Source organism: Taudactylus pleione, unplaced genomic scaffold (assembly GCF_031769625.1).
Source record: "Taudactylus pleione unplaced genomic scaffold, aTauple2 ptg000161l, whole genome shotgun sequence".
NCBI lineage: Eukaryota > Metazoa > Chordata > Amphibia > Anura > Myobatrachidae > Taudactylus > Taudactylus pleione.
Genome location: NW_028284563.1, coordinates 4,288,689 through 4,409,098, shown reverse-complemented (window position 1 = coordinate 4,409,098; position 120,410 = coordinate 4,288,689). Strand labels below are relative to the sequence as shown.

The window sequence follows — 120,410 nt, the reverse complement described above, 5'->3', positions numbered from 1 at the left end:
CCCCTTTGGTGGGCGTGCCGGGGGCGTGCTCCCTGACGGGGGCGTTCCCACGGGAACGCCTCCCGTCAGAAGCCGGCCCACTGACATCACTAGTGATGTCAGTGGGAGTGATTTTGGCTCTGATAGAGCCAAAATCACTCCGGAGCTTGCGGTTGAAAACCTCAACCGCAGGCTCCGGCTCGCAATTTCGATGGTCGCGATGGTCACGACCATCGCGGCCATCAAAATGCACGCTCGTATAGCCTGTGGGTGGTGACCCACAGCTATACGAGCGTCCAGGAGGACGCTCCATGAAAAAGGAGCCCGGCCCTCATGCAGAGCGTGCGCTCTGCTCAGAGCGTACGGCTCTGAATGAGGGCCTATGTGCCCTGTTGCTTAGCAGCAGCCTAGAGAGGAGAGGGAGTCAGGAACTGAGCAGGGTCATGTCTGAGGCAGTCAGAGAGTGAGAGACAGCCTACAACAAACCCATGAAGGTGCCCTGATGCAGACACAATAGCCAAGGCAGGCATAGCTATCAGGAATTAAAAAAAAATATGGAGACTGCGGAAATATGTATTGGTGCCCCAGCCCCAGGCATATGCTGCTGACAATGCTTACGGTAACAGCAATACAAATCTCTCATCTATGACCCTCCTGCCCTTCCCAGTGGCAGGGCCCCTGCAAGCTGCAGTGGGGGTTATGGTGACACTGGTGAGATGTAGGGGGCAGTAGTGAGAAGCAGGGGGTTGTGGTGAGATGTAGGGGACTGTGGTGACATGGCATTAGGAGATGCAGGGGGCTGGCGAGATGAAATTGCTCCCGTGTGAAGCTGGGGCGGGTTGCTAATTATTTATAACTGCAAAGGGGACATTTAATATGTGTTAATATAATAAAGAGAGTCCACATTACATTTATTAAACTATAGGGGAAACATTTGGTTTTCTTGCCCTGCAACCCACCAACCAGGGGTACAAGCAGAGGGCCAATGCTACTGAGCATTGGCCAGGGCAGCTCAAGCCAGGGGACCCCTCACCTAGAATGGAGACATTTTTCCATAAACTGCATGAGTTTTGCCTTTAGGGGGTTTGCAATCCCAAATATACAAAGAGATATTAAAAGGAATATACTTTATTGTATATAGATTAAAATAACCAGCACTGTTGATACTTCCCTTATTCAACATACAATCAACACAGCAAAATATAAACACAAAAACATAAGTAAGACCATATAAAAATTGTCACTTACATAAAATCACGAACCTCTGATGGTTATTACCCTGGCGTAAGCACCTGCTATACACAATCTATGCTAAACGTCAGCCTTCATCTCATGCTGATTGCATGAGATACAAAAAAAAAAGTTGAACTTTTCTTTTCAGATCATATAATTGCTTTTATTCTGATCAGCTTTAATTGCCAGATATAACACTTGCTGTGCGCTGTCTGCACACTCATTAGTGATATAACCATCCATGCTGAATAGCAGTATTACATAACCATAAAATGTAGTGTAACCCTCCTCCTATATATAATGGGACTCTCATTCCTAACCTGTAATTATATGAAGGACCAATTTAGTTAAAGGCTTTGTAAGTATCTACTCAGTATTATGAATCATCATTACGAATACAAGATCTGCATTCTGCGATTTCTATTGTAGAAATAGCTGCTGTCTATAAAACACAGTGCGAGTTCTCACTGGCTGCCTGACTCCCAGACACGCCCTACCTCTCTTCTCGCCCTGCGCTGTTTAGACGCACAGTACTGTAGCTGGGGGGAGAGGACAGCGATGAGTGACAAAGAGAGATGGGAAGGTGGGAAAGATAGAGGGAATATATTTAATAAACAAAAACCTAATGTGTCAGGCACGATAGCGACACAGCAACTTTATGGGTCCAAAATACTAGTTAATAAGACAGTTCTGGAACATATTGCTTAACTACAGTAGTGGTGCGTTACAATGTAGTGGTTTGATAACTGTATGAACATTTGCTACAGATAATATCAATGGTTTGTCATTGACAGTTCAGTATGTTTACCACAAAAAGAACAGTAATCATTAACAGGATAACAAATGGCTTCTCTATTGTAGCAAGATTGCGGCGTGTACGTATGTTCCGATGGAGGATTTTAGCCCTTTTCGCCAAACATTAAACACTAACAGCTTGCAGACAGCTCTATTGAGAATTATGTCTACATCAGTGTTACTCATACCCGGTCCTCACAGAGCCCTAACAGTGCATGTTTTTCAGATCATCTGGCTGGAGCATAGGTGTGTTAACTGAATAACACAATAGATGGTACTAATCATTCCTGAGGATACCTTGAAAACACACACTGTTAGGGTTCATAGAGGACAGTTTTAAAAGCACTGGTCTAGATCAGAGGTTCTCAAACTCGGTCCTCAGGACCCCACACAGGTCACGTTTTCCAGGTCACCCAGCAGGTGCACAGATGTATTCATTACTCACTGACACATTTTGAAAGATCCACAGGTGAAGCTAATTATTTTACTTGTGATTGTGAGGAGACTTGGAAAACATGCACTGGGTGGGGTCCTGAGGACCGAGTTTGAGAACCTGTGGTCTAGATAATCCATTTTATGTATGTGTAGAAACAGTTCCATTGGGAATTAACCGGATGATGGTGGTGCGACTGGTGGTGCTCACCAGGAATCGGTAGGCGGTTCAAATCCCGACAGCGGCTGCCCGACATGGGTGAAAATCCCGATCGTTCCCAGGTTAGTAAATACCAGGTAAGTATTTACTAACCTAACCTCCCCCCCCTTAACCCTAACCATCCTTAGGGGTGCCTAACCCTAACCCCCCCGCTGCAGCTGTCCGCAGCGGCGCCCGGCATCACTTTGATCGGGATGCCGGGTGCTGGTCTCCCGGCGTCGGTAAAATGTCAGGCGTCTAGATTTAGACGCCTGTCAATTAATCCTCGCCGGGATAAAGCAGTCGGGAAGCCGGCTGTCGGGATTACATCCGCCGGCTTCCCGACTGCATACCGCTCACCAGGCTTAAAGGCTAAGGGGACGGACATTTTTTCCCACATCGAGAAGAACACAGCACTTCATCAGGAGGCGCCCAGTCCTCCTCTCCACTTGACCTACTGTAATAGATTTTGTTAATAACATTTGCAGAGGGTTGCGCCAGATCGGAGCACTAACTTCCGCTGATTTGATGTACATCATGCTATAAATTTAGCTTTATATAATGCAAAAAAAAAAAAAGGAGAGTCTGGATTGGATGCTGCATTCTTTTAATTTTGGCTGGCCCAAGTGTTAAACAACACACCTCTCCTGTCATTTGACATTAGCTGGCCTTTTTAATTTAGGTATATTCTGCTATTAAAGTGCAAATTTGAGGTGACATCATTCAGTAGCTTTATAATATAGAATGATTGATGTTCTATTAGACATTACAGTAAAAAAAAAACCAAAACCATATTCTGTCTAGATTTAATATATATTTATATTCAAATGTCCTGACTGACTCCCCAACACCCAGCCCGAAACATTGGACCTATGCCAACCTACCAGCACCGTATTGAGTCACTCTCAGCCTGTCTAGCTGCTGACCATTCTGCACAGGGGGCAGTTACTCTGGCTATTAGCTGGTGGACGTGTGTGTGTGTGTATATGTGTATATATATATATATATATATATATATATACACAATCAAATGTCCTGTCTGATTCATCAACACGCAGCCCAAATCCATGGACCTAGAAACATGAAAATCGGGGAGTATATTCCTTCCGTGACGTAGGTGCCCATTAAGAAGGTTTTTTTCAAAATTTGACTCCTAAGTGAATGAAAAGGGATAAAATGATTCCTCCCCCTGTGCAATGTCCTGCCTGACTGTCTCATCATGGCTACAGCACAGATCATGTTCAAACACCAACTGTCACCCCAAATGCTGCCAAACATCACTGGCAGTTGGTGTGGCTCCTCAATTTGAATATTGAGGGAAGGGAATGTGCTACTACAGAGGTGAGATAGGGAAAATGTGTTACAACAGCCGTGAGAGGGGAATGTGTTACCATAGAGGTGAGGGAAAGGAATGTGGTAATACGTAGATGAGGGAGGGGAATGTGTTACTACAGAGATGAGTGAGAATAATGCGTTACTATATAGGTGAAGGAGGGGAATGTCAAATGTATTAATACAGGGCAAGGGAATGACATGTATTACTATAGAGGTGAGAAGAAACGGTGTTACTCCGGAGGTGAAGGGAATAAGTTACTACAGGTGTGAGGTAGGGATTGTATTTCTACACAAGTGAGGAAGGGGAATGTCGAATGTGTTACATGGGCAAGGGAGGGAAAGGTATTACTAGTGTAGGAGGAGTGGAATGTGTTAGTACACAGGTGAGGGAGGGTAATGTCTTACTATAGCAGTGATGCATTACTATAGCAGTGAAGGATTAATGTGTTATTGGAGTGGTGAGATGGAAACGGAAACAGTGAAACCGGGTAATCAGAGTGAGTGAGTGTGTGTGTGTGTATATATATATATATATATTATATACACACACACACATACAGTCGAGTCACATTATGGCCACCTCCAACATTTGACGACGGCAGCGCGTAGCACATGAAGTACACCACATGCGGTATGCTGGCTTGGTGGGTATATATGGTGTGCAATAGGCCGTATGCACACATATCACTCGTTGCCGTCATGGGTGTAAGTGGCGCTTTATCAGAGTTGCAAAAGGGATGATGATTATTGGCTTTTGTGCCAATGGTGCCAGTAATTCTGAAACAGCGCAGTTTGAACTGTGTGCAGCTGTGGTGAAGGTGTATTGTGAACTGGATAAATGGCACCATTGCGAATGACAGACATGGAAACAGCGGAGCACCACGTGCCATTGATGTGAGAGGTGAACGTCTGCTACGAAGGTGTGTGAGGGCCAACCGGCCAGCTACAGTGGAGCAGCGCACCGTCAAAATTAACGGGGGCCACTAAATATGTGTCTAAAATGACAGTTCAGCGAACCATGCTGCATATGGAGCTTTGAAGCAAACGGATGGTCACTGCATCTACGCTAACAAAGGTGCATCGGCGGAAAGGGCTTACATTTTCATGCCTGTATTGGAATTGGACCTCCACTGATTGGCGAAGGGTTGCCTTCTCCGATGAGTCACGTTTTTGGCTTCATCGAACGGATGGACGTTGGCGGGTCAGCACGAGAACCATCGGGGGAACAAACACCCGCAACCATTGCTGGAAGAACACAAGCTGTTGGTGGCAGGATTATGGTCTGGATAATGTTTTCATGGCATTCTCTGGGCCCACTCATCCATGTGGATTTGGTTATGAATCCATCCTTGCAGAACACGTACAACCCCATACATGCCAATTCTATTCCGAGGCAAATGGGATCTTCCAGCAAGACACTGCAACATGTCACACAACTAGAAATGTCCAACAGTGGTTGGACAAGCATGACCAAGACTTCCAAGTATTTCCCAATTGAGACTCTGTAGGACCACCTCGATTGTGGTGTTGGCTCTATAGATACTCCACCACGCTCCCTCCAGCAGCTGTGGGATGCACTGCAGTCAGCATAGCTCCAGGTACCTGTGCCAACCTACCAGCACCCAGCCGGTCTAGCTGCTATCCAAGCTGCACACGGCGGTTACTCTGGCTATTAGCCGAAGAGAGAGATTTTAATTTATATTTTTATATATATATATAATTAAAATGTCCTAACTGACTCAACAACCAACCCAAATCCTTGGATCTAGAAACATGAAAACATGGAGGATTATATTCCTTCCATGATGGTGTCCACTAAGAAGAGGCTTTTCAAAATTCGACTCTTAAGGGTGTGAAGGGATAAAATGGTTCCTCCCCCTGTGCAATGTCCTGCCTGCTTGTCTCATCGTGGCTGTAGCACAGATCATATTAAAACTAGAGATGAGCGGTTCGGATTCTGTGGAATCCAAACCGCTCCGAACATTGTGGATCAGAGTCCACCCGAACCCTGTTCGGGTGTTCACCGCCTGACTCGGATCCCCGTTCGGGGCCGAACGGCGGCCGCCTGATGTCGGATTCTCACTAGAGAATCCGACATCAGGGCTCCTATTGTGTAGGGCAGAGCGCTGTGATAGCGCTCTGCCCTACACAGACACACAGCCGCCAGCGGCAGCTGTGTGTTTGTCACAGCAGCCAATGAGAGTCACACAGACTCTCATTGGCTGCTGCACGGAGGGAGCCGGCTGGAGCTCACACATGAGCTCCGTCTTCCGGCTCCCTCCGCAGTGTGTGACAGGCTCACCAGAGCGGACGGTGTGGGAGCGGGGAATCAGGAAAGTTTTTTTTTTTTTTTTTTTAACTTGTGAAAGTTGTGCAAGGGCCGGGGGCTGCTACTGGGGGGGCTATACTACTGGGGGGGGTCTGCTACTGGGGGTCCATACTACTGAGGGGCCTGCTACTGGGGGGGGGCCTGCTACTGGGCGTCCATACTACTGAGGGGCCTGCTACTGGGGGGCCTGCTACTGGGGGGGGCATACTACTACTGGGGGGGCCATACTACAGGGGGGCTACTACTGGGGCAGCCTACTACTGAGGGGGGCCTGCTACTGGGGCAGCCTACTACTGGGGGGGCGCTAATGGGGGGCATACTACTGGGGGGGCTGCTAATGGGGGGCATACTACTGGGGGGGCATACTACTGGGTGGCATGCTAATTAGGGGCATACTACTGGGGGCACTGTATAGGGGACCCTACTACTAAGGTGACTGCATAGGGGGCACCACTGCTGGGGGCATTGTGTAAGGGACACCGCTACTGTGGGTATTGTGTAAAAGGGTCACTACTGTGTGTCGTAACATAAATAAGAGACACTACTTTATGGTGTAATGTGAATCAGGCCCTATGTGTGGTGTAATGTGAATAAGATTGTGCACTGTGACTCCTAGGGCCGTAGCCCACTATGTAAACAAGTACTGTGATTCTGCTGGCCGTACCCCACTGGGTGGGTGCACTACTTTTCATTTCTGCCACTGCTGTGTGGCAATGTGTCATAGATGCGCTTTATACTGTGGTGTCTGTGTCGTTGTGCCGCTGCTTTGTCGCTTAGTAACCAGTCAGCTCACTGCAACCTTTGGCCAATAATGTTGAAAACAATATTATAAGCTGTGATATGGTCTAAATTGACTGGAAATTAATGTTATTGAGGTTAATAATACTCTAGGAAGAAAAAAAAAAGACCAATTTATGTGATTTTAGCTTTTTTTGTAAAAAAAAATCCAAGTCCAAAGCCAGTCACCGCAGTTTGGCAAATCCAAATCCAAACGACGAATTGGAACCAAATCCGGCAAAAATGGTCCGGCGCACATCCCTAATTAAAACACCAACTATCAACTGAGGCTCCACTATTTGAATAGTGAGGCAAGGGAATGTGTTACTACAGGTGTGAGCGAGGGGTTGTATTTCTACACAGGTGAGAGAGGGGAATGTCAAATGTGTTACTATGGGGTGAAGAAAGGGAATGTGTTACAACGAGGGTGAGTAAGGGTAATGCATTACTATAGAGGTGAAGGATTAATGTGTTACGGGAGTTGTGAGATGGAAATGGAACACAGTAAATATCTAAGGTCTACTCGGGGGAAACCAGGTACATCTGAGATTCAGCAGATTTATCTGATACTAGCAGAAGGATGACATTATGTAAGAAATACTTAAATTTATTGAAGTAATGTTTCATTAGAAGCAGAAATCATTGCAGGGGACAAATGTATGTATTATTAGTTTTATTTTCTTTGGATACGTAGTTTGTACCCAGAGGCATCTCAAGAGAGGGAGTGTGTACTCTCCCCGTGCAGAGTCCCCTCCTCTCTGCCCGGTGGCCGGCAGCCAACTGAGGCTGCTAGCCAGCCACCGGAGCCTTATTAGACTCCAGGCACTAGTGTGTGCCCGGAGTCTACTGCGCAGGACGCCAGAAAATCACAGCGGCGGCCATTTTCCGGTATTCTGATCAGCCCAGACACCCGCCGTGGGACCACGGACAGGTAAGTTTCAAATAATATGGGTGCAGTGTGTGCGGTATTCGATAGTTGGTCTACCAAAAATATACTATGTTCAATTGTCTAACAACTTTGGGGACATTTTTGTAACACTAGCAAAATTGCTATAAACATTTCAGGAAAGCTAAATGCCAATATGGCAGGGCTCGACCAAACCCGGGCGCCAGGTCGCCATGGCTGCCTGGCGACCAGGTTTTCAGCAACCCCCGGGCCCTGTAGTGCAGACTGCGAGAGCAGTCCACACTACAGAGTAACAGCCATCAGCAGCGGCTGTATGTTTGTTATAGCAGCCGATGAGTCTGTCAGACTCTCATTGGCTGCTGCATCGTTCACGAAGTGAGCCGGCTGGAGCTCACTCATGAGCTCCACCTTCCGGCTCACCCCGCAGCAGGTTGGGAGAGACGTCATGAGAGAGCGTAGTGCAGAGCGGCCAGCAGCGGTCGTTGGCAGGAGCGGGGGATCAGGTAAGTTGTGTTTTTTTTTTTCTTTTTTTTAAAGGGGCACTGCATAGGGGGATGGCTGCTACTGTAGGGACACTGCATAGATGGGGGTGGCCGCTACTGTAGGGACACTGCATTGGTGGGGGTGGCCGCTACTGTGGGGGCACTATGGGGAGGCCACTACTAGGGGAAATGCATAGCGGGGTCTAGTTACTGGGGTCACTGCCTAGGAGGTACTACTACTGGGGGCCCTGCAGAGGGGGGTGGGGGGGGGGGGAGATTACTACTGGGGGCCCAGCAGAGGGGGGATTACTACTGGGGGCAGCCCGTTAGTGGTGCGGCCATGAGGGTTGGTTGTCAGGGGCGTAGGTGCTCAGTAATGCTCGCCAGGAGGGGGGGTTTGGGTCTGGCTCCTCCACTTTCATCCTGGCTCCTAAGTTTTAGAAACATTTGTCAAGCCCTGCAATATGGGCACCCAATCAAATTCAATAATGTCTCGAATACTTCAGCAATAACCAAATTATACCCCTTTCATACTGCCAGCAAATAACACGGGTTACTGTGCAGTGTGAAAAAGGCCCAGTAGAAATAACCTGGGTCTAGCGACCAGGCAATTCAACTCTGGTAACGAGCAGGGTTGAACACAAGTTCAACCCAGCTAACCTGGGTCAAGGCAACCCGGGTCCCGTTCACTGCATAGGAAGAGTCGGTGCTTAGAGATGATCTCATCTCCAAGCGCTGGCTGAGCAGTGATGTCGTGGATGCCATCGACCAGGCATTACTGCAGAGTCAGGCCTCCAGTCTGAAAGGAGTCTCAGCCGGGATAATAAAATTTTTTATTTCTATAGCGCTTTTCTCCCATAGGACTCAAAGTTGCTTTACAGACATCAGAAAACATGGTGCATTGTACAAGGATTTGGTGTTGCTAAAAAAAAAAAAAAAAAAAAAAATAGAAAACCACAGATAATTAAAATCAACCGAAACCTAGAGCGCACAATAAGCATATAGCGGGGTTGGTGCAGGCATTTTGGGAATTAACTTCTATGGGTTAAATATTCCACCAAAAGGTACCAGATGAGGCAGCAGTCTTGTGCCCACTATGTAGGATTACCCTGGGTGGAATAGGTTATGCCCAGAAGAGATGACACAAAATGAGTGGTTGCAGCGTCCTAACGCTAGGAGTAAGGTCCCACCATAATAGTCAGGTCCATGTATTTTCCATCCCATCCACGTGTACCAGGTGAGGCAGCCATGTTGGGTGCACGATGAAGGTTGCACTGTGGGAGATAAGCCGTACAAGAACCCAAGGGATATATGGGAAAACTGACACGTGTGGCAGTATGATATACCCTGTGTGAATAGATCCACATAAAAGTACATCCTACCCATGGAGGATGAACCTTAGTGGAGGTACAGCACACACCAGTATAGCATACAGTAGAGGTACAGCACACACCAGTATAGCATACAGTGGAGGTACAGCACACACCAGTATAGCATACAGTGGAGGTACAGCACACACCAGTATAGCATACAGTGGAGGTACAGCACACACCAGTATAGCATACAGTGGAGGTACAGCACACACCAGTATAGCATACAGTGGAGGTACAGCACACACCAGTATAGCATACAGTGGAGGTATAGCACATACCAGTATAGCATACAGTGGAGGTATAGCACACACCAGTATAGCATACAGTGGAGGTATAGCACACACCAGTATAGCATACAGTGGGGTGGAAGTACATTTTACAGAACAGGGAATAGTAAATACAGCAAACAGTGCTGCAGTTCGGGCATGAGATTTACGAATGACTGAAAAACATGTGAAATATGAAATGCACTGACTGAATAGATCCATGTGTTTGTTCATCCTGCCCAAGAAAGAACCATCCGAGGCAGCCATCTGGGGCGCACTGTGTAGGTTACATCTGGCGTGTGCAAGCAGCGGAAGTATAACGTCCAGGTGGAGAACAAGTAAAAAAAAAAAAAAAAAAAGAAGAATAAATGGTGACCGAATTTTAAGTTAAAACCATGTTCAACTTAATCAGAAATTAAAAAATGATAGAGTGTTCTGCAAAAAGCCACAGTCTCCTTCGCTCGAGTGCGTGGTCTTGTCACATCCCGCAGTTTGTGGAGTGCGATTTGGCTGTAGGATGAGACAGCAGCCGAGCCCAGTCTCAGGGGAGTGTAAATGAAGATGGAGTGGCAGCATTCCTGTGCTGCTGTGTTTGTGAGATGGTTGAAATTTTGGTTAGAAAGTAGTCAAAAGTCCAAATTCAGTTCGAACTCCTGTTCTAACGACATGCTTCAGACGACATGCTTCAGATGCAGGCTACGGTGGCAGGCCAAGCCTGTGTGTGCAGGTTTTAAAATGAGTCCCTTTTGCAGGAGAAGCTAGGTCAGCTGGTACAGGGGGAGGCAATGTTTGAGCAGTTTATTGGACACGGGATGGACACTTGTACAAATCCTGGGTGCGACACGGCATTTGTGATGTGAAAGAGGTATTAGTGAGTATCCCAAGTGCAGTCTGGGAACTGTAATAAAAAGCTTATTTCCAGTACTGCAAGTCACTCATGTTTTATATCCATCCAACCCAATGCAGATATCACCTCTACCGATCACTAAAAATCTTGCATCAACAAACGCAAAGGGTTCGCTAACAAACACAGTGCCGAATATTCCCTGATGCCAATATTTCAGGACTGCAGGAATTACACAGTTTCGGGTGGTTTAGCCCCCATTGTCGCCCCTGACTGTGGATGATGACAACAAGTGCAACACACACAAAAGTAACAAACATATTTGTTTCCCATAAATCAAGATTAATTTAATCCATAAATGAAGCTAACAGAGCAGTATTTTAGAAGTCAGGGGTTGCAGGTTCCAAGTCTGTAAGCTACACTGTGCCTTTGTACCATGTACCGTCCACGTGTGGCTGGTAATGAAGCAGTTTGCCCATAACGATCACTTACTCCTGCCTGCACATTACACCGGTCACAGCAGGAAACAACACACAATACAGATATATAAGACATTTATTAGAGAAAGGTACCAATGGTTTATTACCAACGTCCACCATAAAAACTACTTTACATGATTTAATAGACCTAATAAGCACCGCGTATAAGACAATCAAATATTATATACTATGTTAAAACACATGAAAAACGACATTAGAATCTGATCTTGATACAAGTAGAAAAATAAAGTCCTCAGCACGGGTTTCTGTTTCCTATAAAAGAAAAACAAAACAAGTTACAAAATCACATTCACAATAATGCATCTGGAAGAATAGAGCGAGAGCACTTTCACAACGGCAAAAAATGTTAGTTTGGCTGTAACTGCAAACATTTCCTTTGCTTTAGTGTGCACAGTATAGGGGAAGGAAATCGCTAGACCTAATGTGACCGCATTATGTGAGGTGCATCACACCTGGCAAAGCTTCAGGGAGGAAAATGGGAGTCCGGGAATAGAAGACAAGCAATGGCAACTGTACAGAATGGTGAGCTCCGCAAGCTGTATAACCAATCGTCAGAACAAAACCAAGGCAACGCCCTACAACAAGGATACTGGTGTGTATTCAAAATATAGATGGCATTCCTATAACAAATAGAATATTTTCATATACAGTAATATATAACTAGTGCTCAGCGATTCACGTGCAGAGAAACAAAAACGCAGTTCAGCCAGCCACTCGGTGCCCGAGGTCTCAGGCGACTAGGCTGTGCGTTTCCCTCGCTCAGATTGTGCATCTTATTTGCATAAATAAAATGAGTAGCAACAAAACTGATTGGCTAGCCTATGGGGGGCATCTACTTAGCGATTTAAACAAGCGATTGCACGATAACGATGTCGGTATCGTGCAATCGCTTGCAAATCGTGCATGTTTTGCATGGAAGCAACCCGCGATGCGCGTGCCTGCGGGTCGCTTCCGACATCCAACATCGCCCGTACATGCAGGTCAACCTGACGATCTCGTCAGGTTCTGCATGTGCGGGGGATGATGGATGTGCCGGGACTGAACGAGTGAACATTCAGTCCTAGCACATCACTAGCTATACAAAAGACAGCACGATTGCAATGTCGCAATCATGCTCTCGTTTGTATATCGCTAAGTGGATATCCCCCATTACACTTGATGTGCGGCATTTGTATATGTGTGTGCGAATGTGACTGAATCTGCATACCTAGTGCTCCAACGCAGCAGTTGCGACTTTCTATCGCCAAGCTCCGTGGTGCTTAATCTACGACTTTGCACGCGTTTCAAACTAATTCCTGTTTAGGTAAAGTGGCGCCCCAGCGTCGGTAGTACACAGTGAGCTGCGTTTGGGCTGCAAACAAGTCGCGCAGAGCTTCTTGCACTGTATGGCGTATAGATGCTTGGTGTATGAGGACACATCTCTATATTACAATGTGCCAGTTACTCCTAACGCCTCTCCCTATGCCATACACTCAGTACTTTGGTCTTACCGTCTCTTAGTGGCGCTTTAGGACAAATGTTCTCCTTTACATCGTGCTGGAACGCTTTGGATGGATCAAAGCGCTTTGTGCCCTGTAAGTCGCCGACGCGGGACTGTAGCTGTTTTTCCGTTAGCTTTTCCTTTGCCAGCTGAGCTCTGAGTTTGGTGACCTCCTACAGAGGAAATACGTTAGTTTATATACAGCGTACTAAAGATTAATAGCGACATGTTACTATTGTATAGAAAATATAAAGCAAATGGCACAATTCATTTGATAAGGAATTAAAATGGCCACAGACTTGCACAATAGTGCAGATGCGGGGTGGAGCGACAGAACGAGAGCCGCCATACACGGTTAGATGTAGGCAGCCGCTTCTCACATCCATACGTCTGCTTCATCAGCTGATCGATTATCGCTCAGCATACGGCCAGCATTACTCAAAGCATCTGATCAGTATCTACTTTAAAAAACAAGAGATATGGTAAGATCTTACCTTTGTTATCTCTGTTTCTACGAAGTCCATAGGGTCCACAGGGTTGACCTTGGGGTTATAGCTGGAACAGGATCCATGGGCACCACACAGTTAAGCTTTTAGCTCCCAGGATGCACTTGGGTCCTCCTCTATACCCCACCCCCGAGCCACAGGCACCTCAGTTGGTAAGCAGCCTAGGCCGGAGGAGAATATGGAACAGAGAGAAGGAAGACTGGAACACACAAGAAACCATACTCACAGCAATAGGAGACGGAAAACCGGTGACCAGCCACACAGCCCATTTGAAGCCAGGTGCGTCAGGGCGGGCGCCCTGTGGACCCTATGGACTTCGTAGAAACAGAGATAACAAAGGTAAGATCTTACCATATCTCTTGTTTTCTACTTCAGGGTCCATAGGGGGTCCACAGGGTTGACCTTGGGGATGTCCCAAAGCAGTACAACTAAGGGCGGGGACGCTCCTGTGCTGAAAGGAGTACCCGGCGCCCAAAGGATGCATCCTGATAGGCAAAGGTGTCAAACGCATAGAACCTCAAAAACGTTTGAATTGAAGACCAAGTGGCCGCCTTACACAGCTGAACAGCAGAAGCGCCACGTCTAGCAGCCCAAGAGGGACCCACAGAACGAGTGGAATGAGCCTTAACAGAGGCTGGCACAGGTAAGCCCTCCTGTGCATAAGCCTCACAAATAACGGAACGAAGCCAACGGGCTAACGTTTGTTTGTTGGCAGGCCAACCCCTCTTGTGAAAACCAAAGAGGATAAACAAGGAATCAGACTTCCTAACCGAAGCCGTCCGGTCTACATAACTTCTAAGCGCCCGGACCACATCTAAGGAAGTCTCACCAGCTGAAAGATTAGGGGACTGAAAAGCTGGCACAACAAGTTCCTGATTAATATGGAACTTCGAGACCACTTTGGGCAAAAACTCAGGACGAGTGCGGAGCACCGCTCTGTCCTGGTGAAAAATCAGGAAAGGAGGGCGACAGGAAAGCGCCCCCAATTCAGACACCCTCCTGGCCGAAGCAATTGCCAGGAGAAAAACCGTCTTAAATGTCAGCCACTTGAGCTCCACCGCCTCAAGAGGCTCAAACGGAGGACCCTGTAGGACCCGTAGCACCACCGCCAAGTCCCAAGGAGCCACAAAGGGAGGCTGGATCCTGAGAACACCTTGGAAAAAGGTGTGAACGTCTGGTAGTATTGCAATCCGCCGTTGAAACCACACGGACAAGGCGGACACATGAACCTTCAGAGATGCAAGGCGTAAGCAGAGATCCAATCCTGACTGAAGAAATTCCAAGATCCTAGAAACTCGGAACACCTGAGGATCATAAAGTCTGGACTCACACCACTGAAAGTAAGTGTGCCACACTCTGTGATAAATCCGTGCTGAAGCAGGCTTGCGTGCCCTGAGCATGGTACCAATAACCGAACTGGAGAAGCCCCGAGACCTCAAGACGGCTGTCTCAAGAGCCACGCCGTCAAAGACAGCCGACCCAGATCCGGGTAAAGGCAGGGCCCCTGAGACAACAGGTCCCGACGTTGAGGAAGAAGGTACGGAGCGTCGATGGAGAGGCTCCTCAGATCGGAGTACCAAGGACGTCTGGGCCACGCCGGAGCTACCAGCACGAGCATGCCGCCGTCCTGCTTGAATTTCCGCAGAACCAGAGGAAGCAGGGATATCGGAGGAAACAGATACGCCAGGTGAAACGTCCATTTCACCGACAGCGCGTCCACCAGACTTGCACCTGCTTCTCTTGTCCTTGACCCGTAAACGGGCAACTTGTGATTGTGACGGGAGGCCATCAAGTCCAGCTCCGGCAGTCCCCACCTGTCCACGAGTAGCTGAAACACCTCTGGGTGAAGCGACCATTCCCCGGGATGCACGTCGTGACGGCTGAGGAAGTCCGCCTCCCAATTGAGGACTCCGGGGATGAAGACCGCCGAGATCGCTGGAATGTGACCCTCCGCCCAAGACAGGATACGAGACACCTCCGACATCGCTGCCTGACTGCGAGTTCCGCCTTGGTGATTGATATACGCCACCGTGGTGGCGTTGTCGGACTGCACCTGTACCGCCCTTCCGTGAAGAGCGGGGCCGGACGACTGCAGGGCCTTGTATACTGCCCGCAGTTCCAGGATGTTGATGGGGAGAAGTGCTTCTTCCGCTGACCAACGACCCTGAAGCGACAAAGAGCCGGTCACTGCCCCCCAACCCCGGAGACTGGCATCCGTCGTGAGCAGGACCCAGTCCGGGATCCAAAATGGGCGCCCCTCGACCAGATGAGCTGTCTGAAGCCACCAAGCCAAAGATAGCCGAACGTCCGGAGACAACACCAGCACCTGAGAGCGGATCGGGTGAGATAACCCGTTCCATTCTGATAGAATCAGCCCCTGCAGGGGCCAGGAATGGAACTGGGCAAATTCCACCATGTCGAATGTCGACACCATGGACCCCAGAACTCATAGCCGAATGGACCGACAGGCGGCAACGGCTCAGGCAACTGCGTATCCGCAGCTGTAGTGAGGCGACCTTCTCCGGAGTCAGGAAGATCCTTTGCTGACGCGAATCCAGCAGAGCTCCCAAATGAACCATCCGCTGTGATGGAATCAGAGAGGACTTTTTCCAATTTATCAACCACCCGTGCGCTTGCAGGCAAGCGATCGTCAGGTGGAGATGTTGAAGCAGTACCTCCGGGGAGCTCGCCAGCAACAGGAGGTCGTCCAGGTACGGCAGCAGCCGTACATTCTGGTTCCGAAGATGTGCGGCCATGACCGCCATAATCTTCGTGAACACCCTCGGTGCCGTGGAGAGACCAAAGGGTAGCGCCTGGAACTGATAGTGGTGTTGAAGGATAGCGAACCTCAGATACCGCTGGTGTGAAGATGCTATCGGAACATGGAGGTAGGCGTCCTGGATGTCCAGGGACACCATGTAATCCCCCGGTTCCATCGCCAGAATGATGGAACGTAACGTTTCCATCCTGAACTTGGGAACTCTGAGGAATTTGTTCAGAGACTTCAAGTTGAGGATAGGGCGATGAGAACCATTGGGTTTCTGCACCAGAAACAGAGACGAATAATACCCCGTCCCTCGTTGTGATAGAGGAACGGGAACAATGACCCCTGCTTTCAGCAAGGACTCTATAGCCTCCTGAACCTGTAACGCCTTGGTCTTGTTCTGAGAAGGACTTGTGCAGAAAAACTGGTGGGGTGGTCTGTGCCGAAAAGACAGGGCGTACCCCTGGGAGACCACTTCTCGAACCCAGGCATCCGTGGTGGAATTGTGCCAGCACTGGGCAAATAGAAGAAGTCGGCCTCCCACTCTGAGGTCCCCCAGAGGGAGGCCCGTCCCATCAGGCCGCAGGTTTATCTTCCTGCTTGGAAGAAGGGCGCCGAGCACTCCAGGCTTGCTTCTTGGGTTTAGAGGCCGTCTTACTCGCAGACTGTCTCGGGAAGGACTGACCTTTCGCCTTACCCTGAACCCGAAAGGAACGAAAAGCCGAACTCCGAACCTTAGCAGGCAGTGCCGCTGAAGGGAGGAAGGCCGACTTGGATTTAGCCAGGGTGTCCACTATTTTGTCCAAGTCCGGACCAAATAGTAATTCCCCATTGAAAGGTAAGGCCTCCAGACCTTTCTTTGAATCAGAGTCCGCTCTCCAGGACCGCAACCATAAGGATCGGCGGGCAGACACCGCTGCAGCCGATACCCGCGAGGTCAGCAGACTAGCATCTAAAGAAGCTTCTCCAATGTAAGAAGCGGCGTCCCTCATTTGTCCCAACAACGCCCGCTGGACATCCGGAGCGTCGTCCGGGAAGGTATCTTCCAATGCACTGGCCCACCCCTCAATGGCCTTGGCCACCCAGGAAATGGCCATGGACGGTCGGGCCACCGCCCCGGAGAGGGAGTAAATAGACTTTAAGCAAGTCTCAACTTTCCTGTCCGTGGGATCCTTCAGCGAGGATATCGACGGTAATGGTAAGGTGGCGCCCCGAGTTAAACGGGTGACATGGGAATCCACCGCCGGTGGAGTTTCCCATTTTTTACAATGTGCCTCAGGGAAGGGGTAATTAGAAGCCAACCGCTTCTGAGGAAGGAATCTCTTACTGGGCGCCTGCCAAGCTACCGCCATATGATCCGTCAACTGATCCGACAGGGGAAACACCGCAGAAGCCACCTTAGTTTTTTTGAAACTAGGAAACTTCGACCTAGGAACCGGTGCCTCATCCTCTATAAGAAGAATAGCTCGCACCGCCCTAACTAGTGCTCGCACATTAATGGACGACTTGGTATCCATTTCCTGAACCGAGGCGTCCGAGTCAGTGTCATCAGGGACCTCCCCATCATCTGAGGAACCCTCTGAGTCCGATACCTGAGCAGCCCGTGTCATGAGTGGGCGTTTAGAAATCCTAGAAGGCATGTCAGTCTGCAACATTGACTGAAAAGCCGAGGAAGCGGCCGCCAAATTTTGCACGGAGTTGGAGAGCACATCCACCCATGGTGGAGGCGTCGCCCTAGGGGCCTGAAAAGGTACCACAGGCTGCTGCGGCACAGGGGAAGCCTGTATATACATAGGCAACCCCGCATAGGGACCAACTGATTGAGACCCAGGAGGACTCCGCAATAACTGCGGGACACCCGGGGAATGGGGGATGGTCGGCTGGGGCACCGCCCTAGTAGGGAGAGCAGTCGGGACCGACAGACGGTCCGCAATAGACACCAGCACTTGAGAAAACATCGCCCACGGTGGTTCCTGCGCCAGAGAAGGTCTGGATGGGCCAGGAGCCACCTGGCATCGACTACACAGGCCATCCTGTGACAAATCCTCCCTATCTACTCCTGCAGAACAGCGTCCGCAGGAGGCCAACACCGGAGCCACTGAGCGCTCAACCTCCTCGTCTGACATGACAGAATATATTATATATCTGGCACCAGGGTAGAAGTGAAACGCACTCACCGGTGTGCTGAACAACAGCCCACAATATGGCACTGAGTAGCACACTACTGTATGTGACGGACCTCACAAATACGTGATCTATATAAGTGAGGTCAGTAGAAACGCCCCTCCCCCACACACCTGCAGGGCTTGTAGGAGAAGTAAAGGCATAGGTATAAGCTGACAGTAAGCGGAAAATAAGCACAGACAGGCAGCACTAGCAAAAAGTCACATACCATGCAGGAAGATATACTCACTGCACCTTTACACTACAATCAACCTGCCCAGATTCAGTGTCTGGGAGGGCTATAGTGCTGTGTACGCTGTCCTTAATCAGGGGAGAGGTACACAGGGGGACCGGTCCGCGTGCTCCCTGAGATCTGCGCTGCCACTGTGGGAAAATGGCCGCTGGAGACCTCAGAGGAGGAGTGGCCGAGTATCTGCAGCTCAGCGACGCCAGACTGCGTGCTGAAAGGCGCTCTGAGCTGAGGGGAGGAGCCGCTGACAGGGAAGGCTTCCTCCCCTGGCTGGCCATAACCCCAGGGATGCTGGCTTCCCGCTTGCCGGTTATCCCTGGTGGTCTAGTGGTCCCACGGGTTATGGGGGGGGGCCCGCCGCCACTGCCAGCAGCCTCCGGTCTGTCCCCAGGACCGGAGGCTAAAGGACTGCATTTAAGGCATTCCGCGCGCCGCCGCTAGCCAGCGACGCGCGGCTTACCTGCATCCCCGGCGACTCCGGCAGCAGTCCTGGGAGGTAGACAGAGTCCGGCTAGTACGGACTCTGTCCTCCCGCCGCGATCCCCAGATCAGTACTGGCGTCGCGGCGCCAGTCGGGGATCAGAGCGGCAGCATGGGCGTCTGTACAGACAGCCCTTCGCTGCCGTCTGTAGTAAAAATAGATTAAAACTAAATAAAAATTTAACTTAAAATAAAAAGCTTCTGGGGGCTGCTCCTGCAGCCCCCCTGCGCGGTGACCGACTCCGGCCGGGCACCAGCTTACACTGAGGTGCCTGTGGCTCGGGGGCGGGGTATAGAGGAGGACCCAAGTGCATCCTGGGAGCTAAAAGCTTAACTGTGTGGTGCCCATGGATCCTGTTCCAGCTATAACCCCAAGGTCAACCCTGTGGACCCCCTATGGACCCTGAAGTAGAAATAAAAGGTTTCCAATGTTCTAGGAATAAGTGACAGGATTATACCTGTCCATGAGTTTCTATTGAATGCTGGGAATGAGCTAGAAAAAAAAAAGGAGAGTTACAGGCCTGCGCCAAAGAGGCCTCATCATGCACCTAACATGGATCAGCCACACTCCCTGCAGGAGCTGTGCAGATCAGAGGGAGCACAAGAGTCACAGCCTAGTACCTGTTTGAGCTGCGTGTTCTCGTTTTTCAGCTTCATAACATGCTTGATCTTCTGTTTCTGATTTTGATGCCCGAGCAGCTTGGCATACGCCTCGCTCAGCTTGTTCAGTTCATCCTGCGCTGCTCCGTTCTCATTAAGCAGAGCGTTCTTTTCAGCCTCAAATGCATCCAATTGTTGCTGTAACAGATCGGAAAATACAATTTAAGACCATCCAATTTCATGTAACAAACACAGATGTATCATCTGTATATTTCTATACGTAGAACGATTTACAAGGCAGCTTGTTAATCACTCAATGATGATTTTACGCAAAAATAAAAATGTGACAATCCAAAACTTTGGACAAAACTGGTATGACAGCCGGCACATACCGGACCAAAAAAATAAAAATAAATTGTTTGTACAGAATATTGAGAGGATCTCGCTTTACACAAAACGATTGAAAACAGCCCTGGGATAAAACCACACTGTAATATCACCTGAAACGGTCGGACTTTATTCTGCAACTCCTCGAACAGGCTGCGCCACTTATTAGCCTCCATCTTTTCGGTCTCCTCTTTTTCGGATTCCTTTCTGTATTTAAGAAGCAGATTATAGGTCTGTGTTATGAACCATGATGAACACTTTGTGCAAGGATATGTATCACAGCCTACCATATACACTGCACAACATAAGCAGTACTTTCCAGTAATACTATCTTACAGCACTCATGTTACAGTAACCAGGTTAGACGACTTACGCAGACACCACGTCACCTGGCCAAATGCTGCCAAAACTGCCTTCCCTTGCTGGACATGGGGCTGCCCTGCGCTCAACTCCCCTGTTAGTAATTTACCTTCCTCTCCCCAACCACTTTACTGCATACACAAGCAATGAGCATAGGGCAAGTATCTGGCTGTACAGCAGCACAATGTGTTACCGTGGGCAGCCCCTGCCCTGCCGACTGCTTGTATATGAGACAAGGTGCAGTAATGCAGGGTTCCCAAACTCCGCCATTACAGTCCAGGTTTTAAGGACATTCATGCTTGAGCACAAGTATCTTTATTAGCACCTTAGTCAATTTGATTTAAACCATCGGTACTTAAGCATTGAATTCTTTAAAACATGAACTGTAACGATAGAGTTTTAACAAATAATAATAATAAAAAAAAAATGGGGACTAAAAACAGCAAAATAGGATAGGTGGAAAATGAGTTGCTGAAGAGACGATTGACATTGCATATGCTAGTAAATGTATACATGAAAAGGTCTGCAGCCTTCGGTAGTCCTTCCAGCTAGTCACGTGGCCCATAACACATGTGGTTTTGTGGGGAGGCGACAAGTTTCTGACTATACCGAAACATTAGCAAGAGAACCTATACTCTCTTTGGAGAAATTGAATTTGTAGTTAACAGATGAAAAGAAGCCTTAAATAAATCTATAGGATTGTTCTAATTTTAAAACCGAATGTGAAAAGGTTTGGCCGTTAATGCAATAGGAAGCGGCTACTTCCTTGGGACAATGTGCAAAGTGGATTATGCACTTGCCACAATGTTGTTGCTGGAGAGAACTACATCTAAGCCCCCAGGACCCTTGTGGAAGTGCAGAACCCGTTTTATTAGGACTGGTACTTCTGCAAAGCTACTGTTGTGCCCAGATTACTAAGCACTTAGAATATTTATATTGGTTTCAAAAGTACATTATACATCCCATAACTCAGTGGTACCCAAACTGGTGCCGTGGCACCTTGGGGTGCTGCAGGATGGTGGCCAGGACCAAATCAAATTTATGATTAGTGTGACTGGCAGCCACCAGCACTGGTTTTGCTCATCAAAGCAGAAGCGCAACCTTGTACACCACCACATAACTGGCCAGTAAGCACAAGTTACATAAAAGGTTATCTTTGTTTTTGGATTTCTCAATAACACTTTTTACACACAGCCTAAATGTCCAGGTTTTTGGCGATGCATGTGCACTGACCTAGGTCTATATTATGCGTGAAAGGGGCAGACCCGGGCCACAACCCTGCTCTGTACCAGGAAATTCATAGATCGATAGACCAGTGTATTTAATGGGTCATCTGTCTCAACATTTGGCCTAGGGGTGCTGTGAAAAAAAAATTGGACGATCTAGGGTAGACCTGGCCAACCTGTGGCTGTCCAGCTGTTGTGAAACTACAAGTCCCAGCATGAACGGTCACAGTTTTAGCATGCTCTAATAGCTCTAGGGCGTCGTGACTCAAGAAAGTTTGGGAACCACTGTCCCAACTGACAAACCTTCATGTTATATTTATAGGCTGTATAGTAAAAGTAAGATCGCACCTTATACGCTCATCTCGCAGCTTAGAAAGTTGGACTGTCATATTCTCAAGATGACGATTTCGCTGTTGTAATTCCTCTTCCGTTCTGGCCGCGCTCTCCTGAAGTTCATGAAGTTGCATTTCCAGCCTTTCCTTGGATTCCGCCGAGGACTTTTGCAGCTCCTGAAGCTGCTGCTGCATCTCTTCCGTTACTTTAGTAGAAGTCTCATGAATCTCTTTTTCTATTGTTTCCTTGTTATTAGTCAGCAGCTCTTGAAGTTGCTGCTCCATCGTGCTCTTAGCTTTGGCAGATTCTTTCTGTAGCTCGAGCACCTGAAGTTCTAACTCAAACACAGATTTATTTGAGGACTCTTGGAGCTGAAGCAGCAGTCTCTCTAATCTTTCTTTGGTGCTCTCGGAGGCTTCCTTGAGCTCAGAAAGCTGCTGCTTCAATAGCCCCTTCTCAGTTTCTGCAGCCTCCAGGAGCTCAAGTTGCTGTTCCATTAGTTTCTTATTTTCGGCAGAGTTTTCCTGAAGGTCATTGAGCTCCTGCTGTAATCCTTCCCTTGTTTTAGCAGAGCTCTCCTCTAACTCAAGTCGCTGTTGTTCCAAACGTTCCTTCATTTTGCTTGAGATCTCCTGGAGCTCAGCTAGTTGTAGTTCCAATCCTTCCCTTGTTCTGGCTGAGGTCTCCTGCAGCTCGTGCTCCAAACCTTCCTTTGAGGCGAGGGCCTCTTTCAGCTGGCAAACTTGCTGTTCCAAAGCTCCAACATTTTTGGTTTTATCATCAAGCTGTTGCTGTAACGCGTCCTTATCCCTTTCTGCTTCAGCAACTTTATCAAGCAGGCTCAGGTTTGTGCATTTCAGGGAATCCGTTTCTGCTGTTGCTGAGATTTTGAAACTACAAAAATAAAAAAAAGGTATACAAGTCAGCATAACGAAGGTTTAGGTCAAACGATCACAACAAGAGGGCTATTCAGAACAGCAAAGGTAGCAACCTGTAGGTGTCACTGAGCAGCGCTGCGGGAGCCCGTGTGCTAAGAAATCCGGAACCTGGTACAGAATGTTGTTACAGTGCTGTTTGCCGGTATAGCCCGTAAAAAAAGGATAAAAAAAAAAAAAAAATATGGTACTGTACCGGCAAAAATGGTACGGTCGGAGGCTACGTTGTCCACAACGGCGGCCGTGCACGCCCGAAAGGAGCAACAATTTAATTGCTCTGTCTGGCGTCATCTAGTGGCCGCTGGCGCGCAACACACTTGGATTCTCCCCAGGTTCATCACATCTGTTATACGCAGTGGGAGCCGCCTCCTTCACCAAGGTCTCCCATTGCTGGGACAGACACTGGACAATATGAAGGAGAAGATGGACAGTCCGAGTTGGGGGTGCGTTCAGAAGCACAAAATAGTGCGAAGGCGGGATACAGGCAGCCGAGAGTGGGTGCAGAGAGTAGAAAAAAACAAGAGATATGGTAAGAACTTACCTTTGTTATCTCTGTTTCTACGAAGTCCATAGGGTCCACAGGGTTGACCTTGGGGTATAGCTGGATCTGGATCCACGGGCACCACGCAGTTAAAGCTTTGCTGCTCCCAGGATGCACTTGGGTCCGTCCTCCTCTATACCCCGCCCCGGCCACAGGCACCTCAGTTGGTAAGCAGCTAAGGCCGGAGGAGGAGACTAAACAGAGAGAAGGAAGACTGGAACACACAAGAAACCATACTCACAGAAATGGGAGACGGAAAACCGGTGACCAGCCACACAGCCCATTTGAAGCCAGGTGCGTCAGGGCGGGCGCCCTGTGGACCCTATGGACTTCGTAGAAACAGAGATAACAAAGGTAAGTTCTTACCATATCTCTTGTTTTCTACTTCAGGGTCCATAGGGGGTCCACAGGGTTGACCTTGGGGATGTCCCAAAGCAGTTCAACTAAGGGCGGGGACGCTCCTGTGCTGAAAGGAGTACCCGCCGCCCAAAGGATGCATCCTGAGAGGCGAAGGTGTCAAACGCATAAAACCTCAAAAACGTCTGAATTGAAGACCAAGTAGCCGCCTTACACAGCTGAACAGCGGAGGCGCCACGTCTAGCAGCCCAAGAGGGACCCACAGAACGAGTGGAATGAGCCTTAACAGAGGCTGGCACAGGTAAACCCTCCTGCGCATAAGCCTCACAAATAACTGAACGAAGCCAACGGGCTATCGTTTGCTTGTTGGCAGGCCAACCCCTCTTGTGAAAACCAAAGAGGACAAACAAAGAATCCGACTTCCTAACCGAAGGTGCCCGGACCACATCCAAGGAAGCCTCACCAGCCGAAAGATCAGGTGACTGAAAAGCTGGCACAACAAGTTCCTGATTAATGTGGAACTTTGAAACCACTTTGGGCAAAAACTCAGGACGCGTGCGGAGCACTGCCCTGTCCTGGTGAAAAATCAGAAAAGGAGGGCGACAGGAAAGCGCCCCCAATTCTGAAACCCTCCTGGCCGAAGCAATTGCCAGGAGAAAAATGGTCTTAAACGTCAGCCACTTGAGCTCCACCGACTCAAGCGGCTCAAAAGGAGGACCCTGCAAGACCCTCAGTACCACCGTCAAGTCCCACGGAGCCACCGGAGGCACGAAGGGAGGCTGGATCCTGAGAACACCTTGGAAAAAGGTGTGAACGTCTGGCAGTGTAGCAATCCGTCGCTGAAACCACACGGACAAAGCAGACACATGAACCTTCAGAGAGGCCAGGCGTAAGCCGAGGTCCAAACCCGATTGAAGAAATTCCAAGATTCTGGAAACCCGGAACACCTGCGGATCATAGTTTCTGGATTCACACCATTGAAAATAAGTGCGCCACACCCTGTGGTAAATCCGCGCGGAGGCAGGCTTGCGTGCCCTAAGCATGGTACCAATCACTGAACTGGAGAAACCCCTAGACCTCAAGACGGCTGTCTCAAGAGCCACGCCGTCAAAGACAGCCGACCCAGATCCGGGTAAAGGCAGGGCCCCTGAGACAACAGGTCCCGACGCTGAGGAAGAAGGTACGGAGCGTCGATGGAGAGGCACCTCAGATCGGAGTACCAAGGACGTCTGGGCCACGCCGGAGCCACCAGCACGAGCGTGCCGCCGTCCTGCTTGAATTTCCGCAGAACCCGATGAAGTAAGGATATCGGAGGAAACAGATACGCCAGGTGAAACGTCCATTTCACCGACAGAGCGTCTACCAGACAGGCGCCTGCGTCTCTTGTCCTTGACCCGTAAACGGGCAACTTGTGATTGTGACGGGAGGCCATCAAGTCCAGCTCCGGCAGCCCCCACCTGTCCACGAGTAGCTGAAACACCTCTGGGTGAAGCGACCATTCCCCGGGATGCACATCGTGACGGCTGAGGAAGTCCGCCTCCCAATTGAGGACTCCGGGAATGAAGACTGCCGAGATCGCTGGAACATGACACTCCGCCCAAGCAAGAATGCGAGACACCTCCGACATTGCTGCCCGACTGAGAGTTCCCCCTTGGTGGTTGATGTACGCCACCGTGGTGGCGTTGTCGGACTGCACCTGAACCGCCCTTCCATGAAGAGCGGGGCCGGACGACTGCAGGGCCCTGTACACAGCCCGCAGTTCCAGGATGTTGATGGGGAGAAGTGCTTCTTCCGCGGACCAACGACCTTGAAGCGATAATGAGCCGGTCACTGCCCCCCAACCCCGAAGACTGGCATCCGTCGTGAGCAGGACGTCGTGCAGGCGCCCCTCGACCAGATGCACCGTCTGAAGCCACCAAGCCAAAGACTGCCGAACCTCCGCGGACAACACCAGCATCTGAGAGCGGAGCCGGTGAGGTAACCCGTTCCATTCCGATAGAATCAGCCCCTGCAGGGGCCGGGAATGGAACTGGGCAAATTCCACCATGTCGAATGTCGACACCATGGACCCCAGAACTCTCATAGCTGAATGGACCGACAGGCGGCAACTGCTCAGGCAACTGTGTATCCGCAGCTGCAGGGAGGAGACCTTCTCTGGAGTCAGGAAAATCCGCTGCTGACGAGAATCCAGCAGGGCTCCCAAATGAACCATCCGCTGTGATGGAATCAGGGAGGACTTCTTCCAGTTTATCAACCACCCGCGTGCTTGAAGACAAGCAATGGTCAGGTGGAGATGTCGAAGAAGCACCTCCGGGGAGCTCGCCAGCAGCAGAAGATCGTCCAGGTACGGCAACAGACGTAGACCCTGACCCCGAAGGTGGGCAGCCATAACCGCCATCACCTTGGTGAACACCCTCGGAGCCGTGGAAAGGCAAAAAGGCAACGCCCGAAATTGGTAGTGATGTTTCAGGATAGCAAACCTCAGATACCGCTGATGTGCCGGTGCTATGGGCACATGGAGATATGCGTCCTGGATATCGAGGGAGACCATATAATCCCCGGGTTCCATCGCCAGAATGATGGAACGTAACGTTTCCATCCTGAACCTGGGAACTCTGAGGTATCTGTTCAGAGACTTCAAATTCAGGATAGGGCGATGAGAACCATTGGGTTTCTGTACCAGAAACAGAGTAGAATAGTACCCCGTCCCGCGCTGAGACTGCGGAACGGGAACAATGACCCCTGCTTGTAGCAAGGATTCTATAGCTACCTGAATCTGACCAGCTTTGGTCTTGTCCAGAGAAGGACTCGTACAGAAAAACTGGTGGGGCGGCCTGAACCGAAAAGACAGGGCGTACCCCTGAGAGACTACTTCTCGAACCCAGGCACCCGTGGTGGTATTGTGCCAACACTGGGCGAATTGGAGAAGTCGGCCTCCCACTCTGGGGTCCCCCAGAGAGAGGCCCGTCCCATCAGGCAGCAGGCTTATCCTCCTGCTTGGAAGAAGGGCGCCGAGCACTCCATGCCTGCTTCTTGGGCTTGGGTGCGGCCTTGGTCGCCGAATGTCTCGGGAAGGACTGGCCCTTGGCCTTACCCTGAACCCGAAAGGACCGAAAGGCAGAGCTCCTCACCTTAGCCGGCGCAGAGGCCGAAGGGAGAAAAAGCCGACTTGGACTTAGCCAAAGTATCCACTATTCTGTCCAAATCCGGACCAAATAGTAAATCACCATTAAAAGGCAAAGCCTCCAGACCCTTTTTTGAATCTGCATCAGCCCTCCAGGACCTCAGCCACAGGGAGCGCCGAGCAGATACCGCTGCAGCCGACACCCTAGAAGTGAGCAGGCTGGCATCCAAAGACGCTTCCCCAATATAGGAAGCTGCATCCCGCATCTGTCCCACTAACGCTCTCTGGATATCCGGAGCCTCATCAGGAAAGGTATCCTCCAAGGCATTGGCCCATGCCTCAATGGCTTTAGCCACCCAGGAGATAGCCATGGACGGGCGAGCCACCGCCCCGGAAAGAGAATAAATGGACTTTAAACAAGTCTCCACCTTCCTGTCCGTGGGATCCTTCAAAGAGGAGATAGACGGCAATGGCAACGTCGCGCTTTTGATCAAGCGGGTAACGTGGGAATCCACCGCCGGCGGAGTTTCCCATTTCCTGCAATGAGCTTCAGGAAAAGGATAGTTCGCCGCCAACCTTTTCTGTGGATGGAACCTCTTACTAGGTAATTGCCAGGCCGCCGCCATATGATCCGATAATTGATCAGACAGGGGGAACACAGTTGAGGTCACCTTGGCCTTTTTAAAATTAGGAAACTTCGACCTAGGAGCCGGCGCATCATCCTCAACATGTAGGATAGCCCGCACCGCCCTAACTAAGGCTGGAACATTAATGGAGGACTTAGCTTCCACCTCCTGCCCCATGACATCAGAGTCAGAGTCCTCATGGATTTCTCCATCATCTGAGGACACTTCCGAGTCCGACAACTGCGCAGCTAGTGAACTCACAACCGGACGTTTAGACACCCTTGGTGGCACATCCCCTTGCAACATAGACTGAAACGCCGAGGATGAAGCCGCCAGACTCTGTACGGAGCTGGATAGAACATCCACCCAAGGCGGAGGAGCCGTCGGAGCAACACTCTGCAAAGGCACTACAGACTGACACGTCCCTGGGGAAGACTGCACATACACAGGCAGTCCCGAGTAAGGACCCACAGTCTGGGCCCCGGGGGAAGACCGCAACATTTGTGGAACCCTCGGGGAATGGGAGATGGTGGGCTGCGGTAACGCCCTAGAAGGGACCGCTGATGGGACCGATAACCGGTCCGCAATAGACGCCAGCACCTGTGAAAACATCGCCCAAGGAGGGTCCTGTGATACAGGGGGGTTGGAGGGGCCCGGTACCAGCTGGCACCGCCCGCACAGACCATCCTGAGATAAGTCCTCCCCATCAACTCCAGCAGCACAGCGTCTGCAGGAAAATAACACAGGAGCCACAGAGCGCTCAGTCTCCTCATCCGACATGATACCGTAAATACACAAGAAATAGGTATCACCAGAGGAATTACGGTTTTAACACCCGCGCACTCACCAGTATGCGAAACAACAGCCCAGAAATGGTACTGTGTAGCACACAACAGTATGTGACTGACCCCACAAATACGTGTTTTATATATGTGAGGGTCTCAGAAAAACGCCCTTCCCCCACACACCTGCCGGGCCGTAGGAGAAGGAAAGGGATAGTTATAAGCTGACAGTAAGGAGAATAAGTCACAGACAGGCAGCACTAGCAATAGTCACATACAATGCAGAACAGTTATACTCACTGCACCTTCCGCTACAATCAACCGCCCAGATTCAGTGTCTGGGAGGGCTATAGCGCTGTGTACACTGTCCTTTAGCAGGGGAGAGGTACACAGGGGGACCGGTCCACTTGATACCGCCTGGGAGTCTGCGATGTGCCAGTAAAGATGGCCGCCGGAGACCTCAGAGGAGGAGTGGCCGAGAGATAAGAGCAGCTCAGCGACGCCAGACTGCTAGTTGAAAGGCGCGCTGAGCTGAGGGGAGGAGCCGCTAGACAGGGAAGGCTGCCTCCCCTGGCTAGCAATTAACCCCCGGGTTGCCGGTCCCGCTACCAGCCTGATACCCTGGTGGTCTAGCGGACACGCGGGGTATTCCTCAAATGAGGGGGAGCCCGCCGCCGCCGCTAGCGCCTCCGGTCTGTCCCCAGAGACCGGAGGCTCCTGACTGCATTAAAGTATCCGCGGGCCGCCGCACGCGGCGACCCGCGGCTTACCTGATCCCCGTCGCGTCCGGCAGCAGTCAAGGGAGTCCCCAGAGCCCGGCTAGTACAGGCTCTGGGGTCCCGCCGCGATCCCCAGAGCTGTACTGGCGTCGCGGCGCCAGCGGGGAGAAGGAGCGGCAGCGTGGACGTCCTAAAGGACAGTCTGATGCTGCCGCTCTAAAAGTGTAAAAAAAAAAAAAAAAAAGAAGAAAAAAATAAAAAATTTCTCTTTTAAAATAAAGCTTAGGGGCTGCTCCTGCAGCCCCACTGCGACAGGGTGACCCGACTCCGGCCGGGCACCAACTAAAACTGAGGTGCCTGTGGCCGGGGCGGGGTATAGAGGAGGACGGACCCAAGTGCATCCTGGGAGCAGCAAAGCTTTAACTGCGTGGTGCCCGTGGATCCAGATCCAGCTATACCCCAAGGTCAACCCTGTGGACCCCCTATGGACCCTGAAGTAGAAACAAGAGATATGGTAAGAACTTACCTTTGTTAGCTCTGTTTCTACGAAGTCCATAGGGTCCACAGGGTGACCTTGGGGTATAGCTGGATCCTGGATCCTCGGGCACCACGGAGTTAAAGCTTTCAGCTGCTCCCAGGATGCACTTGGGTCCAACCTCCCCTATACCCCGCCCCCGAGCCACAGGCACCTCAGTTGGTAAGCAGCCCAGGCCGGAGGAGGAGACGAAACAGAGAGAAGGAAGACTGGAACACACAAGAACCATACTCACAGAAAAGGGAGACGGAAAACCGGTGACCAGTCACAGAGCCCATATGAAGCCAGGTGCATCAGGGCGGGTGCCCTGTTTACCCTATGGACTTCGTAGAAACAGAGATAACAAAAGGTAAGTTCTTACCATATCTCTTGTTTTCTACTTCAGGGTCCATAGGGGTCCACAGGGTGACCTTGGGGATGTCCCAAAGCAGTCCAACTAAGGGCGGGGACGCTCCTGTGCTGATTGGAGAACCCGGCGCCCAAAGGATGCATCCTGAGAGGCAAAGGTGTCAAACGCATAGAACCTCAAAAAGGTCTGAATGGAAGACCAGGTGGCCGCCTTACAGAGCTGAACAGCAGAGGCGCCACGGCTAGCAGCCCAAGAAGGGCCCACAGACCGAGTGGAATGAGCCTTAACAGAGGCTGGAACAGGTAAACCCTCCTGCATATAAGCCTCAATAATAACAGAATGAAGCCAACGGGCTAGAGTCTGTTTGTTGGCAGGCCAACCCCTCTTGTGAAAACCAAAGAGGATAAACAAAGAATCCAACTTCCTCACAGAACTAGTCCGGTCCACATAAACCTGGAGTGCACGGACAACGTCTAAGGAAGCCTCCCCAGCCGAAAGATCAGGCGACTGAAAGGCTGGTACAACAATTTCCTGATTAATGTGGAACCTGGAAGCCACCTTAGGCAGGAAATCAGGACGAGTGCGAAGCACCGCTCTGTCCTGATGAAAAATCAGAAAAGGGGGACTACAAGAAAGCGCCCCCAAATCTGAAACCCTCCTGGCAGAAGCAATTGCCAAGAGGAAAACAGTTTTAAAAGTTAGCCACTTGAGCTCCACTGACTCCAAGGGCTCAAAAGGCGGACCCTGTAAGGCCCGAAGAACCACCGCCAAATCCCACGGGGCCACAGGTGGCACAAAGGGAGGCTGGATTCTCATAACTCCCTGGAAAAAGGTGTGTACGTCCGGTATAGCAGCGATCCTGCGCTGGAACCACACCGACAGAGCAGACACGTGCACCTTCAGCGAAGAAAGACGTAATCCTAAGTCCAAACCCGACTGAAGGAAAGCCAGAATACGCGAAACCCGGAACACCTGGGGATCATAGTTTCTGGCCTCGCACCACTGAAAGCAAGTGTGCCACACTCTGTGATAGATCCTCACGGAAGCAGGCTTGCGCGCCCTCAGCATGGTGGTAATAACGGAGCTAGAAAAGCCCCGAGACCTCAGGATGGCTGTCTCAAGAGCCACGCCGTCAAAGATAGTTGACCCAGATCCGGGTGAAGACAGGGCCCCTGAGACAACAGGTCCCGCCGTTGAGGTAGGAGGTACGGAGCGTCGATGGACAGGCTCCGCAGATCGGCGTACCACGGCCTTCTGGGCCACCAGGATCAGTGTGCCTCCGTCCTGTTTGAACTTGCGCAGGACCCGAGGCAGCAGAGATATCGGAGGGAACAAGTAAGCCAGTTGAAACAGCCATTTCACCGACAGCGCGTTTATCAGACTTGCGCCTGCGTCCCTTGTCCTTGACCCGTACACAGGCAGCTTGTGATTGTGACGCCATCAGGTCCAGCTCTGGCAGCCCCCACTTGTCCACGAGTAGTTGGAATACCTCTGGATGAAGCGACCATTCCCCGGGATGCACGTCGTAACGGCTGAGGAAGTCTGCCTCCCAATTGAGGACGCCTGGGATGAAAACTGCCGAGAGAGCTGGAAGATAGCGCTCCGCCCAAGCCAGGACATGGTACACCTCCGACATCGCAGCTCGACTGCGAGTCCCTCCCTGGTGATTGATGTACGCCACCGTGGTGGCGTTGTCTGACTGCACCTGAACGGCCCTTCCGTGAAGAGCGGTGCCGGACAACTGCAGGGCTCTGTATACTGCCCGCAGTTCCAGGATGTTGATGTGAAGAATCGCTTCCTCCGCCGACCAACGACCCTGAAGTGACAAGGAGCCTGTCACCACCCCCCAACCCCGGAGACTGGCATCTGTCGTGAGCAGAACCCATTCCGGGATCCAAAAGGGCGCCCCTCTAGGAGATGAGCCGACTGCAGCCACCAGGCTAGGGACAGACGCACCTCCGAGGACAACACCAGCATCTGAGAGCGGATCCTGTGTGGCAATCCGTTCCATTCCGAAAGAATCAGCCCCTGCAGGGGCCTGGAATGGAACTGGGCAAACTCCACCATGTCAAAGGCTGACACCATGGACCCCAAAACTGTCATCGCTGAGTGCACCGACACTCTGCCACTGCTCAGACAACTGTGAATCCGCAGCTGTAAGGAGGAGACCTTCTCTGGAGTCAGAAAAATCCGTTGCTGACAAGAGTCCAGCAGGGCCCCCAAATGAACCATCCGCTGTGATGGGATGAGGGAGGACTTCTTCCAATTGATCAACCAGCCGTGCGCCTGTAGACAAGCGACCGTCAGGTGGAGATGCTGGATCAGTACCTCCGGGGAGCTTGCCAGCAAGAGGAGGTCGTCTATATACGGTAGCAACCGTATTCCCTGGCTCCGAAGATGAGCCGCCATGACCGCCATCACCTTGGTAAATACCCTTGGTGCCGTGGAGAGACCAAAGGGTAGAGCCCTGAATTGGTAGTGCTTGTGGAGAATAGCAAACCGCAGAAACCGTTGGTGCGATGTTGCTATAGGCACATATAGGCGTCCTGGATATCCAGGGAGACCATATAGTCCCCTGGTTCCATCGCCAGAATGATGGAACGCAAAGTTTCCATCCTGAATTTGGGAACCCTGAAAAACCTGTTCAGGGACTTCAAATTGAGGATGGGGTGATGAGAGCCATTGGGTTTCTGCACCAGAAACAGCGTAGAGTAATACCCCATCCCACGTTGAGACTGTGGTACGGGTATAATGACCCCCGCCGTCAGCAAGGCCTCTATGGCTTCCTGAACCTGCAAGGCCTTGGTTTTGTCCTGAGGACTTGTGCAAAAAAACTGGCCAGGCGGCCTGTGCCGAAAAGACAGGGCGTACCCCTGGGAGACCACTTCTCGCACCCAGGCATCCGTGGTGGTATTGTGCCAGCACTGGGCGAATTGAAGAAGTCGGCCTCCCACTCTGGGGTCCCCCAGAGGGAGGCCCGTCCCATCACGCACAAGGCTTATCTTCTTGCTTGGAAGAAGGGCGCCTCGCACTCTAGGCTTGCTTCTTTTGCTTTGAGGCAGTCTTGGGTGCGGACTGCCTCGGGAAGGACTGACCCTTTGCCTTGCCCTGAACCCGAAAGGAACGAAAGGCCGAGCTCCGGACCTTAGCAGGTGTAGTAACTGAAGGGAGGAAGGCTGACTTGGATTTTGCCAGGGTATCTACTATTTTGTCCAGGTCCGGACCAAATAGTAATTCTCCATTAAAAGGTAAGGCCTCCAAGCCTTTCTTTGAATCCGCGTCTGCTCTCCAAGACCGCAACCACTAGGATCTACGAGCAGACACTTCTGCCGCCGAAACCCTAGAGGTCAACAGGCTAGCATCCAACGATGCTTCTCCAATGTAGGAGGCGGCATCTCTCATCTGTCCTAACAACGCCCTCTGGACGTCCGGAGCTTCATCCATAAACGTGTCCTCCAAGGCGTTGGCCCACCCCTCAATGGCCTTGGCCACCCAGGAGATGGCCATGGACGGCCGGGCTACAGCCCGAGAGAGAATAAATAGACTTTAGACAAGTCTCCACCTTCCTGTCCGTAGGATCCTTCAGCGAGGATATAGACGGCAATGGCAAAGTAGCACTCCTGATGAGGCGTGTTACATGGGAATCGACTGCAGGCGGAGTTTCCCATTTCTTACAATGCGCTTCCGGGAATGGATAAGTGGACGCCAAGCGTTTCTGTGGCAGGAAACGCTTACTGGGTGTCTGCCAGGCCACCGCCATGTGATCAGTCAACTGATCAGACAAGGGGAACGCTGCAGAAGTAACCTTAGCTTTTTTAAAACTAGGATACCTCGACTTGGGAGCGGGTGCCTCATCCTCAATCAGAAGAATGGCCCGCACCGCCTTAACCAGAGCCCGCACATTGATGGAAGACTTAGTGTCTACCTCCTGGACTGAGGCATCTGAGGCCGAGTCATCCTGCACCTCACCATCATCCGAGGACCCCTCAGAATCCGAAAGATGCGCAGCCTGCACCATGACTGAGCGTTTAGACGCCCAGGAGGGCACGTCACTGCGCAACATCGACTGAAAAGCCGAAGATGCTGCCGCCAAATCTTGGGACAGTGTGGGAAAGCGCATCCACCCAGGGTGGAGGAGCTGCCACAGGAGCCTGAAACGGCACCACAGCCTGCTGTGCCACAGGGGTGAACTGAATATACATTGGCAACCCCGCATAGGGACCAACAGGCTGAGACCCAGGGGGAGTCTGCAATAATTGTGGGACACCCGGGGAATGGGGGACGGCAGGCTGGGGCAACGCCCTAGTAGGGGCGGCAGTTGGGACAGACGGTCCGCGATGGACACCAGCACCTGGGAAAACATCGCCCATGGTGGCTCCTGCGACATGGGAGGTTTAGACATACCAGGGAGCGCCTGGCACCGTCCGCACAGGCCGTCCTGTGACAAATCCTCCCTATCCACTCCTGCAGAACAGCGCCTGCAGGAGAACAATACCGGAGCCCCAGAGTGCTCAATCTCCTCCTCAGACATGACTTAGGAAGAAAACGTGCGCACTCACCAGTGTGCTGAACAGCCCACAATATGGTACTGTGTAGCACACAACTGTATGTGACGGACCTCACATGATTTATATAGGCGAGGTCTGTAGAAACACCCTTCCCCCGCACACCTGTAGGGCTTGTAGGAGAAGGAAAGGGATAGGTATAGGCTGACAGTAAGTACAAAAAAGACACAGACAGGCAGCACTAGCAAAGGTCACATACCATGCAGGAAGATATACTCTCTGCACCTTTCCACTACAATCAACCTCCCAGATTCAGTGTCTGGGAGGGCTATAGTGCTGTGTACACTGTCCTTGTCAGGGGAGAGGTACACAGGGGGACCGGTCCGCGTGCTCCCTGAAGATCTGCGATGCCACTTGAAGAAAATGGCCGCTGGAGACCTCAGAGGAGGAGTGGCCGAGTAGCTGCAGCTCAGCGACGCCAGACTACGTGCTGAAAGGCGCGCTGAGCTGAGGGGAGGAGCCGCTAGACAGGGAAGGCTTCCTCCCCTGGCTAGCATATTTAACCCCCGGGTTGCCGGCATCCCGCTTGCCGCATAATTTACCCTGGTGGTCTGGCGGGGTATGCCTCCGCTGGAGGGGGGGGGCCCGCCACCATCGGTCTGTCCCCTAGACCGGGGGCATGGGACTGCATTTACAAGGAACCCGCGCACCGCCGCTAATCAGCGGTGCGCGGCTTACCTTAATCTCCCCGGCGTCTTCCGGCAGCAGTCCCGGGGGAAACCAGAGTCCGGCTAGTACAGACTCTGGCTTCCCCCGCCGCGATACCCAGTTCAGTGCTGGCGTCGCGGCGCCAGCAGGGAGAAGGAGCGGCAGCGTGGGCGTCTGTACAGACAGCCCATCACTGCCGCTCTGGAGAAAAAAAACTATAGTAAAAAAAAAAAAAGTTAAACTAAGTTAAAAATGCTCCTGCAGCCCCCCCAGGGTGACCCGACTCCGGCCGGGCACCATCTTAAACTGAGGTGCCTGTGGCTCAGGGGCGGGGTATAGGGGAGGTTGGACCCATGTGCATCCTGGGAGAAGCTAAAAGCTTTAACTCCGTGGTGCCCGAGGATCCAGCTATACCCCAAGGTCACCCTGTGGACCCCTATGAACCCTGAAGTAGAAAGGGTCACGGGGGGGGGGGGGGGGGAGAAATGCGGCGTATGTCTGGTTTAAATTACCATTAAATGTATACGAGCATGTTTAAAGTTATGCCTGCACGGCTAAAACACTTTGAATAGCATAACAGCCTCAGGACAATAGCATCACCATTCTCGTTTTCATATGGTTAATAAAATATGACATCTCTCTTGGAGTGCATGGTTCTGACATGTAACGCACCATATTGGAATTAAGGCGTTAATGACAGGTTTTTATTTTTAAACTTTAGAATTATCACAGATAAGAAATTGCTCCCAAATGCTGAAAACAAATGCGCTTGCTCAGACGATTCCCAAAACGGAACAGCTAGGATTTGTGGATGGAAAGTCCTGAAACAGCTGCCATTGGTATATATTTGCCAATATGATCACTGTACATAGACATGGAAGCAGCCATTAATGTGGGCTTGACTTGCTGGTGCCATTGTAGTCTCAAGCTCACAAGTAAATAGGTTAAAAGCCAACATTTCTGCTGCCTTTTCTTATAGATAAATAAGCATACAGTAACGTCAGCATCATCAATTGGGCATTAAAAGGGGATAACTGATTTAAAGGACACCAGGATCTTCAAAGCGCAAATAGTTTCCTTGACTTTAGCATCAAAGTGACCACAAGGTCTGAGCGCAGAGTATTACAGGACAAAGCCAGTAACTACAAGTGACCAGCACAATAAGCCCACAGATACCTTTCATAGTCTGCGAGTCTGCGCAATGCATTACTCTGATCTTCTTTTAGCTGCAAGATTGTTTTTCTGTGCTTTTCTTTTGCTCTTTCCAGTTCAGCATTTTTCCTGAAAGACAATATGCGGCAATCAGCGCTAGTACAGGTCAAAAAATAAAAAAAAAGGGACAGAGACGGCATGATCTACACAATGAGTGAGGGCTTGTACACAGATTCTTTCCCTGCACCTAGGGCACATTACAGAAGATCTGTGTAGTGTGTGATAAATACAAGATTCAGGCACTGCAAGAAGGAATCACTGAAACTATATAATCACCAACAGCATACATGTATGTGAGTGAAGGAGGGATGGAGAGAGATGCAGGATCTCCTAGGTCTTTCCATCCCTTGTCCATCAGACATTCGCTCCTAAAACGTGCGCACAGTTGACAGGCTCTTATTTGTAGCGTCAGTCATTATCACATGGGTAGATGACATTTGGGTCTGGTGCTTTTGTAGGCGCAATGGAGATGATCACAACTCAATAAGACGCAAGTTCTAAGAGAATAAAGAGCTTAGGGGAAGACGTCCAATGTATAGTAACGTCTACGCTGCAAGCACACTTCCTAGCAACCTCATACTAAAAAGGAATATTTATATAAATCATCGAAAATCGGGGCAAAGAAGAACACTATTAGCTCAGACTGACTGCTAGTACAGTAGGTGTGTGTACAGGACAGCTAATGCCTACTAAGTGACTGAACCTGCTACATTGCTCACCCTCTAACATTTTCACCATGCCCAACAGACTAAAGGGAAAACGTAATACTAAGTAAAGTAAAATAGCCAGGCTTCCAGGTTTCCACTATTTTGACCTTCAACACACAAGTTTCAGGTATTACGGTATTTTGCCTCATTTGCATACAATTTTCAAAAAAACTTTATTTCAATCCAAAAGAACAATGCAATGCCGATATGTAGGCAAACCCATCCATTAAGACCGTGGCATGCCGAATGGTATGAATACAGATCATTATACCCTTTTAGAGTTTCCTCTAGACAGGCCAGCTCCTCTGCCCTTGTTTTATTTTCTTCTTCCAGTTGGGAAATTATTTTGTCTGCCTTTTCCTCCGCTTGTTGTAGCTCATCGAGATCATCCAACGCCCCCTCCAGCTCTCCTTCCAAGAGACGCTGCTCTTTCATCATGTCCTCTTGTACCGTCTTCAGTTCTAGACGTAAAACGTTTGAAACCTCCTAACAGTAGAAAAATATAATAAAATGACATTTAAAAAAAAAAAAAAAAAAAAAAAATCAAATCTGTATCTTGACATGTCCTGAACACCGTATTGTTACCGACTTATCACACAATTACTGCACGTAGAGGAATTTTAGCTGCAGTCACCAGAACAGATACCCAGATTTATTCTTAGTTTTCTAGTACTTTACAAGCCATGTGCCAGGTTTATGTATGGAGTCACACACAGGCCTGAAAGTGTTGGCAATGCCAATGTATTGCTAGATGTAAGTCTTGATATGGACGCAACGCCCCACTTAATTCTGTAAGCTAGCCCAGCTGTCACCACTAGTATCGACACTTAGGACTAGTGTGGGGTAGGTGTAAGTGATGTCACTGCAAGTCGTCCCCTCGGCCCGTGCGTGAATAAGAACATGGCGTAACTCTGGCTGCACACCCACGAAACTACTTTTCTATGCGTGCTCATAGACGATGCGCATTTCAAAGAAAGGGAGGACCTTCCGAGATTCCTCCGAGCCAGAATTACCCAGAGATACGCAAATGTGTGAATAGTCACTACAGCACATGTGCAGTTCGCCAAGTATCGCTAGATGCGACTCAGAATCAGGGATTTAAATCAGTAAATATTCAAAATTACCTTCTCTCTCTCAATCAGCAGTCTCAGCTCTTCCTCTCGCTGTTGTGAGTACTGGCGATCTCCAGCTTCCTGGCTCATTTGCTGTTTTAAGGTTTCTAGATCTTCATTCAAGAGTCTCTCTCTTGCTTGGCATTCAGTGACCAGTTTCTCTGGGATAACAATAGATCTGATCAGTACTTTAACACCATGAATCATACAGGTCTCATGTGTAGGCAAATGGAACGCTTACCTTTCTCTTGTATTTGAGCAATATACATCTCCTCTAGCTCTCTCCTTTGGGCCAAAAGCTCCTCCTCTTTTTGGGCGAAGGCATCTCGTTGTCTTACTTGCTCTAGATCTTTTTGCTTCAAAATCTCTTCAGCTTGGTTTATATGCTGCTTGTACATTTCAGCTTGTGCAATTCCATCCCTAGAAAGTAATCGTTTTTCTAAGCTTTAAAGTAAGAGTTCCATGGCATGTAAAGTACATTGCTATCCTGCTTTACAAACTTCATCGGAGTGTGTACATTCCAGCAGGGGGACAGTAGAGCACTTCAAGTCTGTCCATCCCCCCCCCCCCCCCAATCTCTTGAAAATATAACATTTTAATGTCAGACAATAACCATCAAGGTCATCTGTGTAGGTTCTCTTGAGTCAATAAAATCCTGTAAGGGTGGGGACGGAGCTATTCTGCCCCTAATTAAATTATCTGCAATGTGTGGCATTATTACATTGGTCATCAGACAATACCTTCTATGGGGGCACCTAGCTTATGTCTGCCAGGATTGGGCAGATGAGGGCCATACTTATGAATAGTGTTGAGACTAAAGGTGCCCACACACATACCGATGTCCTCATGATACGATTTTGTGGCCAATTTCCTCATGAACTTTCACGGGAGCTCCCTTGCAGTCGTGATCATGATTTGGAGTTAAAAATGTCCAGTCTGACTAAAGATCTATCTTGCAGCCAGTGCATTGTATCCCAGATTGGCTAATCTGCCGTACAGCACGGCAGATCAGAAGATGCGATGTACGACGAGCGGGGACGCGCATCGGCATCGTGCTCGAGTATAAACTCACGATTTGTACTTGTTTTTACCCGATTAGTCGTTACGATTCGTCGAAATCGGCCAAATTGTGTAAAATGTCGCTATGTGTGTGGGCACCTTTAGTGGGATTTATAATGTACATGCCAAGGATGAGTCAGACTTGTCCTTGGCATTCAAGAGGGAACTTTCCATCTTCCATTTTAGCAAACTCATGCTTACAAAACAAAACGTTTATACAAACACCAGGTCATAATGGGCAATTCTGCGCAATATCTTGGTCCTCTGGGCGAATACAACCTCTTTAAAAAGGACATTAAATAAACGAGAATTTGTTTTTACCTCATTTGCTCCAGGGTTGCAGCAAGCTTCTTCTCAGTTTCAGCCTTTTCCACTGCAAGCTTGCTCTTTTCCTCATTTGCTGCGGAGCTGAGATTGGGGAGATTACATGCAGTCAAGTGTAATTACATATTGCTCTCTCTCTGCTTAATCAGATATTACTAGAAAAAGTGACGTGTACATACATCAGAGGCTGCTGTGTTGCAGGATTACAGACTCATTTCACTGGGATTATGCATCACTGAACCCCTTCATAAAATTGATAGGCACCATTATCATGAGTACAGCTTCTTCACACCAAATTGCAGCTTCTACTGATGTGTCCTTGCTCATCTAGCCCGAAACCGCCATGCAGCATGATACGCCTAGAGTGAGCCATTGGGTACCGTGCAGCACTGCTAGTGTCGGATGTCTGTGCCCAAAATGCAATACGATGCGACTAGGAAGTGTTAGAAGACTGCAGATTATTTTGATATCTGACATTTGTATATCTGTCTGCAACTGAGAACGTAAATGGCACTTGGCGTGGAAATTAGCTTCAGTTGAGGCATCGTAACACTTCGCATACTGATTAAGAGACTAAGTCGCACTCAGATATACAGGTGTCACAAATCAAATCAATCAGCACGGTGCTTCCTAGTTACATCGCATTGTGACTGAAGATGCATTTTCAACACAAATAAATGCCCAGCGCCAGCAGAGGCTCACGCGACCAGTCGCCCAGGAGGGGCTGTTTGATGCGACTGCAGCAGAGATGAGTGAGGACACATCTCAACGTAAATTGGTTTTCTAAACTGGCGTTAAATATTACCTGTTCCTCTATCCATGGGATGCAATCGGGAAGCCGGCTGACATGATACAGACAGCCGGCTTCCCGACTGTCATATCCCGGCGAGGGTGAAATGACCAGCGTCTAGATGTAGACGATCGAAGGGATGCCGGGCGCCACGAGCGGACAGCCACAGGGGGGGTGGTTTAGGGTTAGGCTAGGGGGAGGTTAGGGTTAGGCACCCCTAAGGGAGGGTTAGTGGGGCAGGTTAGGTTAGTTCATACTTACCTGGGGACGATCGGGATTTCCAGCGCTGTCGGCCTGCCGCTGCCGGGATCTTTTTCAATGTCGGCCTGACACTGCTGGGATTCGAACTGCCGGCCATGCGGCCGGCGGTATTACATACAGATTCCCTATCCATTACTTTAAAATGTTGAAAAGTTGCATTAAATCCCATCAAAAACTGATCAGTCTTACAGAAAATGCCTGGGGCTGTGCGTTCATCAGGTATCCTGAAGTCTCTACTCACCCTCACCGCCCCCTTTACTCACCCTCACCGCCCCCCCAGTGCATTTATTTTCCCTGTACACACACAGGCAGAGTTTTGTGAAGGGACAACATGGTGCTAGTGACCGCGTATACAAGCCAGGAGAGAGCAGCCATAACAGTGGACAGGACATTGTGGTAGCTGCGTCAGGAGACGTTGGACCCTATGTAAGTAAACTTCTGGCATGTCTGAATGTTCAGGTCTGATGAGACGTTCTTCTAAAGCTATGAGACCCCTCATTTCATAACTGCAGACTTACAGCTGTTCTTCCAGCTGGGCGATTCTTTGCAGCGCTTCTTCCAGTTTGCTCTGTGCCTGCAGCAACTTGCCTTCCATTTCTTCAAGAGCCTGTAAACCGGTTTAACCAAATTTAGTTTAGACAATACTGAAGTTTTTTTTTTTTTAAATAAACCTAAGAAAAAAAAGTTAACATATAATGGCAAATATCCCATTGTTTCTAGTGGTTACATTAGAGACTTATCAGATTTGGATTTTTTTGTTTTCCAATCTACATTTAGATATTGATACAGCACCAACTTATTATACAGCGTTAGGAAACAATAATGGTCTCCTGACATCAATTCCTGAGCTAACAATCTAATTTTGCTTCCTGAAGTGCCTTACATAATGATTTAAACATTTCTGACCTTAAAAAAAAAAAAAAAAACACACACACACTAAAAATAAACCAGTAGAACAATGGATTTGATAGATATTTCTCACTAAAGCAAAATTAAATGTTTAACCCAGTTGTGCTGGCTACTCTTACCAAGTTCTGTTCAGATATTTCAGAGGTTACGATTTGTAATTTATTCCCATATTCTTGCCCTTTGGCACGCATTTCCAACTGGAGATCCTGGAGAAAAACAAAATGACATTACTGCAATAAAAACATCCTACGTTATAAGCGTTTGTCCACATTAAGGCAAATTGAGATCCATTAGTTTGCAAACACAGTCTTGCAACTTTAACTGCTTAATCTTCCCTGCTTCCTCCTTCAGATCCAATGATATAATATACACTTCAAAGCGAGATTTAATCCTATGTGACAGCGTCACCACAATATTCTGCAGCATACATCACAGAAGAATCAGAACATCGCAAATTTTCCTTCCTTCAATTTGTGCAAGGGAATATAAACCATGTTACTGGCTGCGGAGGACCTCTGCCCATCCATTTTGCCAGGCACTTTTCAGCCATTGCCAGAGTTTGGCGAAACATCTTTGGGGCGTATAATCTTCTCCATTATCTGCATCATACCAGAGACTGGCTTTAGATAGGGATTGTGGAAGCTGGGATTGAGCCTGGAGTTAACACAAAGCACTGATCTAAAACTAAGGAATCAGCTGCCAGAGGACTCACCTGACTCCCAAGCAAGTAAATGATCTGTGGTCTGCTCTTCCTCTAGATAATCTCATTTTATCGGTGATGGACCAATCCCCAAAACTCTATTGCGGGAGTGTGAGGACCTTTAGTGAGAGGCCGGCAGAGACTGTACCACAGGTCACTCACATTCTGCTACCACTACATGAGTATCGCTGGCAGGGCACACAGTTGACAGCAATTAGGTAGTTTCACCTGTTACTGGTGGTAGGTTTGTTCCCATCACCTTAGACATGGTCAGCAGGGAGTCTCAATGCCCAGGAGTGTTCAGTAGTACAAAGTGATGCTGGTCTCCCCATGCAGTGGGCCAATGAACCGCATATTAAAACCTTCAAAAAGCTACTAACCAACCAACTATCAAGGAGCAGACAAGGACGTACATCAGTATATGAGAAGGGCTCTGAGTGAAGGCACTGCAGGTGGGTCTCCAGGAAAGGAGTTACCACCGATCTAGAGGCAGGAAGGCTGCTACAGGCTCCTTGAAAGAGGAGAACCTAAAGCTGAGACCATCACTGGTCGGATGAATGAGTGCTTTGTTATTAACAGCACAACTGATGTCAACGAAAAACCATGCAGCACATTAACACATAAGGCAAGCAGCAGGTACATTACAAATTAAAAATAAAACATCTTAATATAATTCAATCAAGATCATTACAACCATTTAGCATACACACAGCACTAGGGAAAAAGTTATTACGCAGCAGTTTTGTGCGTGATCACAGATCTCTAAAACGCCTATTTGACAGTAATCTCTCAAAGATCACATGGTTTGCGTGTCTGGGATCATCCAAAATTGATTTGGATTTCTTCAGCACGCTTATAATATTTCCTGGGTACATGGTAGCACAACACCAATTATTCTACCAGCCGTCCTAACCACCCGATCTAGAGCCTTACGTTCTGCAACAGTACAGTTCCCAAACCGAATTTAAAGAATCCACCTGGTCAGTGGTCACCCATCTAGACAGGTACTTTAGGAGAAACATTGCATTTCTTAAAGTCAATGACCATCTCTTTGGTTTTGGATGTGTTTAAAAGCAAGCAATTCTCCCTACTCCACTCAAGCAATCTAACCACCTCACTCCTGTAAGTGCATTCATCCCTGTTGCTTATTCAGCCAACAATGGCAGTATCATCCACAAACGAAACAATCTTAACTCTGAGGTTGACTCGCAACTGTGGGTGAACAACAAATACAATGCTGGGCTGAGAACACATCCCTGTGGAACCCCTACGTTCAGCACTACCTCTTTCGAAATTTGGTCCACACTCATTCCATTGGAATCCAAAGTTAGACAGCTTCAGAGTCTATGGAGGCCTCCATTCTGAGAATGCCAGGGGCTGAGCTCCCTGCACTGTAGTGTGCTGCAACCTCCCATTCCCCCCCCATTAGCAGCCATGGGTCCCAGAAGTTACGCATCATCTGACGAAAAGAGGTTTACCAGGGGTCAGCACTCGTCTACTAGAGTATGCACTTACCCACCCCAATATATCCTACACACCATCCGTCTTTGTAGGTTACATTGCTTTAAATCCATAGACAAAAAACACACACACACCACCACCACCACGAATTAGGACCCATTTACCTGCAACTGTTCCTGAGCATTAGATAGATACTGGTCAAGGTTTTTATTTTCTCCTCTTAATTCCTCAATTAAAGCTAATAAAACAAAACAAAATTAGAGAAATATGATTTTTTACACAAACAGTATTTTTCTTAAAGATGTCAATTCCATAGTGTTACCATTTGCGTGGTCAAGTTCCTTCTCCAAAACATTGCGGTGATTAGTGGCTTCTTGACGACTTTCCTCTATAGTAGAGAGAAACAGACATTAATAAGCGATCCTGCAGGCAGGCCCTTAGCAGCTATACTGCCTTTTCCAACGGCTCCTAGAGTTAATGTATCATCCAGAAGCTCCGCTACAAAACGCAAATAAACTAACATACGCCAGCAATATAACGCACACAAGCATAAACCAGAGCAATGATAGTGAAGAGTCAGCTTGTAAGACAAGCGAAATGTCCCACGGAAAATGCAGATCTCATCTGTTGAATCTTTAAAAACCACCGTAACATTTTTTATATCCCTGGGAAATGGATTCTCCAAACTTCCATACAGAAGCATTTCATATGCATCTCAGATTAGATAAATCGGCACTATTGCCTATGATGTGGGGACATTACACATGGATTGTGTGATCATAACTAGTATAACGTAATATGCAAAATAGGAGACATTCACTCTTGATATAATGGAACGTTAAATCTGGCTAGCTTCCTGCTAAATGAGACATGGCCAGAGGTTATATTAGAAAAAACTACTATACAACAGTGACTAGAGCACACACGATCAGACATACTGATGAATTCTGCTTGACCTAGAACCACTGAATGAATTGCAGTTTTAGTCAATAGCGACCTCTGGAGGTAAATATTAGTAATGCTCCACCCAGTAACCATTGCAGCAAAAGTAGATGTAGATACACAGATGCTGCTCTGTGCACAGAATAAATTCAGCCTGAGCTGCGTTTTTAGAAACTTAAATTGCTGTCAAAATAGACATTAACACACTGCAGGGAATAGTCAGTGACTGATTGCCATCTGTGCCTGCTTGCTGCACTCTAGGTTTACTGATCAAGCGACAGATTTATTTATTTTTTCCTTTACAGTGTTACGTATGGGACATTTCATGGAATGGCCCAATAGTCTGATATATATTAGTGTTCGCACATACACATCTTACATTTCCAATTTTCTGTAGAAGAACTTATTACAGCATACCTAGAAGTGTATTCCTTTCAGTTAGAGACTCTAAAGCGGCTTTGGAAGTGGCCAAGCTGGTCTGCAGGGTCTTAACTTGTTCGTCAAAGTTTGCTTGAAGACAAAGGATCTCCTAAAATCAAACCACATTAGGAAAAGCAATCAATAATATCTGAACTGGATAAAGGAGAGCAGTAACTAGTACAAAGGGATTAAAAATATCAGGAAGCAAATGCAACCACCAGGGATAGTGTTCTCGCCTGGCTGTTGCAGCGCCGTGCCTTTCCCAATTTTAAAATGACAAACTGTGCCCTGCCCTTATGGCATCGTCCCGCTGGCAGCCTGACCTCATCTGCTCCCCACCCGCAGGCTGCAGCGTCTTGTCTGTGGGAAAAGTTGCGGTTTAGCGATCCCAGCCAGTGAATAGATGCCATGCGTCTATTCACAGTGAGGTGACAGGTTGGGGGCAGGCCAGCATCTCCGCAAGTGCCGGGTATGCCCCCTAGATTGACGAACATGGAGTGACATGAAGCCGTGCCCCCATTTCAGAGCACCACTGCCTTCGGCGCACAAAGAAGTTCCCCTGCACCCGGATGGCGCCCTGTGCCCTGTTCACCCTAGAGTGAACTCTGCAAAAACAGAAACAGTAGAAGCATGCTAAACCGGAGGCCCAGAAAAACCTTGGAGGTACACGGGTCAGCGACTACTTGCGTAAGTTTACGATCCAACTGTCTGCTCCTGCATAGTGTCCCCGATTATTTTTCCAGTTTCAGACTCAAAAGGGCCTTCGATGAAAATAACACTTAAGGCCAGCTATGCGAAATACAAGTGCACTGTATTACAGAGGTTCTCATACTCGGTCCTCAGGACCCCACACAGGTCACATTTTCCAGGTCACCCAGCAGGGGCACAGGTGTATTCATTACTCACTGCCACATTTTAAAAGATCCATAGGAGGAGATAATTATTTCACTTGTGATTCTGTGAGGAGACCTGGAAAAATATGAGATATGGTAAGAACTTACCTTTGTTATCTCTATTTCTACGAAGTCCATAGGGTTCCACAGGATACCTTGGGGTATAGGTGTGACGTCAGTCATCGGGCACCATAGAGTTAAGCTTTCAGCCTCCCAGGATGCACTAGGGTCCCCCTCCTATACCCCGCCCCCGAGCCAAGGCACCTCAGTTAGTTACCAAGCCATAGGAGAAGGAAGAGAGAGAAAGAAGATCTGGATACACACAAGAATCACACTCTCACCAGAGGGAGACGGGAAAACCGGTGACCAGACCAAAGCCCATCTGCAGCACAGGTGCGCCAGGGCGGGAGTCCTGTGGAACCCTATGGACTTAATAGAGATAACAAAGGTAAGTTCTTACCATATCTCATATTTTCTACCTCAGGGTCCATAGGGTATCCACAGGATACCTTGGGGATGTCCCAAAGCAGTATCCTTTAAGGGTGGGGACGCTCCTGTGCAGAAAGGAGAATCCGCCGCCCGAAGGAAGCATCCTGAGAGGCGAAGGTGTCAAACCTGTAATACCTCACGAAGGTATGGACAGAGGACCACGTAGCAGCCTTGCAGATCTGGACTGCAGAGGCACCACGTCGAGCTGCCCACGAAGGACCCACAGACCTAGTGGAATGAGCCTTCAAAGAAGGAGGAACCGGCAAACCTTCATGAAGATAAGCTTCAGAAATAGCCATACGGATCCAGGCTGCCAAAGTTTGCTTTGAAGCAGGCCAACCCTTTTTACGGAAGCCATAGAGGACAAACAAGGCGTCCGACTTCCTACACGAAGAAGTGCGGTCAACATAAGTCCTTAAGGCCCGCACAACATCCAAAGTGGCCTCACCCACTGAAAGACCAGGTGAGTTAAAGGCCGGAACAACCATTTCCTCGTTAACATTAAACTGGGAAACAGCTTTGGGAAGAAATTCAGGCCGAGTGCGGAGCACTGCCCTGTTCCCATAAAAAAAAAAAAAATCAAGAAAGGGGGTCTACAAGAGAGAGCCTCTAAATCAGAAACACGTCTGGCCGAAGCTATGGCCAGAAGGAAAACAGTCTTAGCTGTTAGCCATTTAAGATCCACTGAGCCCAGTGGTTCAAACGGCGGTCCCTGGAGAGCCCTCAGGACCACAGCCAAATCCCAAGGCGCCACAGGTGGAACAAAGGGCGGCTGAATGCGGAGAACACCTTGCATAAAGGTGCGCACATCCGGGATTGCAGCAATCCTACGGTGAAACCAGACAGACAGGGCCGAAACCTGTACCTTCAAAAGAAGCAAGGCGAAGCCCATGATCTAGTCCCGCTTGTAAGAAGGAGAGTATCCTAGACAGACGAAACTCCCGCGGTGCATAACCTCTCGGTCTACACCACTGGAAGAACGTATGCCACACGCGATGGTATATCCTCGCGGAAGACGGTTTCCGAGCTTGTAACATGGTACGCACCACAGAGCTGGAAAACCCCCTGGACCTCAACATGGCTGTCTCAACAGCCACACTGTCAAAGACAGCAGAGTCAGGTCCGGGTGAAGACAAGGACCCTGCGACAGAAGGTCCGGTCGTAGCGGCAACCGCAGAGGACTGTCCACGGACAGACCCTGAAGGTCTGAGAACCAGTGCCGTCTGGGCCACGCGGGAGCCATCAACAGGAGCGTCCCTCCTTCCGGTTTGAATTTCTGGATTACCCGTGGAAGAAGGGAAACCGGAGGAAACTGGTATGCGAACCGGAACGTCCAACGGACGGACAGAGCATCCACCAGAGACGCCTCTTCGTCTCTTGTGCGAGACCCGTACACCGGCAACTTGTTGTTGTGCCGGGACGGCATGAGGTCGATCTCTGGAAGACCCCACCTGTCCACCAGCAGTTGAAAAACGTCCGGGTGCAGGGACCATTCCCCCGGATGAACGTCCTGGCGACTTAGAAAGTCCGCCTCCCAATTTAGCACTCCCGGGATGAAGACCGCTGATATGGCCGGAAGATTGTGCTCCGCCCATACCAGGATCAGAGACACCTCTACGAGAGCCGCCCGACTTCGGGTTCCTCCTTGCCTGTTTATGTAGGCCACGGTGGTAGCGTTGTCCGACTGGACTTGCACCGGGCGACCCTGGAGAACCCGATGTGCCTGCTGGAGAGCATTGAAGACCGCACTGAGTTCCAAAATATTTATTGGAAGCTCCGCTTCTGTCGGCGTCCACCTGCCCTGGAACAAGTGTGGACCTGAAACTGCTCCCCAGCCCCGAAGACAGGCGTCCGTTGTCAACAGGACCCAATTTGGTACCCAGAACGGACGTCCCTTGCCGAGATGGGTCGTCTGCAACCACCAGGCAAGGGACAGGCGAACCTCCGGGGTGAGCACAATCGTCTGGGACTTCAGAGACTGAGGCAGCCCGTTCCACTTTGACAGGATCAGGTGCTGCAGAGGTCTGGAGTGAAACTGGGCATATTCCACCATGTCGAACACCGACACCATGGAGCCCAGTAACCTCATCGCCGAGTGTAGAGACACCCGGCGGCTGTGCAGACAACTGCGCACCCTCGACTGTAAAGCAGAGATCTTTTCCCCCGTCACAAAGATCCTTTGCTGACCCTAGTCCAATAAGGCTCCGAGGTGCAGAATCCGCCGAGACGGGATTAGAGTGGACTTCTGCCAGTTTATTAACAAGCCGTGCCGTTGCAGTAGCGCAATGGTCAGGTCCAAGTGGCGCAGAAGGAGCCCCGGAGATCCTGCCACTAATAAAAGTTCGTCCAAGTACGGCAACATGCGGACTCCCTGCAGCCGCAGAGAAGCCGCCATGACCGCCATCACCTTGGTGAACACACGCGGTGCTGTCGCCAGGCCAAAAGGTAACGCCCGAAACTGAAAGTGGTCGCTGCGGATTGCAAACCTGAGGAACTGTTGATGGCGCAAAAGAATAGGGACATGCAGGTAAGCGTCCTGTATGTCCAATGACACCATGTAGTCCCCAGGTTCCAGCGCCAGAATGATGGACCGTAGGGTCTCCATCCGAAACTTCGGCACCCGCAAAGACTTGTTGAGAGCTTTGAGGTTGAGAATCGGACGATACGACCCATTGGGTTTCTGCACCAAAAAAAGGATTGGAATAGAAACCCTGGCCCCTCTGGGAGAATGGAACAGGCACTATAACTCCAACCTGGAGCATAGTGTGCAAGACCTTCCGCAGCTCCGTAGCCTTGTTCCGGTTTGATGGTAGACCCGTGGTGAAGAATCGAGCCGGGGGTCTGTGCCGGAAAGAGAGGGCGTACCCGTGGGAGACCACCTCGAGAACCCAAGTGTCTGTCGTGGTGACCGACCAACACCGGGCGAACTGCAGCAGGCGGCCTCCCACTTTGGGATCCCCCAAAGGGAGGCCCGGACAGTCAGGCTGCAGGCTTGTCATCAGGCTTAGGGGCCGGACGTCTGGTACTCCATGCCTGCTTCCGGGGCTTGGCCGATTTCTTGGGACCAGCCTGTCGGGGAAAAGACTGTGGTTTGGGCCTGCCCTGGGCCCTATAAGACCGAAAGGACGATGGTCCTGAACCAGAAGGAACAGCGGCCGACGGGAGACATGCCGATTTGGCTGCCGCCAGCGTGGCCACAATCTTGTCCAGATCTGGACCGAAGAGAACTTCTCCGTTAAAGGGCAACGCCTCCAAACCCTTTTTGGAATCAGCGTCTGCCTTCCAGGATCGCAACCACAAGGTGCGACGAGCAGCCACCGCTGCTGAAGAAATTCGAGACACCAGTGTATTAATGTCTAAGGCCGCCTCATTGATATAAGTGGCCGAATCACGGAGATTACCAATCAACTCCGCCTGTTCGACCGGACAGTCGGAATCAAAGGACGCCTCCAATGAATCCGCCCAGCGCTCCATCGCTCTGGCAACCCAGCAAATGGCCATAGCCGGCAGCGCTGCCCCCCCCGCAAGGGAATAAGCGGACTTCAGGCAGATCTCCACCTTGCGGTCCGTAGCATCCTTAAGGGAGGACATGGATGGCATCAGCAATGTGGCACTACGGACAAGACGTGTCACATGAGAATCCACCTGTGGAGGGGATTCCCACTTAGCAAAATAATTATCCGCGAACGGATAAGCCACCGCCAGGCGCCTCTGCGGCTGGTATTGCTTGCCAGGCTGTTTCCACGTCTCCTCTAAATGGTCCACTAACTGACCCGAAAGAGGAAAGACTGTGGAGTCACCCTTCACATCCTTAAAAAAGGCATACTTGGATTTAGCAGCTGGGGGAACTTCGTCCTCAATCACCAAGGCTGTGCGGACTGCCCGAATAAGTAAAGGAATCTACACCTTGGACCTAGCGTCAGCGTCCTTAGTATGGAGAGGTTCCTGATTGTAAGGATCCAGAATCTCCCCATCATCAGACGTCCCTTCGTCATCCTCATAAAAGGAGCCGACAGACGCCACCGGCCGTTTATGTGGCCGCATCACAGCCTCCCCCTGCAACACATCCGACAAGTGCTGTACAGAACTCGTCAGGGAGTTAACCCACGCCGGCTCCTGAGAAACCGGGAGCGGGGAAAGAGGGAGACTGCGGGGTACCACCAATTGTCTTGGGAAACCCTGCATGGGTGACGACACCACTGACTGCTGGGACAAACCCATCTGCGTAAGCGCGGGCTGCGGAGCTAACTGGCCCACTAAAGTTGTAAGCGCCTGAGAGAAACAAGCCCAGGGCTGCTACTGTACCGGTGCTGTAACCGTAATAGGCCGCGCCATTAACAAACACTGCCGGCAGAGGCCCTCCGCGCTACCCTCCCCCTCCGCTAAAGGTACTTTACACGTAGTACACTGTAGCCAGAGAGGAAAATCACTTTCAGACATGATAGTACCAAGATGTGACCCCTCTCACCAATTGTATTTTAAAGAGGCGAGAGACCACCCTGCAGCACCGCACCGCAAGGGCTTAGCAGAAAGAACAGGGACAGTAATAAAGCTGACAGTCAGAATAGAAGATACAGGCAGCAGCGCTAGCACAGTCACATACAATGCAAAGAAAATCAATTCCTGCACTAACCAGCGCTGATCACTCAACTACGCAGACACAGAGTCTGGTAGGACACAGCGCTGCATACACAGACCTGACCACAGCGGAGGAGAGGTATGCGGGGGGACCCAGACCACGATGCCTCTGTCCAGGCTTCCAGCAGCGTTCACCATGCGTTCAGGAAGATGGCCGCCGAGGAGCAGAGAGGAGGCTGGCCTGCTGGAGGAGCGCTGCCACAGGGCCAGTCGGCAGTGTGCAGAGAGGGCAGTGTGCAGCGGGGGAGGCGCCGTCTGTGAGACAGGGAAGGCGCGCTCCCCTGGCATGCGTTTAACCCCCGGGACGCAGCAGCGCTACCGCTCTGCTGCGGTCCGCTATCCCAGGGGGTTAGTGGAAGCGCAGGTTCTTACCTGGCTCCACGCTGCAGCCAGTCCCCAGGGAGCCCCCTGCCTGGGGACTCTGGACCATGTAACAGCGGGGACCCACCGCGGGACCCCGCTGCTTACCTTGCTGTTCCCCTTGATTCCGGTCATGGTCCGGAACATCTGGGGTCATCGCTAGCTGTGACCCCAGATGCTCACCAGCATCCCCGGATCGGTACCGGCGTTCTGGTACCGGCGGGGGTGTATGGAAGACAGCATGGACGTCAGGACTGACTGTCCATGCTGTACATCCAGATGTGCAGCCACAGCTGCATGCAGGAAAACTTCAGGGGCTCTTCTTAGCCCCCACTCCAACAGGTGCACCCGACTCCGGCCGGGCACCAAACTAAACTGAGGTGCCTTGGCTCGGGGGCAGGGTATAGGAGGGGGAACCTAGTGCATCCTGGGAGGCTGAAAGCTTAACTCTATGGTGCCCGATGACTGACGTCACACCTATACCCCAAGGACCCTGTGGATACCCTATGGACCCTGAAGTAGAAATATGCACTGTTTGGGGTCCTGAGGACAGAGTTTGAGAACCTGTGGTCTATTAGAATAAGGACTAGCATCCATCAAGCATAAGCATGCTGGGATGTGTAGTTCCACAGCAGCTGGAGTGCCACACTTTACCTACCCTTGGCCTAGCCCAATAAGCCATAGGTGGAAACTTGTAGTGTCACAACAGCTGGAGAACCACATATTGGCCAGGCCTGAAGTAGAGCTTTAGAACTCCATAAAGGCATGAAAGGATTTAACTATTTACCCATTCCAAACACCAAGTCATGGAAGAGCTGGTCGGTGACTATGGATGACAGGATTGTCTTCTAAAAAGGGACCTTTGAGCCTGAATGTCAAGAACATGGTACTAACCTGATAACAGGGTCATCAAAACTAGTTGCCTGCAAACACTGGATTCCAAGGAGGCTACTGAATTGCTCCTAGTTTTGCATCCCTCACTTAAGGAAGGGTGCACCATCGACTTGTCCAAAATATAATATATTTTAAAGCAGCCTGAACAGAGGGGAGGAGAGCAGGAAACAGACTAAAGACCTTAAAACCTTCCTCCAAGGATCCATAAGGAACAGAATCGGTGATGCAGGGCAGACAGGTTTCAGGACAGAAACACCCAAGGTGCTTGAGCTTCCCCCTGTTAGGATAGGAATACCCAGATGACAGAGTAAGGAACAAACCACCACTATGCCACACTCTAGGGGGCAGATTGCTGGGAGTAGATGCCCTGTATTTCAGCTACAACAGTGTGTGCCAAGTATTAGTTGGGAAAACAACATTTTCAGCCAAAAGCTTACAACAAACCTTATCTTTAGCATCCACTTTGTTTTTTGTCTCCATAAGTTCTACGCTGAGATTGTCAATTTTCCTCTTTGAGACGTCATCGGAAAACTAGGGGAAAAAATAAAACGTTCACGACTATGTAAATACCTTGGGAAATAAGCTTGTATCACAATTTCCACTTCTACAGGCATTATTGGAGGCATACAGAAAACCTTGCAGGCATGGGTTACACAGGTTCCTACGCAATGTCTTCCATCAGGAATATACCTGCAAGGCCCCAACTTCTTTCTGGTAGAGAACGTCCAAAACCTACACAAATGTCTTATAGGATGAACCAATGTTTGTGGGATATAGAGGAAGAGTGATGAAGCTGGTGCAGAGAGACCTGTGTAAGGCAATGCTGCAAATTGGTTGTAGTAGGCACGAGGAATACTGTACAACACACACACACAAACTGAGCAGTTCCCCAATATAAAAGGTATACAGCTACAGCAGAGTAATTGATAAGCCCAAGTCCTTAATACAATTTAATAAACATATAACATACAATAAAACCACATAAAAATCACATTGGTTGACTAATGCATGTGACTGATATAGTGAGAGCATGGATAGCTGCAATCAGCATTGAGAGAGGCTGACATACCCTGGAATACTGGAAAAGTTATGAAAGAACCTGATATCCTGGATAAATGGCTCCAAGTTCAAGACAGCAGCACTCGTTAATATTGAATGGACAGTCCAGCAGATGGCACAGAGGTTGGTTTACCCTCTTAAGCAGTCCAGTGTGTCCTGAATTAGCGATGGTCCCACACTGAGGTTTGTCCAACGCAGATGACGGACTTGGTGATATTAGTGAGGCTGGAACTGATAATGCAAGGTCCAAAAAAAAACGCTGCTGTGATGTTACTATTATTTGCATATCTACAAGCGGTACACCTCCCTCCTCCACACCTGGAAAACCCGTGATTTATTGGGTAACCAAGGTTTTAAAGTACTATCATTTATTTCAGTAATTGTTGTTTTCATAAAGCTAGGGGGCTAGTACTGTTTTTAGAGACATATTCTTCCTAAAAAATAATAGGATCACTCTAATATGTTATAATTTGATTTTACATCAGCTGATGCATTATTAAATTTAGAGATAAAGGCTACATCACCCATGGGCTTGTGTTCAACACTATTTTTTGGTAAAAATAATGTGTCTCTGTCAACCTCTAATGTCTCTTTATGGGCCCCTTTATAGAGAAAGAACTACTTCTCTATTTTTTATTTCTATTAACATCTGATAGCTTTGCCTCCTGCTAATAACATCTTTTAAATAATAAGTTGTTTATTATATATATATATATATATATATATATACATACATACATACATACATACACACACACACATACATATATACACACACACATTTGTTTTTTAACCAATTAATTATGAACATCTGAGAGCGATTCACACTAATGAGAGCCACTATATAGAGTGGGTCAAATTACCAGTTGGATACCTTGAAAAAGTTGCCCAGAGCAGTGAAACGCATTGGTGCCTATTCTGACTGTACCCTGGTACCATCATTGGATTATCTGTATCATTAGAAACATCACAGCAGCGTTTTTTTGGACCTTGCATTATCAGTTCCAGCTTCACTAATATCACCAAGTCCGTCATCTGCGTTGGACAAACCTCAGTGTGGGACCATCGCTAATTCAGGACACACTGGACTGCTTAAGAGGGTAAGCCAACCTCTGTGCCATCTGCTGGACTGTCCATTCAATATTAACGAGTGCTGCTGTCTTGAACTTGGAGCCATTTATCCAGGATATCAGGTCCTTTCATAACTTTTCCAGTATTCCAGGGTATGTCAGCCTCTCTCAATGCTGATTGCAGCTATTCATGCTCTCACTATATCAGTCACATGCATTAGCCTACCAATGTGATTTTTATGTGTTTTATTGTATGTTATATGTTTATTAAATTGTATTAAAGATTTGAGATTTCAGCACTGCTTATTGTCATTTCTGTGTTTATCATTGGAGATTAACTATTTCCTTTCTGCAGCTGCTGGGAATAGCACCACGTCAGCGCCCTCTCTATTTTTTTAGATATCAATTAGCAAAATGGTTAAGCCCAACTGTAATAAAATTATTTTATATCATAGACTGATGTTTTTACGCTTAATATTTAGGGGCATATTCAATTGGGAGCAAGGTTTAGCGAGGAAATAAACCTTGCACCCAATTTTGGATTCCTGCGGTATCCAATTAAAAAAAAATAAAATTTAAAAAAGTAGTTGTGGGGTCTTCAGCTCTGAAAACCCAGTGCAAAAAAAAAAAATTACATTTCCACTTACCTGGCCGGGGGTCTCCGCGGCTCCCGGTGGCCTCCCCTTCCAGCTCTACACTGGAGAGGGGGCTGCTGGAAGTCCCAGGGGCTGCAGGGAGGTGTAGTTCTCCCAGCGCCCATTACGGTGCTGCAGTAGTCGGGGTCCCGACACTGGAGGCTGAAGACAGCACTTCGGAAGGCGATTACAGACTAATTAAGCTAATTGGAAACTTCCAGTTAATATTAGTCATTAGGAGGGGTACCGCCGGGGTCCCAGGGCATTTTCAGGCCTTATTCCTAAAATTGTGGATTTTAGGGAAAAAAATTGGTCGAGCTCTGGGAGGTGCGAAAAAAAATAAAATAAATAAAAAACAAAAAATAAATTATCAAATCTCCTGGCACTCAAAATAGGAAACAACAAGCACCTAATTGAATAGCAAATTATTATTTGGTGTATATTGTCGCATCACCACACATCCCACTCATGAATCGGGTGAGCTGCAATCTCAATGTTTTCCTCCAACCACAAAATTAAACAGTTACCTTTGTTTTTAAGAGATCATTTGCTCTATTCAGGTCGGTGATTTGTCTCTCCAAGGACGCAATGCTGGAGGTAAGGGACGTCTTCTCGCGCACAGCAGAGACCAGCTTAGCCTCTGTCTTCATGGATTCTTCCTCCAGAGACTGAAGTTTCTTGTCTTGCTTAGTGCGTTCCTGTACAAGTGCACGGATCTAAAAACAAACTGTGTAAGGGGCCAATTCACCGGTATAGCTAGCACTTATAGTTCTAGGTGTAATCGCTCAGAGGGATGATGAAAATGTTGGGTTAGGGCGATCTTTGCCACATCCTTTATATACATAAGGAAAGCAACATCACTCATGTCACTGTGCAAATCATACGGATGAAACTTTAGTAGAAGCATCATAGCTCACAGAAGAGTTAGGAATTTTTACACACACACACACACACACCTTTAACTTATGGGCCAATGAGGACATGAAGCCCCACGTCACCATCAGCAGCACAGCTGTGTAACCAGGCAGTATCTCAGGAGCCGCTGCATATATTCACAATACAGAATATTTTCAGGGAAGGGGAGTTTCAGCTGCATGATTAAATACTCTATTCTGCAGTCAATACAGCAGAGGATAGTAACTTCTTGTTATTTAGGGAAAACCATAGTAGACACTGGAGAAAGCAAAATATTAATTTAAACCAAAGTCTTTTCTGAACGACATAGAAAGCGGCTTGTAGACACCAGAGCAGATAGAGAATATATTGATAACAGAACAGTCACTCACCTCATTCTCCAAAACTTTGTGTTTCTTCTGTTCTCTGATGAATTCTATGTCTCTCTCCGGCTTCTGCCTCAGGTTTGGCTGTAATAAACAAGCACTGTATGAGTTATTCCACCCTCATTTCCATTGTGTTATATAACAGGATTAACGCCAAGCCAGCATTACCCTCATTAAAGACTCTGCTGCCTGGTGCATGGCCTCTGTTCTCAATGTAGTATGTGATCTGTCTAACAAAACGACTAGATATTATGCAGCGCTGCACAATGTTGGTGATTTATACGAGGCAGGTTTAATAAAAGGTAACAAGACCTCTCACATGTGTAAATGTCATTCTAATCTCCCGCCAGGCCAGAGCAGGTAGACCACCGCTTCCCCTCACGGCCATTAGACCGCATGTCATATCAGTCATACTGTCCCAACATCAGATGTAAGATGGCGGAAACATGGTCAGACATTAAGGTGCGTGGTGTGATCAGATTTCTGCGTACATAGGGCACATCAGCAGCTGAAAGTCATTGCCAACTTGTTGAGGTGTACAGTGATAACGTCATGTCACGGAAACAGGTTTGGTGCATTGTCTTTGATACTGGCAGGACAGACGTTTAAGATGAGCAGCGATCTGGCCGGCCAAGCACTGTGTAAGAGCTGGATAAAATTTAGTCAGAGGTCTTGTCACCCTAGTTATTGAATCACCCTCGTAAGTGATAATGTAATATAGCGAACACACACACACACACACACACACACACACTTGAATAACTTAAGGCGATCACTCAGGTCACTTTCTTGTACTAATCACAAAATAAAAACATGGGTCAATACATTCAGAAGTATTTGGCAAATCCCATTATGTGCCTTGTATTGCTCTTGCATGCAAAAAGGTTTTGTTTTTTTCCCCATGATGTGCAATAATAAAATCTCACTTTTGCACTGGATGCAATATGAAGCACACAAGTGCGCTCACCCGCATTCAGCCAGGAACTCGATGTGCAAAGCTCTTCCCAACAGATAAAACCTCTGCACTATCCTCAGATCAGCATCTTAATGCGCAGAGCTATATGTGCTTGCGGTACTAACAGCCACATCCTCATAAGATGGTGTGGTATAAGAGAGACAATGTCTAGATAGACAGTCAATAGTTTAGACAGGGACCAAAGTCATACACATTAAAGTTTGACATGTAAGAATGTAGACATGTACAAAAGGTCGACAGGGTCAAAAGTTAGACAATTTTTTTTTTTTTTTTAGCCCTAATCTTCTCTAACCCTTGGTGCCTAACCCTAACAAAAAAATGTGTGTACCATTTTCATGTCGACCTTTTGTACCAGTCAACCTTCTTACATGTCAAACTTTAATGTGTATGACTTTTGTCCCTGTCTAAACTATTGACTGTCTAACATCTGGTGTCTAATTACTGTCCATCTATAGTCTGGAACCCCTCATAAGAGGCACATGACAAAACGACATAAGAAACACAGGGGTGCACTTAGGTTATGTAATAAAACACTGAATTTACAGAGTGGGAAGAAAAATAAATAAAGTATTAAAGCACAAAAAGCAGGCCAGTCTACATGCATCCAAGCGATTTATATGTGCTACGCTGAAATACAGATTACAAAAAAGGGATGTACATTGGCCAATGTCATATTTTCCATAATATGCAGACAGCAAATCCGTGGCCATAAATCCTGTAATTTTATTAGATGAACAAAGAAAATGATGTGGATATTGAGAGCAATGGTGATTCCAGAGAAACTAATCTCTCTCATACACTATACTGGCCACTAGGTGGTGTGGTTTTCAGAACAGTGATATATATTCAATATAAAGAAATGAGAGAGCATACAAGCCTATTCCTTGCTAGAAGCAGCGACACAGCTAGGCCCTCCTAGAAATACATGAAAACAAATCCCCCTGGCCTATTTAAAAAAGTACTAAAATCTCCCCAAAAATATATTTCACACTTAATTGTTGAACAAAAAGTTTCAGCACCACTAAGAGCTGACACATAGGAAGACTTCAGTTTCTCCATTAAGGATCCCAAACCAAGAAGTTCACTGCATAGATGTCTTATAAAGGGCACAACACCTAATGTTTTTGTTAATGAACACAAAGGAATGTTATTAAAAGGAGATTAAAATGTGACAAAGTTACAATGCGCTATATATATATATATATAAAAATTATAGTAAAAGCAAACAGAAAAAAAAAACCCACACAAACACGTTACATTCTAAGAGGTAAGCTGACAAAAAAACAAATTTCTAAAGAATTAATTTATTGTTTACCTTGTTTCTTGCCCAAACCCTGTGTAACATGACAGCAAGAGGTATGCTGCTATGCTAATCTGTTTTACACCTTCATCCAAAAAGAATTTCAATAACTTCTGCCCCTGCTGTTACTATTTGCCTTGAAATAGATCCACACCCAAACTGTAGCACTTCTTCTTACATCTGTCTCTCTTTACAAGCAATCTTACTTCAGTCACTTATTTCCTCCCAGTTTTTCAATCCATGACACCTATTTTCTACCTTCAAGACCCTTCTTCTGGTCCACCCCCCCCACCCTTATACTCCCTGTTTGGCCTCAATTTTGCTACCCATATCGCAACCAAACTTGATTCCATCTACCAGGATCTCCTCTATAAAAACCCTCCCTTGACCCAGATTCTCTCTAACTACCAGCCTTTTGGTTCCAAGGGGAATATTAAATTCCCAGCACTGTGATGCAGCTATTCAATTGCCCACATCAATTATTTTTTTTTTATGATTTAAAAAGGATCTTTAAAATTAACCAAACACAAAATTAAAAAAATATATTTTATTTTTTTGATACAGTATAATGGCATTTTATTCAAGTTAATGAACTGTAATTCTTATACAAGTCCCTAATTTGAAAGTTTTAAACAATATTGATTGTTTATTTTTATATTGTTTTATTTTAAATTTATGTTTGATTTAATGTGTTCTGTCATTTGTCTTGTATATTATCTGACATTTATATTACTGCTTGTATTTCTATAATACTTTATATTGTATTGCATTTTATTTATTTATTTTTTTCTGTCAAAAGATGCTTTTGAATCAATAAAAGACAAGTTTAAAAAAAAAAAAAAAGAATTAAAAAACAATAAAAAAAACCTTGGTAACAGTTCTGTGAGAAGACACCAGCAGGGGGGGGTGGACATTCCTATGAGAACTGCCCATCACGGTTGCTAGGGAAGGGGGAGAGAAGGTGGTGCTGCACTTAGAGCACTGATCACTGTCCACATGCAGCAAATCTAAACACAAGCCATGGAGCTTTGTGAACTGAAGATCGGCAACTGTGAGTGCAATCACACATACATACATACATACATACATACATAGGTTGAGTCTCCTATATCCAAATATTACGAAATACGGAACAATTTTGTCATGACAGAGATAAAATCTTTAATTTTGGTTGGTTCAATGTACAAACTTTGTCTAAGGCACAAAATTACCTTCAGGCTGTGTGTATAAAGTGTATATGAAACAAATGCATTCTGTGTGTATATTGGGGTCCCATTCCCAAGATATTTCATTATGATACGCAAATATTCCAAAATACGGAATATTCCGTTATCCAAAATACCCCTGGTCCCAAGCATTTTGTATATGGGATGCTCAACATGTATGTGTAAAAAAAATAAAATAAAAATTATTTGCTGGAAACCACATACATCAGATTTTAGGATGAGGATATTAAAATGTATTATTTTCCTGCCCATGACAAGCAGGATAACAGAATGAATGTTATGAGACACTTACTGTCGAGCCATGGGAAGAGTTTTTGCGCAGACGCACTGGGGACGCGGGCTCATCCTCTCTCTCCGTACTCTGACTGTCACCACTTAAGACTAAATTAAAATTAGAAAACAGGGTTTTACTGGAACATTTAAAAAAAATAAAACCTGTCTCTAGACTATAGCAAACCAGCAAAGAAAAGTTCAACAGTCCATATAAATGTAACAGACAACATGACAAAGCATATAAATTGTAATGGGGAGCAGCTGGCAGCAGTTGAGGGTCCCAGGCAATTGAAAAAATAAAAAGCAAAAATTATTTTTAATGGGGGTGGGGACTTCTAAGTCCTTCTATCTCCCCAACCCTGACACAGACAGAGTACTCATTAAAAAAACGGGAGAGTACCCGCCTCCAAACTAGATGTCCCCATAGACGTTATTTCCCGATGATCACGAGTGGGGCAGGGGTGAACATTCTGCCCTATAGCCCCCATACTAGGCCAATACACACATGGCAGAACAATTGTTTAAAAGAGAGAAGACCCCGCTTTCAAGTCTTGTGCTCCCATTATTGTCCAACTGAAATCCAGACTGCCCCCAAATCTTGGGTCAAATAAAACTATACAGGTTTTCTAGTTTATAAAATATAGACGTTGCTGGTCTACCATATTGGATGAACACATTGTAAAAGTTTAAATAGAGACAGCGAATATTAGCAATAATAAAAACGTTCCATCAAGTGCAACTTTTTTATTTTTGTAAAAAAAGTGCTTTCTGCAAAACTGGATTAATATCAAACAAGAACCACAAAGTGTTTATTTATGATGTTTATAAAAATAATGAAAAATATACACCGTAAGTCACATTTGCCTATAGTTCGCTTTATTGAAAGGTCAATTAAAGACAAATAAAATCACTATTTTAGTTAAACTTTATTTGATGCATTAGGAGGAGCCAATGATATTTCGGAAAATTCAAAGTCTTATGGTGCATACACTGTCAGATTTGATGAACGATTTTTACAACGATTTGAATGATTTCATTAACGATTGAACGATTATTGACAGTATGAATGAAATCGTCAAAATCTGACTGCAAACACAGTTGATGTCAGATTGTTATCTGATATGCAGGAATGCGCATGGTTCGTCGATGTATGCCCTACATGTCAAAGATATGAACGATATTTACAATCCTTATCATTCATATCTGATAAGAAATCTGACCGTGTGTATGCACCATTACACTGTAGGATTTGCGAGTAGGGGTAAGGACGCAATTATATATTGAGGATTTTTTTTTTTTTTTAAATCAGTGCAGCTATTCCGCATCTTTTACTTTGCAACTTGCGGTGTACAAACAAAAGACAGGCTTATACACCAAAGCTGTGTGCGCGATCCCTCTCGACGGCATTTAAGAACTGGACATGCATGGTTATCACAAAACAGTCCAAGTAGTATGCAGACACCTCCATCCCGTCACACAAGCCAGAACAGTTTGAATACCTTACATCTTTAGGACACTGCAATGTGATGGATACGTACCTTTCTGTGCTTTAAACCTCTGTGATTTCTCAAAAGACACAGGTCCCTTTAAGCCATCTGAAGCTTTTACATCATAGGAGCCTGGACACGGAGCACAGCCTATAATAAATATACAACATTTAAAAGCATGTGTAGTATCATATTAAGGGGAGGGCTAAGCCCTGGGCATTGAGCAGTCTCCCAGATCCATCCTTTACATAGAAAGGGAGGTAGTAAAAAGCAGAAACATTTTATATACAAGGTAACAGCATATATCAAACAGGTTTGTTAATAAAAATAAATGTTAAGATTATGGACACTAGTGAATGAAAGGCTTTAAGAACACATCTTTAGCATGGAGCAGTGTTCACGTTGCAACATAGCATCCAGAGTCAGGCAGCCGACTGTAGCCTGTATTCAGTTAGAAGCAAAAGCCGAGATCCGCGAAAAAGTATCACAGATTGCGACTTTTCACCAGACGGAAACTTATCTCTGTATTCAATTCCATCTGCTTTTCGCATACGCGAAAACGCAATGCAACAGGCAAAAAAGATTCACCTATGAATAGGTGGAAAAAATAAAGTGCATAATTGCTATTTAGGGGTGCAAAGGTGGGAAAACCACTCAGCACCCTTGGGACATCCCTCCAAAGGATAACAGTCAAAACAACACCCTAAAAAAAGTGAGGAACACCCCAAAAAAACCACTTTGAAAAAGAGGGAAAAAAAGTGCATTGGGGGGGGCGGGGGGGCAATATGGGGTACAAACATAAAAAGTAGCTAAATAGACTTTTGGGGGTCTGCAAGTATGGGTGAGGTGTTTTTTTCATTGCAGATGTTTGCTGTAGGTGCGGTTTTGTTTACATGTTTCTTATATCTTCACTTTAGCAACTTTTAAACATGCTAGCACCCATTTTCATGTACCCCAAATTTGACAGGACTACTTATTTACCCCAAAAATTACTGCTTTATGCCATTCCTCACCACTTGTACAAAGACGCTAATTAATGGCAATCGTGCGAACTCAAGTACCCCAAACTGTTTCATTAGGGCTAAATGGCACTATTACATTGATCCCCAAGATATCCACATCTTTTTTTGGTGGTGGGGGGCAGGGATCAGCCCGATTTCCCAGATTCTGACACCACTTTTCGCCTGTTCTGACATCGTGTATCTTCGTTTTCGCATCTTTTGGAATGGACTAGGGTGAATCGCGGGTACGCATACGATAAGTTTCCACGGCTAAAATACGCAATGTAGGCAAAAAGTGGGACTGAGTGTGACCCACATACCCCTCCAACACCCGAAAAGAAATCAGATTGCTATCAGTCATGTTACTATGGATCCAACCAAAGGAACAGCCTCCAGTGATGCAGAAAGAAAACATTTGCTATGAATTAGGGGAGGCGATGGGGCATACGGGCTGCAACCTGCCACACAGGGGAGGCGATGGGGCATACGGGCTGCAACCTGCCACACAGGGGAGGCGATGGGGCATCATGTTATTTTATCTGTCATACCAGTGGGAACTAGCAGCAGATACTAACAATCATGCCCATCCCTGGTGGGAGCTGTGACTCAGTGTATGTGTATCTATCCCCCTGTGCTGCCTGATGCTGCGGAGAACATGCCGGGAACACCAGAGCGGGGGACCCCGGGGCGGACATACGTACCCACATGCTCGTTGAACCGCCTGAGAGGCGCCTTGGGAAAAGACATGGCAGCTGATTGACCCCGCTGCTGCTGCTGGGACCCGGCCGGTCACTGTATGATACCACTGGCTGAGTGACTGTTACTCCGTCCTCTCTCCACTCTTACTCTTGTTTTGTTTAAAAATCTGCGTAGCCTCCGCTCCACCAATAGCAGAGCGGCTCCCGATCTGCACCGGGCGACTCGCCTCCGCCCACCAGCGACTGACCAATCACCGGACAGAACCGTTCTCTATTCATCCAATGGCAGCGGCTTATTTGGCGCTTCCTGGATAGGCGTCACAGGAGGGTGTGTCCGATATGAAATTAAATCCTAGAGGCTGACACAGCGATGAAGGGCTTCTATTCGTCACACGCAAGATAAAGGGGGCGGGCTTTGTAGCTATGGCAATGATGTGCAACACAAATGACGTACACTTGAATCTGTATCGCGTGGTTCTGCGCCGGGATCATGTGACGCGTGCGTAGTGACGTGAGCCCCCGCGCTTGGGCATAGTTGCCACTGCCATTTGCCAATAAGAAGCGGGAGAGCGCATCAGGGCAGCCACACTTAACGTTCCCTGCAGCTAGGCTTCATCACCACGCCCCCATCCAATGAACACCGAGAGGAGCCGCTAAGCGGACACAGGTCAGTGATTTACCCCACCACCGTCAGGTAACCCCTTGCACTCCAGTGACATGTCCACCATGATTTCCCTTACTGCCCATGCGCAAAGTCTCCGGGAAAATTTCCAAGTAATTTCATCTGCTTTGATGACAAGGTAAATATAGTCAGTGGGAGCAGAGTGTACAATAAGTAGGGATGGACATCGGAAACCCGACATCGAACATCGAATAGTTGACCGCCTTCCAATATCAAATCCAGCGATACGATAGTGACCAGCCATCGCAACGATTCGATGGTATAACCATCACAATGGCTATACATGCACAGAAGCAGACATAGCTTCACGCATGCGCACTTTAGCTGAGGCGGGGACACCACTTCTGGGTGCCTGCTGCTGAAAAAAAATCCAGCTGTCGGATGACTGGCAAGCATCGTTATGTGATGGAAAAAGCACTTCCATCGAATCGGTTACATCGATGGTTGCTAACCATTGGCTTCCGATGTCCATCCTTAGTGGCAAGGCACACCCCCCCCCCTGGTCTTTCGCAATTCCCATCTGATGTGTTATTCTGTCTGTTGACTCGCAGATATCCTGAAGCGCCGACTTCAGTACAGACACAAAACTTGTGACTCTACCGCAGGCTATATAATAGGCTTGCCAGATCATCCCTTTAATTTGGGGAATATGTGAATTGCACCGGTTCTGTGGCTGATTAAAGCCAGGTGAAATCGAGACTTGAAGTCAGCCAGACACACAAGGTCGGGTTAAAAGAGAAGGTGGCCCATGTGCAGACTACTTCATGCAGGTCCCCTCCTCTCTGTGGTGCAGTAGACTGTGCATTGTGAAAGAGTCTACTGCACATGCACAGTTCTCCGGTAACATGGCGCCCGCGTCATGGTACTGGGGACACCTCTACTGCGCATGCGGAGGTCTCATGTAACATGGTACTTGTGCAGACACCATCTGCGTATGCGCAAATCTCCAGGACAATGGGTGCCGTGCCATTTTCCCGGTGATTTGCACTGCTTCCTCAGCGCCGACTAGGGACTCTGGAGACGTACGTTTTAAGCATGGGTGAAGTGTGTGCACCCATTATAGATATGCCATTGCAGCCACAGAATCTGTGTAAATCATGTGTGACCTGAATTAAAGAGATGATATGGCATGCCTAAATATGTCATCGCAGGGCATGTTGCAATGACCGCATTGCCACCACTATTCGATGACCATCCCTACACTGGACTCTTTCCCGTGTGGTATTAACGTTCTAGTGCAGTAACCCTAAAGGGTCCGAACTTTGCATACAGGAATCTATGTATCTTGTTATGTAGAGGATTGAGGTGCGTGTTCTACTGCTTTATTAGCCATTTCAGGGATGCTTAAACGTCCTTCAGGAGAATCCCTAATTTGAGGGGCTCCCAGAGTTGGCTAATCTCCTGGTGTAAACAACTTTCAGACTGATGTTGGCGGTCGTGGGGTTGGATGACTTGATTTGCAGTGAATCGCCTCATTCTAGCCCATGCCCCCGCTGTAAAAGGCAGCGACCCGCGGCTTTAAACAGCAGAGTGCGGGACCACAATGAATGGAGAAGACAAAAATGAGGTGCCTCTCCCCCCTCCCCTATCTGACTTAACAACGAGAGATAGGGGTTGATTGACTAAGACGTGGGTTGCCAAAGTTGCCGATCATTGGCAGCTTTGACCGATAGTTTTAAGATGGTAATAGGAATAAATTCTAAACCAGCTTGTCTTAGCATTTACTCCCATTACCAATTTAAAGCTAACATCCCATGCCTTAGTAAATCTGCCCCATGGAGTTTTGTTCAGTGCCAAATGTAGTTAATATCCTTCAATTTAACTAATTCGTTACTTCCCAACCATCAATTTGTTACATCGGCTCTTTATTTAATATTATGGGCGTAATTCAATTGTTTTCGCGTGCCCGATCTCCTGTCTAAAGTGACAGGAGCTGCAGCATAAAATGCCATGTTATTCCATCTCCCCCCTTCAAAGAATAGGTCGTTATTGGGCTTTCTGGGGAAAAGTTGGACTTTTTTTGGAATTCACAGTTGCTTCTTTTCCCTTTCAGAGTCGGCAACACTGCCCCGCTGGCACACTGACTGGCAACACTGCCGCGCTGGCACACTGACTGGCAACACTGGCTGGTTTCCATAAGCAGAAGCTGAACGTTGTGTGTCAGGACGACGATGAATTTCGATGAGAGAAGCGGCGTGGTGCCATGCAAGACTCCCTGGGGCTGCTGGTACCAGACCATGGAGGAGGTCTTCATGGAAGTGCAGGTGCCCCCTGGCACACAGTGCAGAGATATCCGCTGTAAACTGGGGATCAGAGATGTAGCACTGTCCGTGCGGGATAAACAGATCTTGCAGGTGTCACTGGGGTCTGGAAGGGTCATTATGGGGGTGGAGGTACCTAACGTCGGACAGGTGTGACTTGGGGAGCAGATTTATCTAACCTTCTAAAGAGGATAAGTGAGGGTGTTGCCATAGCAGCAGAATCTCCTTTAAAAGCCCTTAATGTAAATAATGCTTCTAATATAAAAGGGAATATGACCCAATTTGCTGCCGGACACAAGCCCTATATGTGCTGGTAAGAATAATATTATTGATGTTTGTTTGTGTGGAAATGAAAAAAACATCTGCGCATTAAACATAGGGTAGGAAGCTCCACATTAAATGGATTAGAAACGGGCGGTTTATAATGGGCTGATTTGCACAGTATTTGTTTTGCAACGGAAATTCATCCAATAAACAAAATCAAATTCATTTTTGATAAACGATAATTAAAACATCATTTTATCCAGTAGAATTATAATCTCTGTGGTATTTTGCAAGCTTAAATTAGGATGCAAAGAGCAAGTATTTAATTATTTCTTATTTTCCAGGGAAGGCTGTTTGATGCTACAATAAGTGATGAAAGTACATGGACCTTAGGTTAGAACCTGCATTTTTGTTTTTTATTATTATTTTAGAATTTTTGCTTAACAATGAATATAAAGTCATATTTTATTGCTAGACATCTTTGTTTATCATTTATCTGAAAAGTTTACAAATCTTTAAGTAAAACTTACACTGACAATATATATATGTGTGTATATATATATATATATATATATATCAGTCAGGTGCATAAATATTGGGACATTGACAGAATTTTCATATTTTGGCCTCTATTCACCACCACAATGGCTTTGAAATTAAACAAACAAGATGTGCTTTAACTGCAGACTTTCAGATTTAATTTGAGGGTAATTACATCCAAATCAGGTGAACGGTGTAGGAATTACAATGGTTTATATATGTGCCTCCCACTTTTTAAGGGGCAAAAAGTAATGGGACAAACTAAACAATCCTAAATCTAACTTTCACTTTTTAATACTTTGTTGCAAATCCTTTGCAGGCAATTACAGCCTGAAGTCTGGAACGCATAGACATCACCAGATGCTGGGTTTCATCCCTGGTGATGCTCTGCCAGGCCTCTACTGCAAATGTCTTCAGTTCCTGCTTGTTCTTGGGGCATTTTCCCTTCAGTTTTGTCTTCATCAAGTGAAATGCATGCTCAATCTGATTCAGGGCAGGGGATTGATTTGGCCATAACATTCCACTTTTTAGCCCTAAAAAACTCTTTGGTTGCTTTTGCAGTATGCTTCGGGTCATTGTCCATCTGCACTGTGAAGCGCCGTCCAATGAGTTCTGAAGCATTTGACTGAATATGAGCATATAATATTGCCCGAAACACTTCAGAATTCATTCTGCTGCTTTTGTCAGCAGTCACATCATCAATAAATACAAGGGAACCAGTTCCATTGGCAGCCATACATACCCACGCCATGACACTACCACCACCATACTTTTACTGATGAGATGGTATGTTTTGGATCATGAGCAGTTCCTTTCCTTCTCCATACTCTTCTGTTCCCATCACTCTGGTACAAGTTGATCTTTGTCTCATCTGTCCATAGGATGTTCCAGAACTGTAATGGCTTTTTTAGATGTTGTTTGGCAAACTCTAATCTGGTCTTCCTGTTTTTGAGGCTCACCAATGGTTTACATCTTGTGGTGAACCCTCTATATTCACTCTTGTGAAGTCTTCTGTTGATTGTTGACGTTGACACATACACATCTACCTCCTGGAGAGTGTTCTTGATTTGGCCAACTGTTGTGAAGGGGTTTTTCTTCACCAGGGAAATAATTCTTCTGTCATCCACCACAGTTGTTTTCCGTGGTCTTCCAGGTCTTTTGGTTGCTGAGCTCTCCGGTGCGTTCTTTCTTTTTAAGAATGTTCCAAACAGTTGATTTGGCCACACCTAATGTTTTTGCTATCTCTCTGATGGGTTTGTTTTGATTTCTCAGCCTAATGATGGCTTGCTTCACTGATAGTGACAGCTCTTTGGATCTCATATTGAGAGTCGACAGCAACTGATTCCAAATGCAAATGTCACACCTAGAATCAACTCCGGACCTTTTACCTGCTTAATTGATAATGAAATAACGAGGGAAATAGCCCACACCTGTCCATGAAATAGCTTTTGAGTTGATAGTCCCATTACTTTTGGCCCCTTAAAAAGTGGGATGCACATATAGAAACCTGATTTGGATGGAATTACCCTCAAATTAAATCTGAAAGTCTGCAGTTAAAGCACATCTTGTTTGTTTCATTTCAAAGCCATTGTGGTGGTGAATAGAGGCCAAAATCTGAAAACTCTGTCAATGTCCCAATATTTATGCACCTGACTGTGTGTGTGTGTGTGTGTGTGTGTGTGTGTGTGTGTATATATATATATATATATATATATATATATATATATATATATATATATATATATATATAAGATGTACAGATAGTGTACAAAAAGATGAACACCCATATGCTACTAGTACAGGTATTGCACACACAGGCCCAAGGGGCGTAATTCTGAGTCACAAGTGATGGGTCACAATTCTGGCTGCTTTCTACGATGAGAAGTCTCATAAGAACATGTGACGGTATTCGGATTCGGACGCATCTATGCGACGGCACCGCCCCAGCCCTCCGCTTGCGAGACCACCATTATCACATTGCCCCAACGCAATCCCTGGCGCAGGACATCTGACGGATCTCTGTATATGCACAGCTCAGGTTAAGCTGTAATCTGTCTATGCACCCCCGGCTAATTTATTCAAAGTGCGAAGGCCCTGTTGTAACCCAGTAATGATCATCCACCGGAGGGAGTAGGGATTAATGCATTACTTGGTTAGCATTCTGTTCACTAAGGGGATTGAGAATTTTTACAGCTAGGAATTTTTTTAAATTATTTTTTTAGGTTAAATATCTATCTTTGTGCGAATTTGCTTAAAATGTTTTATACATTGAGCCCCTTAAGGACTTACAATAATGGTTGTACAATTTGTGTTCCTAATACAGCTTTGTACTATTTTGCCAGTCTGGAAATAACTCTGTTTTCTTGTTTTTGTTTCTTTTTTTTTTTTCGATGAAGAGGACAAAAAACTTATACGAATAGTTTTAACCAAGTGCAACCGAGATGCAGGTAATTGCTGGCCGTCCTTACTGGAAGATGAGTACTCCGCTGACCCTTGGGTTCAAGATGAGATGCAGAAAAAGCTCACCCTGGAGAGATTTCAGAGAGAGGTACGATGACTTCATTTCAGAAGTGGATATAGATATATAAAGTGCCTAAAACAATGTGATCTGCATGGCTACCTGTAGCTGTTGTGCTGTGTGTTCCCCCTGCTCCTAATGTGATCTGCATGGCTACCTGTAGCTGTTGTGCTGCGCATTCCCCCTGCTCCTAATGTGATCTGCATGGCTCCCTGTAGCTGTTGTGCTGCGTGTTCCCCCCCTGATCCTAATGTGATCTGCATGGCTACCTGTAGCTGTTGTGCTGCACGTTCCCCCTGCTCCTAATGTGATCTGCATGGCTACCTGTAGCTGTTGTGCTGGGTGTTCCCCCTGCTCCTAATGTGATCTGCATGGCTACCTGTAGCTGTTGTGCTGGGTGTTCCCCCTGCTCCTAATGTTATCTGCATGGCTACCTGTAGCTGTTGTGCTGCGTGTTCCCCCCCTGCTCCTAATGTGATCTGCATGGCTACCTGTAGCTGTTGTGCTGCGCGTTCCCCCTGCTCCTAATGTGATCTGCATGGCTACCTGTAGCTGTTGTGCTGCGCGTTCCCCCCCTGCTCCTAATGTGATCTGCATGGCTACCTGTAGCTGTTGTGCTGCGTGTACCCCCCCTGCTCCTAATGTGATCGGCATGGCTACCTGTAGCTGTTGTGCTGCGCGTTCCCCCTGCACCTAATGTGATCTGCATGGCTACCTGTAGCTGTTGTGCTGCGCATTCCCCCTGCTCCTAATGTGATCTGCATGGCTCCATGTAGCTGTTGTGCTGCGTGTTCCCCCCCTGCTCCTAATGTGATCTGCATGGCTACCTGTAGCTGTTGTGCTGCGTGTTCCCCCCCTGCTCCTAATGTGATCTGCATGGCTACCTGTAGCTGTTGTGCTGCGCGTTCCCCCTGCTCCTAATGTGATCTGCATGGCTACCTGTAGCTGTTGTGCTGCACGTTCCCCCTGCTTCTAATGTAATCTGCATGGCTCCCTGTAGCTGTTGTGCTGCGCGTTCCCCCTGCACCTAATGTGATCTGCATGGCTACCTGTAGATGTTGTGCTGCACATTCCCCCTGCTCCTAATGTGATCTGCATGGCTCCCTGTAGCTGTTGTGCTGCGTGTTCCCCCCCTGCTCCTAATGTGATCTGCATGGCTACCTGTAGCTGTTGTGCTGCAAGTTCCCTCTGCTCCTAATGTGATCTGCATGTCTCCCTGTAGCTGTTGTGTTGCGTGTTTCCCCCCCCTGCTCCTAATGTGATCTGCATGGCTACCTGTAGCTGTTGTGCTGGGTGTTCCCCCTGCTCCTAATGTGATCTGCATGGTTACCTGTAGCTGTTGTGCTGCGTGTTCCCCCCCTGCTCCTAATGTGATCTGCATGGCTACCTGTAGCTGTTGTGCTGCGCGTTCCCCCTGCTCCTAATGTGATCTGCATGGCTACCTGTAGCTGTTGTGCTGGGTGTTCCCCCTGCTCCTAATGTGATCTGCATGGCTACCTGTAGCTGTTGTGCTGGGTGTTCCCCCTGCTCCTAATGTGATCTGCATGGCTACCTGTAGCTGTTGTGCTGGGTGTTCCCCCTGCTCCTAATGTGATCTGCATGGCTACCTGTAGCTGTTGTGCTGCGCATTCCCCCTGCTCCTAATGTGATCTGCATGGCTCCCTGTAGCTGTTGTGCTGCGTGTTCCCCCCCCTGCTCCTAATGTGATCTGCATGGCTACCTGTAGCTGTTGTGCTGCGCATTCCCCCTGCTCCTAATGTGATCTGCATGGCTCCCTGTAGCTGTTGTGCTGTGTGTTCCCCCCCCTGCTCCTAATGTGATCTGCATGGCTCCCTGTAGCTGTTGTGCTGGGTGTTCCCCCTGCTCCTAATGTTATCTGCATGGCTACCTGTAGCTGTTGTGCTGGGTGTTCCCCCTGCTCCTAATGTGATCTGCATGGCTCCCTGTAGCTGTTGTGCTGCGTGTTCCCCCCCCTGCTCCTAATGTGATCTGCATGGCTACCTGTAGCTGTTGTGCTGCGCATTCCCCCTGCTCCTAATGTGATCTGCATGGCTCCCTGTAGCTGTTGTGCTGCGTGTTCCCCCCCCTGCTCCTAATGTGATCTGCATGGCTACCTGTAGCTGTTGTGCTGGGTGTTCCCCCCCCTGCTCCTAATGTGATCTGCATGGCTACCTGTAGCTGTTGTGCTGGGTGTTCCCCCTGCTCCTAATGTGATCTGCATGGCTACCTGTAGCTGTTGTGCTGCGCATTCCCCCTGCTCCTAATGTGATCTGCATGGCTCCCTGTAGCTGTTGTGCTGCGTGTTCCCCCCCTGCTCCTAATGTGATCTGCATGGCTACCTGTAGCTGATGTGCTGCGCGTTCCCCCCCTGCTCCTAATGTGATCTGCATGGCTACCTGTAGCTGTTGTGCTGCGCGTTCCCCCCCTGCTCCTAATGTGATCTGCATGGCTACCTGTAGCTGTTGTGCTGCACGTTCCCCCTGCTCCTAATGTGATCTGCATGGCTACCTGAAGCTTTTGTGCTGCGTGTTCCCCCTGCTCCTAATGTGATCTGCATGGCTACCTGTAGCTGTTGTGCTGCGCGTTCCCCCTGCTCCTAATGTGATCTGCATGGCTACCTGTAGCTGTTGTGCTGCACGTTCCCCCTGCTCCTAATGTGATCTGCATGGCTACCTGTAGCTGTTGTGCTGCGCGTTCCCCCTGCTTCTAATGTGATCTGCATGGCTACCTGTAGCTGTTGTTCTGGGTGTTCCCCCTGCTCCTAATGTGATCTGCATGGCTCCCTGTAGCTGTTGTGCTGCGCGTTCCCCCTGCACCTAATGTGATCTGCATGGCTACCTGTAGCTGTTGTGCTGCGCATTCCCCCTGCTCCTAATGTGATCTGCATGGCTACCTGTAGCTGTTGTGCTGCGTGTTCCCCCTGCTCCTAATGTGATCTGCATGGCTACCTGTAGCTGTTGTGCTGCACGTTCCCCCTGCTTCTAATGTAATCTGCATGGCTCCCTGTAGCTGTTGTGCTGCGCGTTCCCCCTGCACCTAATGTGATCTGCATGGCTCCCTGTAGCTGTTGTGCTGCGCGTTCCCCCTGCACCTAATGTGATCTGCATGGCTACCTGTAGATGTTGTGCTGCACATTCCCCCTGCTCCTAATGTGATCTGCATGGCTCCCTGTAGCTGTTGTGCTGCGTGTTCCCCCCCTGCTCCTAATGTGATCTGCATGGCTACCTGTAGCTGTTGTGCTGCAAGTTCCCTCTGCTCCTAATGTGATCTGCATGTCTCCCTGTAGCTGTTGTGTTGCGTGTTTCCCCCCCCTGCTCCTAATGTGATCTGCATGGCTACCTGTAGCTGTTGTGCTGGGTGTTCCCCCTGCTCCTAATGTGATCTGCATGGTTACCTGTAGCTGTTGTGCTGCGTGTTCCCCCCCTGCTCCTAATGTGATCTGCATGGCTACCTGTAGCTGTTGTGCTGCGCGTTCCCCCTGCTCCTAATGTGATCTGCATGGCTACCTGTAGCTGTTGTGCTGGGTGTTCCCCCTGCTCCTAATGTGATCTGCATGGCTACCTGTAGCTGTTGTGCTGGGTGTTCCCCCTGCTCCTAATGTGATCTGCATGGCTACCTGTAGCTGTTGTGCTGGGTGTTCCCCCTGCTCCTAATGTGATCTGCATGGCTACCTGTAGCTGTTGTGCTGCGCATTCCCCCTGCTCCTAATGTGATCTGCATGGCTCCCTGTAGCTGTTGTGCTGCGTGTTCCCCCCCCTGCTCCTAATGTGATCTGCATGGCTACCTGTAGCTGTTGTGCTGCGCATTCCCCCTGCTCCTAATGTGATCTGCATGGCTCCCTGTAGCTGTTGTGCTGTGTGTTCCCCCCCCTGCTCCTAATGTGATCTGCATGGCTCCCTGTAGCTGTTGTGCTGGGTGTTCCCCCTGCTCCTAATGTTATCTGCATGGCTACCTGTAGCTGTTGTGCTGGGTGTTCCCCCTGCTCCTAATGTGATCTGCATGGCTCCCTGTAGCTGTTGTGCTGCGTGTTCCCCCCCCTGCTCCTAATGTGATCTGCATGGCTACCTGTAGCTGTTGTGCTGCGCATTCCCCCTGCTCCTAATGTGATCTGCATGGCTCCCTGTAGCTGTTGTGCTGCGTGTTCCCCCCCCCTGCTCCTAATGTGATCTGCATGGCTACCTGTAGCTGTTGTGCTGGGTGTTCCCCCCCCTGCTCCTAATGTGATCTGCATGGCTACCTGTAGCTGTTGTGCTGGGTGTTCCCCCTGCTCCTAATGTGATCTGCATGGCTACCTGTAGCTGTTGTGCTGCGCATTCCCCCTGCTCCTAATGTGATCTGCATGGCTCCCTGTAGCTGTTGTGCTGCGTGTTCCCCCCCTGCTCCTAATGTGATCTGCATGGCTACCTGTAGCTGATGTGCTGCGCGTTCCCCCCCTGCTCCTAATGTGATCTGCATGGCTACCTGTAGCTGTTGTGCTGCGCGTTCCCCCCCTGCTCCTAATGTGATCTGCATGGCTACCTGTAGCTGTTGTGCTGCACGTTCCCCCTGCTCCTAATGTGATCTGCATGGCTACCTGAAGCTTTTGTGCTGCGTGTTCCCCCTGCTCCTAATGTGATCTGCATGGCTACCTGTAGCTGTTGTGCTGCGCGTTCCCCCTGCTCCTAATGTGATCTGCATGGCTACCTGTAGCTGTTGTGCTGCACGTTCCCCCTGCTCCTAATGTGATCTGCATGGCTACCTGTAGCTGTTGTGCTGCGCGTTCCCCCTGCTTCTAATGTGATCTGCATGGCTACCTGTAGCTGTTGTTCTGGGTGTTCCCCCTGCTCCTAATGTGATCTGCATGGCTCCCTGTAGCTGTTGTGCTGCGCGTTCCCCCTGCACCTAATGTGATCTGCATGGCTACCTGTAGCTGTTGTGCTGCGCATTCCCCCTGCTCCTAATGTGATCTGCATGGCTACCTGTAGCTGTTGTGCTGCGTGTTCCCCCTGCTCCTAATGTGATCTGCATGGCTACCTGTAGCTGTTGTGCTGCACGTTCCCCCTGCTTCTAATGTAATCTGCATGGCTCCCTGTAGCTGTTGTGCTGCGCGTTCCCCCTGCACCTAATGTGATCTGCATGGCTACCTGTAGCTGTTGTGCTGCGCATTCCCCCTGCTCCTAATGTGATCTGCATGGCTCCCTGTAGCTGTTGTGCTGCGTGTTCCCCCCCTGCTCCTAATGTGATCTGCATGGCTACCTGTAGCTGTTGTGCTGCACGTTCCCTCTGCTCCTAATGTGATCTGCATGGCTCCCTGTAGCTGTTGTGTTGCGTCTTCCCCCCTGCTCCTAATGTGATCTGCATGGTTACCTGTAGCTGTTGTGCTGCGTGTTCCCCCCCTGCTCCTAATGTGATCTGCATGGCTACCTGTAGCTGTTGTGCTGCGCGTTCCCCCTGCTCCTAATGTGATCTGCATGGCTACCTGTAGCTGTTGTGCTGCACGTTCCCCCTGCTCCTAATGTGATCTGCATGGCTACCTGTAGCTGTTGTGCTGGGTGTTCCCCCTGCTCCTAATGTGATCTGCATGGCTACCTGTAGCTGTTGTGCTGGGTGTTCCCCCTGCTCCTAATGTGATCTGCATGGCTACCTGTAGCTGTTGTGCTGGGTGTTCCCCCTGCTCCTAATGTGATCTGCATGGCTATCTGTAGCTGTTGTGCTGCGTGTTCCCCCTGCTCCTAATGTGATCTGCATGGCTACCTGTAGCTGTTGTGCTGCGCGTTCCGCCTGCACCTAATGTGATCTGCATGGCTACCTGTAGCTGTTGTGCTGCGCATTCCCCCTGCTCCTAATGTGATCTGCATGGCTCCATGTAGCTGTTGTGCTGCGTGTTCCCCCCCCTGCTCCTAATGTGATCTGCATGGCTACCTGTAGCTGTTGTGCTGCACGTTCCCCCTGCTCCTAATGTGATCTGCATGGCTACCTGTAGCTGTTGTGCTGCATGTTCCCCCTGCTCCTAATGTGATCTGCATGGCTACCTGTAGCTGTTGTGCTGCGCATTCCCCCTGCTCCTAATGTGATCTGCATGGCTACCTGTAGCTGTTGTGCTGGGTGTTCCCCCTGCTCCTAATGTGATCTGCATGGCTACCTGTAGCTGTTGTGCTGGGTGTTCCCCCTGCTCCTAATGTGATCTGCATGGCTATCTGTAGCTGTTGTGCTGCGCATTCCCCCTGCTCCTAATGTGATCTGCATGGCTCCCTGTAGCTGTTGTGCTGCGTGTTCCCCCCCCTGCTCCTAATGTGATCTGCATGGCTACCTGTAGCTGTTGTGCTGCGCATTCCCCCTGCTCCTAATGTGATCTGCATGGCTCCCTGTAGCTGTTGTGCTGCGTGTTCCCCCCCCTGCTCCTAATGTGATCTGCATGGCTACCTGTAGCTGTTGTGCTGGGTGTTCCCCCTGCTCCTAATGTTATCTGCATGGCTACCTGTAGCTGTTGTGCTGGGTGTTCCCCCTGCTCCTAATGTGATCTGCATGGCTACCTGTAGCTGTTGTGCTGCGCATTCCCCCTGCTCCTAATGTGATCTGCATGGCTCCCTGTAGCTGTTGTGCTGCGTGTTCCCCCCCTGCTCCTAATGTGATCTGCATGGCTACCTGTAGCTGTTGTGCTGCGCGTTCCGCCTGCACCTAATGTGATCTGCATGGCTACCTGTAGCTGTTGTGCTGCGCATTCCCCCTGCTCCTAATGTGATCTGCATGGCTCCATGTAGCTGTTGTGCTGCGTGTTCCCCCCCCTGCTCCTAATGTGATCTGCATGGCTACCTGTAGCTGTTGTGCTGCACGTTCCCCCTGCTCCTAATGTGATCTGCATGGCTACCTGTAGCTGTTGTGCTGCATGTTCCCCCTGCTCCTAATGTGATCTGCATGGCTACCTGTAGCTGTTGTGCTGCGCATTCCCCCTGCTCCTAATGTGATCTGCATGGCTCCCTGTAGCTGTTGTGCTGCGTGTTCCCCCCCTGCTCCTAATGTGATCTGCATGGCTACCTGTAGCTGTTGTGCTGCGCGTTCCCCCCCTGCTCCTAATGTGATCTGCATGGCTACCTGTAGCTGTTGTGCTGCACGTTCCCCCTGCTCCTAATGTGATCTGCATGGCTACCTGAAGCTGTTGTGCTGCGTGTTCCCCCTGCTCCTAATGTGATCTGCATGGCTACCTGTAGCTGTTGTGCTGCGCGTTCCCCCTGCTCCTAATGTGATCTGCATGGCTACCTGTAGCTGTTGTGCTGCACGTTCCCCCTGCTCCTAATGTGATCTGCATGGCTACCTGTAGCTGTTGTGCTGCGCGTTCCCCCTGCTTCTAATGTGATCTGCATGGCTACCTGTAGCTGTTGTTCTGGGTGTTCCCCCTGCTCCTAATGTGATCTGCATGGCTCCCTGTAGCTGTTGTGCTGCGCGTTCCCCCTGCACCTAATGTGATCTGCATGGCTACCTGTAGCTGTTGTGCTGCGCATTCCCCCTGCTCCTAATGTGATCTGCATGGCTACCTGTAGCTGTTGTGCTGCGTGTTCCCCCTGCTCCTAATGTGATCTGCATGGCTACCTGTAGCTGTTGTGCTGCACGTTCCCCCTGCTTCTAATGTAATCTGCATGGCTCCCTGTAGCTGTTGTGCTGCGCGTTCCCCCTGCACCTAATGTGATCTGCATGGCTACCTGTAGCTGTTGTGCTGCGCATTCCCCCTGCTCCTAATGTGATCTGCATGGCTCCCTGTAGCTGTTGTGCTGCGTGTTCCCCCCCTGCTCCTAATGTGATCTGCATGGCTACCTGTAGCTGTTGTGCTGCACGTTCCCTCTGCTCCTAATGTGATCTGCATGGCTCCCTGTAGCTGTTGTGTTGCGTCTTCCCCCCCTGCTCCTAATGTGATCTGCATGGTTACCTGTAGCTGTTGTGCTGCACGTTCCCCCCCCCCTGCTCCTAATGGGATCTGCATGGCTACCTGTAGCTGTTGTGCTGGGTGTTCCCCCTGCTCCTAATGTGATCTGCATGGCTACCTGTAGCTGTTGTGCTGCATGTTCCCCCTGCTCCTAATGTGATCTGCATGGCTACCTGTAGCTGTTGTGCTGCATGTTCCCCCTGCTCCTAATGTGATCTGCATGGCTACCTGTAGGTGTTGCGCTGCACATTCCCCCTGCTCCTAATGTGATCTGCATGGCTCCCTGTAGCTGTTGTGCTGCACATTCCCCCTGCTCCTAATGTGATCTGCATGGCTACCTGTAGCTGTTGTGCTGCACGTTCCCCCTGCTCCTTATGTGATCTGCATGGCTACCTGAAGCTGTTGTGCTGCGTGTTCCCCCTGCTCCTAATGTGATCTGCATGGCTACCTGTAGCTGTTGTGCTGCGTGTTCCCCCTGCTCCTAATGTGATCTGCATGGCTACCTGTAGCTGTTGTGCTGCGCGTTCCCCCTGCTCCTAATGTGATCTGCATGGCTACCTGTAGCTGTTGTGCTGCACGTTCCCCCTGCTCCTAATGTGATCTGCATGGCTACCTGTAGCTGTTGTGCTGCGCGTTCCCCCTGCTTCTAATGTGATCTGCATGGCTACCTGTAGCTGTTGTTCTGGGTGTTCCCCCTGCTCCTAATGTGATCTGCATGGCTCCCTGTAGCTGTTGTGCTGCGTGTTCCACCCCTGCTCCTAATGTGATCTGCATGGCTACCTGTTTCTCTAGATAACTTTCCAAATAACAAAAGGTAACTTCTACATAGTGAATGGCTAATTGTGTTGAATTGTTCTCTTGCAGAACCCCGGCTTTGATTTCAGTGGAGCAGACATCTCAGGAAACTACAGTAAGGGCGGCCCTGACTTCTCTAATCTACAGAAGTAATCCCGGTTCTTGGGGAAAGGACTATTTATATTTTTAAATAAAACAAATAAAATGATGAATATACTTTAATTTTGATGGACAGAAACTGATGACCGGAACATTTGATCGGGCACGGAATATGCACTGATGAAATCCTCACAGAAGATTGCAACGAGGACTCTATTTAAAACAATGGTCATTATAAGAGGCAAATTAGTCAAAAACTAATATTTTAACATTATAAGACTCTGAAATATTGTTTTTAATTTCTCTTTTTTAATTTTTTTGTATTTTCCTCTGATAATGTCCCTACTTTCATTTGACGGGTGCATTTCTCAGTATAATTTCTTTTGGTTGTACTTGAATACTGCTATAAATATACACGCACTTCACAATTTAGCTTATTATTATTATTACCGTGAAAAGTGCAAAAACATTTTGCCAAACTATGTAGCAAGTACTTATTCATCTATCTACACCAAATAGTAGACAAGCAGTTTATGATGTGTAGCTTGTGACCACCAGATGGCGCAGTTTCTGTTTTCTGTATTTGATTTGAACACTTATGTAATTACCTTTCCATACTTCTGCTATAAAATTGCATTGCCTTACACAACTGTGCAATTTAAATGTATAAAAGCTGTTTATTTTGCTAAGAAGTGCTTGTTTTAGTCACTTTTAGCTCACCTCACCCAAACATTTATTGTTATTTTATGGAAAATTATTGTTATTAAGGGTTCCATAGCTCTGTACAAAGGACAAAAACAGACCACAACCTGTGTGCACAGACGGCTGACTGTCCCACCAATATGCTGGCCGCAGGAACCACCAGCAAAGATGTCTGTGCAGGGGAACCAGTGTTGACATATAAATTGTGCTACTTGTCATCCTTCGGGGGAAGCCGACGGACGAAATCCCGACTGTTTAATCCCGGCAAGGTACTTAATGACAGGCGTCGAAATCCCGCTGCCTGTCATTAGACCTACGCCGGGAGCCCGACACCCAGCATACCGACCGAAGGGGCGCAGACAACCGCGTGGGGGAGGGAGGGAGGTTTAGGTTAGGGGTTCCCATGGGGGACTTAGGGTTAGGCATCCCCCCCCCCCCCCCCTGGAGAGGGTTAGGCTAGGGGAAAGGGGGTGTTAGGGTAAGGCACCCCCCTGGGAGACTTCGGTTTAGGCTGCGGGAAAGGGGATGTAGGAGGAATCATACCGATTCCTCCTTAGGGTTGGTTATATAGTGGTGGATATGTCTGTGCTTCTGTTTGTGCACATATTTACATTACATTGACCATAAAGAATGTGATTTGGTGCTGGACCACCAACCTTAGGCACCCCTGCAAGTGTCCCGCGGCGCCCCAGGGTGGGAACCACTGATGTATGCACAGGCACATACTTACCAAATCCATCGGTCAAGTGTGTACCCCACATAAGGAACAGGGTCAGTGCCCAAGGGGTTAATACCTGCCCCTTGGGCTGACTGTGCCCCTGGCATGGGTGTAGGGCTGAGCATGAGAGAGCATCAGCAGGAACAGCTTGTTGGGCACCTGTGCTCAGTCTTTACTCCGTCAGCTGCAAACACAAACCAGAGCTGGTATCACAGTGAGGGTAGAGCTATAAATAGGATGGCATCTAATGGATTTAACTCACTTTCATGTACTACTATGCAATAAAACAGCGTATGTTTTCTATGTTTTATGTTTTTATTTTATTTTGTGTTATTACCTCCCTGTTTCAGTATTACAGATGGTGAATAGACAGAATTGGCCTGTGAATATTACAGTACATGCAATCAATGTTTAACACACACGTTAGTTGTGCCTAGTTATTTATATAGAGCTGTACAGAGAGTATTTGGCCACTCGCATCAGTCCCTGTCCCCATTGGAGCTTATAATATAAATTCCCTATCACATGTACATGTATTACCATTACATATGCGTGTAGCCAGCACTGTGCATGCAGAGTGTGTGTTTTGCGATTGCGCTCACACAGAGGATTAATTCGCAAAGTGAGTGACAGGTAGTCAACGTTTGTGGGTGGTAATGTGGTGGGGGGGGGGTTTCATGGGTGTGCATAAATTAGCCACTGCTATCTCCTTCACAGCATGAGAGCTCTCTGCCTGTCAGGAGAGACGCAGTGTTTGAGACATGACTTAGATGCTGCGTTACTGTCCGATGTGTGGCGATGGTACAGATGTTTACGCTGCTGCGCATCGTCAAACAGATACGGGAAAGCAGCAGTGGACATTTTCCCAGCTGCGTTCTGTGCGATATCGCAGTTGCGATTGCACTAGCCACATCTCTGAATGGGGCCCCCTGTATGCACCTCCATAGGCTGTGAGCAGAAGCTGCCAACTGAAGATGATCACACAGAAGCCGGCGGCTTCCCCGGCTGATTGAATCTGACATAATGCTACAATTTCACCCCGAACAAGGTGACTCCTCTTTAACCAAAGTATTATAATGAATACAGGGCCTGAGTCAGCAAGGAACGCAATTGCTAATACGCACGCAATGGGACGATTGTTGCGTACTGCACATGCGTACGGATCACGGTGTGCAAACTAGCTATTGCGATCAGGACCGCGATCGCAGAGTGATTGACAGGAAGTGTCGGTTGTGGGTGGTGGTCGTGCGAACGCAGGCGTGCCAGTGCGTTTCAATGCCGTTGCAGGGGCGTGCATAATTTATTCACTGCTATGGCCTACGCATCCTGAGGCCTGATAGCGTGCGTGGAAGTTAGCAATTTCTGAGTAAGGTCAGAGCCTGTGCAGGTGTGCCTGAGGCTGCGATGGTAATCGATTGTACCGATGGTTTCCCAGTCTTGCTAAACATTACGGATGTGTGGTAAATAAAGTGGGCGTCCTTGTGTAGGGCTGCGAGGGAGTAGCGATCGCAATGGATTACCATACTATCGCAGAACTGCGTGCGTAATCGCTATTGCATACAGTTGCGTACGGTAGTGAATCAGGCCCACAGAATAAAAATGTAAGCCGACAGTATCAGATCACTGACATGTAGTAGACTAGGAAGATAAAGAGAAAGCTGCTGTCATACTGTATATACTGTCGTTTCATCTCCTATAATACAATTGGTTGTATTTAGTATTGATGATGAAAATTGCAGTTTTATTAGAGGCCAAACAACACAGGAATAAACTCCATTGTGATGGGCTATTCTAAGCCTTGCTAAGTACACAATAGGCAGACAATGCACAGTCTTGTGATGCAATGAAATATTCTGTGGAGCCAGATTGCTGAGATCAGATAGAACAGTGGGGAGGTTACACTTTAGGGGCCATTCTTCAAAGACTTTGCACCTTCTCTGCAGCTGGGTACACACTCGGCGATAACTTCCGCTGATCAAATAAATGCTACGATCCGACAGAGCGATTATCGGATCAGTGTGTATTCGGGAACACTGAGCGTTTTCTAGCTCAGTGTCTAATTTCTTCAAATCTCCTTAATAGGACAGGGTGGTTAGGAAAATCTGCCTGTTGCTGAGCGTTTGAAGCCGTTTATCGGCTAATGCTCCTGCATGCCCTATGTGCAACTATCGGCTGATAGGCCCAATAATTGGATACTGTACTAAGAGGGGAAGTTAGGCTTATAGAAAGTATGTTCATCTATATTAGAAAAGTTTAGTAAATGTTTTTTAGTCACTTTTTTTGAGTGTGAATGAAACAATTTGGACATTCCCCCCCGGACTGACCAATCAGAGAATGATAGCGGGGGGATAAATAGAACCAGCCACCATCAATATGATACACCTTGATAAAGACTCCAAGAGGTTGAAACGCGTTAGTGGACAAAGGCAGCGAACAGACCGGCATTTACATCTGGGGGAATTGTGCACTCCAAGGACGTTTTGGGTGTATCCATATTCCTGATCCCAGGAGGCACTTGGAGCAATAGCTCAATGCCAGGCCCGGCGACGGGGGGCTAAGGGGACACCCGTACCGGGCCCGAGGTCCAGAGGGGCCCCAAGGACCAGATGGACACAAAACGGGGCCATGGACGGCGGACTCTATTCCAGCCGCCAGGGCCCATAGCGGCCACCCAGCCCCAGCTCCGAGTCCCTTGTAGCCTGGCCCGGGCAGCGCTGGGCTATTCCAGGTGGCTCAGCTGTGCTGACCTTTAAGTGAGCAACGCGGTGGCGTGACGTCATAGGTCACAACGCCGCATGTCAGGCAGGCTGCGGTGTTGAGGGGATAGGAGATGGTAGAAGAATAGGGGCTGGGGCAGGTGAAGATGATGGGTGCGGGGGCTGGAAGAAGGTGAAGGGGCCTCGGAAGCTGATAGAGGCTGGGGGCAGAGGAAGGTGATGGGGGCTGGGGGCAGAGGAAGGTGATGGGGCATGGGGATGGAGGAAGATGAAGAGGCTAAGGAAGGTGATGGGGGCTGGGAATGGAGGAAGATGAAGAGGCAAAGGAAGGTGATGGGGGATGGAGATTGAGGAAAGTGAATGGGCAAAGGAAGGTGATGGGGCCTGGGGACAGAGGAAGGAGATTGGGCTGGGGATGTAAGAAGATGAAGGGGTAGAGGAAGGTGATGGGCAGGGGGTAGAAGGTGACATGGGCTGGAGGCAGAGGAAGGTGATGGGTGCAGACCAAGGTGATGGGGCTGGGGACAGAGGAAGGTTATGGGGACTGAAGATGGAGGAAGATGAAGGGGCAGAGGAAGGTGATGGGGGCTGAGGTCAGAAGGTGATGGGGCAGGGAAAGGGGGCTGGGGCTAGGGACGGAGGAAGGCGATGGGGGCTGGGGATAGTGGAAGATGAAGGGGCAGAGGAAGGTGATGGGGCAGGGAAAGGGGGCTGGGGACGGAGGAAGGTGAAGGGGCAGATGAAGGTGATGGGGAATGGGGACAGAGGAAGGTGATGGTGTCTTCTGGGCTGAGGATGGTGATGAGAGGTTGATTTTGAGGAAGGTGATGAGGGACTGAGAATGGCTGACTGCAGACACCATCCCTCCTACCCCTGAGGCATCCACAACACTATCAAGAAGACCTTGCAATTGACAGTAGACAAGAACTACAGCCTGCATCGTCAGTGACAGAGAGACAGTGTGGTAAGTCATAGTGTATTTTTACTTTATGTAAAGGCTGGCATATCTTTCAGTTAAAATTCTCATGCTTCACATATCATACATGCAGGGGAGGGATGTGCAGGATCAGGGGTGGTGGTGAGAAGGTGGGGCCCCCAGAGACATCAGTGTACTGGGCACCGAGATTTCTGTTGCCGACCCTGCTCAGAGCGTGACTAGGGGTGCATTATACACTGCCCCATCTGGTATGCTGCATTTTATTTTATTGGTGTAAAATTACTTTTGGTGTGTATATATATGTCAGGTGAATAAATATTGGGACATTGACAGAATTTTCATATTTTAGCCTCTATTCACCACCACAATGGCTTTGAAATGAAACAAACAGGATGTGCTTTAACTGCAGACTTTCAGATTTAATTTGAGGGTAATTACATCCAAATCGGGTGAACGGTGTAGGAATTACAACCCCTATATATGCCTCCCACTTTTTAAGGGGCCAAAAGTAATGGGACTATCAACTCAAAAGCTATTTCATGGACAGGTGTGGGCTATTCCCTCGTTATTTCATTATCAATTAAGCAGGTAAAAGGTCTGGAGTTGATTCTAGGTGTGACATTTGCATTTGGAATCAGTTGCTGTCGACTCTCAATATGAGATCCAAAGAGCTGTCACTATCAGTGAAGCAAGCCATCATTAGGCTGAAAAATCAAAACAAACCCATCAGAGAGATAGCAAAAACATTAGGTGTGGCCAAATCAACTGTTTGGAACATTCTTAAAAAGAAAGAACGCACCGGAGAGCTCAGCAACACCAAAACACCCGGAAAACAACTGTGGTGGATGACAGAATAATTATTTCCCTGGTGAAGAAAAAGCCCTTCACAACAGTTGGCTAAATCAAGAACACTCTCCAGGAGGTAGGTGTATATGTGTCAAAGTCAACAATCAAGAGAAGACTTCACAAGAGTGAATATAGAGGGTTCACCACAAGATGTAAACCATTGGTGAGCCTCAAAAACAGGAAGAACAGATTAGAGTTTGCCAAACAACATCTAAAAAAGCCATTACAGTTCTGGAACAACATCCTATGGACAGATGAGACAAAGATCAACTTGTACCAGAGTGATGGGAAGAGAAGAGTATGGAGAAGGAAAGGAACTGCTCATGATCCAAAACATACCACCTCATCAGTGAAGCATGGTGGTGGTAGTGTCATGGCATGGGCATGTATGGCTGCCAATGGAACTGGTTCCCTTGTATTTATTGATGATGTGACTGCTGACAAAAGCAGCAGAATGAATTCTGAAGTGTTTTGTGCAATATTATATGCTCATATTCAGTCAAATGCTTCAGAACTCATTGGACGGCGCTTCACAGTGCAGATAGACAATGACCCGAAGCATACTGCAAAAGCAACCAAAGAGTTTTTAAGGCTAAAAAGTGGAATGTTATGCAATGGCCAGGTCAATCCCCTGACCTCAATCCGATTGAGCATGCATTTCACTTGAAGATGACAAAACTGAAGGGAAAATGTCCCAAGAACAAGCAGGAACTGAAGACATTTGCAGTAGAGGCCTGGCAGAGCATCACCAGGGATGAAACCTAGCGTCTGGTGATGTCTATGCATTCCAGACTTCAGGCTGTAATTGCCTGCAAAGGATTTGCAACAAAGTATTAAAAAGTGAAAGTTTGATTTAGGATTGTATAGTTTGTCCCATTACTTTTGGCCCCTTAAAAAGTGGGAGGCACATATAAAAACCATTGTAATTCCTACACCGTTCACCTGATTTGGATGTAATTACCCTCAAATTAAATCTGAAAGTCTGCAGTTTAATCACATCTTGTTTGTTTCATTTCAAAGCCATTGTGGTGGTGAATAGAGGCCAAAATATGAAAATTCTGTCAATGTCCCAATATTTATGCACCTGATATATATATATATATATATATATAGCCATTAATGCTATGATTATACAGGTCACCTCCTTAGCTTTTTCACCTCTCTGCACTTCTAGTTTGTGAAGACTTCCCAGAAACAGATTAGGCGCGATCCTTATGGTGCACCGGGTAATCCAGCCAAGGCATTTTACTGTGCGCTCAGAAAATAAGAGCCATAGTACATTGAAGAGAGTGAGGTTTATTCAGATAGCTTCCACAACTGATTCATAGCAGCAGGATGCACAGAATGTATTAAACATATGAAAAACAGCAAAAACAAACAAATGGTTTCTTTTCAATAGGTTTATTGAAAGGTGCAGTGCTTACTCCATTATACAGAGGACGTCCTGGCATGTTTTCTAGGCCTCCAGAACACACAGGCTATTCCAGAAGCAGCTGAACCAACTCTACTGTATATTGTGCAGAAGCGGGTCATCCAGATGTCTATCTCAGCTAAATACATAACATTTTCCCTGAAGGTTTCATATGCTTCTATAGAGGTGGCACTATGTACAGTATCTCGTTACTAACACACATGCCGTTCTGTAACATCTCTAAAATGCATTTTATAAATGTTTGTGTATGTTGTGAGCATTTTTATTGTGCAGACAAGCAACTTGGCACCAAGTCTCGGTAAGTTTTGCCTGGGTACCAAATCAGTAACGTTATTGATGATATAGAAAGGCATGTATTTAGGTGTGTATAAAATCTAAAAAAAAAAAAAAATCTGAATTAAGCCGAGACTGCACTTTGTGTGCTTTTGAACAGATATTCATGTTAATATAAGTGACCACTACACATTATACCCTTTTCACAGGTTTTTTTTCAGGTACACACGGACCCACCCGGGTCTAGACTATATGTGTGAAAGGGACAGACCCGGGTCAGAGTCCCAATCCGCGACCCTCCTCTGTACCAGGGTCAGGAACGGAGATCTGGGAAATTCATGGGTTGATAGACCAGCGTATTTTCCAGGTTGGTGGTCTATTCTCTAGTAACCTTCGCCTGACCTCTGTCGATGTGTTGGGGATAACGGTTCTCATCAAATGATGGCGTACAAGACTGCTTGGTTTTTATTGCCTTCCTGCCACTGAGTAGGTATAAACTCTTCTAGTGAGAAATCTTCCCAGCATTTCAGTTTACAGTACATGAGGGAAGGATACACAATACTGATATTATGGCCTAATCATTAGACGTTGTTCCTAAGGCTGTGAGTCCAAGTACGTGGTGGACATGAGTTAATTGGCTGGAGATTTTAGAATTCAAATTTTACTTAAAATAAATGCTAAGGCTTCAGTTGCCATGTACAGTGCAGATTTAAAAGGAAAAAAAGACCTTTGTTGTTAGGTATTGACAACTGCAATGTTTAAGGCAGATTGGTCTTATAGGGGTCTATTTACTAAGCAGTGTTAGGAGACAGGGTGAAAAGATTTAAGGTGCCTGCCAATCAGCTCCCAACTGTCATTTTTCAAACACAGCCTGTGAGATGACAGTTGGGAGCTGATTGGCTGGCACCTTATCACTTTTCACTCTGTCTCCTAACACTGCTTAGTAAATAGACCCCATAAACTCATAAGTACTTTACAACAACATTTGTATCATGCTAGGCTGATACTCATCGTCAACTTTCCAAAAAATTTTTTTTCTTTTTTTTAAACTTCTCAAAACTAATACAAGTAGACAGACACATAAACACAGCTTGTGGTACCGTGACATAATCTTAACATTTTGATCACGTAAAGTGCTTTTTTTTTTTTTTTTTTTAAACGGAACTATAAACCTTGACAACTGGTCAAAGTATTCTTTGCAAGGTTGCATGGGATATATAGTTTAATAACAGCTGAAGGGCTGGCTGCTGCAAATCCTAGATTAAATAGTAAACAATATTTTTAGTGTTTTCAACAGAAATAGCTTTTAACCCCTAGCCAACCCTAAACAGATTACACTTAACACTGGTTTCATGCATCTGTCCTCTCCATAGTTTAGGAGGAGATGTACCAAACCTTCTAAAGAGGACAGCTAGAGACATTACTCTAAGCAACCAATCAGCTTCTACCTATCATTTATAGAATGTACTTGATACACGTTAGCCAGAAGCTGATTGGTTCCTATGGGAAACTTCTCCACTTGTTCTCTTTGATGCATCTTCCCCCTATGAGCATGAAGATGATAGGGTACATCAGGCAGTTACTGGACCTCTACAAGATAAATGCATTACTCAGGCTTCCAAATTTCAAAAGCACAAAACAATTTGCAATTGTGAATTCCGACACGGGCTACATAGCCGATACTGCAGCTGGGTTTAAGTAATTGTAACAAAAACACATTTCTTGTGCTTCCTGACCTAAACCAATACTTTGTATCTTACTGATGTGTGGTATGTAGGGACACAGTAAGACCTTAGCTAGCACAGAACACATTAGTCACAGCACTATAAAGATTATGTAAATGTTGGTTATCACTTAATCCTTAAAATACACTGATCGCCCTTTTGAATAAATTGCTTCTTCTGCAGATTTGACCTCGTGGCTGCAAGTGAAGGTGAAGTAGTCAACGTAAGGTTGGATTGGGTTTGGTTGGATGATCGTAAGGTTGGATTGGGTTTGGTTGGATGATCGTAAGGTTGGATTGGGTTTGGTTGGATGATCGTAAGGTTGGATTGGGTTTGGTTGGATGTTCGTAAGGTTGGATTGGGTTTGGTTGGATGATCGTAAGGTTGGATTGGGTTTGGTTGGATGATCGTAAGGTTGGATTGGGTTTGGTTGGATGATCATAAGGTTGGATTGGGTTTGGTTGGATGTTCATAAGGTTGGATTGGGTTTGGTTGGATGATCGTAAGGTTCGATTGGGTTTGGTTGGATGATCGGTTACGTGAACCTCAGTCAGCAGCGCATTTCACATTATTTTCTCCATGCACATTACAAAGTGTTTTCAGTGAAATGAAAATAAAAATAAAGTTTCTTGTGCATATTTCGCTATAAGTACTTAAAACTCTTTTTTTGTTTTGTTTTTGCTTTTGTAAAACGGCAAAGAACTACAAAGCTAGCTGCCATGTTATCATTAGGCTTCACAGTGAGTTTTGCATTCCAAAAAAGTGCGCCATTGTCCATATAAATTAAAGTCACAGTTCTTCTGTTCGCCTTTATAACCTGTGTAGAAAAAGAATATTCAACACATGGTCAGATACAGCATTCATTTATACCAAACACATGTGAAGTACATAAACAGATCAAAGGAGAGAGCTACATCATACCTTCAATAACTTAGAGAGACGTTTCCCATGGTAACCAATCAGCTTCTAGCTATCATTTATCAGTAGCACAGTCTATAAAGTGACTGTTAGACGCCGTTTGGTTGCTATGGGTCTGTGGTACACACCGGCAGCTGCGTGCGATATATCGCATCAGTCGTGATGCACGGCCGACAGGATATATCTGTGAACAATGTCCTTCACAGATATATCATGTGTATACACTAGCTGACACACTTAACAATATATCGTCCGTCGGCTGTATGAACGATATATTGCATAGTGTTTACCCAGCATAAATCCTAAGTGATTGAAGAGGTTGATGTGTACAGAGTGGGAAAGTGGACCTGTGGAGAGGTTTCCAATAGCAACCAATCAGCTTTTATCTATCATTTTAAAATGTTCTTTATAATGCTACCTCAAAGCTGATTTGTTGTCATGGGAAACGACTCCACTGTTCCATTCTTTTCACTGCTTGATGCATCAACTCCATAGTCTGTTATAGCACATCTCCAGGAGAATGTAAATTGGTGGGGATTGTGTTTTGTGTATGTATACACAAGTCATGAATAAAGAAAGGAGTCTTGGGCAGCGTACAGTTTGGGCAGTGGTTGCCAGCCCTTTTCTCATACCCATCAATAGCAGGAGTTACCAGTGACAACCAGTCTCCATTATTTGTTATTCAGTTTCAGGAAGGTTCCACCATTTCTGTTAATCTATTACATTATATGGAGAAAAACTTTCATAGTATAAGGTCAGGCTGGCCAGGAGCGTGTCCTGTTTTTAGTACATACAGGAAGACTACTCAGGAGCGCACAAAGGGAAAAATGTAAGGTGTAGTTTACGTTGAATAGGTAGTCACTAGTGTCTTTTAACAGGTCGCCCTCCAACTGCTCCGGAACTACACATCCCAGCATGCCCTGACAGTTTTGCTATTAGTTCATGCTAAAACTGTGGAAGGGCATGCTGGGATGTGTAGTTCCACAGCAGCTGAAGAACTGCATGTAGAATACCCCTGGTCTATAGACAGGAGACTAGTGTACCCAATTCGAAGTCGAGGCTATTTTAAAAGAGTGTCTTTAGAACAGGGGTAGCCAACCTCGGTCCTCGTGAGCTACCAACAGTTCATTTTTTCCAGACCACCTAGCAGGTGCACAGATGTATTCATTACTAACTAACACATTTGAAAAGATCCACAGGTGGAGCTAATTATGTCACTTGTGATTCTGTGAGGAGACCTGCAAAACATGCACCGTTGGTAGCTCTTGAGGACCAGGGTTGGCTACCACTGCTTTAGAATATCATTTAAGAGTAATGACAATAAATAGCAATACATTACTATACTAACACAGCTGAGGGGCAGACTGACCTTCAGTAGCTCTCAGGAGCCTGTCTCTGGGATTGTAGGAAGATGTGCTATTCGGTAGTAACTGTGCTTTAGCTGCCTGGCGGTGCGCCCAGATACAATCCATTTAAGCTTTTGAACATTCGGTTTTGAACATTTGCTTGAAGCATATTCTGCAAGGCACTTTGATACCAGCTCTTTCCAACATAACAGATCCCTGGTGCTGATCTGTGAACATACAAAGCAAGGTAAAATGTTACAGCAGATGAATGAAACGCTACATGCAACATCAGGTATTACACATTTTATGTCATTTTCCACAGGAAGAGAGTTTAGCTGGATGGAATAAATTATGGCAACATGTATCATTTATCATATACCTGTATCCTGAAACAGTGGCGTCCCTCCACTGGGTGACACCAGCTGCAGTCATCAGAGTAATGAGCGTGACGAAGCCGCTCGCCTGTAGAACTGGGCGTGGTCTCATGGCAAGGGGCGTGGCATTGCAGGTAGAGGCGCGGCCCAAAGTCCCATTTTGGTCTCTCCATGTGTCAGGAGCCGAGTGCTGTACGTAATACTACAATGCAGCACCCGGCTCCTGTCACTGTGGGGGAGTCGGCATTTTGGTGTCACCCCTCGGCGGGTGACACTCGGGTGCGGCCAGCACCCCTCCCCCCTTGTGACGCCACTGTACTGAGTTGAAAACCGAGCCCTGTTTATAGATCTGCTGGAAATTTGGGGGCACATTAACTTTGCAAACTCAGGCTAGGCTAATTCATAATCATTGTCTATAGAAACATTAAGGGGATTAATCAGAGTCTGGAGCAATGGGAAAAAAAAATACATGTAACTGCACCTGGAACAAACCATGTTGCAATGCAAGGGATGCAGATACATTTATTTATTTGCATGTAGGGTGAATACTAAGCAGCTTTACACTGCAATTAGAGCTAGGACCCGTCCCTCCCAACCAGGGCCATCTCTACCATTGGGCTTGTTGGACAGTTGCCCAAGGGTCCGAAGCTTGTAGGGGGCCACCAACCCACCCCCCTGCAGCCGCGGACGGTTGGTAAATTTGTGATATTTTTATAAGCCGGCCGCCGGTGCACTGTATTCTGATCTAACTTCCCCCCCCCCCCCCTGGTGACGAGTACTCACCTCAGTCCCAGTTTCACTTTATCCGCCGGCTTCAGACCAGTCAGACAGAGTCTCTGCATGTGTGTGAAGTCTGATGGGCATGCAGGAGGGTTTCATTTTATTGACCATTTACATTTTTTTTCCCGTGAATGGGTGGGTAGGGACCCCAGTGCATTGCTTTGCCCAGGGCACACACTGCTGTTAAGACAATCCTGCTCCCAACTCTAAGGGGTCTATTTACTAAGCAGTGTTAGGAGACAGAGTGAAAAGTGATAAGGTGCCAGCCAATTAGCTCCTAACTGTCATTTTTTTCAAACACAGCCTGTGAGATGGCAGTAAGGAGCTGATTGGCTGGCACCTTATCACTTTTCACTCTGTCTCCTAACACTGCTTAGTAAATAGACCCCTAAATCTCTCTGCACATTTTAATTCTGCCCCAGCTGCAGTGCAATATCGTTTCCCCAAGGAGTAAATTTGCTCTTTTTTTGCTCTCATGACTACAATACAGAGTTGCCTACCCTCCCGATTTTAGCGGGAGTTTCCCGATTTATAACTCACACTCCCGCTCCCCTGCAAATACTACTGCTGCTCCCGGTTTTCCACTGCCCCCATTAAAAATCCGGCTGCACATGCGCGAGTCCAGAGATACCGGGGACAGGGCCTGCGCTGAAGACGTCATGACGCATGATGTGATGGTACCTGAAGGCCGGCCACCGCGGCGCGGGGTTATGGGTAGCGGTGGCAGCCTATCAGTGTGCGATTAGCGTCTGGGTGACTGGCGGGCGGCATCAGCAGGTGACACTGCATCAGATCAGCGGGGAGCGTGGCCTCAGATCAGCGCGGGACACGGCATTCCCAGCAGAGGTGGCAGTGATGATGTCTTCACCCCCAGCACAGTGGTACCAAGTTAACAAGTAATGATAGCTGGAAATTATAAAACAAACTAGTAGTGGGAAATGTGCCATGGGTGAGTGTCACAGGCATTAACTGCACTGTGAAAGGGTACTCAGTGACTGCCATCCATTCCATGGCTGTCAGTAAGTGCCCTCTCTGGGGGCAGGTAATGTATGTGACACTCAGCACTTCCTTCCCTTTCTCCTGTCAGCATTTATTTATTTATTTATTTTGGTCTGAAGAAAATTGTCTTTACAGTTTACTCTGTCCTACAGTAGCCTCACAAGTTCACAATGTGGCATAAATAATTTGTATATATCTGTATTAGGTGAGAGCACATGGTCCAAAATGATTTTCAAATAAATTTGACCTCACCTTGCCCACAACCTTCCATATTGCTGGTACTCCCAGCACTGGGAAATTGTGTCTGTTTCAGAGATGGACGCAATGGCTATATTTACACAGATAGAGCAGTTTGCCATTGCGCTTTTGTATTGCAAGTCTGCATGCACAGGGAACTAATTTACAATGTTAGAGTGACAGGTAGTAAATGTTTTGGGGGATGTAACAGAGTGGTCAATAAAATGCAGTGACAATAGACACACCCACAAGTGGAGCTAGACACGCCCTTTGCGAAGCATGGCACATTCTGCTACCACCTACAATCTCCCTGAAACTAGTTTTCAAAAGTAGGCAAGTATGCTACAATATCCACATTAAGTTTATACTCTTTGAATTGTAAATAGGATATAAATCGGTTTATTATTACTTATGCAATAAATGTACAGTATATCAGTACATAACAGTTTGCGCACAACATTCTCACTGTAGGGTAAACATATATATTAAGTTAGTATTTTTATTTTACTAAGGGTGTGATCACAAACCTGCCATTCTCCCAGGTGACAATGAGTGCGCTTCTCATCACCCAGTACAAATACATGAATTGCACAGGGATGCAGGAATTCTGATCTTCCCCCTCCAAAAACAAACACAAACACAAGAGCCCGTTCATCCCCCAGTGACCAAAGGTTTCCATGGGGACAAGAGTCTACAACAAGCATCGCAGACTGAAGGAGTCCCTATAATCTGTACCTTACATTTTCCGATATGGTGCTTAAAAGTTCAGTGAGTGTAGGATAATACTGGGACGCCCAGGCAGAAATGTGGACGGTTTATCGCACATAACCTCCTGTGCTTTATAGTTGAAAGACATTAAGCGGCAGATTAAAATAGCCACACAATGTCACACCATGGGATATTACGACAGGAAAGCCTTACTTATAAGCAGCGTTATAACCAGCATAATAACCAGATATGCGTGAGATGGAAACTTGCAGCTATTTAAATCTGCTGCTAAATTTCTGGAGTGAGGGAGAGAAAAATCACCCCCTAGTGATACCAGAACACCCTGCACTGCATCAGTATAGCGCTGCGGTGATACATCATGGCTCCTCAGTGGACAGGTTACGCATGCACGAGATTAGAGAAAACACAAGAGACGTCACTTGGCACAGACGGCGCGTGCGCCCAGCTTTTCATCACTTGGTAGATTATCAGAAATCTTGACCTCCATAGCTGGCTAAGGTGGCGGCACTTTTGTTAAATCATTAGCATGGTCGTCGAGTGCAGTGATGGGAAAGGGTTACCGCCTACAAAAAATGGGAAAAACTAGGAGCGGCCAGTGGCTACTCAGCCAGGGGCAGATCAAGGGGGAGGAGGGGGTGGTGGCAATCAGTGCGATCGTTTCTCCCACCCCCTTGCAGCAGCAGTCAGTCCTCTCTCTCCCTGCCCTATCTGCCCAAGCCTGTACTGGGGGGCAGACCCAGGTCCATGCTGGGCCTTTCCTACAAGCCCAGGTCTAGGTAAAGACAAAGTTGCCTACCTTTGAAGATCTCTTCCCGGGAGAAGCCCGAGTAAGAGAAGCAGGAGGGAGAAAATGGGGGGCGGGGCCTGACGATTCACGTAATTAAGCCCCGCCCCTCAGGGGGTAAAAGTGCCGCAATTGGCTAGAATTTGCATAGGGGCGGGGCCAAATGGCGTGATTCATGTAGAATCACGTTTTAAGCACGCCCCCTACTCGGAGACCCGCGATCGCTGCGGGTATTCTCCTCATTCTGCCCACTTCCTAGTGATGCGGGAGAAATGCCTACCCTTCCGGGGGTGCGGGGGATTACCCGAAAAATCGGGAGCCTCCCGCGAAAATCGGGAGGGTAGGCATGTATGGGTAAAGAGCAGTGCCAGATTAATGTCCACATGGGCCTGGAGCTGAAAGTTATGAAGGGCCTATTGTGTGCCACTGCAGGGGGTGTGACCAGCGCTGCAGAAGTGTGACTGGTGATGTGGGGTTGTGACTAGTGTGGTGTAGCTGTGATTTACATAGGGGTGTGGCCTGTGTTGTGGGTGTATTTTGACTGCATACAGTGCCATGACCGCAGGTATGCGACCGGTGATGCTGCACAGAGCGCAGGGCTCTGTTTGCAGCACCATCGCTACCCTATGGCCTTTGTTACTGGCTAGCACGGTGCTTGCACCCTGCAGCCAGTATCACTGCTGCAGTACTGCCCAGACAGACACCCTGCAGTCTTTGCAGCCTACTCCGGATGCTCTGGGCAGTGTTGCACTTCCACGTGCCGGTGGCCCAGGCCCCTCTACACGACAGCATGACGTCATGTGGTTATGGGGCAGTGCCGGCACAGGGCGCTCTGGAGCCAGCTGTTTGTGTGTGTGACACTCTGGACGGCTTGTATAAAACACACTGACCCGTTTATGTAAGCAATGTTTCAGAATTTGTATTTGTCATTTTGCTAATCCTGACGAAATAATGAATACAAGTTCTGAGACGTTGATTACTTAAATGTATTCTAGTGTGTTTTATACAAGCCGACAGTCATAAAGTCAATATTGATTATGTTGACATTAAAGTTAATTTAAAAATGACTGTGTGTGTGGGGGGGTTAGGCCGGTATACAATCGGGAAACCGGCTGCCTTAATACCGACAGCCGGCTTCCCGACTGTCATATCCCGGCGAGGGTGAAATGCCGGGCGTCTATATCTAGACGCCTGTCATTTCCCCGATGCCGGGAGACAGGCGCCTGGCATCCCGATCGAAGGGATGCCGGGCGCCGCGAGCGGACAGCCACGGGGGGGGGGGGGGGGGGGGGGAGGGTTAGGCTAGGGAGAGGGAGGGTTAGTGTTAGGCACCCCCCGGGGGACTTGGGTTTAGGCAGCGAGGAAGGGGGGGTTAGGGTTAGGCACTTAGAAGGGGGATTAGGGTTAGGCACTTTGGGAGGGAGGTTAGGGTTAGGCACGCCTAAGGAGGGTTAGGTTAGTTTATACTTACCTTAGCGACGATCGGGATTTCCAGCGCTGTCGGGCTTCTGCTGCCGGGAACTCTGCTTTTGTCGGCCAGGCGGCCAGCGGTATTTCATACCGATTCCGGTTAGGCTCTAGGGCAGGGGAACCTTTTCTCTTCCAAGGGCCATTTTATAACATTATTCGCGGGCCAGGTGCAGGCCACGCTCCCTCCATGTGACATTACATGAGGCGGGGCCACAATCCCTGGCGATTACAGCTATGCCCGGCGCATCCTAAGGATTTTCCAGGGAGCTGTAAGGGCTCCTGGCGGCACTGGTGCATCGATTCTGGCTGCAGGGTGCTATTCTAGGCACCCTGGTAGCCAGATGAGACTAGCAGAGAAAAGTTCAGAGGGCCAGACCAAATGACTCCGCGGGCCTTATACGGCCCCTAGACCTGAGGTTCCCCATCCCTGACCTAGGGGAAGGTTAAGGCTAGGCGGCGGGGGAGGAGGATAGGTTTAGACACTGCATGGAGGGTTAGGCATTAGGGGAGGTTACAGTTAGATTGGAGGGGGCGTGGCTAAGGTTAGGCCCTATAGGGAGGGTTAGAGGTAGGGATTAGGGTTAGGCTGTGCCGGGGCGTTAGGCACTAGGGGAAGGTTAGGGTTAGGCTGCAGGGGGAGGAGTGGGTTAGGCACTACAGGGAGGGGTAGGGATTAGGTTTAGGGATGGGGGTAATACTCATCGGAAGGCAGGAGCAGCAGAGGTCATGACTGCTGGGACCCGGAAGCCGCGCTGGAGCTGCTACAGCCATCAGGAGCATGTTAGTGGGCCAACAGGGATGATATGTCGGCATTCCATCACTGTCTACATGATGAATGTCGACATACAATACCACACCCACTTTAGTCCCCATAAGTGTGCCTCAAGCTCCTGTACCCTCTCTATTTACCAATGTGTGTGTTATATATATATATATATATATATATATATGTTATATATACAGTATATCACACAAAATCAATCGGGACTCACAGTCCAAACTAAAGGCAGGGTGCCCAGGTGCCCTCCCAAGGAATATTCATACAGTAGGTGCTTGTTCAATCCTAGGAAAGAAGAGGGGCACTCCGGGACTTGAATGCACAAAGTATTTACTTGAAAATTACCGACATTTCAGAGCCCACCCAACTCTTTTATCAAGGTTGGCTCTGAAACGTTGGTCATTTTCAAGTAAATACATTGTGCACTCAAGTCCCGGAGTGCCCCTCTTCTTTCCTAGGATTGAACAAGCACCGTGTGTGTGTGTGTGTGTGTGTGTGTGTGTGTGTGTGTGTGTGTATATATATATATATATATATATATATACACATACTGTACGTATGTATATATATATATATATATATATACCTACACATACTGTATATATATATATATATATATATATATATATATACACACACACATATTTATACATTATATGCTCCTGTACCCACCTAATTTAACACACACATATATATAGCCATGTAAATAAATATATATACAAAACATACATAAATTGTACACAGGGGCCAAACATTACACTGACCTGTGGAATGTGACATGCTGGGCTGAAGTGCCTTCCCTCCTGAACTAGGCGATTGGTCTGGTGCACAGTCACAGGACACAGCTCTGCAGTAGGATGTACAGGAGGCGGAGCTTAAGGCACATAGGGGCGGGGCTTCGGCGGGCTGTAGTGGGTGGGGCTTAGGTCGAGCAGCCGAGAGGAGAGGTTGGGGGTGACAATGGGCTCAGCTTCGGGCGGCCAGTAAGTGAGTGAGCTGGGAGGTGAGTGAGCCGATAAGTGAGTCAGCTGGGCTGTCGGTGGTGACAGGAAAAAAAAATCTTTTTTTTTTTCCTGCCTGCACTGCAGTCCTTGTATCCTGTGGGCCTATTTTCAATGGGAGGCCTGGAGCTGTAGCTCCATCCGCCCCATTGTTAATCCGGCCCTGGTAAAGAGTACCCCCCTCCCTTGGCATTTACCCAGCCCGTTATGTGAAAGCAACCAGAAGATGAAGCCATAAGAGCCTATACCAAAAGGTATTTCACCAATATGACCTAATAAGATAAATTAGAGCTACAGAAGAACCTTATACATTTTTTAAGCAAAAGCAATAAAAACAAACAAAATACAACAATCTAAAAGTAGTAATTTATCTCCCAGGACCTAAAACCTACTGTTTGTGGCTAGTTATCAGGCGAACAAATAAGAGCCACAGTGTTACCTTGGAATGTTTCTGTAGACATTCTACTGCCTCCGTCAGCTCAAACAGCTTCTGTTCCTGAACCTCGTTGGCCAGAATAGACAACGCTAAGGCGGAGGGCTGAGCAAGAGGAAGAAAAACAAAACATTACTATAGGAGACGTTACATAATAGAGTACACGCCATTGTAAACAGATGTTCCAGAAATATCATTTACTATCATTACTTTATTAATAGATAGATGCATTTTGACTGACACCAACACTAATCCACCTAGCGTCACATTACTATATACTTCCCTGGCAGGACTTACCTTGGCTTTAGAAAAGCCCAGTTTGCAGTGACAGGCTTTAAGGTGTGTTTCCAGCCTCTCCAGAGTAAACAGCCTTTGCCTGCAAGTTACAATAGAAATATATATTACAAAATGCACTTTTCAAAAGATTAGCTACTGTATACATGCACAGTAACCCTGTAAGACACAAATTGTTCTTAAGGGGGCGCTCTAATTTTAGCAGAAGCCTGGCCGAGACCCCCCTCTCTCTTGGGTCCCGATGGATTCCAGGGGGTGGTTGAGTAATGAGACCAATCACAAGTTGCACATAAGATTACACTGCTACTGATTACGCTCCATGTACAAGTTTTCGGGGCACTACAGGAAAATGCTTTCCCATGTGGCAGTGCAGATTATGGGGCTCATTCTGAATCGGACGCGTCTGCAGTCGCATTTCCGTACGGCCCCAGGAACTTGCTTACTACCTAATGTTAATGTGAGAATCTGCCCGTGTAAGCCAAGTATCTGTGCGTCTCTGGGTGGCCGGCCAGCCTACTGTTTTTCCATCAGCATGATCGCGTGATCGCTGTCCATCTACAGACCAGAAATGCCAATTTCACAAAAACAGTGATTCCACCTTGGATGAATCAATCAGCACTTGCGGAGATTGCAAGCCTGTGCGGATTGATGACGGACCTGTCTTTGCAAGGTGCAGTCGGGGATTGCTTTCTACGGCTCGGGCGTGATTTGCAGGTATCCGCCCGAATCAGAATCAGGCCCTATAATAAATATTTTCTCCCCTCTAACATTAGTGCTTCAGTGGGTGTCCCATCTGTAATCCCTGCAATATGGATTGTGGAGCAGCTGCTGGAAACCACGTCCGTACTGACACCACTAAGATTCACAGCTGCCTCCCGAACTTGAAGCACTCCTCCGTACAGAGGCCAGCTCTCATAATCTAGCTGTGTATCAGATACCAGGCCAGTGTCCAGCAGCAGCTCCGACCCTCCAACAGTAACAGTGCAGCTGGGGAACGACCAACTCCCCTCCCGTCCGCCCAGTGTTACATTAGCAACAACACAATGACATTAGAAACTGCTGCGTTACCAATTACTTGCATGCAGATCCTGTTTGCAGCACACACATGTAGGAACACAGAGATTAATCATGCTCCGCCCATTGCTAAAATAATATATATGTGCAAAAGACATAAAAATAAGATACCTCTCACTAGCCAAGTTCTCATACACAAGGGCATGGTAGAGGTGCAGGAGGTGTAACGCAGTTGTAGCTTTTACTTTCCAGCCCAACTTCTCCAACACAATCTTCTCCATACGCATCATGTCAAACACCGTGAACTTGTACTGACTTATCCTGATCACATCAGTCGCCAAGGGGACGTTTCTCTCATCTTCTGTGGCTTTTACGGCTAAATAGAAACAGGTCAGGCCCACGCAGCCTAGGTGCTTCGGTTGTACCTGAGGCCGGGGAGAGGAGAAAACAGTGTCAGGATATGCAACAAGCACAGTAGGGTGTAGTATGTATTACTAACGGTCGCGTGGCCGGCGGTTCAAATCCCGATAGCAGAAGCCCAGCAGAGGTGAAGATCCCGATCACTAATAAGGTAAGTATAACTAACCCTATTTTCCCCCCTAACCCTCCCTTAGGGGTGCCTAACCCTAACCTTCCCCCCAAGTGCCTAACCCTAACCCCCCTCTAAGTGTCTAGACCTAACCCCCCTTCCCCGCAGTTTAACCCTAAGTTTCCCGGCAGGGTGCCTAACCCTAACCTCTCCCTGGGGGTGCCTAACCCTAACCTCCCCTTCCTCTAGCCTAAACCTAACCATCCCCGGAGGGGTGCCTAACCCTAAGTCCCCTCGGGAGCCCTAAAATCTAACCCTCCCCCTGTCCGGCTTACTTTCGTTCGGTATGCCGGGTGTCGGACTCCCGGCGTAGGTCTAATGACAGGCGGTGGGATTTTGACGCCTGTCATTAGTACCTTGCCGGGATTAGACAGTCGGGAAGCCGGCGCTCGGTATTTAGACCGTGGCTTCCTGACTACATCCCACACAACAGTGTAAGCCAGTCTCAGCCAGCGTCTATGCGCACTATTATTCTGCATTATACATTTTTTTTTAAATATATATATTTCAGCACCTGAAACTACTTACTTTCATTTTGCCCAAGAACCGGTCCAGTATGTTCACCGATAAGGAGAATGTTTCTGTACTGAAACCAAAGAACTGAGTTAAGCTGAGCAAGTCTTTCACTTCAAAGTCACGAAGTCTGGCAGTCATCCGGAGGCCATTGTCGTGAGCAGTTTCGATCAGCCGCAATCCACAAGCTTTTGGCTGGCATTTCAATTCCTGTTCCAAGAGTGAGTTCAGCTGGTAAATGAGGTCCTGAGCTTCTGATGTTACAAGCGTGTCAATCATCTAAAGTGCAAGAGGAGTTGAAATTAGACTCAGGCCATGGTCTATGCCCCTCTAGCGCATTACATCTTGAGAACACATTGTCCAAGTCACTGATCGCTCAGAATGTGCAGCAGAACAACAACAAATAGCAATTCAAACATAGGATTCCCTCTAGTGCAGTGGTTCTCAATTCAAGTCCTCAAGTACCCCCAACAGATTTCCACCTGTGGCAACAGGTGTGATAATTACCGATTCAGCAATATCGATCATCACCTGTGCATGCTTAAAGAAATCCAGAAAACATGACCTGTTGTAGGGACAGAAGGGCTGGAGTGGAGAACCTCTGCTCTAGGGCAGGAGGGGGGGGGGTCGATTAAATTAGAAGCAAGGAGTCAATACACATAACAGAAAAATAAAATTCTCACTTAAAATCGCAACGCGTTTCACAGCACCTGGCCACTTTCTCAGGCAGAGTTGAAGCAGCCAGGAGCTGTGAAATGCGTAGCAATTTTAAGTGAGAATTTCATTTTCTTTTATGCTTCATTTTTCAGCCTGGTTTTTAACTTGGGATACTGTGTTTTTCAATTATTTTTTAATTATTTGTATTTTTAATTATTCCTCTAACCACTGTTGTCTATAATAGTGAAAACTATTTTGTTATTTTTTAATTTTGTTTATCCATGACAATAGTGAGTTATATTATGGTGGCATTAATCTGACTAATAAATTATTTGAATATTATCTATTTTTTTGTTGGGTCATCCTTTATTTGCCAATTGCTGCCTAATATTTAATGTTTGGGTAAAAGGGTGTTTGACCACTTCGGTCTTAAGTGATGACACCTGTAACAGTCCTATACTGCCCGGCTCCCATCTATGGAGAGTAAGGGACTAGTTTTGCATAGCGGAAGTGTCACAATGAAGGTTTGATCTATAAAGTACTGTACCCTCTACAGCGCAGGACAAACTCTCCTGGTCTCATGTAGTTGAAACTTTGTGAGCCCTAGTTTTCTGCTTAACAAAACATCTGGAAGTACCCCCAATCTAACGAACTGAGGACACCTTAAATCAGGGACGGACTGGGGCTGTATATCAGCCCTGGCAGTCCGCCCTGCAATCGCGTGTGAAGGGGGCGTGGTTAATGCAAGGGGGCGTGCCGCGAGTCACGGGGGCTGGCCTCACGGCACGCCCCCATCTCTTTCCGGCCCAGCACAGCCGCCGCCGGCCAATACACGCCTCCACCCCTTCCATCTCCGTGATATCTTAATGATTCCAGATTCGTTGGGTGGAGGGCAGGGGACTCTTCCGGCCCCCACTCCTCAAGCCAGAAGTGCCCGATGGCCAGTCCAGCCCTGCCTTAGATGTGTCCCTGTGTAAAAGGCATCCGAGTGCATTTCCATTAACATTTTTATTGACTGTTTTACTGTTGTGCTCGAAAATGATGATGCAGTACCAGGGTTCTGGCTGGGGCACATATAGGGAAACTGTCTGTTTCTGTGATAAATTGCACCAGTCTCTTACAAAAGCTGGGCCTACACCTCCATAAACATATTCAAGGTTAAAGTCACAAAACACTTGATTCATAGAAAATAAGCTGACCTATAGCTTCACCTCACAGAGTTAATGTCAGTACAGTTTTACTAAGCCTGGATTATGTGTGCGACTTTGATGCCTACCTGTAACCATACGACTAGTGTGTGACACAACGGGCCTGTTCAATTTGGAGCGATGGGCCGTCAGAAAGCCTGTAACTCATACTTGCCAACTTTACTGTCCTCTCCTCCAGGAGGGGGCAGCCAGGTCAGCACAGAGGGGACACGGTAGCCGGAAAGGTGGGCTGTGCAACTAGGATTTCCGGATTTTTCAATACACTTTACATGGTTTCCGGCTTTTACCCACAACCCAGATTGCAAAAGTATGTATTAGGGTTAGGCACTAGGGGAAGAGTTAAGGAGTGTACACACACGATTTTTTTAACGATTTTACTATAACAACATCGTTAATAAAATCGTTCATTTTTTAAAGGTGAACGATGAACAATAATGTTCACGTTTGTAGTTCATCGTCCATTCAGACTGTCCAACAAATGATTTTCGTTTAGAAAATCGTTCATGTTGTACAGAATGACCGCTGAACGATGTCCATTCACTGTATGCATGATTAAAAAATCAGTCATAGTTCATTAATTTAGTAACGAACAAATTTTATAAACGATTTTCGTTCACTTTTTAAAGAGAAAAACTAAACGAAAATCGTTTGCTACTAAAATCACTACATGTGTATGCAGCTTTAGGGTTAGGCTGCGGGACGGGAGGGTTATAATAGTTACAAAACTGCGTCAGTATCCTGGACGTCGGGGATCTCGTACACAACCCTTACCAATATCCTGCGGTCTCCCTAATATGTGTGATGGCAATAGTGGAAACCAGCATTACACATAACACCATCAATGTCAGTGCTAAGAGCTCACCGTGCAAAGCAGCATTTACATGTAATACTACTGGTTCAATAGGCTGGAAATGCAAAAAGTGTCATAGCTGGGTCTATTCACATGCACCAACCCATGAAGACATGGCAGCTGCTGACACTGACACCCCCTGACTCCCCTCTTCCTCCACACCTAGCAGTAACCCAGCCCCCATTAGGGGGAAGATCCTGTCTGTCATGTCTCACCCTGTGCAGCAACCACATAGCACAAGCCACGCCCACCCGCCCCCTAATTACCCTATCACACACCCATGTTCCAGGGAACAAGCCAAGACATGTCCCCACCATAGCAAATGCACTATGTACAGTACATAGGCCTGGCTGCAGAACATGAAGCCACTGGCTGTATGCAGAACTGTAATAAGGCCTCACTTTATTGGCTACAGTCCGAACACTTGTGACTCCTGCACTGACCCCCAGACACTACTGTATTTGTGCTGCTGTAACTATAGGTGCACCCCCCTGAACCAGGGGATGACAATTTGTAAAAATAAAAAAAAAGTACGAATCGCCATCCGCTGCAAAGCGTCTAAGTCGCGACAAGTGTCTCACGCCTTATGGCGCAAAAATGCTGGGTGAATCAGGACGCAGCTGTAGACATAACATCATTCATGGATGTTGGTTTCATGACAATGTATAAAAAAAGTTATTTCATGTAAACAATTCTCAATGCATAAACACAACAGCAATTATACACAGCAATTTGTATGATCGAGCTGATATCTAGCCACAAGAGCTTACAATCTAACATATTGCTAGCAGTTATAGTTAGAGAGTGGCTAGCTATAGAATACATGACAGAATGTAATCAATGTATGACAGAGAAATGTATTTGTATCAATAAACATAAAATAAAGTTTAGATCTTAAACACAAGTAACAGTATAAATAGATACATATAATCAGAACTGACAGTGACCCTGTAGAGGCTGCCCCTGGTACTCACCTTCTATAGGGTGCGGGAGGTCGGTCTCTTAGGAAGTTACAGAAAGTTACTTTGTTACTTGTTGTGTTTTGCTTAAAGTTACTTGTTCTCTCCTAATCGCTGAATGTATCCTATACGAAGAACACTTCCTCCATAAGAACAGAACTGATGAACGGTGAATGAAGCTTCCCCCACCCCAAAGAAGAGATTCCCCTCTAGTGCTCAGTCAGCCGACTGAAGGGCAAAGATCCCCGGAGATCAGCTTATATAGCTAGCCAGGGCCTCCCAGTAGCACAGCTCAGTCATTCTCCCCACCTCATGAGCATTTATGGTCATCGCCTGCCACCTGCTGGCCATGTTGTATAACTACCTGTGCTTCACTTTGTTATACATGTAACACACATAAAGAATGTTCTGGTGCAGTTGCTCCCAAACTTTTTTGAATAACCGCGCCCTAGTCCATCACAGAGCCGAAACTAGGATTTTTGTCACCAGAGGCAAGACAGTAATTTGGCGCCCCCCCCTGGTAATTCCCCCTGAGGCAGTGCCCCTATAGTAATACCCCCTGAGGTAATGCCCCTGTAGTAGTGCCCATATAGTAGTGCCCATATGATAATGCCCCCATAGTAATGCCCCCATAGCAATGCCCCTGTAGCAGCGCCCATATAGTAATACCCCTGTAGTAGTGCCCATATTGTAATGCCCCCATAGTAATGCCCATATGTTAATACCCCAATAGTAATGCCCGTATAGTGCCCACCATATAGTAATGCCCCTGTAGTAGTGCCCAGATGATAATGCCCCCATAGCAATGCCCCTGTAGTAGTGCCCATATAGTAATACCCCTGTAGTAGTGCCCATATTTAAAACGGTTCAGAGTACTTCGGGCACGTACGAGTCGCTTGAGGGTTAGTTTTCTTCCATCTGCTGTGCGCATGCTGAATGCTATGAATGTATCTCTTTAGTTAATTTAATTTTATTATTTTCGTGAAATTGTTTGTGATAACCTTTACCATGGATTGCTATTCACTGTTTTTTTTAGCATGTTTCTGTGCAATGTAATTTCGTCTGCCAAACTTGTTTTGCTGATGACAACAATAAATACAATACAATACAATACATATTGTAATGCCCCCATTGTAATGCCCATATGTTAATACCCCCATAGTAATGCCCTATAGTGCCCATCATACAGTAATGACCCTGTAGTGCCCATGCTCCCATATTAATGCCCTTGTGGTAATGCCACTGTAATGCCCATGCTTTCATAGTAATGCCCCTGTAGTGCCCATGCTCTCATAGTAATGCCTCTGTAGTGCCCATGCCCCCATAGTAATATCCCTGTAGTGCCCATACAGTAATGCCCCTGTAGTGCCCATGCCCCAACAGTAATGCCTCTGTAGTGCTCATGCCCCATTAGTAATGCCCTTGCCCCCATAATAATGCCCCTGTAGTGCAGCTTATTAAAAAAAAATACTTACCTTGAACCCTGCTCCTGCATCCAGCGTCGCGTCCGGTCCGCCGGCAGCTACTCGGAACTATGGTGGAGACGTCATGACGTCTTCCCCATAGTGCCCGTGGGGAGAGCCGGAAGCTGGAGTTCGGGAGAGAACTCCAGCCTCCGGCTACACCGCGTCGCTGCAGAGAGGAGCCGGGCGCCCGCTGGTAATAAATATTACCAGCAGACGTCTGGCTTGGAGCCTCTCTGCAGCGCCGGGCTGAAGGTCACTGGCACCAGGTACAGCGGCGCACCAGCGCACGTGCACCTCCAGCCCCCCCTAGTTGCGGCCCTGTCCATCAGCATTGTTTTCACGGCACCACTAAGTCAAAAGTTTGTTATTGAGAAATTCAGAAAACGATGTAGTGAAGTAAATTGTGCTCCTGTCATCCTTAAGGTTTGGTTATATAGTGGTGGACAGGTTTGTGCTTGTTTTTGCATATATTTACATTACATTGACCATAAAGAATTTGATTTGGTGTTGGACCACCCACCTGAGGCACCCCTGCAAGTGTCCTGAGGCACCCCAGGGTGCTGCGGCACAGTGTTCTGGTGTGTTCTCTGAGCAAATTAGGGGCCTATTTATCTAGGTGAAAATTTTGAGCACAGAAACAGTAGTTTCCGCATGTTTTATGTAAGTGGCCCAGTCACCTTTTGTGCCCTCAATGTGGCTTGACTGCGGGAACTGGTGCCCACCGTCAACCCGCTTTTTCTATAGAAAGGAGACCCAGGGGTATATTTACTAAAGTGCGGGTTTGTAGAAAGAGATGTTGCCCATAGCAACCAATCAGATTTTAGTTATTATCTTTTAGAAGGTGCTATGTAAATGTAAAGTAGATTCTGACTGGTTGCTATGGGCAACATCTCCACTTCTACCCCCCCCCAGAGTGCGAACTCCTCTGGCTCTTGCTGTGCGCATGTGATGTGAGAGGGATCCAATCGGATCCCTCTCAGCAGCCCCCGCGTCATGCATCATTCAGCGCATGCGCAGAAGGACACCAGAGGGACTTCTGGGTCATAGACCCGGAAGTTTCTCATTCACAAAGGACAGCTCTTTCCGAGACAGCTGTTCTTTGCATTTTTGTTCATGCGTAATGAACGCTGGCATATATGCGAAGAGTGGCAAGATGCATCACGTCCTATGTTTTCTCACTCAGATTCATGTACAGTCAGTTCGAAATCGGGAGTTGCCGCTGTTTTCACAGATGTGTCCGAATCAAAATGGCCCCCAGAGTGTGCTGGTCCTTACAGAACCTGCTCTTTGTAATCTTTGGGGAACCTACTGATTGTGTCAGACAAAAGGGCTTGTTGTCGGAACAAGCTTATGAATTATTCACCCAATATTTGGAATTGCATGCCTCCAACCTTTCTGATTTCAGCAGGACAGTCCGACTTTTCTGTCACAGTCCAGCTGCACTGCCTGTGGGCCACATGTTGTGTGGAGTTGGTGTTTTTGAAAGAACCTCAGATAAGCAAAAGTTTATTAATGAAGTATGTGTGAATATTTGGTGGTCAAATGTGTATGGTTCATACTTGGCTTCCCTACCCTCATGAATTTGGTCGGAAACCTCCCGAATATCGTGTGCCGCTCCCGACCCCCTGGAAAGGCAGGCAAGCCTCCCGGCTGCCGCCTGCCCACCCGGAACACTGCTGCTAGAAACCCCACTGAATCACATCATCGTGGCTCCGCCCCTGCTTCACAGTGCCTTTATTTTCGCCATTGTGAGGAGGGGGTGGGGCCACGATGACAAGATCGTGCGGTCCGCCCCTGGCCCTGCCCCCAATACGGACCTATTGCCCGGCCACGCTCCCCGCTGTATGCAGGCATGTAGCTCCCTCCCGGAAGGAGAGAGCTGAATGTCGGCAAGTATGGTTCATACGGGTGCACTAGGAGTGCTCCCTTGTTCTTGTAATAATATATGAGTGCATCAGGGCTGTAACTAGGGCAGTGCGACCAGTGCCGTGGCACAGGGCACCGCAAGGCAGGGGGCGCTGTTTGGGCTTGTCAATTTTCCTGTTTATTATAATTCTCACTTGTAGCTTCCTATTCTTTTATCCCCAGCATCTCCTGGCCTCCCCTATCTCTTCCCTGGCCCTTCCCCATGAAGCCATGGCCCTTTTTCAGGTGCACTATCTTATGTCCCTATTTAAAAAATGGTGGAGCGGGCGCCAATGCTCTCTCTGGCACAGGGCAACAAAAACTCTAGTTACGGCTCTGGTGTGCATGTGTGTGTATTTGTGTGCATATATGTAGAGCGTAGAGAGGAGCTTAATTTTAAAACTGTTCCTCAAAATATTCACTTTGTTCCACATTTGGTTTTGATTTTCTCCAGTCCTACCCCAATCATGCCATACAGCAGAATGACTTTACTACTGTCATTCTAGATCTATTCATAGACTATAAATTGTCGTACATATCTAATAAAATCATACTTGCTTAGCAACACCTATGAGCGCGGTGGTAAAGTGAATGTGTACCTACGTCTGAGAAGCGTGTCATAAAATTGATTTACATCCAAATGTAAATGAGCCCCAAAGCAGTTAGTAAGATCTACTTGTTAATGAAAACACACACTTTCAGAAAATGCATGTAGCCATAGGGATCATTGGGCCTGATTCAGAGGCGCTCGCAAAAAGCAAGCGCTCGCTCTGAATCAGGGCAGGCGCTGGTTTTTTTAGTTGCAGCCTCCTGGCCGCTCGCATAGCTGTGGGTGACCACCCACAGCTATTGCGAGCGGCCAGGATGATGGTCGCGATGGTCAAGACCATCGCGACCATCGGGGCTTGCGACGAGACCCTTGTGGTAGGGTCTCGTGACCGCAAGCCGGAAGCTCTCTCACTGACATCACTGGTGATGTCAGTGGGGCCGCCCACAAATGGCAGGCGTTCACTTGGGAATGCCTCCGTTTGTGAAGCCACCCCTCGGCCACGCCTACAAAACGATCAACATCGACAGCCGCCCCTTTTGTAGTGAGCCACGGAGCGAGTGCTTTTTGCGCTCGCTCTGGGGCTCGCACACGCACAGTGCGCACGCCGCGCATGCGCACTGGGCCACCATCGACCCGCTTGCGAGCGCTATGCGCTTGCGAGCAGGTCTGAATCAGGCCCACTGTGCCTTATATAACCAATGCAGGGAAATTATACTAATGGTCCTCGAATCTGTTTTTTTTTAATATATATCATGGTGCATACACACGGACATATTAAAAGAACGATATAAACGATAACGATATAGTTTATCGTTTGATCGTTTAAATCATTCTTTTTTTTTAACCCCTCAAATGACCAAACGATGGTCGATGCGCAGGCACGGATGGTCGATATTGATATCGACCATCGCACGTGCATGCAGGCCAACCTGTTTGCTATAGAGACCCGCAATCGTTGATCGCGGGTCGTTGCGATGTTTGGGGTTGGTGCTTGTTGCTGGATGTTCGATATCGAACATCCAGCACATGCAGGATGATCAGACAATGATGTCTGATCGTTGTCTGATTGTCCCGTGTGTACGGGCCATAACAGCTATATAATGGGGGTATGGTGCAATCAGGGAGATTACTGGACTCTTCAGGGAGTCGGGGAGATTGCTACTATTTCAGGGAGTCTCCCTGACAATCAGTGAGAGTTGGCAAGTATGGATAAAATATATATCTTTTTGGTTAGGTGACAGGTATCCTTCAATAATCTGCAAACCCCAAACAAGCCAAACGACTGTATATAAATGTAAATTGAATTGATAATCAGATGTGACTGAGCTGCAGGTTGTCACTTAGAAAGCGGACATTTCAGCGTGTACGCTCACCCACATAGGCCATGATTCATCACGGATCGCAATTGCAACGGCGTATGCAGATTGGCTGATGGTGCGTACTGCGCATACATATGTACCGCAGTGCGAGTGCGTGAGTTAGCATTGCAAATGCACTGCAATCACGTACGTAGGTACAAAGCCATCGCAGAGTGAGTGACGGGATGTCATCGTTTGGGGGTGGTGACAGGGGAGTGGTCGGAGTAACGCAGGCATGTCTGTCAGTTTGAACGCCGTTTCCTGAGCGTGCATAAATTAGATACTGCGACCGCATACGCAGATTACTCACTGTATGCAACGAGACATGCAATTTCTGAGACAGGTCAGAGCTGCTGTAATTCTGTGTGAGGGGCCGATGTTACTAATGTATATGCAGGACTGCGAGGTCTTGCGGATGTGAGAAAGCGGCAGTGGGCGTCTCTATGCTGACTGAGCAGTCACAAACATTAGCATATTTTTGCAGCAGACCTGTGTGCGTAATCCCAGCTGCGATCGCAATAGCGATCTGTAATGAATGAAGCCCATAGACTGCTGTTGAGTGTCGATAGTTCTAGAAATGTCTGGAATAGCTGTCATTACATAACAAAGACTCAGGGCCTGATTCAGAGCTGAACGCTCTGACCAGAGCGCTCGCTCTGAATCAGGGCCCTCCTACCTGTTTTAGGAGCGTCCTCATGGATGTTCGCATAGCTGTGGGTTACCACCCACAGCTTATGCGAGCGTCCATGATGATGATCGCGATGGTCAAGACCATCGCGACCATAGGGCTTGCGACGGAGAGCTCCCTCCGTCGTGCTCATGCGCAGTGGGGGAACATCGACCCGCTTGCGAGCGTACTGCCGCTCACGAGCGGGTCTGAATGACCCCCTCTCAGCCGGCATTTGAAGGCTGTCTATTACCTGTGCTCTATTCTCCCACAGACCCTGATCCTTTCATCTATGAGTCAGCCTGTTTGCATTAGTAACGACTTTGTAGAACTTGTCCTGACATGTCCTCTATATAATATATAGGTATAGAAATTGTATGTACAGAACATGTCACGGCATAACCCTGGTCCCATTACAGCTTTATTTAATTTAGGGTTCCCCAGTTCTACCAGGATAGTCCCCCAATGTCTATTTCCCTATTATTCTCATTCCGTAATACACCCAAAATAGCGCGGTATGAGGGATCTATCAAAACAAAATTAAGGAAAGATAAGTTACGAAAACTCAGGGCCCGATTCAGCAAGTAACGCAGTTGCTAATACGCACGCAATCGGCCGATTGTTTAGTTCTGTGCATGCCTATACATCGCAGTGCGAGTGCGCGAACCAGCCATTGCAATCGGGACTGCGATCGCAATGACTACGCAGACCCATCGCAGAGTGATTGACAGGAAGCGCCGTTTGTGGGTGGTGACGGGGGGTGGTCGGCCGAAGGCAGGCGTGCCAGAGCATTTGAATGGCGTTACGGGGGGGGGGGGTGCAAAAATTATCCACTGCGATGCCCTACACAGCTTGGGCTTTCACTGCGTGCGATGAGGATTAGCAATTCCTGAGTAAGGTCAGAGCTTGTGCAAGTGTGCGTGAGGCTGCGTTGGTGCTCGATGGTACCGAAGGTTTCCTGTCTTGCTAACCATTACGGATGTGTGTAAGATAAAGTGGGCGTCCTTATGTAGTGTCGCTGCGGCGGCATTGCGATCGCAATGGATTAGCATACTATCGCAGTTGAACTGTGGGCCTGATTCAGACCCGGACGCTATTTGTGGATGGTCGTTCTTAAAAAGGGGCCGGATATTTAAATTGAGCGCTCGCTCTTTGCCTGTGTTGACGCCTCTATGTCTGAGCGAGTGTCCGAAAAATGTGCTCGCTATTTTGTAAAGACGCCCCTTTGCCGTTCGCATCACACGTCATCTCCGTTATTTATTGGATTAATCGGGAACATCGAAAGGCATCTGAACTGCTCGCAGTGCTTGTGGTAGGATTTACTTCCCGCTATCACTGCGAGTAGTTCAGGCTAAATGACAACCAAGTGACATGGTCGATGATGCTCCTTTACTAATTATGCACTCCCATTAAATGCCGTTTTGACCGTTTGGCACGCCTGCGTTCAGATCTCCACTCCCCGTTTTCAAGCACCTTCCCCTGTTACCACCCACAAACGGTACATTCTGTCAATCAAATCAGCAGTCCCTCGCTGTTTTACGAGCGCACGATTTCCGACCGCAATGACTGGTTTGCGCATGCGCATTACGATTTACGACCCATACGCATGCGCAGTTGTGCGAACATCGCTCAGAGCGAACGAGCAACCCCTTACGAGCGGCTCTGAATCAGGCCCTGTGTGCACCAGAGGCAGCTGTGACATTGTTGGGAGTGTCGGCAGATTGTGGATCTACATTTGTACAGAACTGTACCTGTTGCAGGGCACCCATGTGTATTGAAATGATACAATCCCTCCATTTGAAGCAAGTTTAATCTTCAGCGTCTGTGTGAGCACTTTAGTGTGTCACTATGGAACCTGCACCAAATCTCAGTGAGCACAGTGGGTGCCGTGGGTTCCCTAACCAAGCAGCAGGTGTAACTTTTAGTTCTTCTGCTAGTGACATTGAACAGGTACTGTTTAAGGATGTACTAACATTGAGTGACCCGGTGCAAAAAGCTGAAGATTTGTTTTATCAGTTGATGAAATTAAAACGCTGTGAAATTGACTATTTATTGCACAGGATTTCATTATCAGAGTACTATAGAGAGCACAAGATCCGACGTGGCTTTTGTGTGCATAATGTTCCTACGATTGGCCGGAACAATCCTGAATTTGTACATAAGTGGATTGCAATTCTGAACAAATGTGCGTTTGACCTGATGGTCGCGGTGATTGAAGAAGCCAATCGTGAATTAACTATCGCTATAGATAAAATTGCACGATTTGAAAAGTCCCATTTGAAAACCTTAAAAGATGAAACCAGCCAAAATTGGCTAAGTAAACATTATTAAATTCAAGAAAAATAAAAAATACACGGTTGACACCGATTATGATGAAAACCGTGTATATAAATGGCTGTCAGGGGGGGATCCCCCTAAGTTTAATGGTGATTCAAGACATTGATACATATAGGGCCGAAACTGAGTCTCAACTGTCTGATATTGCTGTGTACAAAAAGCTGCGAAGAGACCCCACTGCGGAATACCAAAGGGAATTAGAGGATAATTGAAAATTCCTCAGAAGGTGCTTAAAGCCCTTTTGGTTCAGTATCCTAAGGTACCTGTGCTGTACACCTTACCTAAGGTACACAAGGACAGCAATAAACCTCCTGGGCGGCCGATTATATCAGCTAGAGACTCACTTCTTCAACCAGTATCGCAGTTACTGGACTCTATATTGCAACCGTTGGTGTGTGGACAGCCTACGTTCCTTAAGGATACTTCAACATTTCTAAAAAAACTAGCTGAATTTAATAGTATTCCTTCACACACGTTGTTATACTGTTTAGACATCTGCAGTTTGTACACTTCCATCCCACATGTTGATGGCATATTAGCCATGAAAAATTTCTTGGATATTAATCTGCCTAAGTCTGTGTTTGATCATGGTCTATTCTTGCAGTTATTAGAGTTAATATTATGTCGCAATTATTTTTTGCATGATGGTGGTTTCTTTTTGCAGCTGTGAGGGTGTGCCATGGGCTCTTCCGTGGCACCCTCATATGCCAATGTCTTTATGTTTCAGCAAGAACAAAAATTGCTCTTTCAGGACATTGAGGTGCGGAGAGATATACTGTGGTACACACGGTACATTGACGATATCTTTCTTCTGTGGACCGGGGGTACCAACAGATTTATTAACTTAATGGAGAAAATTAATAACTCAGATTCCCCAATTAAGTTTACTTTTGAATGTCACAAGTCTGAAGTACATTTTTTAGATGTTAAAGTAAAACTAATTGACCAAGCTTTTCAGACCGAGGTTTTTTATAAACCTACGGATAGAAATACTTTTTTATCTGCTTCCAGTCATCATCCAGAACCCCTTAAGAGGGGTCTCCCTTTATCTCCGATGATGCGGATAGCTCGCATCATGAGTGATCCGAGTAAGGTACCTGGAGAATTAGATACCCTGATCGGGAAGTTTATTTCCAGGGGGTATGAGCCCAAGATTCTAAGGGAACAAAAACTACAAGTGTTTGGTATGTCCCGTAGTGATCTTTTATGCCCCATGGAGAGAGATTCTTCTAAAACTATCCCTTGGACCAGTGATTTTACCACAGCTAGTCCCATTACCAGGAGAGCCACGCAAGCGATGTGGCCATTAGTCTCTACAGATAAAGATTTCCCCATTTTTAAGAACAGCAGACTGATTGCTGCATTGAAAAGAGGTAGGAACCTTAGGGATAGATTAGTTAAGACAGACATCACGGGCAAAGCGGTTCCCTTAATAGCTAATGTACATAGAAAACAACCTGTATGTTATCGGTGCAGTAATTGCACAACGTGTTCGTATCTGAACACGTGTCAGTCTTTTAAGCACCCTCAGACAAATAAAATGTTTGACATTAGGTATGTCCTTACCTGTTCCACGAGTATGTTGTATATATTATTGTATGTCCGTGTAAAGTATACTACGTGGGCCAGACGACACGTACATTTTTAGAACTAATGGCAGCACATAGGTCTGCGATCAGGTTGTCACTTCAAGGGAGAAATATCGATCAGCCAGTTGCCCGACACTTTAAGGAGGTGGGGCATACTCTTTCTTCATTACGGTATTTTATGATCGATCATGTGCCTGTAAATTTGAGACGTGGTGACAGGGGGAAGCAGTTATTGATTAAGGAATCCAAGTGGATTTTGAAGCTTGATACCATTGTTCCCAATGGATTAAACGAAAAGATTAATTGGAATAGCCTTATGTAATGGGTTTGATTTGACATATTAATAGTTTTGTATCTTTCTATGTAGTGATACTTTGATATCCAGTTTATATATGTGGGTGTATCTAATGATAGATCTTGTATGTTTTTATACTCTGATTTTTAATGTAATTTTTGTATGTTTTTGTATTGTAATATTGTGCCCACACTCATGGATGCCTGTTTTGCTATGCCTCTAGGTCCGACCGCTGGAGGATGCAGTCAGCTGACAACTGTGGAATGCAGGCTCCTAAGTCGGTGGAACGCAAGCTAGGGTTCCTATGACAACGTAGTCGACTGTTCCCGGAAGTGCGGCGGTCATGTGCTACCGGCGGACGGTTCCTGGAGGACGGCTGGAGATGGGCAATGGATGGTGGTGAGATACATATGGGGGGGTAAGTGTTTGTATTTTTTTGTTTGCTTCTGTAATTGTTGTGGTCCTGAAGACAGGGCTTCGGTCCAGAAACGGTCGTAGACCTGACACAATATATTCTTTTGTTGCTTTAAATTCTCTGAGTGCCGTTTCTTCCTTGGACATATATATATATATATATAGAGATAGATAGATAGATAGATAGATACAGTATCATACTTACCAACTTTAGAAAACTCCTCGCCCGAAGCAACCCGGAGAGGAGATGCTGCTGACAGGTTCGGGGGGCGGGGCCGGACTGTAGACATCATTAGGCCCCACCCCTTTCCAGGAAAGTCAGAGATTCACGGGTCCGCGAAGAGGGGGCGCGTCTAAATGACGCGATTTGTGTCATTTTACTAGGAGGTGGGCGGGATGCCTCTAGTATCCCAGAGCCTCCCGCAACTTCCGGGTATGAAGGAAAATATGATATACATATATATATTTAAACACAGATCTATTCTCATACTAAGGAATCCACCTATTTGGATGGAGGGATGGGGATAAAGAGCCGGATTCACTACGGATCGCAACTGCGATCGTGGTTGCGATTATGCACGCTGTCTGACAGCAAAGATATGCTAATACTTTGCGATAACTATGCCATCGCAGCACTACATAAGGACGCCCACCTTACTCATCTGTAATGTTTAGCAAGACTGCAAAACCATCAGTAACATGGAGTACCATAGCAGCCTCACGCACACTTGCACATGCTCTGACCTTACTCATTAATTACTAACCTCATCGCACGCTGTGAGTACACAAGCTGTGTAAGGCATCGCAGTGGATAATTTATGAATGCATACAGAGAAAAGAGAGACAGGAATGAAATGTCATATGTGGTGCACTATTGATTAAAACTTAACTTTTATTCTTTTGTAGGTTAATACCCAATTGGGAGAAAAGAGTAGCGAAAAATTGTTTAAAAATTAATAAAGTGTGTCATAAAGAAAGAAAGTGTGATTAAAAGTGAATTGCAGCGAATGTATCCTGACCTACTGTGTCCTTACTAAAGATTGACTGATACTTGTCTGTGACTGTGTGTCTAGTTTACTCAATAGGAAAAGTATTCAATTACCTAATCTAAATTCATGAAAATTACACATATGAGTCACACATGATCCATTCGGTACCAAGTGCTCTCAAGGTTCAGTCAATTGATTATTAAGTGTGTTCAAGGCTGCTTCTAAGGGGTTATTACCATACCATATAGTCATGTATTCACACATAGAGAATCCTTACACAGGCTCTCTAGTTTATTATTTATTCACCAAATAATGTGGCTCATTATCTATCAACACATTAAAATGCATATATTCATTCAAACTGTTCTGTTATTCACCATTAAATTGGAATCCACATCAAGGAGTAATTCTCCTTATACACTATTATATGTAAAGTGTATAGTGTTCTGACTAAAAAATATCTGCCAGAGCACTGTATGTAGTGATAGTTTACTGATCACGATATCTAAAAGGAAATAACCCTTTGATAATCTGGCTATTATTCTCAAATTATTATTTAGAAAGGAGATCTCTCCTATTATAGCCAGAGCTTCTGGGAGACAGAGGCCCTGATTCAGAGCCGGACGCTCTGACAGAGCGCTCGCTCTGAATCAGGGCCGTCCCTCTGAATTTTTAGAGCGGCCTCCTGGCCGCTCGTATAGCTGTGGGTGACCACGCACAGCTATAGCGAGTGGCCAGGAAGATGCTTGTGGTAGGGTCTCGTTGCCGCAAGCCCTGGAGTGCTTTCGGTTCTATCAGAGCCGAGAGCACTCCCACTGACATCACTTGTGATGTCAGTGGGGCCGGCCTCAGACGGTAGGTGTTCCCATGGAAACGCCTCCGTCTGGCCAGCCACGCCCCCGGCATGCCCACCAAAGGGGGTGTGCTGTCACACCATTGACAGCATGCCCCCTTTGTAGCGAGACCCATAGCGACGGCTTGCCCGTCGCTATCCGGGTTTCGCGCATGCGCACGACGGAGATGCCTCCGTCGTGCGCATGTGCACTGGCAAACATCGACCCGCTTGCGATCGCTCAGTGCTCGCGAGCGGGTCTGAATTAGGCCCAGAAGCCGCTGCCTGTGTGATCCGACCACATGTCTGTTATGATGTTAATACTGATATAAGGGGGTCATTCAGACCCGCTCGCGAGGGAAGTTCGCTCGAAAGCGGGTTGATGTTTGGCAAATGCGCACAACGGAGGGAGCTCCGACGTGCGCATGCGCGAGACCCGGCGAGCGATGAGAAATACGTCGCTCGGGGTCTTGCACCAAAGGAGGCGTGCTGTCGATGGTGACTGACAGCACGCACCCTTTGGTGGGCGTGTCGGGGGCGTGGCGGCCAGACGGAGGCGTTCCCATGGGAACGCCTACCGTCTGAGTCCGGCCCCACTGACATCAGTAATGATGTCAGTGGGAGTGACTTTGGCTCTGATAGAGCCAAAATCACTCCTGGGCTTGCGGCAGCGAGACCCTACCGCAGGGTCTCGTCGCAAGCCCGATGGTTGCGATGGTCTTTGACCATCGCGACCATCATCATGGACGCTCACATAAGCTGTGGGTGGTAACACACAGCTATGCGAGCGTCCATGAGGACGCTCCAAAAACAGGTAGGAGGGCCCTGATTCAGAGCGAGCGCTCTGGTCATAGCGTTCAGCTCTGAATCAGGCCCTAAGTGTGTTATTATAATATGCATAAACCTCTTAATGAGAGACGGTGTTAGCGTTCACACTGATATTGCCATATCTGCCACCCCAGTTTATTGTGCCTAGTAGGCCTGCCTCCTCCCAGGAGTCTCAAGTGTCGGCAGCCGTGACAAGACAGAGCCATCACCAAAGTGGGTGGCATCTCCACAGGTGATCACCAGGCACCAGCTACTGGCGCCACATTATTGACAGAGGGGACTCCACACTTTTGATTGTAGCTATCCCCGAAATAATCAAAACCAGGGTGGGGGAGATTCTTCCCCATTGCTTGACGCCATGATTTTTATGTACTATAAGTGTTATTGTCTGGTGATTTCAGACAATTGCTTCTATGGGGGCAACTAGTCTGGAAGATAGGGCTCCCTTCTTTCAAATGAGTGTGTCCTCATCATTTTTATACCACTATAGTAAAGAAAGAAAAATGAGTGGCACTGGTCTCAGGCAGGGCAGGTAGGTTGTGGATATAGTGGTACTGGTCAGGAGTAGTGGAAGGCAGCAATGTATAGTGTAGTGGATGTAATGGCACTGGTTGGGGGTAGTGTGGGGCAGTAATGTATAGTGTAGTGGATGTAATGGCACTGGTTGGGGGTAGTGGGGGGCAGTAATGTATAGTGTAGTGGATGTAATGGCACTGGTTCGGGGTAGTGGAGGGCAGGAAAGTATAGTGTAGTGGATGTAATGGCACTGGTTGGGGGTAGTGGGGGGCAGTAATGTATAGTGTAGTGGATGTAATGGCACTGGTTGGGGGTAGTGGAGGGCAGGAATGTATAGAGTAGTGGATAAAATGGCACTGGTTGGGGGTAGTGCAGGGCAGTAATGTATAGTGTAGTGGATGTAATGGCACTGGTTGGGGGTAGTGGAGGGCAGGAATGTATAGTGTAGTGGATGTAATGGCACTGGTTGGGGGTAGTGGAGGGCAGTAATGTATAGTGTAGTGGATGTAATGGTACAGGTTGGGCGTAGTGCAGGGCAGTAATGTACAGTGTAGTGGATGTAATGGCACTGGTTGGGGGTAGTGGAGGGCAGTAATGTGTAGTGGATGTAATGGCACTGGTTGGGGGTAGTGGAGGGCAGTAATGTATAGTGTAGTGGATGTAATGGCACTGGTTGGGGGTAGTGGAGGGCAGTAATGTATAGTGTAGTGGATGTAATGGCACTGGTTGGGGTAGTGGAGGGCAGTATTGTATAGTGTAGTGGATGTAATGGCACTGGTTGGGGGTAGTGGGGGGCAGTAATGTATAGTGTAGTGGATGTAATGGCACTGGTTGGGGGTAGTGGAGGGCAGGAATGTATAGTGTAGTGTAGTGGCACTGGTTGGGGGTAGTGTGGGGCAGTAATGTATAGTGTAGTGGATGTAATGGCACTGGTTGGGGGTAGTGGGGGGCAGTAATGTATAGTGTAGTGGATGTAATGGCACTGGTTGGGGGTAGTGGAGGGCAGGAATGTATAGTGTAGTGGATGTAATGGCACTGGTTGGGGGTAGTGGGGGGCAGTAATGTATAGTGTAGTGGATGTAATGGCACTGGTTGGGGGTAGTGGAGGGCAGGAATGTATAGTGTAGTGGATGTAATGGCACTGGTTGGGGGTAGGGGGGGGCAGTAATGTATAGTGTAATGGATGTAATGGCACTGGTTGGGGGTAGTGTGGGGCAGTAATGTATAGTGTAGTGGATGTAATGGCACTGGTTGGGTGTAGTGTGGGGCAGTAATGTATAGTGTAGTGGATGTAATGGCACTGGTTGGGGGTAGTGGAGGGCAGTAATGTATAGTGTAGTGGATGTAATGGCACTGGTTGGGGGTAGTGGAGGGCAGTAATGTGTAGTGGATGTAATGGCACTGGTTGGGGGTAGTGGAGGGCAGTAATGTATAGTGTAGTGGATGTAATGGCAATGGTTGGGGGTAGTGCAGGGCTGTAATGTATAGTGTAGTGGATGTAATGGCACTGGTTGAGGGTAGTGGAGGGCAGCAATGTATAGTGTAGTGGATGTAATGGCACTGGTTGGGGGTAGTGCAGGGCAGTAATGTATAGTGTAGTGGATGTAATGGCACTGGTCAGGAGTAATGCAGGGCAGTAATGTATAGTGTAGTGGATATAGTGGCACTGGTTGGGGGTAGTGGAGGGCAGTAATGTATAGTGCAACCCTCGATGGCCACTGATGCTGGGAGCACGGCGGGCAGCGCACCAATCAAAAATGGGGGCGTGGATTTAGCGGCCACCAGTGGGCGGGTGACTTAGCTCCGTCCCACCAAGAAAAAAAAATAACCATGGGCACCAACTCGTCCATCGATGGTGGAGAACTGTGGGCTCTCTGCCATTGATGGCAAAACCATCAACCATCGACAGTAAATAATAAATGATTCCTAACGCTCTATGGTTGATGGACATCCCTAATGTAATGACACTGGTCAGGGGTAGTGAAGGGCAGTAATGGGTTGTGTAATGCATACAGTGGCAATGATTTGGGACAGTGCAGGTCAAGCAGTGGATATAGTGGCACTGGTCAGGGGTAGTGCAGTGCAGTAATGTATAGTGTAGTGGATATAGTGGCACTGGTCAGGGGTAGTGCAGGGCAGTAATGTATAGTATAGTGGATATAGTGGCACTGGTAAGGGGTAATGGAGGGCCGTAATGTATAGTGTAGTGGATATAGTGGCACTGGTCAGGGGTAGGGCAGGGCAGTAATGTATAGTGTAGTGGATATAGTGGCATTGGTCAGGGGTAGTGCAGGGCAGTAATGTATAGTGTAGTGTAGTGGCACTGGTCAGGGGTAGTGCAGGGCAGTAATGTATAGTGTAGTGGATATAGTGGCACTGGTGAGGGGTAGTGCAGGGCAGTAATGTATAGTGTAGTGGATATAGTGGCACTGGTCAGGGGTAGTGCAGGACAATAATGTATGGTGTAGTGGATATAGTGGCACTGGTCAGGGGTAGTGCAGGACAGTAATGTATAGTGCAGTGGATAAAGTGGCACTGGTCAGGGGTAGTGCAGGACAGTAATGTATTGTGCAGTGAATATAGTGGCACTGGTCAGGGGTAGTGCAGGACAGTAATGTATAGTGCAGTGGATAAAGTGGCACTGGTCAGGGGTAGTGCAGAACAGTAATGTATTGTGCAGTGTAGTGGCACTGGTCAGGGGTAGTGCAGGGCAGTAATGTATAGTGTAGTGGATATAGTGGCACTGGTGAGGGGTAGTGCAGGGCAGTAATGTATAGTGTAGTGGATATAGTGGCACTGGTCAGGGGTAGTGCAGGACAATAATGTATGGTGTAGTGGATATAGTGGCACTGGTCAGGGGTAGTGCAGGACAGTAATGTATAGTGCAGTGGATATAGTGGCTCTGGTTGGGGGTAGTGGAGGGCAGTAATGTATAGTGCAACCCTCGATGGCCACTGACGCTGGGAGCA

General features: G+C 47.8%; 3 protein-coding genes across 3 annotated transcripts; 1 reads left to right on the top strand and 2 right to left on the bottom strand.

The window, feature by feature from the left end:
- Positions 1–11,488: 11,488 nt before the first annotated feature.
- On the bottom strand, positions 11,489–63,622 carry HMMR (hyaluronan mediated motility receptor). The gene is made up of 21 exons (XM_088475034.1): positions 63,361–63,622; positions 61,710–61,808; positions 60,191–60,279; positions 56,403–56,480; positions 55,644–55,832; positions 52,797–52,883; positions 45,076–45,187; positions 44,039–44,104; positions 43,881–43,954; positions 41,675–41,761; positions 41,165–41,253; positions 39,593–39,679; positions 38,454–38,632; positions 38,225–38,373; positions 37,372–37,586; positions 36,358–36,462; positions 22,016–22,894; positions 20,195–20,288; positions 19,716–19,892; positions 12,942–13,104; positions 11,489–11,703 (listed from the first exon to the last, which is right to left on the bottom strand). Exons 1-21 carry the CDS (start codon positions 63,404–63,406, stop codon positions 11,684–11,686), a joined length of 3,084 nt encoding a protein of 1,027 aa, XP_088331160.1. The 5' UTR covers positions 63,407–63,622; the 3' UTR covers positions 11,489–11,683.
- A 181-nt stretch (positions 63,623–63,803) lies between these two features.
- NUDCD2 (NudC domain containing 2) lies at positions 63,804–80,138 on the top strand. The gene is made up of 5 exons (XM_088475033.1): positions 63,804–64,024; positions 66,093–66,393; positions 66,909–66,957; positions 69,501–69,652; positions 78,384–80,138. Exons 2-5 carry the CDS (start codon positions 66,211–66,213, stop codon positions 78,465–78,467), a joined length of 468 nt encoding a protein of 155 aa, XP_088331159.1. The 5' UTR covers positions 63,804–64,024; positions 66,093–66,210; the 3' UTR covers positions 78,468–80,138.
- A 6,823-nt stretch (positions 80,139–86,961) lies between these two features.
- CCNG1 (cyclin G1) lies at positions 86,962–103,945 on the bottom strand. Its single transcript, XM_088475071.1, has 7 exons — positions 103,711–103,945; positions 100,037–100,300; positions 99,091–99,344; positions 97,909–97,987; positions 97,618–97,716; positions 90,050–90,253; positions 86,962–88,579 (listed from the first exon to the last, which is right to left on the bottom strand). The coding sequence occupies exons 2-6, from the start codon at positions 100,298–100,300 to the stop codon at positions 90,062–90,064; spliced, it is 888 nt and encodes a 295-aa protein (XP_088331197.1). The 5' UTR covers positions 103,711–103,945; the 3' UTR covers positions 86,962–88,579; positions 90,050–90,061.
- Between the last annotated feature and the right edge of the window lie 16,465 nt (positions 103,946–120,410).

What these genes read in the sequence shown, in the direction of transcription:
- HMMR (XM_088475034.1), bottom strand. Translation starts at nt 63,406, where the DNA reads ATGTCTTTTCCCAAGGCGCCTCTCAGGCGGTTCAACGAGCATGTGG. An exon ending in ATGCTCAGGAACAGTTGCAG is followed by an intron (nt 41,762 to 43,880) that starts GTAAATGGGTCC and finishes GTTTTTCTCCAG; the next exon opens with GATCTCCAGTTGGAAATGCG. An exon ending in CTGCGAGATGAGCGTATAAG is followed by an intron (nt 20,289 to 22,015) that starts GTGCGATCTTAC and finishes TCTTAAATACAG; the next exon opens with AAAGGAATCCGAAAAAGAGG.
- NUDCD2 (XM_088475033.1), top strand. Translation starts at nt 66,211, where the DNA reads ATGAATTTCGATGAGAGAAGCGGCGTGGTGCCATGCAAGACTCCCTGG. An exon ending in GGGATAAACAGATCTTGCAG is followed by an intron (nt 66,394 to 66,908) that starts GTGTCACTGGGG and finishes CTTATTTTCCAG; the next exon opens with GGAAGGCTGTTTGATGCTAC. An exon ending in TGGAGAGATTTCAGAGAGAG is followed by an intron (nt 69,653 to 78,383) that starts GTACGATGACTT and finishes GTTCTCTTGCAG; the next exon opens with AACCCCGGCTTTGATTTCAG.
- CCNG1 (XM_088475071.1), bottom strand. Translation starts at nt 100,300, where the DNA reads ATGATTGACACGCTTGTAACATCAGAAGCTCAGGACCTCATTTACCAG. An exon ending in GAGAACTTGGCTAGTGAGAG is followed by an intron (nt 97,988 to 99,090) that starts GTATCTTATTTT and finishes TGTAACTTGCAG; the next exon opens with GCAAAGGCTGTTTACTCTGG. An exon ending in GTCTACAGAAACATTCCAAG is followed by an intron (nt 90,254 to 97,617) that starts GTAACACTGTGG and finishes GTATGTTCACAG; the next exon opens with ATCAGCACCAGGGATCTGTT.